The following is a 144,179-nucleotide window of genomic DNA, read 5'->3' as shown; positions in this document are numbered from 1 at the left end:
ATGTTTTAAGTTTTCTTTTTTATTGCTTCTTGCTATTACATAGAAATAATTGATTTTTAATATTGATATACACTCAGCAAACTTGCAAAATTATAATATTAATTATTTGTTACAGATCCTTTTGGATTTTCTACATTTACAATTTTATCGTCTATATTTCATGGCAACTTTGCTGTCTTCTCTCCTATTTGATTCCTTTTCCATTTTCCTCTAATTAAATGACTAGGACCATTGGCCAGGCATGGTGGCCCTCATGCTTGTAATCCCAACACTCTGGGAGGCTGAGACAGGCAGATCACCTGAGGTCAGGAGTTCAAGACCAGCCTAGCCAACATAGTGAAACCCTGTCTCTACTAAAAATATAAAAATCAGCTGGACGTGGTGGTGCACACCTGTAATCCCAGTTACTTGGGAGGCTGAGGCAGGAGAATCACTTGAACCAGGGAGGTAAGGGCTGTAGTGAGCTGAGATCACACCACTGCACTCCAGCCTAGGTCACAGAGTGAGACACTACCTCAAAAAAAAAAGGCTAGGATCATTAAGACACAGGGGTTACAAGTGGTAATGATGATTATCACTTTTTTCCCCAACTTTAGGGGGACAATATTTACTATTTCACCAGTAAATATGATTTTACTATATATTTTTGTATATACACTTTATTAGATTTAAATGGTTTTATTACTATTTTGATGATATTTTAAAAATCATGAATACATGCTTGTATTTAGCAAATGCTGCTTCTGCATCTATTGACAGTATTAATGTGATAAATTACATTAATTAATTTTCAATTTTCAATTAAACCCTTATATTCCTAGAATAAATCCTACTTGGTAATGATGATTTATCCTAATTTATATTTTGTTAAGTTTGGTATGTTAATATTTTGTTTAGAATTTTGTATCCCAGTTCCAAGTATATAGAATCATAATTTTCTTTTAATATCCATGTCAAGTTTTGGTTTCAAGCTATTCTGTCTGACAAAGGAATAGAAGAGTATATTTTTTTCAGTTAGTGATTGCATAGTCTATGTTTTCCCATATATTTACTTTCCACTTATTTGTATCCTTATATTTAAAGTACATATCTGGGAGACATCAACAAGATTATAAAATAGGAGGCCTCGTGTTTCACTATACTCTCCCACAACACACAGAGAGAAAATGTAGCAGCTATTCAAAGAAACGAACACCTTGGTGAACACCCCCCAGAACTGGAAATAAGCCTGAGACACCTGCATGATTCATAGAACAAAATAAAAACTGTATGGAAAAGTTTAACAGAAACATCTCACTCTGACTGTGTTACCCTTCCCCTTCCCCCAAGTCAGCACAGTGCCACCCAGAAAAGATTCTCCATTCAAATTATACTACGAAGTGAAAGTAATTTAAACAGCATGGTACTGGAATAAATTAGGCTCATTAACCAATGGAAAAGAACAGAGAGTGTGGAAATGAACCCATACATCTGTGATTAATTGATTTTCAATAAAGGTGTCAAGAATTTTGAACATTTTCTACAGAGGAAAAAGAGAATCAGAATCAGTGCTTTTCTAGCACTCTGAGACTTCTCCCAAGAAGTCCACTCCAGTCTCATTTCACAAGAAACTCAGGAAACAGTGGCATGGCCAGACTGCCTGTGTTCTCTTTTTTCTATTTTAAAAGGGTTTGTCTATGATGGCTATTATGTCAATTTTTTTTTTTACATATTGAAAATTATTTAAAAGAATTCAGCAGTGAAGCTATCTAGGTCAGCAATTTTTCTTTTCAAGAAAGGTGCTTAAATTTGGATTCGATTTATTTAACAGATGTAGCATCATTCATATTTTCTACTAATTCTTATGGCAATCTTGGAAACATGTATTTCTCCACTTTATCTAAATTATCAAGCAAATGCTTAGGGAATTCATCACCAGCCGACTTGCCTTGCAAGAGCTCCTGAAAAAACGACTAAATATGGAAAGAAAAAAATATTACCAGCCACTGCAAAAACTCACTGAAGGCTGGGTGCCATGGCTCATGCCTGTAATCCCAGCACTTTGGGAGGACAAGGCGGGCAGATCACCTGAGGTAGGAGTTCGAGATCCGCCTGGCCAACATGGCGAAACCTTGAAAAACTAAGGTGATCATAAGCAAAAAGAAGAAAGCTGGAAGCATCACACTACTTGATTTCAAATTATACTACGAAGTGAAAGTAATTTAAATAGCATGGTACTGGAATAAATTAGGCTCATTAACCAATGGAAAAGAACAGAGAGTGTGGAAATGAACCCATACATCTGTGATCAATTGATTTTCAATAAAGGTGTCAAGAATTTTGAACAAAGGTGCCTTTTACATTGTGAAAAGGAATCCCTTAAATAGTGTTGAGTAAACAATATGGATATGGAAAAGAATGAAATTGGACCTTTATCTCACATCATATACATAAATCAAGTCAATATGGGTGAAAGATTTAACCATAAGAAATGAAACTTTAAAATACTAGAAGAAAACATATGAGAAAAACTATGTGACATTGGTCTGGGCAATGATATTTTCAATTTGATCTCAAAAGCACAGGCAACAAAAGCAAAATAGAAAAATGGGATTGTGGCTGGACGTGGTGGTTGATGCCTGTAATCCCAGTACTTTGGGAGGTCAAGGTGGGTGGGTCACCTGAGGTCAGGAGTTCAAGACCAGCCTGGCCAACATGGTGAAACCCCATCTCTACTAAAAAAAAAAAAACTAGATGGGTATGGTGGTGCACGCCTCTGGTCCCAGCTACACGGGAGGCTGAGGCAGGAGAATTGCTTGAATGCAGGTGGCAGAGATTGTGGTGAGCCAAGATCACACCACTGTACTCCAGTCTGGGCAACAGTGCAAGACTCCATTTTGAAAAAAGAAAAGAAAAGAAAAATGGGATTGCATCAAACTAAAAAGCTTCTGCACAGGAAATGAAACAACACAATGAAGAGATAATCCATAGATTAGGAGAAAATGTTTTCAAGCCATTCATCTGATAATGGGCTAATATCCACGATATATATTAGGAATTCAAACAACTTTATAGAAAGAAAACAAAAAGAATGGGCAATGGACCTGAATAGATAATTCTCAAAGATAATTAAGAAATGGCCAATAGACATATGACAAAATACTCAACATCACTAATCATTAGAGAAATACAAACTAAAACCACAATGAGATATCACCTCACACCTGGCAGAATAGCTATTTTCAAAAAGACAAAAGTTAAAACGTGTTGGCTAAGATATGAAGAAAGGGGAACAGTTGTACACTGTTGGTGGGACTGTAACTTAGTACAGCCATTATGAAAAAATGTAAGAAGGTTCCTAAAACAAACTAAAAACAGTATTATCATATGATCCAGCTATTCCACTTTTGGCTACTTACCCAAAAGATTTCAAGTCAGTATGTCAAAGAGATATCTGCACTCCTCTATTTATTGCCAGCACTATTCACATTAGCCAAGTTATGGAACCAAACAGAGTCCATCAACAGATGAGTGGATAAAGAAAATGTACATATTCTCAATTAAATACCATTCAGTCTTTAAAAAGAAGGAAATCTTGTCATTTGTGACAATATGGATGGAATTGGGAAACATTATCCTAAGTGAAATAAGTCAGTCACGGAAAGACAAATACTTTATGTTCTTACTTATATGAGGGTTCTAAAATAAACTCATAGAAGCAGAGAGTAGAATGGTGGTTACCAAAGGCTGGGGGTATGAGGGGAATGGAGCAATGATGGCTAAAGGGTATAAAACCTCAATTAGAGGAATAATGAGTTTTTTCCTTTGCTATAAATTATACGATGTAATCCATATAGTAAATAATAATGTAGTACACACTTTTAAATCACTGAGAGTAAATTTTAAATGTTCTCACCACAAAAAAGATAAGTATTTGAAGTTATAGATATGTTAATTAGCTTGATTTAATTATTCCACATTATATGCATAAATTATAACATCCCTTCGACATATACAATTATAATTTGTTAATTTACAATTAAAAATGAAACTTTAAAAATAGAAATAAAAGTGCATATTTGTAAATAGCATACAGTTGAGTCTTTTAAAAAATATAATCTGATAATATTTCTCATTAAGTAAGGTATTAATCCATCTACCTTTGGCGAGGTTTTTATGCAGTCACTTTTAACTGTATTATCCTACTATTTGTTTTTACTTATCCTAGCAATACATCATTCCTGTATATGCCCTTTTCTTCCTTCTGTGGGAATCAAGTATTGTTTTTCTATTTTATATCCTCTAATTGGATTTTTAGATATATATTTTTAAATTAATTTTAGTAGTTATTGTCAGAATTACAATAGGCGTATGGATCTATCCCAAGCAGGGCTACATTAATAATCTAACACTTCCTGAAAAATGCAAGACTACAATACCTTTTATCTACTTCTTGCTCTTTTTGCTTGTAATGTCATGTATTTTACTCCTATATGTTTTGCATATGTTACAAGGTAATTTTATTGTATTAATCAATGTTATTTGTACTTACCTACACAATTGCCTTCCAAATGCTCCTTACTCCTTCTTGCAGACTGAGGCCTGTGCCTCAGTCTGATAAAAATTTCTCTTCTCAGAAACTTCCTGTACAATTTCTTATAGAATGTGTCTACTGGTAATAAATTATTTCAACTTTTGTTGTCTAAAAATATTTCTTTTACCTTCATGTCTAAAGCATATTTTCATACATTATAGAAGTCTAGGCCAGTAGTTTTATCATTTTAAAAATACTATTTTATCATTTTCTGGCTTCCATTGTTACTGTTGAAAATTCAGCCTCATTCAGTCTTATTGTCTTAAAGGTAATGCATTTTTTTTTTTTTTAAACTCAGGCAACTTTTAAGATTTTTTTCTTGAATCTGTGGGTTGAGATCTTTTATCATTTTTGGAACATTCTCAGCCATTTACCTTCAATCGTTGCTTTTCTTTCTTCCCTCCTTTTAAGGATCTAAACAGATAATTAGAGAGATATATATATTTTATATATTTATGATATTTCAACTGACCATCTTTGAGTCCACTACTTTTTTGTGTCCAGTCTACCCATAAGCCAATCCAATGCATTCTTAATTTCAGATTTTCTATTTCTCAGTTCTAGAATGTACATTAATTATTTGTTTTCTACCTTTCTTTTTATTCTCTGTAACATTAATCATTATTACTTTATAGCTCTTCTAGAAACTGTAACAGATGGATCACTGTGGATCTGCTTTTATTGTCTCTTTCAATCTCCCTTAAATTTTCATTGTATGCTAGACAATGTGTATAAAAGTACGTTGGAAACCTCACAGCATTTCCCCCTAGAGTAGGTTAAGGGTCTAATCACTAGAATCCAATAAACAATTTAGCGGTGTTGGGGCTGGGTGGCACTTTTAATTAGCCTCACTCCATCTTTTATTTATCTGTGCTCCTCAGGTATTATTCTCAAGGGTTTCTGATTCAGAGTTCATCAGATCTATTTCCTCTTCCATGAAATATTTCACTACATTCAGTTCTTCCTTTCAGATACATTGGCTTACTCTTTAGCTTTACACAAATCACTTGGGAGACCAGCTGTGTGTTTGATTCACTCCCTCTCCCATAGGACATTGCCTCCTCAGATCCTGAAACTAGTGGAGATTTTACTCTTTTGGTGCAGTCTCCTGTTAGTTATGACTCTACTGACTTCTACTCCCCCCAGTGAAGTTTCCTCACCTATCTCATGTTCAATCTTTAGCTGGTCCTCAATCAACAAATGCTTGCAGAGACAAAAGGTCAGTAATATACAACTCACCTGGCACTTTCCTCTCTGTAACTTGTTCTTCTAGTTCTCATTGCTCCCACAACTCTCCATTACATTTAAAAATGTGAGTCTTATATTTTTTGAATTACCAGGGAGCATTGTTCTGCTATTACCTACTGTTTCTACCTGAAAGCAGAAGTAGACAAACTACATTCTGATTTGAAACAACAATAACATTGCTTATAGATGCTTCTCTTTTAGTAAAAATTTATTAAATTATTAGAAATTATTTTATTGTATTAGATAGCATTAGAGAAGAACCAGGCTCAGCATTCTATCTTCTGCTCTCACCCATCCATAGGCTCCCACTAATTGGTCTGTCCCTACTTAACACTAAGTTTTAATTTTGAAAATAAATGAAAGTATAGATTGCATGTTTTAAGAATTCACAAATTACACTCTTGTATATGTGCCTCCCTGCCCCCATTATCTCTCTCTCTTCCCACTCTACTACATGTAAACACACACATACATACAAACAGAAGAAGAATATTTGTTTAAATTTCCCCTACAAAGTTTAGGGACAGAAAAAACAATGAAAGACCAAGAGTATAACTTTCTCACTTATTCCTGTCTACTCTACCTCAGCAAAGGAATGCAGAGAAAAACTTCAGGATTAAGTGAACAAATAGCTAAATTTAGGTCATCCTTCCTTCCCTAGACTCAACTTCAATTAAACGTGAAAATATCAGAAGGGGAATATTTTTATATAGTTGTTATGGTTCATTTTATGTGTCAACACTCATGCCCAGTTGTTTGGTCAAACACCCAGAGTAATCAAATCTAATAATCCTAGATTTGGTAATCTCAGTATCAAATATTTTGGTACTGAGAGCAGGGTGCTGCTGTAACAAATACCTGAAAATGTGAAAGTGGCTTTGGAATTGGATGATGGGTGAAGGCTGGAAAAATTTTGAGGTGCTTGGTAGAGAAAGCTTGCATTGCCTTAAAGAGAGTATTGGAAGAAACATAAATATTAAAGATGCTTCAGGTAAGGTCTCAAACACAAATGAAGAACATGTTACTAGAGACTAGAGGAAAGGTGATTCTTGTTATTAAGTGGCAGAGAGCCTGGCTGAATTATATTTTGTTGGGTAGAAAGTAGAACTTATAGTGATGCACCTGTATTCATTATTCAGCTGAAGAGATTTCAAAGCAAAGTGCTGAAGGTACACCCTTGTTTCTTCTTGTTACCAATAGTAAAATACAATAGGAAAGGGATAAATTTAAGACGAAATAGTTAAGCAAAAAGAATCTGGAACTTCTAGATTTGGAAAATTATCAGACTATCCACATTACAAAAAAAAAAAGAAAATGTGCTTTGGCGGTATCACCAATGTTATTGCTGGAAAACTGTTTGCTCAGGAGATTAGGCATGTGATTTGTGGATCCAACTAGTTTCTCAGCATAAACACTGCCATCTTGGACTGAAAGGGAAAGGCATGGGTCAAAATGAAGGAACACTGTCAGACTTCTGGGATTCCACAGGAAGAAAATAAATCAATCGAACTATTTGGTTGCAAATATGTATTGTATTTCAGAAAATGGGAAGAAGAGGCCACCAGGCTACTGCTGTCACCATGGACTCAGAGGGCACAGACCCAGGAAATAGCACCCTCACATCCTAGATTTCAGAGGCCATAGCAGGGCTGTCACCTGGGGTCAAGACAGGTGGAGCCACCACCAGGTGAGAGCATCAAGCCTGTGGGGATATTTCTCAAGCCTTAACATGTAATAAAATTTGCCCTGCAAAGTTGTAAACTTGCTTGAGACCCATGACCCCTTTTTCTTTCAATTTCTCTTTTTTGAAATGGGAATATCTATTCTATGCTGGTCCCGCTGCTGTATTTTAGAAACATAGAACTTGTCTGGTTTCACGATGTCAATGATGAAAAAAAGTTTTTCCTCAGGATAAATATTAGTCTGTGTCTCACCCATAATTGATTTGAATGATTTAGATAATGAGATTTGAGACTTTGATTTGATAGTGTTTAGATGAGATTTGGGACTTAAAAATTGATGCTGGAATGATGAAGACTTTTAGCAATGTTGGGATGGGGTGAATGTATTCATATTTTGCACATGGGAAAGATGTACATTTGGGGAGTTGAACTGTTTTGTGTTGAATCATCTGTTTCCCAGTAAGAGGTATACCCTAGTACCTCAGAATGTGACCTTATTTGGAAATTTGGTTAAATGTGGTCTTTAACTTTAAAGTTAAAATAAGATGGATACACACAGAGGAAAGACAACGTGAAGACAGCCACATAATGACAGAGGCCGAGATTAGATTGAGGCAGCTGCCAGCCAAGGAATGATATCCTCACCTCAAAACTACATTCCCCTCCCAGGCCCTGAATGAATCATAACTTGATTTTGGTAGACCCAGACAAGTAGTTTGGTATCACGTCACTTTCACCCACAGGCTCAACCAGGACAGAGCATCCCAGGGATGACAATTCCTCTGATCTCTGCCTCACAACTCACCCCAGGATAACCAGTCTTCTGCCTAAGCTAAAGCACCCAACACATCCCCATCTGTAAGAATACACTTCTACTCTGCTTTTCCCAAGAGAAAAGCACAGTCATATGGTTTATGTCTAAGTAGTCTATGTAGCCCACTTTGTGTTTGGAGTTATATATATATAGATATATACAAGTTATATATATATAACTTGTAATGCTCACAATATGTCTAGTATACAAGTTACTAGTATGAAAGTTATTATTCTCATTCTCTGCGGGAGTCACCCAAAGCACATGATGCTTAAATAATCTGCCTTAGTCATTCAGTTAGTAAACAATGGAGCCAAAATTAAAACCAAGGACTTCCTGCAAATGTGTCAAAGTAAAAAGAAAATGTATAATGTTTGGTTTAGATCATTTCTTAGGGATGTTCAGTCTTTTTCAGTTTTTCAGATTACCTTACCAGCTCTTTCATCTTACCAAGGTATTATCTGAGCCTGTAAGGTCATTTACTAGATCCTTTGTTGGCATGGGAAGAAAAAGTCTCTTATTTGTACCATGTGCCCTTGTGCCACTCTTCTAGACCTTAATTAGCCATATTTCTTTGTTTCTTCTAGCCTGAATTAACCATATTTCTTTGTTTGCCCAGGTACTAGTGACCTTGCTGGCTGTCAACTAGCTAAGGATGGCAGGGCATTGTTGATACCTGCCCAAGAGCCCTAGCTCATGACCTGTTCTCCTTCACCTTGGTCAGGGCCCAGTGGTATTGTCTAGTGGCCTGGACCCACCTCAGCTCTCAGTGGTGCTTTAAATCCCCTTAGGGCTGGCAGTGAATCCCAAGTAGTCTGTCCAAAAGTCCTTTAATACAGAGTCACTTCATCCCTGCAATCACTATGTTTTCTGGCAAGCTCCCCACCCTAACTCCCAGCTAACATTCTATCTTTCTACTTCCGGAGAAGCTGGGATTTGGGATTTCTATCTCCAGTATATGAAAAACGAAGGTGGCTTAAAGGTGCTACACTGAGGCTCCCTCTATGCATGCACCATCCCTCTAACACTAATAGTCTCCCACAGGTAGGTAAAGGGCTCTTTACAATAAAATACTAGGCTAGAATATCAAATATAGATTGGTGCAAAAGATGTGCTGCTTTATATTTCCCATCCATATGTCTCTGTCTTTCCTCTAGGACTTCAGTCAATTAGAAGTTCACTTCTCATCTCTGCCTCTTGTCTTGCACTAGAATGGTGTGCTCCCCACTCCTTTCAACATGAACCCCATCACGTTATAACCTTCCTCTACCTGTGCAAATGATTACCATGTCTCCTCCTATTAATGATGGAAGAGCTTTCTTTTCTGTGTTACAGAATAAACTAATCTAGATGGTCAGTCCTGGCTTTTAATGTTAATAGACAATTATCAGCTGAAATAGTTTCAGCTATAACTAACATAAAATAACAACTCAATTTGGCTTAAATTGTACAGAAACAGCATTATCTGATATGATTATTCCCAAGGTAGGACCATTTTAGGTTTTTATATTTAGTGCTCAGCTGTGTCATAAAACAGTTTTCTTCTTTCTGCCTTGCCATCCTTAGCCAGGTGACAGCCACACGACAGCTGCCACCATTCTAGGTGTCACGGACAGACACAATAATATCTAGCAACAGAAGATAACAGCTTTTTCCTCTTCAGGTTTGGGAAGGATTGTTGGTAAACTTCTCTAATGAAGTATAATATATTTCTTTTTTTTTTTTTTGAGACGGAGTCTTGCTCTGTAGCCCTGGCTGGAGTGCAGTGGCCGGATCTCAGCTCACTGCAAGCTCCGCCTCCCGGGTTTACGCCATTCTCCTGCCTCAGCCTCCGGAGTAGCTGGGACTACAGGCGCCCGCCACCTCGCCTGGCTAGTTTTTTTTTTTTTTTTTTTTGTATTTTTAGTAGAGACGGGGTTTCACCGTGTTAGCCAGGATGGTCTCGATCTCCTGACCTCGTGATCCGCCCGTCTCGGCCTCCCAAAGTGCTGGGATTACAGGCTTGAGCCACCGCGCCCAGCCTCTAATGAAGTATAATATATTTCATTAGAAATTCACCAACATATAAGAGTTACTGTTGTCCCACATTCTTGTCAACACTTGTATTGTCACTTTTTTTGTTAGCCATTCTAGTGAGTACCTTGATATTGGTGGAGTTGTTTCTGCATTTCTAAATAATAATTATTTAATGTTTATTAGTTTAATATAGCGCTTCCTCTGTAATCATTTTATATGCCGCATGCTTTTTAAAACTAATGCTCACTATCTAATGGTATAGCCATTTACTCAATTTAAGCACTCAATTAGTTGCCAAAACAATATTCCAGAAATTTTTTATAGCAAGAAAAGCCTTGATCAGAAGCATTTACAGCATTTCACTTCTCAGATGTGCATCATGTGCCTCTACATAAACTGGTTTTTGGCAAAGGCAAGGAGACCACCATGATTGGCTTAGACCATTCATGATTCAGCCCCAGGCTGATACAGGACTATATCTCCCTTAAGGTGCACTACCAGTGGGGTAACTGAATTGAATCAGAGTTTTATTATTAGAAAAAAAGAAGGAAAAGTTACTGTTATTGAGTAGACAAACAAAAGTGTACACTAAAAATGCTGATGGAATTTTAAAAAATAATTTCATCTCTTGATAAAGTCAGGCATTCAAAATTATTTTATCTATTCAAAACCTCACTTTGTTAATCAAAAGCTAAATAACTGCTATATTAGACAAATGGATGAATCAGACTAACTAGTTAGAAAGTCATATACATGGAGCTGCAAATGAGAAATGAATTTCAAAAGCAACTTCCTCACTGACTTAAAATCAGTCTGTCACAAAAACATATGGGCTATAGTCTGAATTTCAAATAAGGTAACATTTGTTAGATAACGTCAATTTCATTTGTTTCAGTTGGCTAATGGCCAGCATGTATTTGGAAGTAAGCAAGCTTATGTTTAGCCATATAATGCATCATTTGGCTACTAGCAGTGACATTTGGCTTGCAACGAGAGACTTTTTTTCTTCTGTGTGACACTTCGGTGCTTAGCCAGCTGCTTAAGTTAATTATAAATTTTGCTATCTATTGTCAGAAATCACCTGTTCCAGACTTTGGCTATAACACATGTTTACATATCCATATATACATTTCTTCTTATAATTACTGTAGGTTCAAAGAAAGATAAAATCCCTCAAGTCAGAGGTTGAATCTTCCTCATTTCCGTAATACACAAAATTGCTTAAATCTTAACAAGGTGTGGTTTTCTTTGGACAAAATTTGTTATTTAAAAAAACAATTAGCTTAAAAGAATCTTTCTCTGATATATTATTGTATCAACCAAAATAAACATCTTCATGTGTAGAAAAATACGAGATGAAAAAATTTAAGGAACATACTAGGTTTATTTTGTTACTTCTATTTTTTGCTAAAAAGATTCTAATTTGGCCTTGTTATGATCATATAGTCTACAGAAACATATTCTTAAGATTTAAAACTTTAAACGTAATTTTCCTTAAATCTTCAAAGTAAATTTAATGGGATTTTATAAATTAGGTAATAGTTGTAATTACTCATACTTACTAAATTGGCTTTACTTAAACATTGAGATTAGTTGGTTTTAAACAAACATATTCCCAAGCTTAATTATGGATAACAGCAGTTACATAAATTAAGTCCAAAAAATAAAACCACACATGCTAATGAGGTCAAGGACCAGCCCCTCCCAAATTTTCATTTCCACACATGTCAGCAAACAGCTGGAAGCTAACAATAGTAGGGGTTGTGCTTTTGACTCCTTTAAAAATAAAATGGCTGTGCTTTGAAAAGACAAAGAATATAATGCATTGCAGGTTTCAACTCTATGTGTCTGTCTCAGCCTCACCCAAGCTGCCAGGAATAGTGTCTTCCTCTTGGGAGTTCAGCCATAGCCAAGCTCTTAACAGGGACAGTCAGGCTGGTGGTTTCTTCTGAGTTTCTCAGTGTTTGTGGTTTTCAGTGATCAGTAAGCTACAGCTTTCTTAATCTACTTCCATTACACATGCAGTACCCCCGGGCCTAATTCAGCTTAGACTTGTACCCTGGACACCTGTGGTCCTATTTAACTCCTAATTCCTATAGAAACCTTGTCTTCAGGAATGGGTCATGCTTCCAGATTCTTCATCTTATTTCAATCAAGCCTCAGTCCTTATACTCTAGTTACCAAACATCAACAAGAATCATGGCCATCCTACAGCCTCCCTTAGCCAAATCCTGTCCACCTGAATAAAAAACCTCTGAAACTTTCATCTCACTTAGAGACAACATGATTTTGACACTCTACCAGTTTTCCTCAGCCTCCACCAATTAATTACCAATTCTGTCCCATTCTTAGGTGAATCTTGTTGCCCTAGAAGGAAGTTTTATTACGCTATTGACCTAGGCAGGGCTGCCAATGACAAATAGGTATGATACATATCAGAACCTTTGTGTTTAGTTGACAGCTGCCTGATTCCTTTCCTGATACAAAGGAATCAAGTGACTGCATCTGAAGCAAAAACATTTTTTTTCTCCTTTATCGGTATAACTAGTTTTTTTTTTTTTTTTTTTTAAACTATAGTTTCAACTTTGTTGCTAGAGAGAAAACAGCTGGTAGGAGGAGTGTAACAAGAAAAGAGGCTTAAAGAAAGCTGTGATTTCTATAGTTATTCTAATAAATGTGTGAAATAGCCAATCTGGAAGCACAGGAAAAAACCAACTGAAAGTATATGAATTGACATTTGGGTATATGAGGTCTCCTCTTCAATAATATGGTAACAAGTTTGTCTGTTGTAAAGCACATGTGGCAATTAATAAGAGTACATTAGGTTTATGAAGCAGGCACTTTACATATACTAGTTAATTCTTTTTTTTTGAGACGGAGTCTCGCTGTGTTGCCCAGGCTGGAGTGCAGTGGCGTGATCTTGGCTCACTGCAAGCTCCGCCTCCCGGGTTCAAGCCATTCGCCTGCCTCAGCCTCCCCAGTAGCTGGGACTACAGGCACCCGCCACCACGCCTGGGTAGTTTTTTGTATTTTTTTTTCTTTAGTAGAGATGGGGTTTCACTATGTTAGCCAGGATGTTCTCCATCTCCTGACCTCATGATCCGCCCGCCTCAGCCTCCCGAAGTGCTGGGATTACAGGCGTGAGCCATCGTGCCCGGCCTAGTTAATTCTTAAAAATCATAGGAGATAGGTACATTTTACAGATGAAGAAACTGAATCACAGAGTTGAAGACATTTATACAAGGGCATATACCCAATTAAATGGTAAACAACAGTATTATTAACATATGTGTACTTGAAGTTTGCTTAAATGTTCTCACTACACACACACACCCCTCCACACATGGTAACTATGTGAAGTGCAAGATGTGTTAATTAGCTTGATAGTGGCAATAATTTCATAATGTGTGTGTGTATATATATATATAGCAAATTATAATTTTGTATACCATAAATATATAACTTTGTCAATTATATCTCAACACATCTAGAGGGAAAAGAAAATAAAAAATTTAAAAACAAATGAAACAGTCAGAATTCCAACCCAGGTCTGCTGATTCAGGTGATGGTAAGTCAATATTAGTCAAAGTTAAGCATTGTGTAGAAAATTATCCTGTTTCACATTGAAATATTTCCAAAGGAATTTAGAAATAGTCTCCATTCTATATTCTGACAAGAATGCAAATTCTGAAAATTTCCTGTCCTTCTTTAAATGATCAATTAAGGTAGCATTTGAGGGAAACATGTCATCTTGCCTTCCTCTCCTATCCTTCAGTATTTAAGTACCATCAGCAGTGCTCATTGGATCTCCAATGAGAGAAATGCTAGGAACTTACAAATCCCTAAGTCCTTTAATAACTACTTAACATGGCTAAATCTTGAGGAGTCATAGCATGGTGGACATTTTGAGAGAAGAAACACTGTTTATACCAGTTAGGACTTGGTTTCTCACCCTGAGAACTTGGCTGTACCACTTATGGTCTTAGGAATCCTTTCTCTCAACAAGAACAGACAAAATAGCCTGTTTGGTCCTTTCCCCCTGGACCCCATCCTAACCTTGCTCTTTGAAATCTTTCTTCTAAAAAAGTAAGGAAGAGGATGCAAAAATTAGCCCATAGAAACAGCCTTTTTCTAAGGCTTGAGTCGTGCACTTCACCTTTCCTTCCCCTTGCACTGTAACCTAATCTCAAGAAGGTTGGTCAGATAAGAGTCCCAAGAACATTCGACTGTAGACTATCCGATTGCACCAGACTGTTTCTGGAAGACACAGAAGAATGGTCTGTGAAGCAATCACCAAAGGACGATAATACAATGAGGGAAGCCATCTAAAGGAGCCTGCCACAAAAAGTTTAAAACTCTGCATGGCAACTTGACCCAGTTGTGTCCTTGACAGAATTATTTCTTCTCAGGAGAAAAGACTAGGTTATGCTGTAGTAACTTAAAACCTCAATGGCTTACAAAAGGGAAAGTTTGCTTTTGGTTGATACTACATGTTCAACACAAATCAGACACAGTCTGGTGAAGAGGGGAAAAGAAAAATATGCCTAACTGGCTCTCAAAGTTTCTGCCTCTGTCCAGATTCAATAGGCCAAAGAAAATCAGATGGTCACTCCCAAGTTTAAAAGGCAAAAATGTATAACCCTTCTGTTGGGATGGATACCACATATTATATGACGCCAATGGAAATATCATTTGCTCCAAGAGAAGGACAGTGACTATTATGAACAAAAATACAAAATGCCACAGGTTGTGTTTTGTGTCTAGTGGTTTATTTGTGGTGTGCAGCTTAAAACAACACACATTCATTCTCTCATAGTTTCTTTGGGTCAGGAGCCTAGGCACAGCTTATCTGGGTTCTCTGCTTCAGAGTCTCACAAGGCTGTCAGAGCTGTGATATTTGAGCCTGTGGGTTCTATCCAAACTCACATGGTTGTTGGTAGTATTCAGTTCCTTGCGGCTAAAGGACTGAGGCCCTCATCTTCTGCAGGCCACCTTCAGTGCTTTGCCATATGGGCCTCCCCACTCAAGTGTGGTGGGTCACCCACCAGGTCTCGCAAGGTTATAGGTCCACTGCCTTAACCCTGAAGGCCAGGCAATGGGCCAAGGCCACAGTGCCCAGCCCAAGAGCAGGTGTCCCAGCGAACCCAAACATCCCAGAGAGTATTTGAGAACCTACCAAGGTAAACGGTCCCATCGTGCACACACACGTAGGCAAAGAGCCAGAAAATTAGCTGAAAAGCAGCTTAAGAATGGGAAGCAGCATGGATCACTAAAGTTGTCTTGCTGCCATCCAGGAGTGCCTCACTGTAAGTCCTAATAAACTCATCTACGTGCCAGTCTGGATTTGCCTGAGTCATTCTTTGGTCTCTCAGCTCCCTCCTAGTTTGGGAAGAATATTTTTAATACAATTCCTGGTTTTTCTCATTATAACCATACAGACAGCCCTCATTATGGCAGCTTGCTTCTTCAAAACCAGGAAAGTAGTCCATAGAATACTGCCAGGAAGTCAGAGCCTTCTATAACATAACATAATCATGGGGGTGGCATCCCATCATCTTTGCTCTATTGTATTGATTAGAAGCAAGTCAACAATTTCACCCACAGTTAGGGGAGGTATTGTACAAAGGTGTGAACACCAGGAGATACAGATCTCAAAAGCCACATTAAAATCTGTCTGCCACAGGTGGTGGGGTAGGAAACGAGTAGGGAATCTTTGGGAATCTTTAGGCTTCCCCTAGAGATTAGAGTATACCACTCATGTAAATTCCAAAAACATGGCCAAGAATATTCCAGTTAATACCAGAAACATGATATTTTAGCTTCCTGTGTAGGTAAGATTATTCTATTTGACATTAAGATCATAGCACTAGTTTTATTTTAATCTCACTATATTTCCCCTGCCCTTAGGCTGCTATTCCTCACTAAGAAAACCATTTTAAAAGTACTGGTCATGATATTAATGAAAACTGTCTTTGCTTCTTTATTTTTATCTTGGTTTTTAGAAGGATTTTAAAAATATGTACTGACCCTAAATTTATTCCCATCCTAAGGCCTATTTTATCTACTCCTTGTAAACTATCAGCATTTCCACATTAGTCACAGACGAAGGGTGTCACCAGAATAGCTAATAAATACAACTTATGCAAAGCAGCTTCTATCAAAATAAGAGAGAATACCAGGCTCCTGGTTTCCACAATTAGTGTATATTATGTGTTTATAAGCCAAGCAGCTCAAAAAGGCATTGCCAGAGAATATACTGAATGAAAATGTTTGCTTACCAAAAAGATATTTCTAAATGTTAATTATGACCAATTTGTTTTTTCGTAAGACCAAAATAATGCTTCAAAAGATTTTCAAATACAAGTTGACAAAAATAAATCTGGCTGTTTGTAGTAGTTTATGGTATAAGAATTATGAGGAATGTTTTGATTTAAGGAGTAAAGGAGTAAAATCTATTTCAAAGGGAAATGCAAACATTTTACAGAGCATAGGCTGTGTGGTATCACAATACTAATCAAGTGCCTGTCAGATGGGATGTATAATGTTTCTCTCCCACTATAACAATAAAAGTACCCTTATCTTTCACCACAGTTTTATAATGAAATAATACTATGTTTACACACAGCTGCTAAATGTCAACGGCAACACCAATGACAATATGATTACTGACCTCAAAGACTGTATGTTGTTCCTGTCCTCAAAGGTGCCAGAAAGCAACGTGATAATCCAGATGAAACCTAAGAAAAGGAACTACAAAAGGCTTATATGCAGGTCAGAAGATATTCAAACTGATTTATAACTAAAGATATGCCAACTCAAACAGTGGGATATACCTTTTATCCAATATAGTGTCAAAGATCAAAAGTTTTAAAAGTGCTGTATTGGCCATGGTAAGGAGAAATGAATACTTTCAAATTATGATAATGAGAGTAGAAATTGGGGCAGTCTCCTTGGCAGACAACCTGGTAATACCCATCAAAAAGTTAAAATACAGGAACGGGGAGTTGGTGCACAATGAGTATAAAGTTCTGTTATGTGAGATAAAGAGGTTCTATAGATCTGCTATACATCATAGTGCCTATAGTTAATAACATGCTACTGTACACTTTAAAATATGTTAAGAGGAGATCTCATGTTAAGTGTTCTTGCCCCACATACACACACAGAACACAAAAAAACACAAGAAAATTTTTGGAGGTGAAAACTAAAACTAAAATATGTTTAGTACCTTGATTATGATGATGGGGTCACAGGTGTATGCATATATCCAGATACATCAAAATATATACATTAAACATGAAAACTTTTCATATATCAATTATACCTCAATAAAACAAAAATTCAAATACATGTAAACACAGACTTAGCAGTTTTGCCAAGATGTATACTCAACCACAAGCATAAAGACATTCTCTCAAGGAACCTCCCCAAAAACATTATATAGTAAAAATAAAATGAAAAAGCAAAACACAGATGTGTGTACATGAGATGTCCTCACTCAATTAAAAAAAGGAATATATATGTTTATGTATACATTTTTTTTCTAGAAGGATAAACAAGACCCTATTGGTAGTGGTTATCTCTGGAAAAGGGAGATGAACTATGGAGTAAAAATGTATTTTACTTTTTATTTTCTAGCCTCCAGTACTATTAGGAATTTTTACCATTCCAATTTTTCAATAAAAAATAATAAAATAAATAAGAAATAAAACTGGCTGATCTGGATGAATCAGATACAGTGAAAGTCATATTCTAATTAAAATTATGGAATTATATTTTGGTTTCTCAGCCTGACCACATTTTAATTGTCCTTAAGAGGCAAAATGAATGATAAGGCAGTTCCCACTCAGAATGCTAATTTGTTTCCTCTGGCTTTTTAAGAGTATCTGTGCTTTGGAGACTTATTCCAGGTTATTGTGACCTGAAGGAAATCAGCTTGTTAATCTCAGGGTCATATGAAGGTGAGAGGGTTGAGGTTCTGAGGGTTGAGAGCTTAGTTGGGACCCCAGGCCTAGATTTACCAGGGCAGATGTTAAAAAGCCATTTGTTGAGGAAGAAGTCAATAAGCCTCTCAAAATATGATTAGACAAATTGCTTTTGGGAAGTTTCTTTATGCCCAAAGCATAACGCAGTCCTGAAACTGTATTCTCAAGGTGTAAAGACCAAGAATGGGCCAAAAATACCCAAAAAACCAAAAACCCCTGAATTCTCATACCCACCTCAGTCTGGTCTCTTCACTTACTCTTAAATCAGATCCAGACTACCCCCTGGTGGTTGCCTAGAAGAGACATTCCTTTCTGTCTCACTGTGCACTTGGATTCAAACAAGTGGGGCCTTATTTTATTATGAAGACAAACTTCCCAGAAATGGCAAATATAATCCAATTTGCTATCAGGCCATGAAAAAATATCTAGCATGGCAGTACTAGTGGAGGCTGAAATGGAGAAGAGAATGATTGGTAAGACATTTTATGTTTTAGATAAAATGTTTTTAAATGTTTCTCTGCTTTGCAAATGCCTTTTCTTCTGGCCTCACTCCCCTTTCAAAGGTCACAACTTTCAATTGACTGAGTGCCATAGGCCCCAGCCTCTCTCAGCTGTAACTGATTCATTGGCTTTAATTTGTGTTTCTGTGGGTTGATGTCACCTCAGCATACTCTAAGTCACTAAAGACACATGACATTGCCTCATTTTCTGAAATGCCTAACATCCCTAGGTAGAATTTGAATCTCATGTTCAGAATGATCAACTTATATTCATCTCACTAGATGAGACATTTTCTGAATTTAGTGGTAGTATAAGCTACGGTGTCTGAACATTGCTCCTGGAACAACGGCATCGTCATACAAATAAAAAAAAATCTATGGGGATTAGGTAGTATATGTTACTAGAAAAATGAAGAACTGATTCTTCCAAGTGTTCAGCTATTTGCTCTATTTCATTTAGGTGTAGTAGACGTGTGACTCTTCCTGGGGGATTGACTTCTTGAAATTGCCTTTCCTCATCTGAGGCTGGGATTTGAAATGTTTTTCCAATCATCAAAAGCCCTATGGAGCTTTGGGGAGGAGAAAAAGGGGTGTCCCACATTTTCAGTGTTTGAATAGCATCCTTAGAACTCACCCTTTATGATGGTGCTTCCTGTTCCTCATTTTAAAAGCAAAGGATTAAAATGTCGTTACGATTTTTTCAAATAAAAGATAGACCAAAAGGTAACATTCCAAAAAAATGGATAAAAAATGTGAAAAATAACCGCTAAAATTAAAACTACATATGGTCAAACAAGTATAAAATAATCCCAGACCAAGAAACGGCTCTTTGAACATATTTAAATGGCTAAAAAGTGACTGACATCTGTCAGCATTGTGGATGTAGAACACCTCAATTGACAGAAGCTGGAGTCTCTGGCAGCTCCTGAGTTAGGAACTTCTGCAGTCATCATCCTTATCTCATGCCAAAGGTTCATGCCTACAGCTAGTGAGGTGCATTCATACCTTCAGATAGCAAAAACCAACCACAAATCACTCATCAATTTCCAACAATCAATCTTAGCATTTGTCTAACCAATGAGCAATTTGTGGAGACTATGAACCCTTCTCTTTCTGCCTTCCCCCAGAATACTATGCTTAGATAATCAAGTATCATAAACTGACCCTTGTTAGGTGTTGAAACAAGTGCAAACGATTGATGGTTGCCAAGTAACAGAGTCATATACAATAAGGCAAAAGGGGAAACTGACAGTTCTTATTATGGCTTACAAGACTACAAAACCTGAACCCGGTCCTTCTCTAACCTCCTTCCTTCATTTCTTTCCTCTTGCTCTGTTCCAGCCACAGTCACTTTCTTCATGATTTTTCTCTCACACCAGACACATTCCTGTCTTAGGCATCTTCATTTGTTTTTTTCTGCTTGGAATACTCTTTCCAGATATCTTCCTGACACACTCTCTCTTAAGTCTGGCTGAACTCTTACCTTAATGTCACCATCCTATTTAAGATTTCTTCTCCCTCATCACTCCTGATCCCCTTACTTTGATCTATGTTTTATAGATTTTAAATATTATATAATTTAACTTTTATGTTTATGTATTTCTTCTTATCCCAAACCACACAAAATACAAAATCATATCCACAAAGGCAGGTGTTTTCATCTGTTTCTTTCACTGCTGTATCCTTGTTGTCTAGAAGAGTATCTGACGTGTGGTTAATACTCAATAAAGCCAATGTTGTTAAGTGAATAAGGAATGAAGACATTGACACTGTAAGACAAATCAGTTCTTTCACTGTGCAACGTAACAATAAGCCCAGGTCAGGGAGGCACAGCCTTTGGTCCAGAGCTATCAAGTAGTTCATAAGGGGTGTACTGCATAGCAGAAGTGAACCAGGTCAAAGAGTTAATGTAACAGAACTTGCTAAGTCTTTAACAGCAATTGCTGGAATAAGTCTAGAACAGTGTGGTTCAAATGGCTGCTTGAAAGATTTTACTGATTTTTAATCCAGTATATCTTGAATCTACCTGCTAGCCTAACCAACCCTACCTTGCACAGACATCGTCTCTGGCTTAAAGAGCCTGCAGTCATTCTCTGACAATAATCTCTCATTTTCCATTTCTCCTTAAAGTGAGGCTTTCTCAGAAAGGATGGAAGACCCTGGAGGTGAATCTAAATAACCCAATAACTTGAAATTTGGCTCCTATCATTCTCATAAGAGCTATGAGTTTCCAAAGACACCACTATGATATTAGCAAGGGGATCTATATCACTTACAATTGATTGAGTGGGGAGAGATTCTGAGCCACTTTCTTCTAATCTCTCTGACTTATCCCGTGACTTATCTGGATGTCTACCTTTGAAATGGCTGCTTTCCCACTATGGATGCATGCTTATCTCTCTTATGTGCTCATGAGTTACAGAGTACACTTGTGTTGTCATCTTTTCTCTGCATCACTGATAAGTTCATGACCTACATTCAATCAGCACTCAAAAAGAATGTTGAATGAATGCTAAATCTTCTTGGCAACTGATCACAAATAAGTATCCAGTATGCAAAGGCGCAAAGCAGAAGGGGAAAAAAATGAGCAAATACATGTTGTTATACTCTTTACAGATATTACCCTATTTCAACATTACAAAGAATTTTCACACGAAATACAGTATGCCTTTCCCCATCAACTGAATTATAAGCTCCTTGAATATGTGGCCCTGTTCATCTTGTTCATCACTGTATCCTTACATCCAACAAGATGCATGGCCCATCAGAGGCACTCAATAAATCGTTTTGAATAAATTATTAAATGCAGTCATTGCAATTCCTCTGTAAATCTGTAAATCTGGCCCAAATCTCAATTCTATGTCCAGTCTCATTAATTGTACTTTACTCACAAGACGGAGCCTTACAAGATGGTTGAAACATTCTTTCTACATCCCAAGATTGCTTCCTTTTTTTCCCCAATTGTTACTTTATTACAATATGGTGGAGTTCATTAAAAATTTAAACTATATATGAGGCCAACATCATCCTGATACCAAAGCCTGGCAGAGACACAACAAAAAAAGAGAATTTTAGACCAATATCCCTGATGAACATCGATGCAAAAATCCTCAATAAAATACTGGCAAACCGGATTCAGCAACACATCAAAAAGCTTATCCACCATGATCAAGTGGGCTTCATCCTTGGGATGCAAGGCTGGTTCAACATACGCAAATCAATAAACATAATCCAGCATATAAACAGAACCAAAGACAAGAACCACATGATTATCTCAATAGATGCAGAAAAGGCTTTTGACAAAATTCAACAGCCCTTCATGCTAAAAACGCTCAATAAATTCGGTATTGATGGAACGTACCTCAAAATAATAAGAGCTATTTATGACAAACCCACAGCCAATATCATACTGAATGGGCAAAAACTGGAAACATTCCCTTTGAAAACTGGCACAAGACAGGGATGCCCTCTCTCACCACTCCTATTCAACATAGTCTTGGAAGTTCTGGCTAGGGCAATCAGGCAAGAGAAAGAAATCAAGGGTATTCAGTTAGGAAAAGAAGAAGTCAAATTGTCCCTGTTTGCAGATGACATGATTGTATATTTAGAAAACCCCATTGTCTCAGCCCAAAATCTCCTTAAGCTGATAAGCAACTTCAGCAAAGTCTCAGGATACAAAATTAATGTGCAAAAATCACAAGCATTCTTATACACCAATAACAGACAAACAGAGAGCCAAATCAGGAATGAACTTCCATTCACAATTGCTTCAAAGAGGATCAAATACCTAGGAATCCAACTTACAAGGGATGTAAAGGACCTCTTCAAGGAGAACTACAAACCACTGCTCAGTGAAATCAAAGAGGACACAAACGAATGGAAGAACATACCATGCTCATGGATAGGAAGAATCAATATCGTGAAAATGGCCATACTGCCCAAGGTAATTTATAGATTCAATGCCATCCCCATCAAGCTACCAATGAGTTTCTTCACAGAATTGGAAAAAACTGCTTTAAAGTTCATATGGAACCAAAAAAGAGCCCGCATCTCCAAGACAATCCTAAGTCAAAAGAACAAAGCTGGAGGCATCACGCTACCTGACTTCAAACTATACTACAAGGCTATAGTAACCAAAACAGCATGGTACTGGTACCAAAACAGAGATATAGACCAATGGAACAGAACAGAGTCCTCAGAAATAATACCACACATCTACAGCCATCTGATCTTTGACAAACCTGAGAGAAACAAGAAATGGGGAAAGGATTCCCTATTTAATAAATGGTGCTGGGAAAATTGGCTAGCCATAAGTAGAAAGCTGAAACTGGATCCTTTCCTTACTCCTTATACGAAAATTAATTCAAGATGGATTAGAGACTTAAATGTTAGAGCTAATACCATAAAAATCCTAGAGGAAAACCTAGGTAGTACCATTCAGGACATAGGCATGGGCAAAGACTTCATGTCTAAAACACCAAAAGCAATGGCAGCAAAAGCCAAAATTGACAAATGGGATCTCATTAAACTAAAGAGCTTCTGCACAGCAAAAGAAACTACCATCAGAGTGAACAGGCAACCTACAGAATGGGAGAAAATTTTTGCAATCTACTCATCTGACAAAGGGCTAATATCCAGAACCTACAAAGAACTCAAACAAATTTACAAGAAAAAAACAAACAACCCCATCAAAAAGTGGGCAAAGGATATGAACAGACATTTCTCAAAAGAAGACATTCATACAGCCAACAGACACATGAAAAAATGCTCATCATCACTGGCCATCAGAGAAATGCAAATCAAAACCACAATGAGATACCATCTCACACCAGTTAGAATGGCAATCATTAAAAAGTCAGGAAACAACAGGTGCTGGAGAGGATGTGGAGAAATAGGAACACTTTTACACTGTTGGTGGGATTGTAAACTAGTTCAACCATTATGGAAAACAGTATGGCGATTCCTCAAGGATCTAGAACTAGATATACCCAATGACCCAGCCATCCCATTACTGGGTATATACCCAAAGGATTATAAATTATGCTGCTATAAAGACACATGCACACGTATGTTTATTGCAGCACTATTCACAATAGCAAAGACTTGGAATCAACCCAAATGTCCATCAGTGACAGACTGGATTAAGAAAATGTGGCACATATACACCATGGAATACTATGCAGCCATAAAAAAGGATGAGTTTGAGTCCTTTGTAGGGACTTGGATGCAGCTGGAATCCATCATTCTTAGCAAACTATCACAAGAACAGAAAACCAAACACTGCATGTTCTCACTCATAGGTGGGAACTGAACAATGAGATCACTCGGACTCAGGAAGGGGAACATCACGCACCAGGGCCTATCATGGGGAGGGGGGAGGGGGGAGGGATTGCACTGGGAGTTATACCTGATGTAAATGACGAGTTGATGGGTGCAGCACAGCAACATGGCACAAGTATACATATGTAACAAACCTGCACGTTATGCACATGTACCCTACAACTTAAAGTATAATAATAATAAATAAATTAAAAAAAAAAAATTTAAACTATAGCTTGATAATCTTTAATCAGGCAGTTTTTAAAAAGGCAAACTACTTATTTAAAAGTGATCATAAAACAACTCAAAATGCAGAGTAAGAGGATGAGAAACATCTAACTGGCCAATAGATTTAGTTTTCTCAGTATATGAAACTCAAACTTTTCATGTTTAGGAAAAGTAAACTGTAACTACAGGAGGCAGCAATACAGAAAGATTTCATCACATAGACTAGTTTCCATTTAGTGGGTCAAGGGTTTTTAGCTGTCTCAATTGGGATAGATAAATGTACAGGACTGCCCATGCTTCAGCCTTCTTTGTGAACAACTTTTGATCAGCAATGCACTTGGCAATTGTCTTCTTTTCCAGCTGTGCTCTGTACCATTTGCTTCGCTACCACATGCTTTTCCACACAGTTTATCATGTGTTCTTGTTCCTTTCAACACATCATAACCTGCACAGAGATATGATAGTACAGGTGATTCTTTACCTCCTTATATACTCGATGCAGTCATTCCTGAAGAGTATTCTCCAGTCATAGCAATGTTATTCCTCTTGGCATCAAAAAGGTAATGGCACTTGTGACCCACAGCCTGCTGTGACTTCTCCAAATCAATGGTATCCTGGATTTGTTTGATGGAAGCATCCTTCACCTCTTCTAGTTGGGCAATTTTTTTGCTCATTCAGTTTATCAGCAAATTCTCCAACAGAGGCACCATATTTTTTAATTACAAAGATAAGTAACCCTACCACTGATATGGTAGAGAAGATCTCTGGGGTAATCACATATATTTCTTTGCAAAGAGCATACAACATAAGTCCAGTTCGAAACATATAAGGTCCTGTTATACCAGTTTTAGGATAAAGAAAATGGAAGAATTCCTCAGGGATAAGTCCAAGATGAACTTCTCCTCCATATTCAGGAAGAGGTGGTAGAGGAGCAAGACATGGCTGCCCTGTGTGAAAGCTCCTTGTTGCCTGCAATACCCCTGGACTGGGGAGGGCTGCCTTCTTCAGAGAAAGGGCTGCTGTAGTAGCAGAAGAAAGTACCCCCTGTGACAACACTGAGAGCCCAAGCCAAAGAATCTTTTAGAAGCCCAAGACTACTAAATGCAAAATAGTGATCACCAGAAACTCAGTTAATGTAGAAGAACATCATTCTGTCTCAGCTCGATTTAACTTTGCTTTGACATAGAATCTTTAGGAAAATATCCATTTCAAATGCTACCTTGGACTGTCTGTAGATAGTTCATTGAAGCAGTCTAGGATAAAATTCAAGATCCCATACAATAGAATCTTTTCAAAATATATCATGTTCTGAAACCACCAGCTTTCCTTAGAATACCTTTCATGGGTCATGAAAGAAGAAAAGCAGTTCATAGTCTCATTTCATCTCCTATCATCTCATTAAGTGTAAATTAGACAACAAATTTGCAACTGTTTCTCGGCTTGAATCCTCTTGTAAGATGTTATTGACACAGAGTTAAGAGTCCAGGAATAGACTAATTTGTTTTACAGTGAAGCATGACCATATACAGATGATCATTTCTAAATTGATTTATTATTTTTTGTAATGATGAAATATTTATCCTGGTCATGGGTTCATTCAGAGACTACTTAAAATTAGAAAAAAATAATTTTAACTTCAATTTCACTATTTAGTTTACTATTGAAACTAATTGATATTACTTCATAGCCTTAGAGATTTTTGTGTAAAATAACAAAAAATAACAAAATCTTTAAAGCATTATTTTGTGACAAACATACTACAGTCTTCTTTTTATGAAATCATACTAATAAAACCTTAAGGGGAGTTGACTTCTACAAAATTAATTCAACCAGAAAGGCACTGGTGAAATGTGACATAAATCTCTCGAACTAGAAAAAAATAGAACTTTTGGACTGATTTTAAAAAGACCTATGGGTTGTTCATAAAGCAAACTGAACTGTCCAGAAAATAATCACCAATATCAATAATCATGTAAAAAGAACAATTGGCATTTTTCATATTTATTTTTTTCTCAATACTTTCTTAACTATTTTTATGAATTTTCTGTTCCAGGGGAACTCTAGAGTCAAGTTACATTACAGTCCCTCTGGGGTTTTTATTACAATTATTACATTGAATTTATAGATTCACTCAGGAAAAGATATATTTACCACATGAATCTTCTATACCAGAAACTTGTTATACTTCTGTTTTTCAATATCTTCTCTATCTTCTAGTGTAGGTTTATATTCTTTTGAAAATATGTAATTCCTAGTTATTTTAAAGTTTTGGTACTATAGTGAATGAGCCCTTTCCATAAACACATGGAGACATAAGAAACCAAGTAAATTACACTTGAACTCTACTGTTCTTGGACCTGATTGCCAATATGACTCATCAGGTTAATCACAATCCAGGATTGGTCTTTTGAAGCTTGCTTTTTAACCTTTATGTTGTAAGATGGTGATTCCCAAGAAAATTTCCAAACACTTTCTGATCAAAAACCTGTGCTATCTAACGTTTAGCTTGAAAAAAGCAATTAATAAGACAAAAGAAAATTGTAAAACAGAAAAACGAGAATAATCTGAGATAACTTCACGGCCATCCAATTTCACAGGGCCTATTGCAATGTACCAGCTCTTTCAGTGCCCAGACTAGAGGATAGAACGGAATCTTTATTGCAACAATAGCTGCCAAAAATGTTATGAGCCACATGCAGAGATAGTGACTTTGATATTTCAGCTAAACACCTGTGGACTGCTGAGTTTATCATTGCAAATAATAAATTATAATGATAATCTCAAAAGGATTATTTAAGAGGACAAACATGGCTTTTCATTACAAATAAGGTTTTGGGAATGGGAACAGAATTGTGATTATTGCTAAAAACAAAACAAAACAAAAACTCCTATTTGCTGAGTTTTCATAGAAACAGAATCCCTTGCTAGACATTTCTTCTCCACATGCCTTATGTCTCCACTTTTTTCTCATCTAGCTTTAAAAGTCACATCTTCTACCTATTGAGTTCACTAAGAGGCCCAGTCATTTCCAACTCTTGTGAGATGAAGCAGACACTTCACAGAGCTCTAAGAATAGTTTGTCCTATTTAAGAAACACCAGATGGAACAGTTAATGCCGTGCCTTGTCTCATCTGTACTGTCAACGTGGCACAACTTTTACTTTCTATCAATAGCAGAAAAGTCTTTACCTCCATGCAATAAGAAAGAAAACAAAAAGCTCTTTAAATCCTCATTCTGTAGTAGAGCTGCATCATGCCCTGAACTCCTAGCCCAGGGTTTGTTTCTAAAACAGTAATACCATCAGGACTGGGAATGTTTAAATAAATAAATGTTTGAGCAGGGAGTTGCACAATGATGCTAGGTTTACATTGATATTTTAACACTGAGTTATCGGTATAAATCTAAAAGAAAGAAAACATGACATATATCAAATCTACTAGAAGTGTCTGATGGCAATAATCAGGTAGGGGAATAGTGAAAATGATCAAGCACTTTCATCGCCCTCCCAGAAACACGTTTCTCTTTCTCCTAATTCAATCTTGAAAATGCCTTTATCCAACTTACTCCACTATTAAAGGAAGATGTAATCAAAGCTTACCTTTGTCAGAGACATATGTACTGAGGATAGATGTGTTTAAAATATATAAATGACTGTATTAGAGAAAAACCTGTAATAGAACGTATGCCAAAACAAAGTTCGAAATGTGTGTTTCTGATTTGAAGTAATTAAATGACAGAATTGTGAGAAGAAAGTGTTGTGGCTGCATCAACTGAACCTTATAAATATCTATTGAACTCTATATCCCAAAACAACAAAATATACATTCTTCTCATGGCCACATGGCCCTTACTCTACAATCGATCATATAATCAGAAGTAAAACACCCCTTGGCAAATGCAAAAGAACTGAAATCACAACAAACAGCCTCTTGGTCCACAGAGCGATCAAATTAGAAATCAGTACTAAGGAATTCACTCAAAATCATAAAATTACATGGAAATTGAATAACCTACTCCTGAATGACTTTTGGGTAAATAATAAAATTAAGGCAGAAATCAAGAAGTTCTTGAAAAGCAGTGAGAACAAAGAGACAACATACCAGAATCTCTGGGACATAGCTAATGCAGTGTTAAGGGTGAAATTTATAGCACTAAATGCCCACATCAAAAAGTTAGAAAAACGTCAAATTTTTCAACCTCTTTTAGTTTTGATGTTTCACCACTAAAAGAACTAGAGAACAAAGAGCAAACAAATCCCAAAGCTAGCAGAAGACAAGAAATAACCAGAATCAGAGTTGAACTGAAGGAGACAGCAACACAAAAACCAATCAAAAGATCAAATAATCCAGGAGTTTGTTATTTGAAAAAATTAATAAGATAGACCACTAGCTAGACTAATGAATAAAAGAGAGAAGATTCAAATAAACATAATTCAAAATGACAAGAGAGATATTACTACTGACCCCGCAGAAATACAAATAACCATCAGATAATATTATGAACACCTCTATGTACATAAACTAGAAAATCTAGAAGAAGTAGATAAATTCCTGGATACAAACACCCTCTCAAGGAAGAACCAGGAAGAAATTGAATCCCTGAACAGAACAATAACAAGTTCTGAAATTGAGGCAGTAGTGAATAGCCTGCCAAATGGAAAAAGCCCAGGACCAAAAAGATTCACAGCCAAATTCTACCAGAAGTATGAGGAAGAACTGGTACCATTCCTACTGAAACTATTCCAAAGAATTGAGGAGGGACTCCTCCCTAACTCATTCTATGAGGCCAGCATCATCCCGATACAAAAACCTTGCAGAGACATACAAAAACAGAAAACTTCAGGCCAATATCCTTGATGAACACTAATGCAAAACTCTTCAACAAAATACTGGCAAACTGAACCCAGTAATGCATCAAAAACCTTATCCACCACAATCAAGTTGGCTTCATCCACAGGATGCAACGTTGGTTCAATATATGCAAATTAATAAATGTGATTCATTGCATAAACAGAACTCAAGACAAAAACCACATGATTTTCTCAATAGATGCAAAAAAGGCTTTCAATAACATTCAACATCCATTTATGTTAAAAACTCTCAATAAACTAGGTACTGAAGGAACATACCTCAAAACAATAAGAGACATATATGACAAACCCACAACCAACATCATACTGAATGGGCAAAAGCTGGAAGCATTCCCCTTGAAAACTGGCACAAGGATGCCCTCTCTCACCACTCCTATTCAACATAGAATTGGAAGTTCTGGCCACGGCAATCAGGCAAGAGAGAGAGATAAAGGGCATCCAAATGGAAAGACAGGATGCCAAACTGTTTGCAGATAACGTGATCCTATATCTAGAAAACCCCATTCTCAGCCCAAAGCTTCTTAAACTGATTCAGCAAAGTCTCAGGGTACAAAGTCAATGTGGAAAAATCACTAGCATTCTTACATACCAACAATAGTGAAGCCAAGAGTCAAATCAGGAACAAACTTCCATTCACAATTGCCACAAAAAGAAAAAAATACCTAGGAATATAGCTAACTAGGGAGATGTATTAGTACATTTTCATACTGCTATGAAGAAATACCCGAGACTGAGTAATTTACAAAGAAAAAGAGATTTAATGGACTCACAGTTCCACATGGCTGGTGAGGCCTTACAATCATGGCAGAAGGCAAAGGAAAGCAAAGGCACATCTTACGTGGTGGCAGGCAAGACAGCATGTGCAGGAGAACTGCCCTTTATAAAACCATCAGATATCATACGACTTATTCACTATCAGAAGAACAGCATGGGAGAAACCTGCCCCCGTCAGTCACCTCCCACCAGGTCCCTCCTACGATGCATGGGAATTATGGGAGCTACAATTCAAATGAGATTTGGGTGGGGACACAGCCAAACCATATCAGGAGGTAAAAGATCTCTACAGGGAGAACCACAAAATACTGCTTAAAGAAATCAGAGATAACAGAGACCAATGGGAAAACATTCCATGCTCATGGATAGGAAAAATCAGTATCATGAAATGGCCATACTGCTCAAAGCAATGTATAGATTCAAAGCCATTCCTATTAAACTAACATTGATATTCTTCACAGAATTAGAAAAGATTATTTTAAGATTCATAAGGAAACAAAAAAAGTCAGAATAGCCAATATAATCCTAAGCAAAAGAACAAAGCTAGAGGCATCATGCTACCCAATTTCAAATTATACTACAGGGCTACAGTAACCAAAACAGCATGGTACAGGTACAAAAACAGACATAAAAACCAATGAAACAGAATGGAGAAACCAGAAATAAGACCACATACCTACAGCTATCTGATATTTGACAAATCTGACCAAAAAAAAAGCAATGGGGAAAGGACTTCCTACTCAATAAATGCTGCTGGGATAATTGGCTAGCCATATGGAGAAGATTGATACTAGACCCCTTCCTTATACCATATATGAAAATTAACTCAAGATGGATTAAAGACTTAAATGTAAAACCCAAAACTATAAAAACTCTGGAAGACAATCTAGGTAATACTATTCAGGACACAGGCACAGGTAAAGATTTCACGAATAGGATGCCAAAAGCAATTGGAACAAAAGTAAAAAATTGACAAATGGGATCTAATTAAACTAAAGACTTCTGTACAGAAAAATAAACTATCAATAGAAAAAACAACCTATAAAAATGGGAAAATATTTTTGCAAACTATGGCACCCAACAAAGTCTAATATCCAGCATCTATAAGGAACTTAAACAAATTTACAGGAACAAAACAAACAACCTCATTAAAAAGCAGGCAAAGGACACGAACACTTTTCAAAAGGAGATATGCATGTAGCCAAAAATCATATGAAAAAAAGCTCAACGTTACTGTTCATTAGAGAAACGCAAATCAAAACCACAATGAGATACCACCTCATACCAATCTGAATGGCTATTATAAGAAAGTCAACAACAGATGCTAGCAAGGTTATAGAGAAAAATGAACTCTTATATACTGTTGGTAGGAGTGTAAATTAGTTCAACCATTGTGGAAGGAAGCGTGGTGATTCCTCAAAAACCTAAAGGTAGAAATGCCATTTGACTCAGCAATCCCATTATGGGGTATACACCTAAAGGAATATAAATCTTTTTATTATAAAGACACATGCATGTGTATGTTCATTGCAGCTTCATTCACAATAGCAAAGACATGGTATCAACCTAAATGTCCACCAATGATAGACTGGATAAAGAAAATGTGGTACATATACACCATGGAATACTATGCAGCCATAAAAAGGAAGGAGATCATATCCTTTGCAGGAACATGGACGGAGCTGGAAGCCATTATCCTTAGCAAACTAGCACAGGAACAGGAAACCTAATACTACCTGTCCTCACTTATCAGGGAGAACTAAATGAGAACACATGGACACATAGAGGCACACACTTTTGGAGGATAGAGGATGGGAAAAGAGAGAGGATCAGGATACTAATGGGTACTAGGATTATCACCTCAGCAATGAAATAATCTGTACAACAAACACCCATGACACAAGTTAACCTATGTCACAAATCTACACATGTACCCTGAACTTAAAAAGAAAGAATTGAACAAAAAAGAAAGTGTGTGGAATAAAGATCTTCCTTAATTAAGATTTCCCAATAGAACCCTAATATTATCAGTTGAGTTCAATATTTTACCTGGCCATCTCCAAGTGCACTACCACTACCACGGCCATATCCCATTTATGATATTTCCCTGGGAAGAAGTTGGTTTCCTTCATGAGTCATTTGCTAAACCAGCATTTTTAATCAAGAGGATAATGGTCCAATTACAGGGATATCAAAAGTTATTTTAATAAGAAAATAATGGAGAGCTCCATGTTACAGACTTCAGAATACCTAGCAAAGGACAAGATGTCAAATATCAGGGTTCAATACTAGCTCTCCCCAGAAATCAGATTTGACCTCCTGAATAGAAATAAGCTAGACCCGCTCCATTCAGACTGCCAGAGTTGGCCAACATTTTATAGGTGCATTTTAATGGAACTAATGTATCATAAATTTCTTCTTCCATTAAGGCTATCCCTGACATCAAAGGTGTTGAGGAATCAAATAAGTCAAATAATATAGTACATCAGGAATTTCCTTTAAAGTTATTTGAAGAAAAAGAGAACTAATTCAATACAGGTTGGTTTTTCTTCCACAGACATGCTGATTAGAGTGAAGCCAACAAGAGATCATGGATGATACAGAGACAAAGGAGATTTTACTCCATGAATCCTTCATAAATTAGATGAGCAGGCAGGCCCCTGAATCACTGAAAGTTGTCTATAGCCTCAAAGACATTATTTTCAGGCAAAAAAAAAAACAAAAAAAAAAAAACAAAAAAACAAAAAAACAAACAAAAAAAAACCCTGCCATTCTTAATTTTAAAATAAATTATCCTCTTATTCTAGATGACACTGCTAGAGAGAATGTTTTCTTCAGGTACAATTTAATTATTTTGTTATCTACCAACTCTTTGTGTATGAAAACAAAACATGAGATATACTGTATTAACAGCTAAAATTTAAAGGATATAAGGTAAAGTGCAGGGCATAAAATGTATTTGTCAGGACAGAGTAGGCTATGCTGTGGTAATAAATACACCCTAAAAACCGAGTGGCTTAAAAGAGTAAAGGTTTATTTGTAATCCACACTGCAGAAAAATGAGTGTTGAAAGGATCTCCATGGTGACTTTCCTAAATCGTGACCCAGAGTTCTTCTATCTTGAGACACTGACATTTTTAAAATGAGCAAAATCTGCAGTCCCAATAGAAGGAGAAGTGAGAACCAGGACAAGGAATGTTATCTCTTAATTTCTTTGGCCAGGAAGTCACACAAGTGACTTCTGCTCCCATTGCATTGTCCAGAACTCAGTCTGTTGGTAGTGATGCTAAGAAATGCAGTCTTCCTGATGCCCAGAAAAAAAGCAAGCAGACACAAAGCATTGTCTCTGCCACAAGAGGCATGGGCTTTGGAGTCAAATAGATGAGGCGCTGATTTCTGTGGGACTTTGGACAAGTTGCCTAACCTCTTCTAACCTGAGCTCCTTCATCTGCAAAATGAGAACAAAACACCTTGCTGGGCTGATGTGATGATTAAATCAATTATCTGCCTAGATTATCTGGATCAAATTTAATGTTCAACATACACTAACTTATAAATACTATTTAAATAGCGCAGGGTGGTGGTGTTATTTTTTAACTGGTCCTAAGAGTAATGAAGATTTCATGTCCAACACCATTAGATCATAAGACTGTCCTGGCCTTTAAAATTACCCTGTATGGATCAGAGCTTGTGTGTGTTCAAGCTTGCTTCCCCATATCAAACTCTTCAAATACAAACATCATCTTTAACTTGCCACAGTCCTGTCTTCTCTGCTTTCTAATGACTGTTTCAGTAACAAAATTTCCGAGGTGTTTAAATTGATTGTTAACCTCCTGAGTTTTGATGTTTGCTTTTATATTCCTTTGTTGATGTCTTTTTCTCTTTGTATTTTGAAGCAATTGATTGAAAGCCATTAGAAATAACATTCTGTTGATCAAATACTTTTTCCTTTCTAAAGGTTAACTATATTTTCAGAAACTAGAACCCCCTGAGTGTCTTAATAAGCAATGGAATCTAAGTGATAGCACTTTTATTTTTTCCCTAATTTTGCCTTTCCTCACTAAAGAGCTCAATTTAACACAAGTAAATGAATATACCTTACACACTAAGCATTGGTGGATCCAGATGCAGAAAGTCTTCAGTTCTATCTTCCAAGTCCCTAATTAAAACAACTAAATAAGAGTCTTAGCAAAAAAGAAAGAAAGAAAGAAAGAAAAAGTGGATGACAGCCGTGGTGTTGTTTTTTTCTCATTATGCCTCTAAGATTTGATTCACACTACAAAGATCCAGGAACACAATCATTGAGGAGGCAAGAGAGACAGCAGCTGCTGCCTAACTGAGAAACTCATATTATTCCTGGAGTGTATGTCCTCCTGCAAGCTTGGACTAACTCAAGATGGATGCTTTCTCTCAGGTGCTTTGTTACAAATCACTTCTGGTGGTACCAGAGGTATTCCAAAGAAGCACTCAACACCCACAAAGGAGTAATTTAAAGATGAAATATGAAGCATTTGGACTGTTTCTGGATTATGTCTACTGTATTTCTTAATGAATTTTCAAAAGAAAGTAGCAACTTTTATTAAAGTTCCACAAAATGTGCTTGTGCATATATCAACCTTAGTCAAGACAAAACTGTTGAAATATCATCTTAGAAAACAGGAATCTATCCACTAGATGTAGTTCTTATACATTTAGTTACTCTGGTTTTGCCATAACTCAGAGACAATTCCGACTCAAGCATGTCCAGGTTCTACAATGGATCTCGGATCCTCTAGTACTTACAGCATTGAGCTCCCAGCTACTGTTACTGCGATCATCCTTCTCCCTTTTACACCCTCAACTAGAAAGAAAACTCCAAAACATTTTGCAGACCAGCTAATGAACGCCCAATGCTCCAGTGTAGTTGAGCCATTATAAGATGACCCAAGGACCCAGTTTTCAACCAAACAAAGGCAATCAAATTGTATCCACATTTTCCTATAAATCCATTGTCTTTAGTTTCCCAAATTTCTAAAACCATCCCATATTTAAATTTTGCATTATATAAGGTGACTCTGCTGGATCAATGTAACCATCTCTAGGAGTTGGTTCTAATTACTGTAACTGATTTCAAAACTTCTAGGGAAGTGGCAAAAAAAAAGTTTCATGGTTCCTGAACTCCTGAAGAGAATGTGAGGTGACAAATCGCCAGAAATCGTCAATACTCCTCGCTACTGTTTGCCTCCTTTATAGCATCCTTATACTCATCCAAACAAGAGAGAAACAAGGTAAAACAGGAATCCTTTAACTTTGCTATGTGTTAGTTGCTAAGAAAGCATGCACCTAAAACCATAAAAACCCTAGAAGAAAACCTAGGTAGTACCATTCAGGACATAGGCATGGGCAAGGACTTCATGTCTAAAACACCAAAAGCAACGGCAACAAAAGCCAAAATTGACAAATGGGATCTAATTAAACTAAAGAGCTTCTGCACAGCAAAAGAATCTGCCATCAGAGTGAACAGGCAACCTACAAAATGGGAGAAAATTTTTGCAATCTACTCATCTGACAAAGGGCTAATATCCAGAACCTATAAAGAACTCCATCACATTTACAAGAAAAAAACAACCACATCAAAAAGTGGGCAAAGGATATGAACAGACACTTGTCAAAAGAAGACATTTATACAGCCAACAGACACATGAAAAAATACTCATCATCACTGGCCATCAGAGAAATGCAAATCAAAACCACAATGAGATACCATCTCACACCAGTTAGAATGGCGATCATTAAAAAATCAGGAAACAATAGGTGCTGCAGAGGATGTGGAGAAAGAGGAACACTTTTACACTCTTGGTGGGACTGTAAACTAGTTCAACCATTGTGGAAAGCAGTGTGGCGATTCCTCAAGGATCTAGAACTAGAAATACCATTTGACCCAGCCATCCCATTACTGGGGATATACCCAAAGGATTATAAATCATGCAGCTATAAAGACACATGCACACGTGTGTTTATTGTGGCACTATTCACAATAGCAAAGACTTGGAATTAACCCAAATGTCCATCAGTGACAGACTGGATTAAGAAAATGTGGCACATATACACCATGGAATACTATACAGCCATAAGAAAGGATGAGTTCGTGTCCTTTGTAGGGACATGGATGCAGCTGGAAACCATCATTCTCAGCAAACTATTACAAGAACAGAAAACCAAACACCACATGTTTTCACTCATAGGTGGGAATTGAACAATGAGAACACTTCGACACAGGGTGGGGAACATCACACACCGGGTCCTATTGTGGGGAGCCGGGAGGGGTTAGGGATAGCATTAGGAGATATACCTAAAGTAAATGACAAGTTAGTGGGTGCAGCACACCAACATGGCACATGTATACATATGTAACAAACCTGCATGTTGTGCACATGTACCCTAGAACTTAAAGTATAATAAAAAAAAATTTTTTTTGCTCACTTTTCAGAAACCAAAAGAGAGAGAGAGAGAAAAAAGTTATCAGCAGAGGTACTAAAAATCATAAAAATCTGAAAAACAAAAAAAAAGAAAGCACTTTGAATTTGAATCTTGAACAGATTTTGTGCTGGCTGTCCCTGACCACTTTGAGCACAAAAGTTTCTAGACAATTCTAACCACATTCTCATCATCCTTGTCATTTACCTGTAAATAGGGCTCCAGCAGGATCAGAGCCTGAACCTAAGAAAATAAGCACAGCAGGAAGAAGCTACCCATATCACGTATCAACTATTTTTTTCTTTTCTTTTTTTTTTTTTTAAATTTATTATTATTATACTTTAAGTTCTAGGGTACATGTGCATAACGTGCAGGTTTGTTACATATGTATACTTGTGCCTTGTTGGTGTGCTGCACCCATCAACTCGTCAGCACCCATCAACTCGTAATTTACATCAGGTATAACTCCCAATGCAATCCCTCCCCCCTCCCCCCTCCCCATGATAGGCCCCACTGTGTGATGTTCCCCTTCCCGAGTCCAAGTGATCTCATTGTTCAGTTCCCACCTATGAGTGAGAACATGCGGTGTTTGGTTTTCTGTTCTTGTGATAGTTTGCTAAGAATGATGGTTTCCAGCTGCATCCATGTCCCTACAAAGGACACAAACTCATCATTTTTTATGGCTGCATAGTATTCCATGGTGTATATGTGCCACATTTTCTTAATCCAATCTGTCACTGATGGATATTTGGGTTGATTCCAAGTCTTTGCTATTGTGAATAGTGCCGCAGTAAACATACGTGTGCATGTGTCTTTATAGCAGCATAATTTATAATCCTTTGGGTATATACCCAGTAATGGGATGGCTGGGTCATATGGTATATCTAGTTCTAGATCCTTGAGGAATCGCCATACTGTTTTCCATAATGGTTGAACTAGTTTACAATCCCACCAACAGTGTAAAAGTGTTCCTATTTCTCCACATCCTCTCCAGCACCTGTTGTTTCCTGACTTTTTAATGATCGCCATTCTAACTGGTGTGAGATGGTATCTCATTGTGGTTTTGATTTGCATTTCTCTGATGGCCAGTGATGATGAGCATTTTTTCATGTGTCTGTTGGCTGTATGAATGTCTTCTTTTGAGAAATGTCTGTTCATATCCTTTGCCCACTTTTTGATGGGGTTGTTTGTTTTTTTCTTGTAAATTTGTTTGAGTTCTTTGTAGGTTCTGGATATTAGCCCTTTGTCAGATGAGTAGATTGCAAAAATTTTCTCCCATTCTGTAGGTTGCCTGTTCACTCTGATGGTAGTTTCTTTTGCTGTGCAGAAGCTCGTTAGTTTAATCAGATCCCATTTGTCAATTTTGGCTTTTGCTGCGGTTGCTTTTGGTGTTTTAGACATGAAGTCTTTCCCCATGCCTATGTCCTGAATGGTACTACCTAGGTTTTCCTCTAGGATTTTTATGGTATTAGGTCTAACATTTAAGTCTCTAATCCATCTTGAATTAATTTTCGTATAAGGAGTAAGGAAAGGATCCAGTTTCAGCTTTCTACTTATGGCTAGCCAATTTTCCCAGCACCATTTATTAAATAGGGAATCCTTTCCCCATTTCTTGTTTCTCTCAGGTTTGTCAAAGATCAGATGGCTGTAGATGTGTGGTATTATTTCTGAGGACTCTGTTCTGTTCCATTGGTCTATATCTCTGTTTTGGTACCAGTACCATGCTGTTTTGGTTACTGTAGCCTTGTAGTATAGTTTGAAGTCAGGTAGCGTGATGCCTCCAGCTTTGTTCTTTTGACTTAGGATTGTCTTGGAGATGCGGGCTCTTTTTTGGTTCCATATGAACTTTAAAGCAGTTTTTTCCAATTCTGTGAAGAAACTCATTGGTAGCTTGATGGGGATGGCATTGAATCTATAAATTACCTTGGGCAGTATGGCCATTTTCACGATATTGATTCTTCCTATCCATGAGCATGGTATGTTCTTCCATTTGTTTGTGTCCTCTTTGATTTCACTGAGCAGTGGTTTGTAGTTCTCCTTGAAGAGGTCCTTTACATCCCTTGTAAGTTGGATTCCTAGGTATTTGATCCTCTTTGAAGCAATTGTGAATGGAAGTTCATTCATGATTTCGCTCTCTGTTTGTCTGTTACTGGTGTATAAGAATGCTTGTGATTTTTGCACATTAATTTTGTATCCTGAGACTTTGCTGAAGTTGCTTATCAGCTTAAGGAGATTTTGGGCTGAGAAATGGGGTTTTCTAAATATACAATCATGTCATCTGCAAACAGGGACAATTTGACTTCTTCTTTTCCTAACTGAATACCCTTGATTTCTTTCTCTTGCCTAATTGCCCTAGCCAGAACTTCCAACACTATGTTGAATAGGAGTGGTGAGAGAGGGCATCCCTGTCTTGTGCCAGTTTTCAAAGGGAATGTTTCCAGTTTTTGCCCATTCAGTATGATATTGGCTGTGGGTTTGTCATAAATAGCTCTTATTATTTTGAGGTACGTTCCATCAATACCGAATTTATTGAGCGTTTTTAGCATGAAGGGCTGTTGAATTTTGTCAAAAGCCTTTTCTGCATCTATTGAGATAATCATGTGGTTCTTGTCTTTGGTTCTGTTTATATGCTGGATTATGTTTATTGATTTGCGAATGTTGAACCAGCCTTGCATCCCAGGGATGAAGCCCACTTGATCATGGTGGATAAGCTTTTTGATGTGTTGCTGAATCCGGTTTGCCAGTACTTTATTGAGGATTTTTGCATCGATGTTCATCAGGGATATTGGTCTAAAATTCTCTTTTTTTGTTGTGTCTCTGCCAGGCTTTGGTATCAGGATGATGTTGGCCTCATAAAATGAGTTAGGGAGGATTCCCTCTTTTTCTATTGATTGGAATAGTTTCAGAAGGAATGGTACCCAACTCCTCCTTGTACCTCTGGTAGAATTCAGCTGTGAATCCATCTGGTCCTGGACTTTTTTTGGTTGGTAGGCTATTAATTATTGCCTCAATTTCAGAGCCTGCTATTGGTCTATTCAGGGATTCAACTTCTTCCTGGTGGAAGAGTGTAAGTGTCCAGGAAATTATCCATTTCTTCTAGATTTTCCAGTTTATTTGCGTAGAGGTGTTTATAGTATTCTCTGATGGTAGTTTGTATTTCTGTGGGGTCGGTGGTGATATCCCCTTTATCATTTTTAATTGCGTCGATTTGATTCTTCTCTCTTTTCTTCGTTATTAGTCTTGCTAGCGGTCTGTCAATTTTGTTGATCTTTTCAAAAAACCAACTCCTGGATTCATTGATTTTTTGGAGGGTTTTTTGTGTCTCTATCTCCTTCAGTTCTGCTCTGATCTTAGTTATTTCTTGCCTTCTGCTAGCTTTTGAATGTGTTTGCTCTTGCTTCTCTAGTTCTTTTAATTGTGATGTTAGAGTGTCAATTTTAGATCTTTCCTGCTTTCTCTTGTGGGCATTTAGTGCTATAAATTTCCCTCTACACACTGCTTTAAATGTGTCCCAGAGATTCTGGTATGTTGTATCTTTGTTCTCATTGGTTTCAAAGAACATCTTTATTTCTGCCTTCATTTCGTTATGTACCCAGTAGTCATTCAGGAGCAGGTTGTTCAGTTTCCATGTAGTTGAGCGGTTTTGATTGAGTTTCTTAGTCCTGAGTTCTAGTTTGATTGCACTGTGGTCTGAGAGACAGTTTGTTATAATTTCTGTTCTTGTACATTTGCTGAGGAGTGCTTTCCTTCCAATTACGTGGTCAATTTTGGAGTAAGTACGATGTGGTGCTGAGAAGAATGTATATTCTGTTGATTTGGGGTGGAGAGTTCTATAGATGTCTATTAGGTCTGCTTGCTGCAGAGATGAGTTCAATTCCTGGATATCCTTGTTAACTTTCTGTCTCGTTGATCTGTCTAATGTTGACAGTGGAGTGTTGAAGTCTCCCATTATTATTGTATGGGAGTCTAAGTCTCTTTGTAAGTCTCTAAGGACTTGCTTTATGAATCTGGGTGCTCCTGTATTGGGTGCATATATATTTAGGATAGTTAGCTCTTCCTGTTGAATTGATCCCTTTACCATTAGGTAATGGCCTTCTTTGTCTCTTTTGATCTTTGATGGTTTAAAGTCTGTTTTATCAGAGACTAGTATTGCAACCCCTGCTTTTTTTTGTTCTCCATTTGCTTGGTAAATCTTCCTCCATCCCTTTATTTTGAGCCTATGTATGTCTCTGCGTGTGAGATGGGTCTCCTGAATACAGCAGACTGATGGGTCTTGACTCTTTATCCAGTTTGCCAGTCTATGTCTTTTAATTGGAGCATTTAGTCCATTTACATTTAAGGTTAATATTGTTATGTGTGAACTTGATCCTGCCATTTTGATATTAACTGGTTATTTTGCTCGTTAGTTGATGCAGTTTCTTCCTAGCCTCGATGGTCTTTACATTTTGGCATGTTTTTGCAATGGCTGGTACCGGTTGTTCCTTTCCATGTTGAGTGCTTCCTTCAGGGTCTCTTGTAAGGCAGGCCTAGTGGTGACAAAATCTCTAAGCATTTGCTTATCTGTAAAGGATTTTATTTCTCCTTCACTTATGAAACTTAGTTTGGCTGGATATGAAATTCTGGGTTTAAAATTCTTTTCTTTAAGAATGTTGAATATTGGCCCCCACTCTCTTCTGGCTTGTAGAGTTTCTGCCGAGAGATCTGCTGTTAGTCTGATGGGCTTCCCTTTGTGGGTAACCCAACCTTTCTCTCTGGCTGCCCTTAAGATTTTTTCCTTCATTTCAACTTTGGTGAATCTGGCAATTATGTGTCTTGGAGTTGCTCTTCTCGAGGAGTATCTTTGTGGCGTTCTCTGTATTTCCTGGATTTGAATGTTGGCCTGCCCTACTAGGTTGGGGAAGTTCTCCTGGATGATATCCTGAAGAGTGTTTTCCAACTTGGTTCCATCTTCCCCCTCACTTTCAGGCACCCCAATCAGACATAGATTTGGTCTTTTTTACATAATCCCATACTTCTTGCAGGCTTTGTTCATTTATTTTTCTTCTTTTTTCTTTTGGTTTCTCTTCTCGCTTCATTTCATTCATTTGATCCTCAATCGCTGATACTCTTTCTTCCAGTTGATCGAGTCGGTTACTGAAGCTTGTGCATTTGTCACGGATTTCTCGTGTCATGGTTTTCATCTCTTTCATTTCGTTTAGGACCTTCTCTGCATTAATTACTCTAGCCATCAATTCTTCCACTTTTTTTTCAAGATTTTTAGTTTCTTTGCGCTGGGTATGTAATTCCTCCTTTAGCTCTGAGAAGTTTGATGGACTGAAGCCTTCTTCTCTCATCTCGTCAAAGTCATTCTCCGTCCAGCTTTGATCCGTTGCTGGCGATGAGCTGCGCTCCTTTGCCGGGGGAGATGCGCTCTTATTTTTTGAATTTCCAGCTTTTCTGCCCTGCTTTTTCCCCATCTTTGTGGTTTTATCTGCCTCTGGTCTTTGATGATGGTGATGTACTGATGGGGTTTTGGTGTAGGTGTCCTTCCTGTTTGATAGTTTTCCTTCTAACAGTCAGGACCCTCAGCTGTAGGTCTGTTGGAGATTGCTTGAGGTCCACTCCAGACCCTGTTTGCCTGGGTATCAGAAGCAGAGGCTCAGTTGAAAATGCAGAAATCACCGGTCTTCTGTGTCGCTCGCGCTGGGAGTTGGAGACTGGAGTTGTTCCTATTCGGCCATCTTGCTCCGCCCCCCCCCCCTATTTTTTTTTCTTTTTTGCCCAAAGGGGAATGGGAGTCTATTTAGGTGCACGTCTTGGGAAACTCATTTCTCCTCTGTGAAGCTCAGTTCCACGCCTATAAAATGAGACACTACTAGCGTATTCTTCAGAGTAGCTCATGCATTAATTAATGGTTTTCTACTATATTCTGCTACCTGGCTTCTGGAATAAAGTGACAATAGTAAGGAATATAAATAAGAAAGAAGAGTTGATCGAGGATATAAGATGGAGACAATCAGATAAAGGTTCACAGGAAAAACTCTGGGAGAGGACCTGCCCACCGAAGTATAAACCCCATGAGCAAATAGTTACATGACCAGCACATGGCACTATTCCTACTACACAATAAATATTCTATGAAAATCTGTGGACTGGCCATCTAGGCTCAAGCATCTTTCTCTAGCTTTAGTAGTGTCTTTTCTACCAGAATCTTTGTGCATTTGAAACATCTAGCTGAAGGAAACCCTGATACAAGCCTCTCTGATTAAAGAGACTGGCTGAAGAACAGATACTTGAGTCAGGCATCCTGGTCAGTGAGCACGTGTCTGTGATGTGCCCTGCAGTCATGAGGAAAGTCTGGGAACCTGTGCCTATCATTGAGTGCAATGGCAGCTATAATTACAGTCAGTTAGAGTTTCTTTATTTTGAGAGATAGTGTTTTCCTCCATGACTTTTGGGACTCTTAGGACAAGGTTTTCTCCAACCCAGAATAAATGGGGAATCTGGCTCATTGGACTGGGAAGAAATAGTTAGATTAAAGTTGGATATAAGGAACTTGGCAAATAAACTGAATAGGAATTGACTGAATTATGTCTTCAGAGAACCCGAGAATAATGCTGTGTTGTTTTGGGAAATCACCTAGACGCTTAGGTCCCAGGATCTGATTCTACGCTCCATTTTCAGAAAACTCCTTGGAAAGAAGGGTCATTGGCAAAAAAAAAAAAAAAAAAAAAAAAAAGCCTCCATAAAGGTGCTTGTTTGCCTTGGAGTAAATTCAGGGAGAGGAAGCATGGTGCAATGGACATAAGTCCTGATGGAGAAAAGAAGGGAGATCTAATATTGGCTCTGCTACTAATATTGGCTCTGCAACTAATTTGCTCTATAAGCTCAGGAAATTCCCTTCATCTCAGAAGCCCAGTGAGTTTCCCAAGACATGCAGCTCAATACACCCCACATTCTCCTCTGGGCCGTAAAAAATAGTTGGAACATGATGAGTGTGGCTCCTTCCTGCTATGTTTATGATATTGGGTTCCAGAAATCTGATCTTGGGAATCACCTAGAGAGATAGATTTTAATAGTTCGAGGTCATGCTAGTCCATGGATCCTCATTCAGTATTATGTATACAATACTATTCTTTGTGGCCACAGATTTCCCCAAACTCAGAGCACATATGCCCATAATGGATTAGGTTTCAGCCTCTGAGCATTTAACTTTTTACACATTCCAAGTTTAGAGTAACTGCACTGGGAGCCATCTGCCACCAAGCATCTGGTTGGACTTGGACCTAATCCATCTCTGCCAGGTGCCTGATAGTCACACACTCTGAAAACCCAATGCCAAAATTATATGTGAATCAAAGACCTGGGGTTCCAAAATGATCCAATTAAGAAGTATTTTTAGAATTCAGTTTAATTTTTCAAGGCTTTAACTTTCAGGATTATTATTATATAATCAGCAATCTTTGAAATGAAATCCAACTAGGTATATTTTTTAAACTAGACTATTTCTTGACAAGTTTGTTAATGTGATTAAAATTTACATAGCTATAGATGTTTTCAGAATTAATACAATTTTAAAATTCTTTTTCTACATTATAGTATTCATAGATGTTTGGCTAAAATTAGTAGATAATTGGGAAATTTTGCCTTGTTCTATTTTGTTCTAATGACCAAATACATGAACTATTGCATCCTACCTTTTAAATTGCTATGTAAGAAACTGAAAATCACCATTCCATATACTTATGAATATGCTCAGCACCATAACAGATGACACATTTTTTCATGGATAGGATTTTAAGTTTTGAGGAATAAAACCATGCCTTTCACTTCTTTATAGCTATAGTGTGCTAAACATATAACAAGTATTTATTAATTTTAAAGCAAATGTTAGTTTTATCATCTAGTGACTCTATCATTAATTATAAGAATAATGGCTAGTACCTATTATGCAGTATTTGTCAGACATTGTGATAAGCATACTTTATATCATTTTTTGATAATTGTATTAGAAAAACCATGCATATAATTTCTAATATAACCCCTCTTCTAAGCAAGTGAAGATCAGAGAGGTCAAGAAAACTTCCCGAAGATGTAAGGCAAGAAAATGGTAACTTTGAGTCCCACGCTCAGATCTGTCAGACTTCAGAGCCCATTGCCTGAATTACTGTTTTTCCCTAGACATGAACATTTTCTTCTTCTAGTCTTCTATTATCAGTAGGCTTTGTAGGAGAGGATTGTTTTGTATCCATGAGTTTGTATCTTAAATTGTGTATAATGATTGTGCCAGTCACTTCCTGAGAACCAATTCTTCTTTCTTCCTCCTATCTTGGCATACCAGACTTACTTCTCTCCTATTATGGATAAACTTGGAACCTTGAGTGTTCCAGTGCTGAAATATACTTCTGGAGTTCTCTACAGAATCAGAGGAGCCACTTACCTACTGACAAATTAGGAAACATTATTTAGAGCCCAAGGAGACTTAAGAAGGTTGCATAGGAGTAAAGTGTTTACAGAACATTCAAAAAGCATCTTAGAGATCATCAAGTTCAACTTTCTTATTCTACATATCCAGGCTCCTGAGGTGAAGGGAAATTCCTGAGCTTACACAGCTAATTAGTAGCAGAACCAAGACTAGATCCCCACTCCTCTCCTTCAGGACCTACTTCATTGCACCATATTCCCTTCTCTCTGAATTACTTCAAGGCAAATAAACACCAGTCTTTTATGGAGGGTGATCCAAGGATTTTTCCAATGACCCTTATTTCCATGGAGCTTTCTAAAAATGGAGAAAGGAATTATTTATAGCCCTTATTTCAAGGTGCTTTTCAAATATCTAATCATCCAATGACCCACGAGAGCTAGAGGTGGCAAAGGACAGTGGACTTGGCTGCGTATTTTGTACGCGTTCATGTGATGACCGAAACTCCAGTGCTTAGACAATGAATGCCTAGGGTGAAGATGCTAAGAAATGAAGGCAAACATCTGTGCCTGTCATTTAAAGATATGCTGAGGGCAGAAAAAAAATAGTTGAAAAGCTTTTAAGTCAGTGGAGTTGATAACAAAGTGTTTGATGTCTAAATAATAGCAACAAACTTTGCAAGAGTTGTCTGGGGCAGATTTTCTATTTCACTCCATTTTTTAAAGTGATCTTTTGGGCTTTCTAAATGATACAGCACAGGAGAAAACAATTCTAAGTTGTGCAAGAGACTTCAACTAGCAACATTTGTAATATAGTCCACAAGTCTTAGAAATGTTTCCATCTACCAAATTAAACTATTTCCATCTGGCAGACTTTGCTACTTGCTTTGCAAGATGAATGAAGCTGAAAGAACTATGGCTACTTTTCAAGGTTTCAATTCAATGCAGGCAGCATTTTCATGTCCAGGGCTAACTTGGTTTCACTGCTCCGAGACTACAGCACTACAGTTACTATAGCTCAAAGAGAAAGATTAACTGCTCTGGAAGGAAACAGACAGGATGAAATTACAATCATGGACTCTGGGATCTGGCATCAGGTGTTAATGGGCATGAGTCAGAGAGTTCTCGCAAAAGAAAGGGTAGAAGGAGGCATAAACAAAAACACAGAAATTAAGGTGTATATTTTTTCCTTTTCAAAAAAAGTTTCCCCATTTTAGTCATTTTGCAAAAGAGATATTACCATTAGAGACATGTACATTCGACCTGCCCTATGCTTGATACACCATTAATGAATGGAGTGATGTATAGCAAGAGTCTTGGGCTGGGAGCCGGCACCAGAAGCAGTCTAAAAATGCCAGCTGTCCAGGTACCTTCCTTGTTGGTGTGGTTCTGGGATCACTTGCATACTTTTTCAGGCACTAAAGATTTCCTTTATCATTGCCGGGATTACCTCTCTATTCACACCTTTGAAACTTCTCTTCATTGCCCATTATCTCTTCTCCTTTTCACCATCTGGCAGCATATTCTCCTTGGGAAGTTGCACCCCTGTCTGAGCTACTGCTCCATAGCCTGCAAAACTGCATAAGTACAAGGAGCCACCATGTTAACATCATTCCTTCCAGTTCCAAGTGGGCCTCTAGAATACCTCCCACCTACCATTTTCTGCTTTTGATTTCATATCTCCTGACATGAGCTCAACAAGACAAAGCTTTGGGAATTGGCCCTTGTCAGGCTAACTTCACTAATTTCTCATAGGACTTCTTGTCAGTCTTTCCATTTCCATACATAACACCACAATAAAGGCAAGGAAAGCTTACAATATCCCTAGGCCTACAAAGCTTCATTTCATTTATCAGTCTCTGTCTCACGTGCTCTCACTCTTGCTCTCAGTCTTGCTTTCTCTCTCTCACTCTCATTCTCTCATTTTTCTAAAATTGGGACATATTCTTGCCAGGTATTGGCCTAAAAGATAATATTCATTATACCACAGTAGAATATCCTAAATCATCAGCCTGTTTTCCTAAACTGAGCCTGATCATTTAAACCTTTTATCATTCCAAGGTAAGCTCTCTGCTCATTAAGACATTAACTGATATGTTCAGAAATTGCTCTTTTTCTCTACCTTCCTCCATGTGTTTATCATCTTCAATTACTTCCAGCAATCCCACTGGGCACTGGGCAAATAAAATTCCCTGTGGCTTTCCCAAACATGCCCCAAGGTGCCAGAATTCCAGCACTAAGTAGCCACTTCCCCTCCAGGGGTTTTGCTCTGTATGTGAAGTCACCAAATGCACCATCTCTCACAATGAATTAAGCACCACTACTATAGCAGAATTGGTGAACTGGCTCTACAGTGTATTTTGGTCATAAAGACCAATAGTTTAGGTACAAAGAATTCAGCAGTTTGACAGAAATTACACTTTTCCCATCATAGCAAAAATAATGTTTTATGACGTCTCTCTCAACCCAACCACAGTAGCCTTTATTATCACTATCCATCATCTGGAAGCTTATTCATTCCGAAATTGTATTGCTTGATATTTTTGGTTCATTAATTTATTCAGGAAATATTACTAAGCATGTACCACAGTAAGATACTATTCAAATATCTTATTCAAACCCTGGCTCTGATGTTTACCACCTTACTCTTAGGTTGTTCTAATGATTAACAGAGAAAATAGGCTTTAAAATTATAAAGATTAAATGCATAGCTAGATGACTTCTATAATGATGGTATGGGGAGCTCTGAGACCCTCTCCCAGCAAAACAATTGTAACTAGTGGGAAGAAAAAAAAAAAACACACCTTCAACCTAACAAACAGCAAGAGCCTGTGGCAGCAAAAGTCTCTTCCTCACCACACACAGCTCTGCATGATGGAAGCTCCACTCCAGGTAGGTAGAACCAAGAACACAGGGCTCTGTCTTCTCCCAGCTCCTAGTTGAGAACTGCAGCATCTCCCCACCCCACTATCCACCATCTGTATTGCGGAAGTTTTAATATTAGACAAAAACAGCTGAGAAGTCTGGAGGTCTCTTCCTCTACCCTGCCCCAAAGTATGGGGTGGAAGCTCTACCTAAGCTTATAGGCCTTTAATCCTAGGCCTAGCCCACCCTTATCTCTGCTCATTTGTAGGGCAGAGGTTCCACACAAGGAGAGACACGTTGAGAAGGCTAGTGGCAGGTGCCCCAGCCCAGCATCCTGCTTGTGAAACCCAGATGTCACTCCAGTGCAAGTGACCATATATCCATACTATGGAATATTATTCAGCAAATTTTAAAAAATGAAAGACTGTTATCTGCTACAACAGGGATGAATCTAGAAAACATTATGCTCTTCCAGGTGGAAAAAACCAGTCACAAAAGACCACATATTTCCTGATTTTACATATGAAATGTCCAGAATAAGCAAATCTACAAATACAGAAAGATAAATCGTTCTCTTCAGCAGGGGATGGACGGGGTGGTAGAATGGACAGCGACTGCTTATGAGTATGGATTTTTGGGGGAGCTGATGGAATTTTCCAAAATCAGATTGTGGGGATGATTGCACAACTCTGTAAAAATACTGAAAGGTGTTGAATCGAACCTTTTAAATTGGTAAACTATATTTCAGGCCATTTTAAACAATTATGTATATGAAGCATTAATTCATATCCGTATTCAATGAATGCTATGCCCTTTCTGTTTTCTTTCAGTGAATTCAATGAGAATGCAAAAATGAAGGAGAAGTGCATCTTACTTGGGTATTCAGTTTCCCTTGGTAGGAGAAAAGTTACTTGAGGGCAAAGTTCCTTGTGGTAGTTAACATATGTTTTACATAAAAGGCACTTATTATATTAATATTTGTAACACTGAGTTTTCCAACTTGGAGAGCACTATAAGACAGGGATTAACAGACATAGGTTCTGGGGTCCTACAACCTAGTCTCAAGCCATAGGATTAAAGATTCAAATCTCAGAGTTAGTCTTCCTGGATTTGAATCCTGGACCTTAGGTAAATTATTAACCTTTCCCAGTTTCAGTTTCTTTACTTTTTATGAAAATACATTTATAGGCATTCATTTGCTCACATTTTCTCTATAAAGACACCCTGCCCTTTGTTGTATACAACCTTTGCAATCCTTCCTTTCTCCAAGGTCATCTCAAGACCTGACTCCTCTGTGAAGTCTCTGCCAATTCCACCTTCCAGGCCAGTTACCTTATCGGGTTCTCGTGGGAACGGGAAATGAAATAACATTGTGAAGGGCCTGGAATAATGCTTGGCATACACTATGTGCTCAAAAAATATTAGCTGTAATGTTAATGACTATTATCATTTCCTTCCATGATAAATAGTTGTTGGTTGTATTATTTACTTCAAATCTGGCATAACAAATCTTCTTAAGGAATGGATAGTAAGATTGCCACATCATCAAATGCCAGACCTGATGTCCTCTCTGCTCACTTTTCCCCCCTATTGCTTTTAACAGCTGGTGGGAGAATAAAGAAGTTCGTAAGTGGAGGAAAATAAATAGCTAAGAATCTCTTCTAAACATGATCTAGTCACTCCTATTTACGAGAGCTTCCAAAAATAAAGATGATAGCCATTATGGTTAACTATTGAGCAACTGTTCTGTGTCCATTATTATATTCAATAATCTCAAATACATTACTCAAGCAATTACTCACATCACCCATAAAACAAATCCACACTAAAAGCATGCCAAGACCTCCTGACATTATACCTGAGTATCCCCCCTCTCTCTGGCAGTACAACACTGATATCCCTCTGTGCCAGACATGTGGCATGACCTGTCATTCTCCTGAGAAGCCTTGCCATTTCCTCCTTTGTCTTTTGCCTAATATGCCTTTCCTTTTGTTGTCCTCTGAGCTTGAACTGTCCTTCTTACCCATCTCCATCTGTTCATATCTTAGTTATCCCTCAAGGGTATGCTCAAATGCCACCTCTTCTAAGATGCCTCAGCCAATCTTTACCCTCTCCCTCCCCACATCGTAAGTGATCTCTTCTTTTTCTGCCTTTCCAGAGCTCCTTGCACTTCCATTATAAATCTCATCATGCTCTACTTTGTATCCCTCTGGACACGACTTCCTAAAGTCAGGGACCTCATCTTCTGAAACTTCACATTCAAAAAAGGACATTTGAGCACCATGTCTTGCATACATCAGGAGCTCAAAGACTCCTAAAATGGATTTAAAAGCCAATCATGAAGACATTCTTTGGTAGCATGTCTGTGAGAGGCAAGTTCTGGTTTATATTCTAGGGGCTAACAGAATGTACTGTGTGAAACAGCTCTAGAATAATCTTGAGCACCACCATTTAATTTCAGAAAGTACCCAAAATAGTACCTTACCCTTCAGAAATCTCATGTTGACTGCCATCAAAACATATGAAATAACATGAAATGATGTCGCATGCCTTCTGTTAAATTTAAATTTGTGACTTAAAGAAAAAAGTCTTAGAATAAAGCATTTATGAATTCTAAATACATCAGTGAAAGGGGACGGGCAGAAAATTTCCATATCCTCACATATTTCCAGGAAAAGTGGCAAATTGGATATGCAAAGAGAAGACTGAGGGACCTCTGAGCACACACTCAACCCACCTGCACCACTATTCATATTAAAGAGCCTCAGGCTATTGTGGCAAAATCATTTAACTGTTAATCAAGATTTTAGCAGAACCACTTGCCAGTAGTCAAGAGACTGATAGCTGTGTGAATGTGTGCTTGGGGTGGGAAGTGTCAGGATGGAAAGCAAGAGAAAAAGATATTTCAATGTAAAAATGAGTACTTAATTCAAAATACAATGTAGATAACATTTAAAATCTAGATGATGCTAACGATTTTTATATGGCTACCCAAATTCACAGTCAAAATAGTTGACTTGATTAGATGTTTTTGGTGTTTTCCTCTATCAAATCTCTCTTTTACCCTCTTTCAAAGGAACCAGGTCATTCTAAATAAAAACATCTATGATATTGTGTAAGAGAATAAAAGTAAAAACCAGGGATCTGAAAGACAGTGGAAAACTTGGTCTTGCATATCATCTGACAGTATTACTGTCCTGCCTTTCATAGTGTCCTTTCCCCCTCAGTGCTGCAAGCCCTGAACATCCTCAGTTGAAGTATTTGCCTCAGGTTATGTCTCTCCAAACTCAGAGGTATAAAGTGAAGTTTTAAATCAGCGAAAGAGCTAAAAATAGAATTCTCATGTTGATTCCAGATACTACAGATTAGAATAGATACATTCTTCACAGTCAGCATAAGGCTAGTGGTTAACAGCATGGACTCCAGAATCAGAATCTGAAAGTTTGAATTCCAGCTCCTCCCCTCTATAGCTGTGGGACCTTCTGCAATTTACTTAACCACTCTCTCCCTCAGTTTCCTCATCGGTAAATAGGGATAATAAATGCACCTCCCTAGAGAGTTTTTATGAAGATTAGATAAGTAAATATTTGAAAAAGCTGAAAACAGAGTCTGGCACATACTAAGCACTGTGTGAGGGTCTCTTAAATTAACATGGTAGGAAGCACCACAGAGAAAAAGGAGCACATGAAGTGCACATTGGAATCAAGGAGGTTTGGCTGAAGAGGCTGTTTCCCAAAAGGTGTAAGATTAGGACAACCACCATCCCAGTTTGACCAGGACTGAGAGGTTCCCAGGACATGGGACTTTCAGTGTTACACCCTAGAGAGTCCAGGGCTTTTAGTACAAACCTGGATGGTTGGTTACCCTAGAAAAAGACAAGGTTACAGTAATAGAAACTCTTTTTTTTTTTTTTTTTTTTTTGAGCCTCCGTCATATACCAGTCAGTACATAACACGTATTATCTCATTTAATCATCTCAACAACTCTTACTGAATAAGGTAATTTTCACTGTTTAGAAAATGAATTTCAGGACTAGAAAAATAAAGTAATTTATCCAGGGACAATAGGCTTTAGGAGGTATGATCAGAGATGGATCCCAAATCCAATTGAATTCCAAGTCTATGGTTTTGAATGTTTTGTTTTGACAAGTAATTATAACATAGCTCCTCTAGAAAGGAGTGCTTTCACATACCAGGTTCAGGTTCAGGTTCACTTGAGGACAGACCTGGAGTAATGAATTAATCAAGATAGATCCTTAAAGCCCAAAGGTCTGACCACATTGCCATTAGCTTTCCAGATATACTTGCCTTCCTGGGGTGCTTTCATAAAGCCATCTGTCAAACCCATAGCTGGGCATATAAGAAATATCGAGTTGCTTTTTGGAAACTTAAGATCGAAGTGAATTATTCTATTGCTCCCTACTTTCTCTTTGCTCTTTACCAATAATTCCTCCTCAAAAATGTGGCCCAATTTGTAGCCTAACATTTTGAACTTTATCTACCTTTTTCATCTTTTTCTTCCATCCCTGCTATTATTTTGCTAATATGACTGGGAATAAAATAAACACATCCAGACCCATTTTAGATTCTTTTCTTGGAAATTTCCTTGACCAGTATTTTTTAGGACTTTTCCTTCTCCTAACACATTAGCAATGAGATAATTATTCACCCTGGGAGAGGGTCTTACCTGACAGCAATATCCTCATGACAGGCAGATGGAGCTCTGTTTGGGGAGGCCACTGCTCATTCCTCACTGTTCTAGAACACAGATGTAAGTGTGTGTGTGTGGTGTGAACACCATAGTGTAAACAAGTGGTGAAACAGTAACAACAATAAAATAACCCACACATTCTTCCTATTTTGGAGACCTGTTCTTAATGGATTTGAAATAGCCAAGAACACATGTAGTTACGTCTCAGTCTCTCCATGCAAAAGAGGACAAAAAATGGTCAAGGGTAGTTTTAGTTATGAAAATGTTAAATAACTCTGATGTTAATTAAAAATTCTCTTGCCACTGTCAGAAACCTACTTTTTGAAGTACAGGTTTTATTTCTTCTAGCTGAGTGGCTGAAAAATATTTCTCTACTTCGCCTTGGTGGTGAGAATACCGGTTATGTTTTGTACTAACTGTGCCTTCCTCCTTCTAGGAATAGATGCAGTCCACATCCTCAATCATATTTCTACTCCTCTCCTGCCTCCCAGTCATAGCTGACCAAACCCGGAGTATGATCAGACACAAGGCAGTATATTCATTGGCCAAGCAGATTCTCTCAGGATTTTAAAACGAGACATGCAGAGGGTACTCTGTTGGTATTTTCATCTTTGAAAATAAGCCCTTTTGCCCCACCAAGTCCCCAAATTCAAAATGAAGCTTATGATTCCTGCCTATGTGAAATGATGTTTGTAAATGAGTAAAGGGGTATTATCTCTAAAACAAGGTAAATATATGAATATAATGGGTTTTTTGTTGTTGGCATGTAGCCAGCACTCAAATATCTCCTGAATAAGTAAATGTTAAATAAGTTGTTCTGCAACTGCCCTCTATCTGGGAATTATTTCTTTGTAAACTCAGATTTCAATAAGAAGAGAGCAAGTTTCTAGGGAAGCACATGTGAAAATGCCTCTCCCACTGTATAGAACTCACTGACCGACCATTCCTGCATCATATTGATAAATATGCCCCTGAATTAATAAACAAGCCATCTGGAGTTTTGTACTTCATGCTATCTTTTTTGTGAGGGTTATTTTATAACCATCACAGAGTCATATATGAAAATTAATCCTTTATTATTATTATACATGGTCAGAGTAGAACATCACCTATGCATACTTTTAAAGTATCCCCTGGTCTCCTTACCCCAAATATACCCTAATAAGTGCCCCCTAACCCCTGAGCTACTCATGAACTTGGATTATACTATTCAAACGTATTAAAATCCAAAAGTATAATGAAGTCCTATTCAGTTCTAAAAGTAATTCCTAAGGTGAAAAAATCACACACACATGAAATTACTTTTGAAAGTTCCTTAAGTCACCCATGAAGAAAAACACCCACACATGCCATTTCTCAACAAATCAGGGTTTTTTCTTCCCTAGCATTATTGGAACAGAGAATTATTTCTTCATCTAATCATCAGATAAAGTAGTTAGCCATACTGTAGAAAATTTACACAGGTTTAAATTTTATCGAATTCAGCTCAACAAAACACTTATACAATGAAAGCAGAAACTAAGACAGACCAAGGAAAAGCAGATTTCTATCTGCCATCTTGTTATTCCTGGTCATTTGCAGATGGAGTAGAATAAGCGCTATGGACTGAATTGTGGCACCCTGACACCCAGATTGATGTGGAAGCTCTGTTTTTGGAGATATTTTCTTAGGAGGAAATTAAAGCTAAATGAGGTCATAAGGGCAGAGCCCTAATACGATAAGATTGGTAGCCTTATAAGAAAGAAGAAGAGATAGAGCTCTCTCTTTCTGCCATGTGAGGAGACAGTGAGAAGGCAGCTGTCTGCAAGCTAGGAAGGGAGCCCTCACCAGAACCCAACCATGGTGGCCAACCTAATCTCAGCCTTTCAGTCTCCAGAACAGCAGGAAAATGAATTTCTGTTGCTTAAGCCACAGAATCTAAAACATTTTCTTACAGCCTGGGTTGACTAATGCAATGGAAAACCCGTGACTCTCTCATTATTTAACTCCTTTTTTTCCTGTCATCTTTCTCAGCCCCCAAACCCTGTGTTCATGCTTGATTTATTTAAGTTAAATGTGCATATGATGCAACATTTCTGTAACACATTAAATAATAATTGGTCATTGCTACTTTAAACGGAGGAGTTGATCACATTTGTTGGCCAAATATCAAGCAAAGCCTGGGAGGAGAGCAAGTTAGAAAAAAGAGAAAGGGGGTGGGTGCGGTGGCTCAAGCCTGTAATCCCAGCACTTTGGGAGGCCGAGACCGGCGGATCACGAGGTCAGGAGATCGAGACCATCCGGGCTAACACAGTGAAACCCCGTCTCTACTAAAAAAAATACAAAAAACTAGCTGGGCGTGGTGGCGGGCGTCTGTAGTCCCAGCTACTCGGGAGGCTGAGGCAGGAGAATGGCGGGAACCCGGGAGGCGGAGCTTGCAGTGAGCCGAGATCGGGCCACTGCACTCCAGCCTGGGCGACAGAGCGAGACTCCGTCTCAAAAAAAAAAAAAAAAAGAAAAGAAAAAAGAGAAAGGAGTCAGAAGAGTCTGGCACAAAGCTTCCCTGGAGGGAATACTGAAGCATAGGCCTAGGGGTGGGTTTGGGCTTGGGCGTCTAAGGGGCAGCAGAAAGATTGGGCACTAAGTTCTAGAAGTTTGAGAAGGAGATTGGCAGAGGAGATAAAGAAAATAAAAGTTTGTTGATAGCAAAGGGAACTTTCTCAGTTTTGCCTAAGGCTATTTTTGCTCATAAATACAATAACTGAGAATTGTGTAGCGTGTTATTAATCTTAGAGCAGACAGATAAACAGCCCCACTTACCAGCTCTTCATCTGCCCTTTCTCTATTCATCCTTTCAGAGGGTGCAAGGAGAAAATTCACTTCCAGAAATGAGAAAGGGTAGGACTGGCTATTCTTATTCATACCTATATAAAATTTTAAGTACACTTACACACAAAAGTAGAGGAATCATTTCCAAAGCGAAATGGTTTTTGTGATCTTCAGGCAGGAGAAAAAAAGGAGCCACTTCATTTATGCTTTAACAAAATGGGAAATTTTAAGTAAGAGACATTGGATGCTGAGGATTTGAGATAACTTTTAACTGACTTCAATGGATTCTTTTCTTGAGAGTCTGTCCTTTATGGTCTTTTCGAATTTTCAATTTCCTTCATCTTAACTGTCAAAACAGAAGGGGTGCTCTGCCCATTACAGTAATTAGACTAAATGAAGAGAGAGCTGTGAAAGGAATTCAGAAGCCACAGGCCATTAGTATTAATGCTGTTTGTGCTTCAAATATGAACAGTAGGTAGTGATATGCATTCCAAATGACTGAAACACCCAGACATTCCATCAATAGCATTCTTTGACACCTATTGTGTGCCGAGCACCATGTCTGGCTGCTGTCTGAAGAAATAAAAGAAACACAAGACAGCTCTTATCTTCTAGTTACAAGGCTGCAGGTCTCAATATACCAAGATTCTTTGGGAAGATGGAAGCCATGTCATCCAGAAGAGGCCATTTTGTCAGACTTGATGACAATTGTTAGGGACTGAAATTGTATCTCTGTTATAGACAAATGGAAAGTTGTGTTGCCCTAAATTACAGAGAACAATAAACTTCAGGAGACTGCAACTCTCACTTTTCATTAGATAGTCTCAATTTTGTCTATTACATGGTGGAGCTGTTGTAGGACTTTCTCCTCAGTTCAGATAAACAATAGGTTCTTGTCACACAACCAGGAAAGATTAGACTTGGGGATACATAGAAGGGTGAGAAAAATTGAATTTATTGGGTGAAGCAGAAAAAAAAAACAGCAAAGCAAGAGGGGTTCCTGTTAACAGGCCCCCTTCTCACCGATTGAATTCCAGATACCACCCAGGAACAGGAGAGGTCAGGCTCCCCCACACTGCAAAGGATGCAAACTTCCTGAAGCCCCACCCCATCCTCCCAGTGCATAGGCCTGTGGGAGGTTCTCTGGGGAGCCCTTTTTATTTGGCTGTCTCAGAGCACTGTCAAGAAAAAACATGTTCCATTAAAAACAGCTCGTTAGTGCCTTTACAACTGGTAATCTCCACAGGTCAAATCAGCATGAGGTATGCATTGTGTGACTGAGATTTCAGAAAGGGAGCTTTGAGTCTGGTACTGATGAAACTGTCTTACAACAAGAAGTGGATTTACTCCAATCCTTCAATGATTCCAAAGCAAAGACTTCCTTGACAGGCTCTCATTTCAAAAACAAACAACAACAAAAAAATTAACACAGTTTAGCCCTGGCACAGTGGCCCATGCCTGTAATCCTAGCACTTTGGGAGGCCATGGCAGGTAGATTCCTTGAATCTGGGAGTTCAAGACCAGCCTGGGTAACATGGCGAAATTCTGTCTCTACAAAAAATACCAAAAACATAGTCCCTGCTCTTAGGGAGTCTGAGGCAAGAGGATCACATGAGCCTGGGGAGGTCGAAGATACAGTAAGCCATGTTCACACCACTGCACTCCAGCCTGGGTGAGGGAGTGAGACCTTGTCTTTAAAAAATTAACTCAGTTTAATAATTCCATGCTGATTAAAATATAACATTGTGAGAAACATCTTCACCAACTAAAAATGTGCTTGGTTTGCTACATAAATATTTTCAGGCTGACATGAGAATCGATATCATACTAATCAGAGCAGAATTGTGAAGTAGACATACGTAACAAGCATGACTCATGGGACAGAATTATAAACAACTTCATTTTCTCTCCCACTATCTCTTGAAATTTATTCTATTGGGCTAGTATTTCCATTGCCTTCAAATGAAAATATGGGCAGTCTCTATTACCTTTTCTGCATACTCTTAGATAATAAAAAGTCCTAGGGTCACTTTAAATCACAAAGCATTTTATTTCCATAATAAATCAAAAGTTCCAACTTGAATTAAAGCTTCTCCCTCCCCACAGCGGAGACCTGGAGTAGGAGGGAAACATACAGTCGGAGAACAGCAACTGGATTTTTCTCTTTTGCTCTTTGTGCTTCTACTTCTCCCTCACCAGCTTAAATTGGAAAACCTAGAAAGAAAATAGGAGGTTCCAAAAAGACTACGTTTGACTGATACTCTTCTGAGCTGGTATTGGTCCTCTGCAGGTTTGCCAGATATTTAAAGGCAATTTCTTTTGTGGGTTCTTCTGAAATCACCCATACATGAATTCATCCACATACACAAAGTTGGCAGTCTCAGCTGCTGCGTCCTTGACACAGGAGAGAATGAAGTCTCTATATCATTGAATAAGGCTCCTTCCTCATCTTTGGGCATGTGGCCATCCTCCAGGTTACTCTCTAAGGTCGGGTCACTCTTCTAGATGTCTTCTTGAATATAACTTAACTCACTCTCAGAGTGTAGGGCCACCATCTTTCCCATAGAAAATACTCATGAAGTCACCCATCAACTGACTCGTACTCCAAATGCTTGTTGAGCTTCCAATTAGGTACAAAACATGCTTGAAAATTGATATATACTAAAATATAAATGAGTAATCAGGCTTAAAATGTATTTTGTCCAAAGGGTACTTTCCAAGGGGCCTACTTAAACTGTGTGGTTATTTATGATAATTTGAAGGTAGCTGATGAATTGTGGAGAATGGAGGGGCTCAAACCCCCAATCTAGTCCTGGTATCTTTTTTTACACCATTAGTATTTATAATTCTGTGTTACTATTAATATTTAACAATAGAATCATAGAATACCTATACCATAAGAGACCTTAGAAGCTATCTGGTCAGGGTCTCCCAGTACATCTCTCTCCTGTGTATGTAAGGTTACAGGCATACGTTTGTGGAAGACTTATTAGATAAGAAGGTGCTCTGAGCATGTATGCAGAAAATCCATCGATGCTAATTCCAATTCCTATTGACAGTAGTTTGGACTATACAACTATTTATTTTGCAGCTTCAGCTCACCAGGATGAAGGCTAAATTATCATATGGCAGATCTACTCATATGTGAAGGAAATGCAATCTAATCTAGCTTGAGGAGTTTAATTCAGTAGGAAATATTACAAGACACTAATCAATATTCTTCTGCTCATAATTTTGTAGGGATCCTTGTGCAGGGTATTTGACATTTTAAAGACTGGAAGGAGGCTCACCATGCTCCATGTGAATAGTAGAGGGAGCATCAGCCAGCACAAAGACTGAGGTGGGAGAGCACCTGGGGTGCCAGGTGGCCTGTGTGTCTGGGGTGAATTGAAGGATGAGAAGATGGATAAAAGGATAAGAAGGGGAGGGCAAGCAGATTGTGATGGATGGTGATTCTCAACCCTGGAATCCCATTCGAATCACTTAGAGAGCTTTCAGCAAATAGCAATGAGCTTAACTATAAAACCAAAGAAGTTAATGTTTCTGGGATCAGACCCCAACATCAATACTTCTTTAAAGCTCACTAGATTGTACATAATGGGAGCCAGGGTGGAGACTCTCTCATAGGTAACTTGACTCTGACTTTGAGTGAAATTGGAAACCACTCAAACGAGTTTTTGAGCACAGGAGTGGCTGATCTCACCTAGGTTTTCAAGGGCCCCTTTGGCTGCTACTGCGCTAAGAATAGAATAGAATGTGAAGGGCAGAAGCAGGAAGTCAGTTTCATAATGCTTCTGCAACAAGAGATGATGGTGCCTTGTCCAGGGCAGGAGCTGTGGTGGTGGGAATAGTTGTTAGATTCTGGGCATACTTGCAGAAAGAGTTAGCAGGATTCACTGATGCACTTCGTATTAGGTCGGGGAGGAAAACAGAAGTTAAGGAGGTCTCAAAGGCTGTGGTCCCAAGTACGTGCTTTTCCTCAGGAAGGGCCGGCCATCCTCACAGCCACCTTTTGATGCCTCTTTCCTCTCTGCACATTTTAAAGAGCAGTGTCTTTTAAATGTCATAAAGACTTATTCTAATCCTAATTGGATGTATTGCTTTATTCTATAGAGCAAGTCCTCCGAATAGCAGACCTAGAGTTTCTGCTTTGAAGGGATATGTTTTTAGTTGCTATTCAAACTTATTGCCAATTGGTTCCTTTTTTTTTTTTTTTTTTTTTTGAGATAGAGTCTCACCAGGCTGGAATGCGGTGGCATGATCTCGGCTCACTGCAACCTCTGCCTCCTGAGTTCAATCGATTCTTTTGCCTCAGCCTCCTGAGTAGCTGGGACTACAGGTGCATGCCGCCACGCTCAGCTAATTTTTGTATTTTTAGTACAGACAGGGTTTCACTATGTTAGCCAGAATGGTTTCCATCTCTTGACCTCGTGATCTGCCTGCCTCGACCTCCCAAAGTGCTGGGATTACAGGTGTCAGCCACCACGCCCGGCCTAATTGGTTCTTATTAAATGGTTATTCTCCACCCTTACCTCCAATCTGATTCACCTCCTTTTGCCTATTGGTAAGCATTTCAGGCCTGAATCTGTGAAAAGTAATGAATTGTTTCTAGAAATCATCTAGCTTGCCTTGGGTGGGGCCTTTGGTTTTGCCAGAGAAAGCACCTTGCACAACGGCTACTGGAAAATTTTGAGTAAGAGGACCTTGATTAGCCTCTTGTAGTCTTTCTTCCTCAAATGAAACCCTCGAGCAAAACCAGATTGCATTTCCTGTACATACATATAAGTAAAACTGCTATTTGAACATTTGGCCTGCACCCCGGTGAACTGAAGATGCGAGAAATGACTATGCAGGCTAAACAGTGTCCAGAGGGAATCAAAGCCAGTATTGGTGGATTTCCAACATTTGTGCTCGGGGCACACTCTTATCTAAAAAATTCCTATGGACACTATCTGATATGGTTTGGCTGTGTTCCAACCAAATTTCATCTTGAATTCCCAAATGTTGTGGGAGGGACCTGGTGGGAGATAATCAAATCATGGGGGCAGGTCTTTCCCATGCTGTTCTGGTGATAGTGAGTAAATCTCATGAGATCCGATGGTTTTTATAAGAGGAAGCTTTCTTGCACAAGCTCTCTCTTTGCTTGCTGCCATCCATGTAAGAGTTCCTCCTTATCTTCCACCATGACTGTGAGGCTTCCCCAGACATGTGGAACTGTAAATCCAATTAAACCTCTTCCTTTTGTAAATTGCCCAGACTTGGGTATGTCTTTATCAGCAGCATGAAAACAGATTTAATGTGTGCTTTTTCTGCATGCACATTCACACAGAAAAATATGGATTGAAATGACTGTCTTTTACATATAACTAGAGTGCTATTTCGAATTATACCAAGGACATATTCTTTGTATTGTTTGAAAGCAAAGCCCCTACCTGATATGGTTTGGCTCTGTGTTCCCACCCAAATCTCATCTTGTAGCTCTCGTAATTCCCACATGTTGTGGGAGGCACCCCATGGGAGATAATTGAATCATGGGGTGGGTCTTTCTCATGCTGTTCTCATGACAGTGAATAAGTCTCACAAGAGATGATGGTTTTAAAAAATCAGAGTTTACCTGCACAAGCTCTGTCTTTGCCCGCTGCCATCCATGTAAGACACGACTTGCTCCTCCCTGCCTTCCACCATGATTGTGAGGCCTCCCCAACCATGTGGAACTGTAAGTCCATTAAACCTCTTTCTTTTGTAAATTGCCCAGTCTTGGGTATGTCTTTATCAGCATCATGAAAATGGACTAATACACTGCCTGAATAGGAATTCAAAACTCAGTAAGAGACAATATGACACAGGTGTTGAAATGCAGCAGTAGAGGTCATGATCTTTGGAGCCACGGTCATGGAATCAAATCTTTCTCTACCTTGTACCTTTCTGTTGACCTTGGGCAAGTCATTTTGTGTCTACAAAAACTTTACTCCCCTCATCTGTGAGTGATAATATGCATACTTAACTCTTATGGCTATTGTAATCACTAGATGAGTATTGAACACAGTATGGCATTCGCACATAGTAAGCACTCAGCAAATGTTATTATTCAAATGGTCAAAGGAACTTTAAGGTCCTCATCAGTTGTTTGATCAGGTGGAAATATTTTAGACTACATTCAAAAAGTATCTGTTATACAAAATTACCAAAGCCTAGGGAAAAGTTTGCCATAACATAAAGAGCATAGATCAAGAAGTGGCAAAGTTAAGTACAGCAAGCTCAGAATAAAATAATGATGCAAAAATAGTCCACAAGAGATATGTCAGGGCTGTATTGTGAATCCAGGAGTTAAACATAACTAGAAGATGATAAAAATTGCAAGTAAAAAGATGAATCAAAAAGACTGATAAAACTGGTGTTTGGATATCACTAAGATTATGGTCCCCAAGTTCCTTGGAAGAATAACAGGTACTGGTATCAAGATGTCCATGAATGTTTGCACGTGCTGGGAGGGAGAAGTGGAGAGGGGAAGAATGTTGATAAAATGAATTACAAAAGAAAAACTGGAGTCATCTTCTTCTGTGACTTCCATTTTATATAGGGATTTGCACTCATCAGAGGTACATGGATATGAGAGGCCACATGACTTGTAAAACATTTGATTTTTTAAAAATCTGATGCCCAAATGCCTAGAATTCCTCAGCTCAGTATGCCAAAGGGTGAAATCAATTACTAAGGTTCAGGACCTCTGGTAAGCCTAATGATGATTTTAGAGTGCAGAATAAACTCATAGGATTATTATTTATAATGTATTGCATTACCAGTAAAGACAAAAAAAAATGCACTCAATACTCCATTTTCCATGCCAACACTATCAACCACTAACACAGATAATTCAAAGATTTTTTTGTAGCTTGTATTTTCTTCAAAGATTAGATTGCATATCCTTTTAATTTCTGGTTCATTTCTTGGCCCCTAGGATATTCTGCACCTTCTCTCAGCCGCCTTAGCACTCCTCACAGCTGCCCTGAAAGCCTTAGGTCAGCCAGCCAGTCAATGAAAAATCATGGGGCGTATCCTATGGACTGGCTTAGGGCAGTGGCGTAGGCACAACTTTAACTCAGCTGCAAGAGAAGTCTGATAAAATATTCAGAGAGATGTGCCACTCTGAATGAAGATGAGATTAGCCATGAGAATTCTAAATGGAAAAAGTGAATTTCCATTCCTCCTCCTTTATTATTTCTAAATAAGTCATTTTCAAACTTCAAGAGGTTCTAAATGCTAAATTTCAGAAAACAAGTCTTTAGAGGACCTGACAATTAAATCCTGGTTTCATTACAAGATTGGCTCTACTTTTGCAAGGTAAATACAATCAATTTTCAATGAAACAGTATCCAAAATCTAGAGGCAATGTGGCATAATGGAAAGACGTGGGCTTGGAGTCAAAAAAAATATGTTGAAATCAGGCTGGGCTACACTCTATCACTGTGACCTTAGGCACATTATTTTTAATTTAAGCCTATTTTTAGGGTTGTTTTGGAGATTTGTGGAGATAAGTGAAAACATTTTGTTAAAAGTAGAGCATTATTTATTCATTCTTTATTATTAAATAAAAGAAAATTATTTTAACATCTGTGAATTTTCCTTAAGCTCATATATACATATATATATGTACAAAATCAATACTGTGAGCTTAGCCTAGCATTTGATTACAAAAAAAAGAGTATAAATGCAATTCTTCATCATAAAATAGATTCCTAACATTTAGTTGAGTTCCATGTTACTGTTCATGCCTTACTTGGCTATTTTTCCCTCAAGAGAACAAAATTATTAAAGATTTTTTGGTGGAATATCAGGAAAACAACAATCAGTGTTCATAAAGATAAAGCAGTTATAGGTCTTTTGATGCACTGGAATAAATGAACTAGAATGACCAAAGGCCCAAAATCTGAGTTGCATTCATTCAAACTTCATAATCCCTGGATGCTTTTAATTTTTTTCTTTTTTCTCCAGCAGTCTCTATGTTATCATCACACTTGTTATCCCCAAATGACTATACTCTACATAAACCCATTGTCAACAAGAACAGATTATGTAAATTATCTATGTAAATGTACTTAAACAATTAAAGATATTCTAAGTTCAATAATGTCAGCAAAGAAACACTAACTCTAATTAGAGAGCAATCACACATAGGCTTAAAGTCTCTTAGTACACGTTAGCAGAGGGCTTCTTAATGCTTACTGTATACTTTTATATATTTCACGTAATTACGTTAATGCTTATGGATCTGCGTATGTTAAATATATAAATATAAAAGCTCCTTTAAATTGATTCAATTTTCTTCCCACAAATTGCCCCTTTTCATAATATGCCTGCATACTTAAAATCACTATATTAATGCAGTCAAGTCAGAAACTAACAACATTTAGTCTTGCTCACTATTATAGGAACATCAGGGTCCACAGCTGCCTTCCATTAACGCGCTCAGACTGGACTTTCATTTGCAGAATGAGTCCCATTGATTGTATAAAAGACATCAGTTTTGTCCTTTAATGACCCATGAGCTCCTTTCAAAAGCAGTTCAGTAATGTTACTACATTAAAACTTCAAACATGCACAACCACAAGATGAGTTTCTAAAGCAAGACTTTCATCAGCATCACAGTGTCATGTGGGAGGAAGAATAGTGGCCTGGAAACCAGACACCTGGCTGCTAATGCAGGTTCTGTTACTAATTGGTTGCCTGACCTTGGGCATAGGATTGCCATATAAAATACAGGACACCAATTAAATTTGAATTTCAAATCAACATCAGATTATGTTTTAGGGTAAGTATGTCCCAAATATTATATGGTATATACTTATATTTTTTAATGATTCACTGATTATCTGAAATTCAAATCTAATTGGACATCCTGTATTTTTATTTGCTAAATCTGGCAATCTTACTTGGGCAAGCTATTAATACAATGATAGCTTCATCATTTAAGAAGTACAGGGGTTAGACAGAATGACCTCTAAGTAAGACACCATAAAACTATTGGGTTCATAGATTAAGCAAGGAGCAAAACTTGCCATATTTGTTTGCCCTAATTTTTAAGCAGTGATTCATGAAAATTACACACATTTAAAACAAAGCAAGCTGGTTGGGCGTGGTGGCTCTGCCTGTAATCCCAGCACTTTGGGAGGCCAAGGTGGGCAGATCATGAGGTCAAGAGATCGAGACCATCTGGCCAACATGGTGAAACCCGTCTCCACCAAAACCACAAAAACTAGCTGGGCATGGCGGCATGTGCCTGTAGTCCCAGCTACTCAGGAGGCTGAGGCAGGAGAGTTGCTTGAATCCAGGAGGCAAAGGTTGCAGTGAGCCAAGATCGCGCCACTGCACTCCAGCCTGGTGACAGAGCGAGACTCCGTCTTAAAAACATCAAATAAACAAAACAAAGCGAGCTAACCTGTTTGCTTAATGATGAAGATGGATATAGTATCTCTGTAAATTTCCAAACTTGGAGAAAAAGCTCAAGCATTTAAAGAGCTTTTATATTTGCTATCTATGGCTGCATAATAAATCACTTCAAAACTTAGTGGCTTAAAACAACATTTATTATATCACAGTTTCTGTGAGTTAGAAATCCATGCACAGTTTGAGTTTTCTGGCTCAGGATCTCATAAGAATACAGTGAAGATTTTGACTAAGGCTATAGTTATTATTTCAAAGGTCAAATGGACAACTCGCTTCTAAACTTAACACATGTTACACTAAATTCTAACAGGGTTAGTACCTTGCAATTTGTTGGACTAAGGGGCCTCAGTTTCTGGCTGGCTGCTGGCTACCCTCAGTTCCTTGCTATGTGGGCCTCTCTATAGGGCAGCTCACAACACAGCAGCTTGATTTATCAGAGCAAGCAAGAAGAGCTAGAGAGCGAGTAAGATAGAAGTCACAGTCTTTTATAACCTCACCTTAGCATTGATATATCATTATGTTTCCCATATGCTAGTTGTCAGAAGCAAGTCAGTAGGTCCAGCCCACAATCTAGGGAAGGGGTTATACAAAATGTGAATATCAAGAGGTGGGAATCATTAAGAACAATTTTAGACACTGCTTACTATACTTTGAGCAATTTTTTTCTGAGTTAAGCGTAATTTTGTCAATTAATATGAAGGCTCTGTATTTGGCCCTTAAAAATTAATGGCTAACATTAAAGACATTAGGCTTTGGATTGAAATGAAATTTAATCATTATTATCATTATATCCTATGTAGTTAGCATTCTTCCAAGATCTCTGATAGATCTGCTTCTTTGCCATGAGAAGCATGCAGGTTTGGTTTATTCCTGTCTCAAAAGTTGGAGTCACAACTCAGGTGTGCTGAAATGTAACTTTATTGATTCAAACTTTCCATATTTATTAGTTCTTATTTCATTGATGTTCTAACACCCTTTATCTTGTCCTTTACTTGTTTCTGGGTCTCAACTACTATTTTAGGTTAGTAAACAGTCAACTCTGGATTTAAATTTAGTCAAATTTAAGGTCTTGGGCATGTGTCAGGTTTCTGGTGCTGCCCTACTAAAAGTACCACAAACCAAGTGGCTCTTTTGGAGGCTGGAAGTTTAAAGTTAAGGTGTCAGTAGGTCCACAGTCTCTTAAGGGCTCTAAGGGAAAATCCTTTCTTGCCTCTTCCTAGCATCTAGTGGTTGCTAGCAATCCTTGGTGTTTCCTGGCTTGTAGATGCATCTCTGCTGTCTCTGCCTCTGTCTCCGTATGGCATTCATCCCTGTGTCTTCTGTATCTCCGTATGGCACTCATCCCTGTGTCTTCTGTATCTCCGTATGGCACTCATCCCTGTGTCTTCTGTATCTCCGTATGGCATTCATCCCTGTGTCTTCTGTATCTCCGTATGGCATTCATCCCTGTGTCTTCTGTATCTCCGTATGGCACTCATCCCTGTGTCTTCTGTATCTCCGTATGGCATTCATCCCTGTGTCTTCTGTATCTCCGTATGACATTCATCCCTGTGTCTTCTGTATCTCCGTATGGCACTCATCCCTGTGTCTTCTGTATCTCCGTATGGCATTCATCCCTGTGTCTTCTGTATCTTCACATGGGATTCATCCCTGTGTCTTCTGTATCTTCACATGGGATTCATCCCTGTGTCTTCTGTATCTTCACATGGGATTCATCCCTGTGTCTTCTGTATCTTCACATGGGATTCTCCCACTGTGTCTTCTGTATCTTCACATGGGATTCATCCCTGTGTCTTCTGTATCTCCGTATGGCATTCATCCCTGTGTCTTCGGTATCTCCGTATGGCATTCATCCCTGTGTCTTCTGTATCTTCACATGGGATTCTCCCACTGTGTCTTCTGTATCTTCACATGGCATTCTCCTCTGTGTCTCCTTTGTATCTCCAGTTCCCTCATCTTATAAGAACACCAGTCATTAGATTAGGGCCCACTCTAATCTAGCATAGCATTATTTTAACTCAATTATATCTGCAATGAACCTATTTTCAAATAAGTCACATCCACAGCTATGGGGTTAGGACTTAATATATTTTTGGGGTGAGGGGGGTATAATTCAACACACAACAGGGTGCTTGGTAGAGATGCAGATTCCAGTCCCATAAGAACTTTCCATCCCCTGGAAACTGATATTTACAAGTCTTGGAAGGGATTAGGTTTCTGCTGGTTGGACCAGCTCTGCAGGGGTGCTCTATGAGAGTGGTGCCCATACCACAATTTGGCAAGCTCCGCTCAAGCCAACCAACTATCCTTGTCCACTAACAACAAGCCTCTAGGGCTTTGTCTTCTGCATCCTCTTAATCAGAAAATGTAGGTGAGAGACAAAATGTAGGTGTGGCAAAGTGAATAGAACATTAAAGTTAACACATCAAAGGATGTAAATCTGAACACTGGCTCCACATCAGCTGCATGACTGTAAATCGACTCTGCACCTCCATTTCTTCAACTGTCTGAGTTTTTCTTAGAATTAACATTTGTAAAAGTATCTAGCCAGTTCAAAATACTACACTTTTGGGGATAAAAAAATAGCAACAAAATTTTGTTCATGCCATTTAAGCCAATAATTCTTCATCATTTGTTCATTTAACAAAAATTTATGAAGTGCACACCATATAGCAGACATTGCACTTGGTACAAGGGGCACTACAGTGAAAAACAGGTAAAGCTTATACCTCATTCTAGAGGAACTATAATTTAAGAAATCTAAAATCATTTTTAATCAAAACTATTCATGCCAACATTAACTAAATAAGTGAAATAACAAATATCTAGCAATAGGAAAATTATTCATCTGTACCAGCTCATTAACAGTAGTTAATTGAGGAGAATGGGATTAATAGGGACTTCTACTTTCTGTTTTATATATTCAAGAATTACTGTAAATTTGAAATCAGAAAAAACAGAGTATAAGTTAACAGTTACTGCTGAATGAAAGCATTAGGTTTTTCATCTATTTTAGATTTTCAAAACTAATTTCCACAGAAGGAATAGATTGCTTTTGAAATTAGAATAATTGTGTTTTAAAATCATTTGTAAATTAACTGGTTACAGTGCCTGGCAAATAATCTACAAATGTCAGGGGAATTTAGTGGTCTTCAGCTTTGGAAGGTCTATCTTGCAGCACACAGCCCAGATGAAACTCTTCTAATGCTAGATGCACTGGGCTTGAATCCAAGAATGCTATCATGTTTTTCTCTTCTACCCCAGTATCCTCCTGATGAGGTCCAGCATTTTGGTGGTCTTTCTAACTGGAGCAGCACTTTAACAACAGGCACTAAGATTATGACTATAGGATCAAATTGAAATGCTCCAAATGCCTCAGATTCATTTTCCTAATCATAACTAATACTTTGGAGCAGATCACACAATAACCAAAGTTTGAGTTATTTTTCCTAGATACATCATATTTGGCTTCACTCTCATTAACAGAAAGCTTTCTCTCTGACACCTCCAGCTGTGAGCCTGGCAAAAAGAAGGAGGGGTTCTACTCCCAACTTTCTCACCAACAAGGACCCTCTCACTCATCCTCTGGCTCTAACTCCAGCTTCTAAGATGCTTACTTACAAAATTGCTTGTATTAAGTAACAAATAATTTATCTTTATATTAAAGATAAAAACTAACTTCCAGATAGAGCTTTAGACACACATGAGGCAGTATAATTCCAACTAAAGGCAAGTATATTTGATCATAGTCATTTAGCACAATTATTTTCATAGATAAATGCTGATTTCCATTAGGAATCCAACAATATTAAAAGTAGCTGCTGCATTCCCATTACTTTGTCCTCAGATGTCTGAGGGTCATAAGTAGAAAAAAATTGGCCTAAAGACAAATCACAGTCAAGATCCTATGGTCCACTCAAAGAGAAACTTAAAAGATACAATTTAAAAAAATTTTTTTATAGTTGTGATAGATATATCACTTCAACCCTTGGTAGATAATAGTCAATTTTCATTTCTAAATCTTGCATATTTGAGGGGAAGACTTATTTTCCTTTATACTGAAAAGAATCTACCACGTGAAGAGAAGAGTTGGGTGGAGTCCTTGTGTGTGTTGAGGTAGTTGTTTTCTCAAAGTAGAATTGAAACAGTAAACTGGGCAGATTACCAGAGACCCAGAGCAGAATTTTGAGGTGGGTTTACAATCAATGACTATAAAAAGTATTCCTCAAGGTACTATAACTTTCTTCTTAATATATTAACACACTCAAAACTTTGTTTATTCAACATTTTGCCACCAAGGTAATAATTATAAACATCACTGTCTTAGTTGAGTTCTCCCAGAAGAAAATCCTGAGAGAAGCATTCCAAGAAAAATCGCTATTTATGATAGATAGTAGATATGTAGGGCATATAAAGGCAATATTTTAAAATATAGGAAAACATGATGTAGGGAAGGACAGCCAGAAAATGTAGAATACATGTTAAGACATCTACCACAGTTCACAACTGAAGTTTAATCCCTCAGAGAAACTCTGGAAATTATACAAAACTCACAGCTCAGAATAATCTCATTCAAGGTGCAAGAGAGCTGGGGTATTCTCTGAAGGGGAATACCTTCAGAGAAGGTATTCTCTGGGAAGGCAGCTCCCAAAGGGTACTAATGCCTTGGCTCTTCTAGCCTGGCATGTGCATAGGCAACATGGCTTGTCACAGTTTCAGAAAATTCAAGGAGTCTTACAAACAAGTGCAGAGCCTGTCAGCAGAAGTCAGCTGAAGCACATATTAAGGTGTATAAAATACAAATCTGGGGCACTGACAGTGCCATTTTTATCTTATTTTATGTATAACTTATTTAACACTATATATTGTGGTCATGGTGGACAAATAATTTTGTTTCCTACTCTCCAATATAAGCTAGAAACTACTTTTCAGTAAATAAATCTCTGATACTTTAATTTTACTCTAATGGCCCTTTCTTTCCCCTAAAGGCAAGAATTTTAGAAAAACTTATTAATTTAGGGTTCTAGTATTGGGCTGCACTGAGAAGTGGTAAGGTATAGTTGTTAATAAGCCCTGTGTCTAAAGCCAAACTGCATGGGTTTAATAAAGAGCTCAGATGCTTACTAGCTGTGCACTTATGTATTAGTTCGTTCTCACACTGCTCATACAGACATACGCAAGACTGGGTCATTTATAAAGGAAAGAGGTTTAATTGACTCACAATTCAGCCTGACAGGGGAGACCTAAGGAAACTTACAATCATAGCAGAAGGGGAAGCAAACATGCCCTTCTTCACATGGCAGCAGCAAGAAGTGTAAAGCAAAGAGTGGGGAAGGTCCCTTATAAAACTATCAGATTTCATGAAAACTCACTCACTATCATGAGAACAACATAGACGTAACCACCCCCATGATTCAATTGCCTCCTACTAGGTTCCTCCCACAACACATGGGGATTATGGGAACTAAAGTTCAAGATGAGATTTGGGTGGGGACACAGTCAAACCATATCAACCTCAAAGTTATTTAACCTCTCTGTACTTCAATGTCCTCTCACCTATAATATGAAGATAATAATTTTATCTACTTGATAGCACTGTGGTAAAATTTACATGAGTTAATAACCTAGAATAATGCATGGCTCATAATGAACTATAAAAGTATTAGCTATTATCAATATTTCTTCTTTTTTAATTCAACAATTATTTATTGAGCCTTTATGCTAGGGGCTCTTCTTGACCCTACAGCTACACAGATCAGTAAGATATGTGACAGACCTCTAGTATCCACAGTCTAGTAAAAAAAGGCTAATGATAATAGTGGGTGGACCACTTATAACTAATTAGATAATTGTACCACAACGTGGGAAGGTCCAAAAGAGCACAGAACAGGGAGTAACCACCTGCTTGTATGAAGCCAGCAAAGTTTGCCATTGGAGTTGGTGTTAGAGGGAAGGTAGGTACTGTGAGATAGAAAGGGGTGATGGTTGCCCTGGGAAGGAAGGATAGCCTGTCTGAGGAAGAGGACTTGTGAACTAGCACAGTGCATTGCAGGAAATTAAGGGCAACTGAAATTTCAGGTGTTGTGTTTGAAGAAGTTTTAGGTGGCAGCTAGGGAGAAAATGCCTTTGTGTACCAGGTAAAGACTATTGACTTTTCTTTTGTAAAGAAAGAAGTCAGAGGTAGATTTATATGGTGTGTGTGCATGTGTGTGTTGGTATGTAGTGACATTATAGATTTGTTTCTTAGAAAGATAATTCAGTTATCAGTGTTAAGGATTGACTGGAATCAAGAAAGCCAAAAACCTGCTGTGTCCACAGTTCAAGGAAAAGATAATAGATAATAAGGCAAACCAAGGCAGAGGCATTAGGGACTAAGAACAAATGACAGTTCTAGGAAACTTTTGGAGTTGGTGACAAATTAGGCACGGCAGAGGGACTGCTTAAGAAAGAAACTGATTTCCAGCTCTTCGGACTTAACTGGTCATGACAATAACAAGCATAAGGAATACAGAAGACAACCAAATTAGTGGAAGGGAGGGGGAAGACCATGATGACTTTAGATAATAACAGAGTAAGTGAAGTGTGAGGTGCCTACAAGAAATTCAAGCAAAGGTGCCTGTGTGAGCATCTTTGGATTTAGGAGACATCAACATGTAAGTGTGTGAGTAAATGAACTCACCTAGAAGTTATACTCTATTTTGAATAAAATTAGATGATACCATGCTACCTCAACTGCACCAAAATAAATACAAGATGGGTATATCCATCAAGTTGAATAACATCTCCCATTCCCAGTTTTTCCATGAGTAAGTTTTATATGGAAATAACCACATAACCATATAACCAAAACATTTTCTCTTTCATGTTTCTAATAAAGTTTGGTGATCATTCCATTTTGGGATGCTGACTCCAACATACTCACTCTATATTTGACAGGAAAAGTCATATCAGGACTATATGAGCCTTGATAACTATGCAGTTGCTCAGAAGTTCATCTGTCAATGACCACTTGACTGCCCATACTGATTTCAGAGAGTGGTTTATTAAGAAAGTTTGCTTTCTCCTTTTTTACTTTATAAGTATATATCCCAAGATTGTACTGCTGACGAAGACTTTCCTAGATCAAAGAAGCCTGTGTTTCAAGCAAAGATTGTAGCTTTAACCATGCTCCTCTGCTAGAACTTTAAAATAATGAGGTTGGTTTTTCTTAAAAAGAAGAAAACACACCTATCTCTGTTTGCATCCTCAATGTAGTGGTCATTTCTATGAGGCTGCACACTTTTTTCCCAATGATACTGCCATCTTTCCAAACATTACAATTCCTTAAGAATAATCGAAGCCTGGCATTCCTATTTTAATGTACGAAATGACAGCAAATTCTAATCATTTAAAGCTAGATTTGATTTATGCTCTAAATATCATTTGCAGCCAAGTGTGACACATAATGTAAGTGATCAAGGTATATAACTAAGTTCAAGAGTGAAGCATAATCATAAAATAATTGTGATGGTTATCTTCTATTTTCCTATATATATATTTTTTTATACTTTAAGTTGTAGGGTACATGTGCACAACGTGCAGGTTTGTTACATATGTATACATGTGCCATGTTGGTGTGCTGCACCCATTAACTCGTCATTTACATTACGTATATCTCCTAATGCTATCCCTCTATTTTCCTATTTCTATATGAAAATCCCAAACACAAAGTCTGAACATGACTGGATACTTAGAATAAATGACCAATTTGAAGTAAATATGTATTCAGTGTTCTAGTCAGTTCATTAAATATATATTATATGTTCCAGTCTGTTCATTAAAAGAAAAAAATCAGTCTCATTTACTTTGTTATAAAGTCTTCATATTTCACTAGTGTTTTATATTTTTAATAAAACATTTAACAAGACACCACAAATAAGTTAATTTTACACAAATTTTAATAGATGCTGAAGCTTTAAAAATACATATACACTCACCATTAGTCCTTTGTACAATAATTAAGTATATCAAGAAAACCCAATTTAGATTGGTTTATTACTAATTTATATCTCCTTGTCTTTATATATAATGTAACATTCTGGTATTTTTTAGTTTATCCCCTAAAACCACACTCTTAATTTAACCATACATCAATGTTTTAGACAACACAGCTGAAATGTTAATGAATAAGTCTAAAAAAATACCACTGGCCAATTTTTCCTTAAAAATAAAATACTCCTTGGAAAAGAGTCACACAAATTGATCATGACTGAATACTGCTCCCTTAAGGCAGAGCAATGACCTAAGTTTAATTGGTTCACAGAAAAGGAGTCTTATTAGACAAATCTGACAGTAACCTTGAGCTGAATGTCATCTTTAGATTTTTTACCAACTACTTTATAAATGCATAATTAAGACCAATGTTCAATTATATTAATAATTATATACAAAATAGGCAATTAAATTAATTATTTTATTTTTCAGTACCACTGTATGCAAGGACCAATGCTAGATAGTAAAAACACAGCAGAAAACAAGACAGACACAGACAAAATCCTTACCCTCAGAACTCTTCAAACACATTATGAATGACTTCTGATTCTATATATACATTTCCATACTCCCTTGTGCATTAAAGGAAATACTGACAATGATCAAATGTCACATATATCTTATTTTGATGAGAGCTTTGAGTATGATTACCAAAATCAAGTGAAAACATGAGAAAAAGCTTTACTGGTCTTCACATAATAAAATCATGTCCTGGTTTGATGATAACACTTTCTAATGTATCTTATCAACACATTTCTTCTGAATGGCATTGTTTTATTGCACTTGGGATCATAAACATACGTTCCCAATCTTGTATTTCTCCATTACTTTTGCTGACTTACCCAGTGCTTCCTGGATAACTTGGCTATGGAAAATTTCCAAGTTCATTCGGAATATGGAGCAGACCAAGGAAGACAGTGATGACCCAGGAATATCCAAAGGTATAAGGACCACCACTTCACTTTTTATAGGGTTTGAAAAGCTATTTGGAGAGGCCAAGCCTTTACCTGGACAGTCATGATTATCTTCCTTTACTTTTAGTACTCATTATGAAGAAAACATTCTGCTTAGCACCTGCATACATTATTTCATTTAGATATCACAAGAAGCCCATGAGGTATATTGTCCCTATCTTACAAAGAAACTAAGGCTCAGAGAGATGAAGTAATTTGCCCAAAGTCACATGGTTTGTATTTGTCTGAAATTCCATTTAAACTCAGGTCTATCCAACTCTAAAGCCCAATGTTTAACCACTATGCTACACTGCTCTATAATGGAGGGGAATAGGGAAGAGAAAAAAGAAAAATAAGTGTTAGTAGTGATTACTGTTGAAATTCATTGGTAAAATCAGTTTTTACCACTTTGTTTAAGCTCATTGACAAATCAATTATAGCAAGAAAAAGAAAAGAGTAGGAAGAAAGAATTATCTATGTTTGCTACAACTTTCCACGCCCAGGTAGGTTTTGGGTTCCCATTAGCCTGTCATTTCAATTGTTATCTCCTTCCCATATTGCGTTGTCAAAAGCAATCTTAATATCAAAACTTCACTGGTGTCAGCTCTCAGATGTGTTCACATTTTTCTACACACTGACATCCAAAGCTCATTAACTCTCTTTGAAGTAGACTTCAAATCAATTAAGGATGAGCAGGATAACTTAAAACTATTTTAGTCAATAGTTTCTACTCCTAACTCTTCAACCTTTTCATCAGACTGCTGACAACAAGGAGAATTGACTGACATCTTCTCTAGCAAAAGCATATAGCCACAGTGCAAGAGCCAGGGTCAAGGGAGTGAAACCAAGGAGCTGGTTGTTCAACATGATAGAAAGAGAGCTGCCTCTAAAAGAGAAAAAGCTAAGAAGTCATAGCTCCAGAGAGGAGCTGACCAACTAAACTTAAATTCAAACAAGATCATGGGACTATAATCTATTTTGAGCACATCTTGGCATTTCTGGTGAGGCAGGTCAAGCATTATCTCCAAGTTTGGATTGGGCAATGTAGCCATCAGGTCCTGTCCATAGCATTAACCCACATAATAGTTTGATGCTGAGGAAAGGAGACAGAACAAGCAGTGTAGCCCTAGGGAAAGCCTAGCTAAAATGGGGTTGGGCAACTAAATGGCCAATATAAAGGACTGGGCTGCTGTAGATGACAGAGATTGGTTTAAAACAAACAAACAAGACGAGAATACTCTTGGACCAGGGTATCCCAAGAAGATCTCTCCAGGAAGTATAGAGTACTTTTTGGTATTCCATGGTGGCCAATGGGTGGACCTAAAGTCAGTAAGCTAGACCATCAGATCCAGTCCCTAACAAACCAGACTTTTTGGGTAGCAAGCTTAAATGGGCCCTCACATCTGATCTAGGCCAATCCTAGTACCTTGAAACAGCCCTCATAGCACAAGAGAAGCTCACAGAAGTCCATCACATATGTATAAACTTGATGCCAAGGCTCTGGAAGACTCCAAACATTTTCTCCTGAAAAAAATTCTGAAATAGTGAAGACGAAGATGTTATTTAGAAGCAGTTATTTTAAATGTACCAAATATTATGCTAAGAAATTTATATATATTAGTTTGAAAAATTCCATTTTGGAAGCATAGAGGAGCATTTTGAGTTGTAACAATGGCTGGAGTCACTATTGGCGTTTAGGAAGTAGAGGCCAGGGATACTAAACAGTTCCACAAAATGAAGAATTGATGAACTCAAAATTCCAATAGTATCCCCTTTGACAGACCACTGTGAGTTCATTCATTTAATTTTGACAGTGCTACAATGGTCATTTCATTTATTAAATGAGAAGATTGAGGTTGGGAGGTTAAAACACTTACCCTGGCTTGCATGACTAATCAGCGGCAAAGCCAAGATAATAATCCAGAGAGTCTGTACCATTATTTTGCTTGCTTATGCACTGAAATCCTATGCACAAAATGATGCATATATGGCTAAGTGTTAGGAAGGGACACAAAGGTAAGAGAAGTGACAAGACAATGTATTCTGTTTCAATTGTTTCAGTAGAATAATGGAGTTCAGGACATGCTACTTCAAAATATAGCATCTAGGCATTTAATAAAACAGCTGAAGCAGGAAGGTCACTCTCACCTTTTCTCCTCATCCCTTCTCAGTGAAGTAGGTAATGAGACCCTCATTCCAGAGGTGCCCTACCTATATCCAGAGGACAGAAGCCAAAGGCAGATGCCAAGAAGATCAAACATGCCTTGCTAAGTTCTTCCCATTTATTTATTACCATTGGATTATACCTGATTTGTCCAATCATACTTTTCCATGACTATCCACTTCATCAAACCCCGCATAAAAATATACAAAGTTTACCTGTTTCTTTGTGTTTTTCTTTCTTTATGTAGGCTCCTGTGTATAGTAACCTCTTTCAAATAAATTTGATGATTTCTTTATATTACTGTCTCTTGTAGAGGCTTCAGCCATGCATCTAGTAATAACTAAGGATAAGTATTTTTTTCCTTCCCCACAAAATAAACCTACTATCTATGTCACTATTCAGGCTTGCCCACTGCTGTCTGGAGTAGAGGTAAGTATAAAAGGCAGTGCTATGGTTAATGTGTTCTCTAAAAAGCCTGTGCTGATAACTTAACCTGCAATTCAAGTTTTGGGAGATGGGGCATAATGAGAGGTGATTAGCCCTCAAGGGCCATGCCCTCATGAATGGATTAATGCTATTATAATGAGTGTGGATTCCTTATAAAATAATACGTTCAGTCCCTATTTCTCTTTCTCTCTCTTGCCTTCTCTCTGCCCTTTTACTGCAAAAATCCCTGGCCAGATGCCAGCCTCTTAATCTTGGGATTTTCAACCTCTACTACTGTGAGAAATAAATTTCTGTTCTTTATAAATCATCAAGCCTCAGGTATTCTGTTATGGCAGCAAAAGAAGACTAACACTAACTCTTTTAGTCAATAGTTTCTACTCCTAACTCTTCAACCTTTTCATCAGACTGCTGACAACAAGGAGAATTGACTGACATCTTCTCTAGCAAAAGCATATAGCCACAGTGCAAGAGTCAGGGTCAAGGGAGTGAAACCACGGAGCTAGTTGTCCAACATGATAGAAAGAGAGCTGCCTCAGGAAGAGAAAAAGCGAAGAAGTCACAGCTCCAGAGAGGAGCTGACCAACTAAACTTAAGTTCAAACAAGATCATGAGACTATAATCTATTTTGAGCACATCTTGGCATTTCTGGTGAGGCAGGTCAAGCATTATCTCCAAGTTTGGATTGGGCAACATAGCCATCAGGTCCTGTCCATAGCATTAACCCACATGGTAGTTTGATGCTGAGGAAAGGAGACAGAATAAGCAGTGTAGCCCTAGGGAAAGCCTAGCTAAAATGGGGTTGGGCAACTAAATGGCTGATACTGGCAACAAATGAAAACATTGGGAAGAACTTCTTATCATGGGCCCAAACGACGTATAATTAGTAAGCCTTCCCTTTCTATTAAATGTGATGTAATGAAAAGCATACAGAATTGAATTAGAATTCTAAGTTTCTAATGCCAAATTGGCCACCAACAAATTTGGGCAAGTCATGTAGCCTATTTATCAGTATTTTTTCCCCAAATAAGAAATTAGGTGTCTAACTCAATGATCTTGTAGATTCTTTCAAATTTTGTAGTCTTCTGCTTTGCTTTCAATGGTATATGAGGCTAGACATATATAACATATATTACAACAATAAATACATTTCTTAGCATGTAATTATATATCTTTTAGAAGATTAATTACCCAGGAATGGTGGTGTTAGCTGACTTATAAAGACTACAACAATCTAACTTCAAAATGCCATAGGTATTCATGAAGTATTATAAGTACTCTGATTTTCACAGGATTCAATTCTGCCGGATATTTCATATGTGCTTTCCTAAGCACATATGAAACTCCAGGTTGTGAGAAACATGGAGTACAAGATTAAGGAATACTCTTATTTAACTGCACTAGAGCTGTAAAATTTTAACAATTCACTAACAGAAAAACAAAGAATCTAGATGGTTTTGCTGACATTTTGCAATCCTGTTGATGCTTTCAACATGGAATCCAGCATGAAAGGACTGAAACATCAAAGGAAATACTTCCAGAGTACGGAGAGTTAAAAACTGTCCTCCTGACTAGATGGACAGAAGAATTCTGAATCTCCACCCTGTACACTCAGGTAATAAAGGGGATAGGGGGAGTAAAAATAAGACATTCGAAAGTCTTGCCAGAACAGAACAGCACATTACCTCCTCAACAAAAACAATCTCTTGACGTACTTATGTAAAAATATTTTTAAAAATCAATAACTGGAATGAATCAAAGTGAGGACATATATACCAACATGATTGTCAGACATCTCTCTTCCTTTCTACTCTAGAATTCCTTAAATGGATTTTCATCTGGAAGAACCTAAATTTTTGTGAAATATCTCATTCCTGTCTGCAATTTTCAATTGCAGATCATCTGATTGGAATCTATGAGAAAAAAGCTGTTAGATTTTGACAACTTGTTCTCTATTTTTCCCATGCCTTCTTATATAGATTAAAACTAAACCGCAGTCACAAACATATAACAATGAACAGCACATTTAAAACTTGGTGGTGAGAACTATTCTGTTTACAACTAAGTTGAACTAATTAATTGTTTGTCTTCAAAAGGGGAAGTTAATACTTCAAATGAGGCGGTTAAAATGTGTTCTTCTAATTAAGAACATAAATATAAGCCTAAACAAAACATTAGCCTGGGAACAGAAGATTAATATGGTCAGAATCTACGTACACCATTCTGCTATTTGAGAGGGACTAGTTAAAATGCCCCTCTTCCCCACTTGAATATGGAATTGAGAAATAAAACAAAAGAGTAAGCAGATGGGGGACTAAAATGTCAGTTACTACTAAAATAGCTGAGTAGGTGGATGTGGCTTATATCAGTGGGAGAGAGAATGCCTAATGCTGAACCTAGATTAGACAGACTAACACACCCAGTCATAGGCACTGATGGACAAGACAGGGCTCCCACTCCATCCCCAGCTAATGAAGGGTAGAACCTTCATTAGGATGAGTAGAGCACTTTACTGCCTACAGGCAGTTGTCTTTCAAGAGAAAAAAAGGAAGGAGTAGATCCAAGCATGTTCGCTTCATTCTACTCAAATTCACAAATGAGATAAGAGTTCAGTTCCCCTGGGAATGGATGAGTAAAGAGGCAGACAGAGGCTAGAAGTGTCACATTCTTGCCCCCACCATATGGAAGGAAACTTAGGAATGGGGAAGAAGTGTCACTTCCTAACAGTACTGTAATCCAGGCAGTCACTTGATTTGGGGTTAGGGGGTGAGGATTGGAAGAGGGGGCAAATTCATATCCCCATTGCCTAGTATAGTCCTTTAAATAAGTATTAGAATAATGGCCTATGTAAATTACCAATTAAGATAGTAAGTCAGAAGTACTTATTTCTTGCAATGTAATTGTCAACTTTCAGAAATAGCTAACACAGCAGCATTTACATTTGTAAAACTGTCTGTTATAGCAAGAGTCCTTATATTTAGGAGTGAAGACAAGGAGGGACAGGTCAAATTTTGGGGAAAGGATAGTATTAGCATGGTCTATTATGTTAAAGAAGGTTTTAGGAAAGCCTACTAAAATTACTTACCTTTAGACAGTAATTAATTATTTACTCATGATATCCATATGAATTGTGAGAAAGTTTACCTAGACTGTACCCAAATTGAGCTGAGAATTATTCATGTTGGCAATCTGGGTAGCAAACTATTTCCTCGCCTAGTAATGTTGCTTTAAAATCACATTTTTCCATCTTGTTAGCTCACCAAATTGCTCCTCTCACAATGGGTGAATTTCTTTGTTTTTAAATCTTTTAGGCTTAAATTAGACACATCCCTATTTCTACTTGTAAATGCAGTGAGAAAAAAAAAAACTGGCCTACAATACCTTATCCAGAATAAGATCATATGGAATCTCCAATCAAGAGATTAGAATCAAGCATCATTATGGCAGGTGCTATTTTTAAAATGAAAACAGATTCTGTTTTTTACTGTTATCCTAGGATTTCAGATTTGTTTTTTGTTATCAAAGGAATTTCTAAGGTATCATTCTTTAATATCTCTCAATGGATTTAATAAGAAACACAAGATAATGATCTCCTAAAGGATAGATCCGTTTAAATCAACAATAAAATATGCATACTTTTAACAATAAGAAATACACTTTTGGAAACCCCTATTTAATTGGGACAAGTAAATAGTTTGTGCCATTTACGAAGCAGATTCACATTAATCTATGTCTCCCTGCTATCAGTGACTAATTATGGAAGGAGGTAGAGAAGATGACAAAAAGATATAAGCTTCTATGGGGGGCATTTCGATCTCAAAGTCATTTGCACACGTAAGTCATTTAACCAGGTTCTTCTTCCCTCATATTCCTTGAAAGAACCTTGTTTAGGAAATAGAATGAAAAATGATTTCTTCTAAAGCTCCAACTGATCATAGGCAAGATTCAGTGTGTGTGATAGTCTCACCGCCTTCCTACTAAAAATAGCTCTAAGTTAGAAAGAAAGCAACATATTACAGCAACACAAAGAGGGTATTAACACAATAAAGCATCTTGCCCTACCCCCTCAGCTATAATCTCATACACAGTCCTAGAACATGAAAGCTGTAATCTCAGAGACCAGTCTAGTCCTTCATTTGAAAGATGTAAAAACAGGTTCCAAGACATTAGTCTCCTGCCTAAGATCACACATCCTGTGAAAGGCAAAGGCAGAGCTAGGAACAAAAGCTCCTGATCCAAGTCCAAAGGTCTTTCCTTTACTAGACCTAGGGCATGAACTGAGGTTTAACCATTAGAACAAGGGGAAAAAAATCATCCAAGTTTTACTTCTTAAGCCTACTAAAAGAACAGCGTTTTCAAAAAGAATCCTTTACCAAAGATTTAGAATTTACATTTGGATGGTAGCTGTTGGTTACCTCAAAATGTCAGTAGTATAACTCTTTTTGTCCAGCCTCATGAAAATAGATCTATACTTAGATCTCTTAGGATAAAATCTTATATCCACTATTAAGCTATCAGTGATAAAATGTGGAAAATGGGGGGGGCCTAGGAACAGGAGATGGAGGACTACATTCCAACCACTTATTAGTTATGTTTTGGTACATTTTAAAGAAATTCCAGATTTGTTTATTGATAGAATTTATGGAATGATTTGGTTTCATCAAAAAGTAACATATTCTTCATGAATGTGTATTAATCCGAATAAGGTAGTCTGTCTTCATTTAAAACCATCTGTTGAAAATGAATTTTTATGGGTTGTCTTCTCAACACAGAGATAAAACAGATGTACATTTAACCCCAAACCTCAGAATCGCTCAGCCTATTCTAAAGCTTGATAAGATGTCTAGGATGTCATATACACAAATGAAAAATAAATCTGTTTACCTTGTGCTTTTATAGTTTAATATTTCAAGCAGAACAAAAGTCTGTAAATAAAACTGTTTAGCTTTCAAACCCGATACAGCTCGAAGCCACCCTGCCTTCTGCACACTCACATCACCACTGAACCTTTATTTTTAACACTTTAAAAGAATTAAAATTGATTTGGGCTTACTGGAAATGTCAGATTATTGTCCTAAGATGACAGTGAACAGAAGGGTCCACAGAAGAAGAATAGAATTGGCATAAGGGCCAATGACCTTCCTAAGCAGTAGCTTAGAGAGATCGGTCATGAAAGTATGTTACAACTTAATCTGAGAATTTCCAGCTACTTTACACAAGCTCTGTTGCAGCAAGAGACACTAAGTTCTTTTCTACTAGTAGTAGAATTTCAGAAGACCTTTCTTCAAGAGTGGATACAAAAGTCTCTTTCTCTGAATGTTAATAGAACCAGTTGAACTCTCTCGGAAAGGGTTTGTTCTGTTTTCCGTATCAGCATGTACATGCCTTCAGATCAGGGCCAGGTGTATGTTGAAAGCTTTGCTTTCAACATGTCCAGCAAATGCTCGGAGCCCACAAAATGCCTGCCAATGGGAATGAGAATGATTACATGTCATCTTAGAGTTTCTGGGCAAGAGAGTCAGAGAGACTTGTTTCAATCTTTGGCTTGACTGTTTTCTTAGCCAGGCCAATGTCTGCTTTTTGAGTTTCAGTTTTTTTCATCTTTAGAATGAAGTCTCCCAGTCTGTAACATACGTGAATTACCAAAATCCCATGATATGTAGGGTACCAAGACAGAACAAGAGATATATTAAGTAGTAGTTCTACAGCAAGTCAATCTAGACATCTCTAGTATCTCTTGGACATCTCTTGAAACCCAAAGGCTACAACCATATTATCTCTTGCCTTTACCAGAACCTTCTAAACAATACTGGCTTCAATTGAGGCTCCAGATATGTTTTCCATATCTCTGTAAACACATTTATAATTGACTCCAAATTGCAACTCCCACATAAACTACTTATTGAATGAAATGTTTTTGTATCAGCACATGGTTAGAAATTATATTCCAACCTAGAGCATCCATAAATGAAACGGAAGGGAAATATACGACCTCCCCTTGCCTAATTAGTAAGTTAATAAAACTTGACTTTTTAGGGTTACAGAGATCACTGTTTTTAGGATTGGAAGTCTTTTGGTCCTCCAACTATTTTTTTTTTAACCTTTGGGAGTTATTATCTCTCAGAGGCTCAAGTTTCTCATCCGTTCATAGGAATAGAGAGTATCCCCAGGTGGTGAAATCCCTGCCCACCTCGCAGAGTTGGGCTCACATCACTAACATGAGGTAGTCTGTGTAAACGTATATTGTAATGTTCTATACGAAATTAAAAGTAATAATAGAATGAAAATCAAACCAATGTCTTTATCCTTTCCATTCCCAAGTTCCTGAATGTTTGTTTTGCTTTGAGAAATGGGTATAGTTTAGGTAATTGTAATGTTTGAAGTGGAAAGACAGATAAAGAGTTAAAAAAAATTGTCACAAAAAATTCAAGTTGCCCATCATATTCACAGCACCCCTCCCCAACTGCAATACACACAGCATACAATTCAGCATTTATTGTTTCAAAGTGACTACCACAGGAAAAAAAATACTTGTTCTTTTTGAATTTATTATATTCCATTTATTTTATTGCAATAGCACGAAATGGCACACTACTACAAGCCATCTATAAGACAGTGTGCTCTTGGCCAGGCACGGTGGCTCACGCCTATAATCCCAGCACTTTGGGAGGCCAACGCAGGTGGATCACTTGAGGCCAGGAATTCGAGATCAGCCTGGGCAACATGGTGAAACTCTGTCTCTACTAAAAATACAAAAATTAGCCAGGTGTGGTGGTACATGTCTGTAATCCCAGCTACTTGGGAGGCTGAGACACAAGAATTGCTTGAACCCACAAGGCAGAGGTAAGACAGTGTGCTCTTTTGGAAATGGTATGTGTTGTAGAGGTGTTTAACTTATAAACAATTACCTGTTAATTATATATATGTATTTTTATTGTTCACTTTGTGGATTTTCTGTGCCAAACCTTAAATCCCAAACTGGCTTTCCTTTGTCATTTCCCTACAATGTGGAGCTATTTCTCTCCACCCACACACATCCTCAAGTGTATATTTTGGAAATGAAAACCTATTTATTATTATCCTAAGCAAAACTAAGTTATGACAGTAAATCTGCTGCCAAAACATAGTCAGGACATCTTCCAAAGGCAAATACAAATGATATGAGGCCATCCATTTTTTACCTACTTCTCTACTCCTCTCCAGGAAAAATAATCTACTTTATTGTTTTGGTTCAGATGTATTTTCCTTTATTTTACCTTCTTTTCTGCTGCTTGAAATATGCCCTCAGCTTGGTCAGATTAATGCAGTGATAATCTCAAATTTAAAATGAATTAAAAAGAGTCACCTAAGGAACATGTTTTTTAAAAATAGAGATTCTCAGGCCTTTCTTCTAAGTGCGCTAATCATTAAATCTAGAGAAAAGCCTGGAAACACATATTTTAACATACATCATGGGTGTTCCTTTAGCCCATTTGGAAAACCACTGATCTCATACAGATCTGGATGGGACCCCATTTGAATCTCTACGTCTGATTGTTCAACTGGACATTGTCTTAGCCCTATGGCTCTTCTGAGAGCTTTCAGTGTCTGAATCCTGACAGTGAGGACCTTTCATCACAAAGCTCAAATAATTCAGCTGTACTTTCTTCATTTGGAACCTTATTTTAATCCTGGATATAAATATTGCAAAGCCATCAAGTTGCCCAAATTAAGATAAACAGACACACAAAGAGCACTTTTAAATGTAACCTACTTACAGGGAGCAGAGGTTTTATTTTTGAAAACCTATTTACCTACTTTCACTTTCCTTTTGGAAAAGTGTGTTGCTTACAAAATGCAGCTGGGGCAATTTACGCCTCTAAGTATTCAATCAGATTTTCGTACCAATTAGGATAATTATAAGTACAATTTAAACAGATTTCTTAATTATAGCTACAAATATCTCTCAGTGAAAACAAGTCCCAGAGCTTTTAACAAAAGAGTTTTCTGTAAATAGTAGGTGAACACTAATTTCCACACCTCACATCCGTGGAAAAAAATATTTCTTCTAGCATTCATTTACAAGTCATAAAGAATATCCGTCATCCTCACTCCTAATCCTATAGGCTCAGACCTACATTTTTTTGGTGTCAAATATTTGGGCATACATCACCTCACACTGACACCAGCTAAAAACAATATCTCTGGACCAACTCATCAATTAAAGAGTGTGAAGTTGTCTTGGATTTCTTTCACACTCAGCACGGAGTGCCTCATTTTTATTCCTGCTAAGAAAACACTTGCCTAAGAAGCAAGAAGGGATGGGCTTGCTGTATTGTGACTTAGCCACTACTCTCTGGTTCTGTAGAGTCATGATGGAAAGCGTGGTACTCACTCATACCTGACTCAGATTCACATGAGAGACAGTGGACTTGACAAATGCTTCAAGAAGGAGTTCAGACAGGTTAAGTTCAGCAAAAGGCCACAATCTCCCCGAATGCAGGCCAAGTGATCTATGTTCGGAGATATGCCAACTACACAGGGAGGGAGCAATGCATAATTCATCATAATTTTTTTGGAAAGCTAGAATATATTTTGCCATGAACTTTCCCCTTTCATTTTGAAATCTAAGTGTTGTCAAGGGAAATGGAATCATAGAGCTCAACTGTCAAAAGTAATCTTGAGGGAGTTGTTTAAATAATAGCATTTTATTTAATTAACCCTTCTGGGTGTCTGTGGGGTGCCTAGAAAGCATCACTCAGGTGTGCACAACACAGAAAAGACACTGCCCTCTGAAAAAAATGTCATGTCAACAGAGACTTGACAGCTCTATGATGTCAAGGTTAATTGCTGAAAGCAACATATAAAGAAAACATTCAAAAATCATTCAAAAAAAGAAAGCATAGATGGTAAAAGCTAAACTAAATGTTAGGAATCCACACATATAATTCCTACTGTTTAGAAAAGGAACTGCAGTTTAAAGTGGTAAAATGATTACAAAATAGGTCTGTGAAAGAGATAATAGAACTGAAGCATTCTAACTTCTATATAAAATCTACCTCTTCTCATTGCAAATGAAAAGTAAATGGAAGCTTCCATAAGTTATAGAATATTTTTTCTTTCACAGCCTTACATGTTTATATATCCAGTCAAACATCGTAGATAATGGAAAGACTTCAGACTTTGGAATGTCTAACTTACCATTTGATTGCCACTAACTGAAACTACATAGATGTAAAAATGGGATAAAGCAGGGGCCTCAAACTCCAAAATGTAAAGAGTCCAAACATGTACAACAAATGAATGAGGCAAGACCAGTGGACACCAGAGTAAACCAGAAACACGAACCTTTTCATTGTTTGTTGTCATGAGGGTATGTGTGCCCAGGGCTACCAGATTGTCCTACTTTTCTTAGTAAAGTCAGAAGTCCAAAAATTTTTTACAAATTCTAATTTTTAAGTGGTAGCATCTAATTTAAACATTTTTAAACATTGGGAGAGTCCAATAATACCTATTTGACGGCTGCATTTAGACTGTGAACTGTCAGTTTGCAATCCCTAAGAGGAGCACATCTGGGCAAAGAAAACACAAGAAATGATGCCAGATAAAAAACAATTACATTTTTAGAAGGAAAAAGTATTGCTTCCTTTTAATGTAAAAAGCATATAACTCAAAATTTTGTGATTCAAACTGTGAGAGCCTAAATGCAAAATTAATAGTGCTTTAATTCAGTAAATATGCACTAATAGTAAAGTTGTGAAGGCATTGAGCTAAGTGTTATAGGAGATATAAAGATGAGTGTGACACTAGCCTTGCCCTCAAAAAGATTACTCTTTCAGAAGGTAGGAAATAGAAACACTGAGAATACAGGAAGAATATAATGTATCATTAGAGGGTTTGTATAAGGTTCAGAGAAGGAAGAACTTATATTTTCATTAAAACCACAAAAAAGTTTTCTCAAAGAGTGAGTGAACTGGGCAGCAGAAACCAGATTTCTCAGCCAAGCAGCAGATTAATTTCTGCTGAACACCTCCCAGACACAGTCTAGGTATGTGGGATGCAGTCATGAATAAGGCACAGGAGACCCTGCTCTCAAGAAGCTGACATTTTATTGTGGAGAGACAGACAACGTATAGAAAAGCAAACCAAAAAAGACTTTCAAATATTGAAAACTGCTAAAAATAAAATCATCCAGGTTCCAGGGACAGACCTCCCTCCTCCATTTATAGCGGTAGCATCATTCACTCTGTACATCCCAGGGACCTGAAAGGCCAAATCTACATCTGAAAACAGGTTGGGCTAATCTTCTTAGAATTCCATATTCTTCACCACTAGAGAAAAAAGTACCCTCTCAAACTATCCATTGTTATCTTTTCATCACACATAAGGTAATGAGATACAGAGCTGGGGGCCTATGTAGAGTGGGCAGGAAAGATGTCTCTGGAGGCATCACATTTAATTAGGAAACCAGACATGAGTAGTTTTGAAGAGTGTTCTATGCAAGAGGAACAACAAGAACTAGGCCAAGAAGGGAATGAGCTGGACATACTTCAAGAACAGAAAGAAGGACAGTGTGGTGGGAACAGGGAACAAGATGCAGCACAGAAAGGTTGAGGTCAGGGAGGTACACAGTGGCAAGTATTTCAGGCCATGGTAAAAAGTTTAATTTTCTTCTGGTTTCAGGGAAAAAGTCACTGAAGGATTTAGAGCAGGAAATCAACATGATCTGATTTAGGCCTTAAGGAGATCAGTCCAGTTGGCCTTTGAAAGATGAAGGGTGGGGAGGGAGTGGCAAGTGTGAAGGCAGGGGGACCAGTTGGGAGGTCGTTTCAGCATTAATACCCTGCACTGTGCTTCAGTAAACATGCCATTCCTCTTGCCAACATGCTATGCTTCTTACTGGTTATGTAAAGGAGGTTGTAGTTAGCTCCACCCTTATCACATGACCAAGACAGTACAATGATCCCTCTGGTAGACACTGCCATGACAATATTGGTAAAAATACATTTTCATCTTACATAGCACCTGTTGGCATGCCTGTGAAGGGGTTTTAGTATACTATTTGACATGGCACACCAGCTGATAACCAAGTTAAAGGACTGACTTAACTTGAAGAGGTAAACTTGAAGGAGATAAGTAACAGCTGTTCGGGGAATGGTTCAGGGAAAGAACAAGAAATTGAGAAAGTATTATTTGCTACCTCAAACGTTGCTATGAACATGTTTGAGTTTCTTCTTCATTCATTTAAATAATATTGCCTAAAATGATAGCAATTCACATCATAATGTAGCCAGATATTTACTATGTTCTTTGTAATGGTGATTACATTTTCCTCCAAGGAAGTATATCTGCACAAGCAGTTTAATTTTTTAAACTGAAAATTGGGGAACCATTAGAGTAAATGTTCCTTCCCCAGTGAATAATGATTATTTAATAGAATAATTTACCTTCCAATGTAGCCACTGAAATGATTACAAAGATATTCCTGAGATTTTTTTTTAAAAAATCATAAGACAGTAAAAATTAAAGCCAATACATTTGAAAAAAAGGAATGAATGATTTTTCTGGGGTTAGATACACTTTGTATCTAGAGACAGAAGCAGAGAGCGACAGAGAAGCAAAGAGACAAAGACAGATAGAGGGAGACAGAGAGAAAGAGGGAGACAGAGTAAGACAGAGACAGAGACAGACAGACACAGAGTTCCCAAGAGACAGACACAGGACACCCTTACAGAGCAAAAGACAGACTCCAAAAGAGGGAAAGAGCAAGAAAGAATTAAATCTAATATCCACTTCCATAAATAACAAAAAACACAAAATGCATAAAAATAAATGATGCTGTTTATGTATATATTATAGCACTTATATCTATGCATTATGTATATGTTGAAATATTATAGATACATAAATGTATGTAAGAGTATAAAAATGGAAAAGTATTCAAATTCCTGATAATAGTTATCAGGAATTTGATGTCCAATGAACATGTCCAATGCATGGACATGTCCATGCATGTACATGCGCATGTGTCTATATGAAGCTATTAAATTTCTGTTGCAGTCTTCCTTGTGTTTGCCTGTTTTTTAATATCTCAAAAGACAAAAAGACGGATAGCCAGGTAGGTCAATTTTGAAGAACTTTTTATGATGTGACACAAAACCAATTGTTAAATTTCACAAACGTCCTTTTAATTGCTGAGACCAAAATGCCTGTAGACTAAAATAAATAAATAAATAAAATTAATAAATTATAATAAATAATAAAAAAATAAATAAATAATAAAAAACGACTAGAATGCAGTGCATTACATTTGAGATAATGGTGAATAAGGGGAAGAATACTATCTCAAAAGTGCAAAAAAAAAGATCCCTGCTTCAACAGTAAAACCACAACAGATGATAACAAACAGTGTATGCCTGACATTCCTGGAGTTGGTCAACCTTGAAAGTTTCCTTTCTACTTCTGCCAAGATCATAAAAAAGGAATCTCTGACCCAATGGATTCAAAACACAGTGTGTTTTTCAACTGCAAGTAGACTCATGCCATGGCCTGGAAGAATCTAGGTACACTTCAGAATTTTTAAGCACAAAATTAAATAATATTACCCTCTAGCTCATTAAAATAATTCACCAATATAAGATTCACACAAACAAAGCAATTGTGTTCCTGGAGCGATATTTTAATGAACCTATAATAGAGCATTTGCATTATATACTTTACATAAGCATACATAAGTTATAAATTATGTACATCATAACACAATCATAAATATACATATATATTAGGTTTTTGTTTTTTGTTATTTTTTTTTTGAGACAGAGTCTCGCTCTGTCACCCAGGCTGGAGTGCAGTGGCACAATTTTGGCTTACTGCAACCTCTGCCTCTTGGGTTCGAGAGATTTTTCTGCCTCAGCCTCCAGAGTAGGTGGGATTACAGGCATGCACCACCACACCTGGCTAGTTTTGTATTTTTAGTAGAGGTGGGGTTTCACCATGTTGGACAGGCTGGTCTCAAACTCCTGGCCTCAAGAGATCTGCCTGCCTCAGCCCCCCAAAATGCTGGGATTACAGGTGTGTTGCCATGATGCCTGGCCTAGATAGTACATATTATTACAAGCCAGTTGAAATGATCAGTCTATGTGTATGCCTGTCTTTCAATTTTGTTAATGAAGAAAGACATTTATATACTTATGTAAATATTTAAGGTCAAACAGAATAAAGGTGAGCAAAGAAGAGACCCTTATTTCCCACGGAGCATAAAATAATGAGACTGATAATCCTACAAGAGCCATAAACCCTACAGGTCACATTTAAGGGAGTAATTCCTTATTTCTTCCAAAACAATTTTCTCCAAGTACAAATGTTTAGAAGGCCCCAAATAGTCACAATAGCCTCCTCCATACAGCTCTAAGTAGAGATTTATTTTCAAGCACAGCTGACAGAAAGCTGTAATTACATCTGCTATTGTCCCGGTGCTGATAAGAAAGGAACGCTTTCCTCACCATTCACTGCAGCTTCTGTGTACAAGAGCCATAGCAATTTATGGCATGTGCTCATTAGCTGAGAAATCCACATGCCAAGTTCTGCCATCTTTTGTGGAGATGGCAGTTAGAGTCTGGACGTTTTGGTTTTTGTTTTGGTTTTTATTTAGTTAGTTTAACTCATCTACTCTTTTCAGGTTCATTGGACATTGATTTGAAGCCATAAGGACTTACTTTGAGAAACCATCTGATCCTTTCAAAATAATCTCTTGTGAATTTTCAACTTATTGTTTACATTGTTAATTATGCTTGCACTAAATGAGGATCATAAAAGAATTTTAGCTTTTTTGTTTTACCAATCTGATTTCATACCAAAAGCCATTAGGTTACAAAAACATGTTTCCTCAACTTACAGTCATAATTTCTGAGAAACCTTCTGTACTCCTTTCGATGGTCCTCAGAAATATTTATGAAGCTCAACCCTAGCCCCAGTCAATTCTACAATTTTGACTCTAGACTTGCTGTGTACTGTGTGAGAAGATATTAGGAGAATCACACGTTCAATAAATATTAATTGCCTACTGCACAACATGTATTATGCAAAAGGATAAAAGGAAAATAAGAGATATAACATATCTGCAAGAACTGTAACTTAGAGAAATACCATGAAATAAGCAGAGAACAATGAAAAACATTAAATATTAGAGTTACACCTATAATTTACCCATATCTTTGCATAGTACAGTATTTTACATAAATAAATAAGCCATTTAAATAATTCTCCTTTAAGCATAATTACTTCCACTAAGTATTTTAATAAAATCTTTCTAAATGCATTATGTATTTGCCTACCTTTATAAGCAGAAAGTATAACAAATCAACCTTTTATGAATATGATGTGAGTTTATCAACATGTTGATATTGTACTTTTCCATAACAGGGAGAGTCTTGTGTACATTTGAGTTATGTGTAGCTCAAGCTCCTGTATGGCCCAAAAATTTCTTAAGATTTTGCACTCATTTTGATCCTTTTTAATCCATTCCTTTACCATCAAAATGTCACAGAAACAATGCTGAAGTGAAAAGCCAGATCAGGAATTTACACCCAAAGTGATCACTGACCACAATGGAATTTCAAATCAGTCACTTGCGACCTACGGAAAACTCATTTTATCATATTTAAAATGATGATGTGTGATGCACACTATAAGGGAAACTATGTTGTTACTTTTTGTTTGTTTGTTTTGTTTTGTTTTGAGACAGAGTCTCACTCTGTTGCCCAGGCTAGAGTGCAGTGGCGCGATCTCGGCTCACTGCAACCTCTGCCTCCTGGGTTCAAGCAATTCCCTTGCCTCAGCCTCCCAAGTAGCTGGGACTACAGCTACTCATATTTTAAATATGATAAACTAATTTTATCATATTTAAAATAGTTAAAATAGATGCTTTCCAAGTGTTCTTCCAACTCTAAGAGGCTATCTCTCACAGGCTACTAGTGAAAATGTGAATTGCTACAATCACTATGGAAAACTTTTTATTTTGTCTGGTCAAGTTGAAATTACACATATTCTATGACTCTTTGACTTAGGAAGTTGACTCAAGAAATCCACTCCAGTCAATTCCACCCTGAGAAACATGTTCAGGATATTTTAAATAGCATAATTTATAATATCTAAATATTCATCAACAATACAATAGATAAATTATTGCATATCTATTCAATGGAATACTATATAGCAATTAAGATTAAATACAGCCATATGCAACAATATGGATGAATCTCACAAATGTGATTTTGAATTTGATTTTAAATTTTTTTAAGTCACAAAATATACACACTACATGGTTTCATTTCTATAAAGTTTTTGAAAAGCAAAACTAAAATATTAGTATAGGAATGCATACTTAGGTGGCAAAACTATAAAGATAAGTCAGGAAAAGGTAGTTATACTCACACGATAGTGATTAATTTTATTAGGAAAAGAGAGGTTGCGATAGGGAATGTAGCTTTTCACTTTATAGAAATTAAATAAGCTGGGAACCAAGGATTTTATATCCAGATAAATTGGTCCTCGGGTATAAAGTTCACAAACAGTTATGAACAAGCAAGACTTCAGGGAACACTATTCCTAAGAGCCCTTCATGAAGAAGGCTATTAAAGATTAAACTTGAGACAACAAATATAACCAGAAAACACTGATCTAAAGATCGGTAGCAAGCGTTAAATACATATTCATCTGAAAAACTAAAGACTACAACTAAAGGATGGCTATAAGGAAACTACATTATTACATTTTGTTTGTTTGTTTTGTTTTGAGACAGAGTCTCACTCTGTCACCCAGGCTGGAGTGCAGTGGCGCAATCTCGGCTCGCTGCAACCTCCACCTCCTGGGTTCAAGCAATTCCCTTGCCTCAGCCTCCCAAGTAGCTGGGACTACAGGTGCCCACAACCACGCACAGCCAATTTTGGTATTTCTAGTAGAAAGGGGGTTTCGTCGTGTTGGCCAGGCTGGTCTCAAATTCCTGACCTTAGGTGATCTGCCTGCCTTGGCCTCCCATAGTGCTTACAGGCATGAGCCACTGTGCTGGGCTGGAAACTGTATGTTATGTAACGCCTGAATGATCTGACAATAGAGAGTACAAATACCAAAAATTAGGAAATAATGGTGAGATTAGGTGAAAAATAGAATAAACTCGACATCTGATAAAAATTAACTCTGAATAAAAGGATTTTACTTCAAATTAGAGGCTGTGACAGACAAAAGAGATCAAAATTACTTGCTGATCTTGATGTTGTTTATAGTAAGTTACCAATAGATAGTCCACTTTAAGAAATATGTATTAGGTTATTATGAAGTTACTGGTACACATCTAAGCATCTGAACAAAAATTTAAACCTTTCTCTATAAAACCAAAAATAGAAAAGGAGAGAGTGAGATGGAACAAGATGGCACAATAGAAAGCTCCATCAATCATCCCATTAATGAGCAATAAATAATCACCTGAAGGTGCAAAACTTACTGGTAATAGTAAGTACACAGAAAACCACAGAATATTATAATACTGTAACTGTGCTGTGTAAACTACTCTTATCCTAGGTAGAAAAAATAAATGATGAACTGATCAAAAATAATAATTACAACAATTTTTCAAGACATTCAGTACAATAAAATAGAAACAGAAACAATATAAGTTACAAAGCAAGGGGACAAAGTTAAAGCATAGAGTTTTTATTAGTTTTCCTTTTGCTTGTTGTTTATGCAAACAGTGTTGTTATAAGTTTAAAATAATAGGTTATAAGATAGTATTAGCAAGCATCACGGTAACATCAAACCAAAAAACATATAATGAACACACAAAAAATAAAAAGCAAAAAATTAAATCATATCACCAGAGAAAATTACCTTCAGTAAAAAGAAGACAGGAAGAAATGAAAGAGGAAAAGAAGACCACAAAATGAACAGAAAGCAAATGACAAATTGGCAGGAGTAAGTCCTTACTCGTCAATAATAACATTGAACGTAAATGAACTAAACTTTTCAATCAAAAGACATACACTGGATGAATGGATGAAAAAACAAGACCCATTAATCTGTTGGCTATCAGAAACACACTTCACCTATAAAGACATACACAGATTGAAAATAAAGGGATGGAAAAAGATATTTCACACCAATGAAAACCAAAACAGAACAGGAGTCACTATACTTATATTAGACAAAATAGATTCCAAGACCAAAACCATAACAAGAGACAAAGGAGGTCACTACGTAATAATAAAGGGCTCAATTCAACAAGTGGATATAACAATTTAAAATTTTAAATATACCACCAACACTGGGGAAGCCAGATATATAAAACAAATATTATTAGAGCTAAAGAGAGAAATAGGCTCCAATACGATAATACCTGGAGACTTCAACATGCCAGTTTCAGCATTGGACAGATCTTCAAAACAGAAAAATCAAATAAATATCAGGGTTAATCTGCATTATAGACCAAAGGAATCTAATAGATATTTATAAAACATTTCATCCAATGGCTGCAGAATACACATTCTGTTCCTCAGTACATGGATCATTCTCAAGGACAGGCCATATGTTAGGTCACAAAACAAATCTTAAAACATTCAAAAAAAACTGAAATAATATCAAGTATCTTCTCTAACCACAGTGGAATAAGACTATAATAACAAGAATAATTTTGGAAATTATACAAATACATGGAAATTAAACAATATGTTCCTGAAAGACCAGTGGGCCAATGAAGAAATTAAAAAGAAAACTGAAAAATTTCTTGAAACAAATTATAATGGAAACACAACATACCAAAACATCAGATATTAAAAAAAGCAGTATAAAGAGGGAAGTTATAGCTATAGGTGCCTACATCAAAAGAGGGAAAAACCTCAAATAAATAATCCAACAATGCATCTTAAGGAATGAAAAAGGGAAAACCAAACCCAAATTTAGTAGGAAAAAAGTAGTCAGAGAACAAATAAAATTGCAATGAACAATACAAAATATCAATGAAACAAAAAGTTGTTTTTCTAAAAGTTTAACAAAATGGACAAACTTTAGCCAGACTAAGAAAAAAAGAGAAAGAAGATCCAAATAAATTAAATAAAAAATGAAAAAGGAGACATTACAATTGATACTGAAGAAATTCAAAGGATCATTAGTGGTCACTGTGAGCAACTATATGCTAATAAATTAGAAAACCTAGAAGAAAAGGACAAATTCCTAGATACACACAACTTAGCAAGATTGAACCAGGAAGAAATCCAAAACCTGCACAGACAAATAACAAGTAATGAGATTGAAGTTGTAATAAAAAGTCTCCCAGTAAAGAAAGGCCCAGGACCTGGTTCTTCACTACTGAATTCTATCAAGCATTTAAAGAAGAACTAATATCAATCCTACTCAAACTATTCCAAAAAACAGAGGAGGAGTGAATACTTCCAAACTCATTCTGTGAGGCCAATATTACCCTGAAACTAAAACCAGACAAACACACCAAAAAAAGAAAACTACTGGCCAACGTTACTGATGAATATTGATGCAAAAATCCTCAACAAAATACTAGCAAACTGAATTCAACAACACATTAGAAAGATCCTCCATCATGACCAAGTGAGATTTATCCCTGGAATGCAAGGATGGTTCAACACATGCAAGTCAATCAATGTGGTTCACTACATCAAGAGAATGAAGGATAAAAATCAGGTGATAGATTCTATGGATGTTGAAAAAGCATTTGATAAAATTCAAGATCCCTTCATGATGAAAAAAAAAATCTCAAAAACTGAGGATAGAAGGCATGTACCTCAACATAATAAAAACCGTATATGACAGACCAACAGCTAATATATTGAATGGGAAAAAACTGAAAGCCTTTCCTCTAAGATCTGGAACATGAAAAGGATGCCCACTGCCACCACTGTTAATTCAACATGGTACTGAAATTCCTGTGCTATGTTGGACTTCTAGTACCATGGAAGCAATAGAAAAATGAAAGAGAGGAAATTCAAATTGGAAAGAATGAAGTTAAATTATCTTTGTTTGCAGATGATATGATCTTATATTTGGAAAAACCTAGACTCCACAAGAAAAGTATTAGAACTGATAAACAAATTCAGTAAAGCTGCAGGATACAAAATCAACATACAAAAACCAGTAGCATTTCTATATGCCAACAGTGAATAATGGGAGAAAGAAATTAAAAACTAATCTCATTTACAATAGTCACACATAAAATCAAATACCTAGGAATTAACCAAAGAAATAAAAGATCTCTATAATAAAAACTATAAAAGACTGATGAAAGAAATTGACGAGGACACCAAAAAATGGAAAAATATTCCACATTCTTACATTGGAAGCATTAATCTTGTTAAAATGTCCATAGTAACCTAAGCAATCTATAGATTCAATGTAACCCCTATCAAAATACCAATGATATTCTTCACAGAAATAGAAAAAAAAGTATATGAAACCACAAAAGACCCAGAATAGTCAAAGCTATCCTAAACAAAATGAACAAAATTGAGGAAATCACATTACTTGACTTCAAATTATACTATAGAGCTACAGTCATCAAAAGAGCCTGGTATTGGCATAACAACAGACACATAACCAAAGGAACAGAAGAGAAAACTCAGAAACAAATCTGCACACCTACAGTGAACTCATTTTTGACAAAGGTGCCAAAAACATACACTGGGGAAAAGACAATCTCTTCAATAAGTGGTTCTGGGAAAACTAGATACCCATATGCAGAAGAATGAAACTAGACATCTATCTCTCATATATAAAAAACTCAAATAAAAATTGATTAAATGCTTAAATCTAAGACTGCAAACTATAAAACTACTATCAGAAAACCTTGGGAAATAATCTCTGGGACACTGGTCTGGGCAAAAATTCTTGAGCAATATACTTGACAAGTGCACATAACCAAAGCAAAAATGGACAAATAGGATCACATCAAGTAAACAAGCTTCTGTACAGCAAAAGATACAATCAACAAAGTGAAGAAATAACCCACAAAATGGGAGAAAATATTTGCAAACTTCCCATCTGACAAGGGATTAATAAGCAGACTACATAAGTAGCTCAAACAACCCTATAAGAAAAAAAAAATAGATAGTACAGAGGTAATAGTTTGGGAGGATGGCAGATAGGAGACAAGGCTAACATGCAGCTCCCACTCAGACAGACAGAACAGCATGTGGAGACTCACATTTGCCCCAAGAACCACCACAGGAACGTACCAGGAAAATTTACATAATTCACAGATCCTTTGAAAGGAGCAGCACTGCAAATTCTGTGAAACAAGCAAGAAACTGTGAGTTCCCCAAGTGTGAGATGGAGAAAACCTGCCTCTGAACACACATCCCCACTGGGGAATCTGAAAATACAGATCAGGGAGAAAGGATTTAACCTTACCTAGAGCTGAAATTGATTTAAGGAGTCATGATAAATATAAAAGTAGAAGCACCAACAGGAAGTGCCTTGCAAACACTCTCAGTCTTCAGCTTGAGCCCAGGGAAGCAATCTCTGATTATACATCACAGGGGTTCCTGGGGGAGGTAGCCAGCAGAATTAGGAAGGGGGTTCGAAGGGTGAAGGAATCTTCTAACTAAAATTGGTAGTGGTTTCGACTAGGCACAAATTTTCTTGAGCAGAATCCAGGGGATGAGTGGGAGTGCTAAAGGTATGAGTACAGAAGCACAGGAGACACCGCCAAAGGAGTCAGCAGACAGGGAGGGTCAAGGTCTGAAAGCCATGCTTGCTTTTTCAGCAGGGAAGCTCACACCCTTAGGCAGGTTCTCAACAGGGCACTGCAGGAGTGAAACTGGTCTCACCAACTGTGTGGGAGCTGGATGAGGCCTCTTGCTACCAGCTATGCCCCACTTCCCTGGCAAACTATATGAAACAGCAGAGGCAGCCAAGGTCTCCTATGGAACATAACCCCATTGGCCTGAGAACCATTTCCCATTCTCCCACAGTAGCCACAGCAAGCCCCCGCAGTCCCTCCAAGAAGAGCCTGAGCCCAGACTTGCCTAACCCTGCCCTCACTTGATGGCATTTCTCTACCTGCCCTGGGAACCAAACACAAAATACAGAAACTCTTTGGAGCTTTATAGCCCTTCCCATTGCCTGAAAAATGAAAATATTTATGCATCCAACTTAGGGCAAGCTTAGAGCCCCCTACTACTAAAGCAGCTGGTGCTCTCTTGAAAGCACCACCCCCTGGCTGGAGGCCAACCAATGCAGCCCATTACAGCAATTCGTGACAGAATAACTCCCATCCCAGGAAGGAGAAGACAACACCTACTTCCACTGCTTGAAACATCCTGGCTAACCAGAGGTCCTGAGTGTGTATACATGACGACTTCACTGCTAGTATAACCAGCATCTGAGAAAGCTAGCACATTAAACATATGTAAAATCAAGGACTCTGACAGAATCTACTTCTTTCCTCTGACACCTCCACCAGAGCAGGTGCTGGTATCCGCAGTGGGGAGACATGAAGACAAATCACAGGAGTCTTTGCAGACATTCCCCACCACCAGTCTGGAGACATCTTGCCCCGCTGGGTGATTAGAACCAGGAGAGCAATAACAATCCCTGCAGTCTGGCTCCCAAGAAGCCCCACCCTAGGGGATGGGGGAGAGCACCACGTCAAAGGATCAACCCATGGGATCAGATAAATGAACAGCAGGCCTTGAGTTCCAGAATTTTCCACTAACATAATATATCCAACTTAGAAGAAACCAGAAAAGTAATTCTGGTAATATGAAAATAGGGTCCTATAACACCCCCAAAAGATCACACCAACTCCCCAGAAATGGATCCAAACCAAGACGAAATATCTGAATTGTCAGATAAAGAACTGAGAAGGTTGATTATTAAGGTACTCAAGGAGATAGCAGGGAAAGGTAAAAACCAATTTTAAAAAATTCAAAAAGCAATATGGGATATGGATTAAAAATTCTCCAGAGAGAGGGCAGCAGTTCCAAGATGGCCGAATAGGAACAGCTCCAGGCTACAGCTCCCAACATGAGCAACACAGAAAACGGGCGATTTCAGCATTTCCAACTGAGGTACCAGGTTCTCACTGGGGCATGTCGGACAGTGGGTGCAGGACAGTGAGTGCAGCCCACCGAGCAAGAGCCAAAGCAGGGCAAGGCATCACCTCACCCGGGAAGCACAAGGGGTAAGGGAATTGCCTTTCCTAGGCAAGGGAAACCGTGACACACAGCACCTAGAAAATCGGGTCACTCCACCCAAATACTGCACTTTACCAAGGGTCTTAGCAAACGGCACACCAGGAGATTATATCCCATGCCTGGCTTGGAGGGTCCCATGCCCACAGGGCCTTCCTCATTGCTAGCACAGCAGTCTGAGATCTAACTGGAAGGCAGCAGCAAGGCTGGGGGAGGGGTGCCTGCCATTGCCTAGGCTTGAGTGGGTAAACAAAGCAGCCTGGAAGCTCGAACTGGGTGGAGCCCACCGCAGCTCAAGGAGGCCTGCTTGCCTCTGTAGACTTCACCTCTGGGGACAGGGCATAGCCAAACAAAAGACAGCAGAAACCTCTGCAGATTTAAATGTCCCTGTCTGACAGCTTTGAAGATAGTAGTGGTTCTCCCAGCACAGAGTTTGAGATCTGTGAACAGACAGACTGCCTCCTCAAGTGGGTCCCCGACCCCCGAGTAGCCTAACTGGGAGGCAACGCCCAGTAGGGGCAGAGTGACACCTCACATGGCCGGGTACCCCTCTGAGATGAAACTTCCAGAGGAACGATCAGGCAGCAACATTTGCTGTTCAGCAATATTCCCTCTTCGGCAGCCTCCGCTGCTGATACCCAGGCAAACAGGATTTGGAGTGGACCTCAAGCAAAATTCAACAGACCTGCAGCTGAGGGTCCTGACTGTTAGAAGGAAAACTAACAAACAGAAAGGACATCCACACCAAAACCCCATCTGTACATCACCATCATCAAAGACCAAAGGTAGATAAAACCACGAAGATGGGAAAAAAACGGAGCAGAAAAGCTGAAAATTCTGAAAATCAGAGTGCCTCTCCCCTTCCAAAGGAACGCAGCTCCTCGCCAGCAATGGAACAAAGCTGGACGGAGAATGACTTTGACGAGTTGAGAGAAGAAGGCTTCAGACGATAAAACTTCTCTGAGCAAGAGGAGGAAGTTCGAACCCATCGCAAAGAAGCTAAAAACCTTGAAAAAAGTTTAGACGAATGGCTAACTAGAATAACCAATGTAGAGAAGTCCTTAAATGACCCGACAGAGCTGAAAACCATGGAACAAGAACTACGTGACAAAGGCACAAGTTTCAGTAACCAATTTGATCAACTGGAAGAAAGGGTATCAGTGACTGAAGAGCAAATGAATGAAATGAAGTCAGAAGAGAAGTTTACAGAAAAAAGAGTGAAAAGAAATGAACGAAGCCTCCAAGAAATATGGGACTACGTGAAAAGACCAAATCTACATCTGACTGGTGTATCTGAAAGTGACGGGGAGAATGGAATCAAGTTGGAAAACACTCTGCAGGATATTATCCAGGAGAACTTCCCCAATCTAGAGGCAGGCCAACATTCAAATTCAGGAAATACAGAGAATGCCACAAAGATACTCCTCGAGAAGAGGAACTCCAAGACATGTAATTGTCAGATTCACCAAAGTTCAAATGAAGGAAAAAATGTTAAGGGCAACCAGAGAGAAAGGTCGGGTTACCCACAAAGGGAAGCCCATCAGACTAACAGTGGATCTCTCAGCAGAAACTCTACAAGCCAGAAGAGAGTGGGGGCCAATATGCAACATTCTTAAAGAAAAGAAAATAAAGGGATGGAGGAAGATCTACCAAGCAAATGGAAAACAAAAAAAGACAGGGGTTGCAATCCCAGTCTCTGATAAAACAGACTTTAAACCAACAAAGATCAAAAGAGACAAAGAACACCATTACATGATGGTAAAGGGACCAATTCAACAAGAAGAGCTAACTATCCTAAATATATATGCACTCAATACAGGAGCACCCAGATTCATAAAGCAAGTCCTTAAGAGAATTACAAAGAGACTTAGACTCCCACACAATAATAATGGGAGACTTTAACACCCCACTGTCATTAGACAGATCAAGGAGACAGAAAGTTAACAAGGATATCCAGGAATTGAACTCAGCTCTGCACCAAGCAGACCTAACAGACAACCACAGAACTCTCCATTCCAAATCAACAGAATATACATTCTTCTCAGCACTACATCACACTTACTCAAAATTGACCACATAACTGGAAGTAAAGAACTCCTCAGGAAATGTAAAAGAATAGAAATTATAACAAACTGTCTCTCAGACCACAGTGCAATCAAACTAGAACTCAGGATTAAGAAACTCACTCAAAACAGCTCAACTACATGGAAACTGAACAACCTGCTCCTGAATGACTACTGGGTACATAACGAAATGAAGGCAGAAATAAAGATGTTCTTTGAAACCAGTGAGAACAAAGATACAACACACCCGAATCTCTGGGACAGATTTAAAGCACTGTGTAGAAGGAAATTTACAGCACTAAATGCCCACAAGAGAAAGCAGGAAAGACACCTTAAAATCAACACCCTAACATCACAATTAAAAGAACTAGAGAAGCAAGAGCAAACACAATCAAAAGCTAGCAGAAGGCAAGAAATAACTAAGATGAGAGCAGAACTGAAGGAGATAGAGACACAAATAACCCTTCAAAAACTCAATGAATCCAGGAGCTGGTTTTTTTTTAAAGATCAGCAAAAGTGAGAGACCGCTAGCAAGACTAATAAAGAAGAAAAGAGAGAAGAATCAAATATATCCAATAAAAAATGAGAAAGGGGATAGTACCACCGACCCCACAGAAACACAGACTACCATCAGAGAATACTATAAATACCTCTACACAAACAAACTAGAAAACCTAGAAGAAACGAACAAATTCCTGGACACATACACTCTCCCAAGACTAAACCAAGAAGTTGAATCCCTGAATAGAGCAATAACAGGCTCTGAAATTGAGGCGATAATTAATAGCCTACTAAGTAAAAAAAGTTCAGGACCAGACGGATTCACAGCTGAATTTTACCAAAGGTACAAGGAGGAGCTGGTACCATTCCTTCTGAAACTATTTCAATCAATAGAAAAAGAGGGAATTCTCCCTAACCCATTTTGTGAGGCCAACATCATCCTGATACCAAAGCCTGGTAGAGACAAACCAAAAAAAAGAGAATTTTAGACCAATATCCCTGATGAACATTGATGCAAAAATCCTCAATAAATTACTGGCAAACCAAATCCAGCAGCACATCAAAAACTTATCCACCATGATCAAGTGGGCTTCATCCCTGGGATGCAAGTTGGTTCAACATACACAAATCAATAAACATAATCCAGCTTATAGACAGAACTAAAGACAAAAACCACATGATTATCTCAATAGATGCAGAAAAGGCCTTTGACAAAATTCAACAGCCCCTCACGCTAAAAACTCAATAAATTCAGTATTGATGGAATGTATCTCAAAATAATAAGAGCTATTTATGACAAACCCACAGCCAATATCATGCTGAATGGGCAAACACTGGAAAAATTCCTTTTGAAAACTGGCACAAGGCAGGGATGCCCTCTCTCACCACTCTTATTCAACACAGTGTTGGAAGTTCTGGCCAGGGCAATCAGGCAAGACAAAGAAATGAAAGGTATTCAATTAGGAGAAGAGGAAGTCAAATTGTCCCTGTTTGCAGATGACATGATTATATACTTAGAAAACCCCATCATCTCAGTCCAAAATCTGTTTAAGCTGATAAGCAACTTCAGCAAACTCTCAGGATACAAAATCAATGGGCAAAAATCACAAGCATTCTTATACACCAGTAACAGACAAACAGAGAGCCAAATCATGAGTGAACTCCCATTCACAATTGCTTCAAAGAGAATACCTAGGAATCCAACTTACAAGGGATGTGAAGGACCTCTTCAAGGAGAACTACACACCACTGCTCAATGAAATAAAAGAGGACACAAACAAATGGAAGAACATTCCATGCTCCTAGATAGAAAGAATCAATATCATGAAAATGGCCATACTGCCCAAGGTAATTTATAGATTCAATGCCATCCCCATTAAGCTACCAATGACTTGCTTCACAGAATTGGAAAAAATTACTTGAAAGTTCATATGGAACCAAAAAAGAGCCTGCACTGCCAAGACAATCATAAGGCAAAAGAACAAAGCTGGAGGCATCACGCTACCTGATTTCGAACTATACTACAAGGCTACAGTAACCAAAACAGCATGGTACTAGTACCAAAACAGAGATATAGACCAATGGAACAGAACAGAGCCCTCAGAAATAATACCACACATCTACAACCATCTGATCTTTGACAAATCTGACAAAAAGAAGAAATGGGGAAAGGATTCCCTATTTAATAAATGGTGCTGGGAAAACTGGCTAGCCACATGTAGATAGCTGAAACTGGATCCCTTCCTTACATCTTATACAAAAATTAATTCATGATGGATTAGAGACTTAAATGTTAGACCTAAAACCATAAAAACCCTAGAAGAAAACCTAGGCAATACCATTCAGGACACAGGCATGGGCAAGGACTTCATGTCTAAAACACCCAAAGCAATGGTAACAAAAGCCAAAATTGACAAATGGGATCTCATTAAACTGAAGAGCTTCTGCACAGCAAAAGAAACTACCATCAGAGTGAACAGGCAACCTACAGAATAGGAGAAAATTTTTGCAATCTACTCATCTGACAAAGGGATATAATATCCAGAACCTATAAAGAACTCAATCACATTTACAAGAAAAAAACAACCCCATCAAAAAGTGGGCAAAGGATATGAACAGACACTTCTCAAAAGAAGACATTCATACAGACAACAAACACATGAAAAAATACTCATCATCACTCGCCATCGGAGAAATTCAAATCAAAACCACAATGAGATACCATCTCACACCAGTTAGAATGGTGATCATTAAAAAGTCAGGAATCAACAGGTGCTGCAGAGGATGTGGAGAAATAGGAACACTTTTATACTGTTGGTGGGACTGTAAACTAGTTCAACCATTGTGGAAGACAGTGTGGTGATTCCTCAAGGATCCTGAACTAGAAATACCATTTGACCCAGCCATCCCATTACTGGGGATATACCCAAAGGATTATAAATCATGCTGCTATAAAGACAAATGCATACATATGTTTATTGCGGCACTATTCACGATAGCAAAGACTTGAAACCAACCCAAATGTCCATCAGTGACAGATTGGATTAAGAAAATGTGGCACATGTACACTATGTAATACTATGCAGCCATAAGAAAGGATGAGTTCATGTCCTTTGTAGGAACATGGCTGCAGCTGGAAACCATCATTCTCAGCAAACTATCACAAGAACAGAAAACCAAACACCACATGTTCTCACTCATAGGTGGGAATTGAACAACGAGAACACTTGGACACATGAAGGGGAACATCACACACTGGGGCCTGTCGTGGGGTGGGGGGAGTGGGGAGGTATAGCATTAGGAGATATACCTAATGTAAATGACGAGTTAATGGGTGCAGCACACCAACATGGCACATGTATACATATGTAACAAACCTGCACGTTGTGCACATGTACTATAGAACTTAAAGTATAATTTAAAAAAAAGAAAGAAAATTCTCCAGAGAAATGGGTATCATAACGAAAAAAACAATCACAACTTCTAGAAATGAAAAACACACTCAGAGAAATACGAAACATACTGGAAAGAGCTTCAGAGCTTGAAGACAAGCCTTTTGAATTAACCTAGTAAGACAAAGAAAAAAGAATTTTAAAAAGTCTCCAATAAATTTGAGATTATGTTAAATACCAAACCAAAGAATAATTGGTGTTTCTGAAGAAGAAGAGAAATATGAAAGTTAGGAACATTTATATGAGGGAATGATTGAGGAAAACTTCCCTGGCCTTGATAGAGATCTAGACATCCAAGCACAAGAAGCTCAAAGAACACATGGGGAGTTCATCATAAAAAGACCTTCACCTACATACATAGTCATCAGGTTATCTAAAGTCAAGACAAAGAAAAGAATCTGAAGGGCTATGAGGCAAAAGCATCAGATAACCTAAAAATAAAAACATATCAGGTTAACAGCAGATTTTTCAGCAGAAACATTACAAGCCAGAAGGGACTGGATGCCTTCTTTGGAATCCTGAAACAAAATAATGGTTAGTCAAGAATTTATACTCAGAAAAACTAAGTGAAGGAGAGGTAAAGTCTTTTTCAGACAAACAAATGCTGAGAGAATTCACCACTACCAAGCCAGCCACAAGAAATGTTCAAAAGAGTTCTAATTATTGAACAAAACCTTGAAATGCACCAAAATAGAACCTTATTAAACTATAAATTTCACATGGCCTATAAAACAATAACACAATGGGAAAAAAAATCCAAGGTATTAAGGCAACAACTAGCATAAAGAATAGAACAGTACCTCACATCTCAATACTAACTTTAAATGTAAATGGTCTAAATGCTCCACTAAAAAGATACAGACTGACAGAATGGATAAAATTCCACCTACAAGGTATCTGAGATCTTCAAGGGACTTAGCTATTGCATAAAGATTCACATAAACATAAGGTAAAGTGGTAGTAAAAGATATTCCCCACAAATGGAAACCAATTACAAGCAGGATTAGCTACTCTTATATCACACAAAACAGATTTTAAAGCAACAACAGTAAAAAACAAGGAGGCACATAATAATAATAATAATAATAATAATAATAATAATAAAAGGATTAGTTCAACAGCAAAACATCACAATTCTAAATGTATTTTAAAGCAGCAACAGTAAAAAGACAAGGAGGGACATATTAATAATAATAATAAAGGATTAGTTCAACAGCAAAAAATCACAATAATTCTAAATATATTTTAAAGCAGCAACAGTAAAAAGGAGGGACATACTACTACTACTACTACTAATAATAAAAGGATTAAACAGCAAAAAATCACAATTCTAAATATACACATATCTAACACTGCAGCTCCCAAATTTATAAAACAATTACTACTGGACCTAATAAATGAGAGAGGTGACAACACAATAATAGTGGGGAACTTCAATACTCCATTTACAGCACTAGTCAGGTCATCAAGACAGAAAGTCAACAAAGAAACAATGGACTTAAACTATACCCTAGAACAAATAGACTTAGATATGTACAGAACATTTTACCCAACAACTGCAGAATATATATTCTTTTGATCTGCACATGGAACATTCTCCAAGATGGGCCATATAATAGGTCACAAAAAAAAGGCCTCAATAGGCCGGGTGCGGTGGCTCAAGCCTGTAATCCCAGCACTTTGGGAGGCCGAGACGGGCGGATCACGAGGTCAGGAGATCAAGACCATCCTGGCTAACACGGTGAAACCCCGTCTCTACTAAAAAATACAAAAAACTAGCCAGGCGAGGTGGCGGGCACCTGTAGTCCCAGCTACTCGGGAGGCTGAGGCAGGAGAATGGCTTAAACCCAGGAGGCGGAGCTTGCAGTGAGCTGAGATCCCGCCACTGCACTCCAGCCTGGGCGACAGAGCTAGACTCCATCTCAAAAAAAAAAAAAAAAAAAAAAAGAAGGCCTCAATAAACTTAAGAAAATCTAAATTATATCAAGTGCTCTGTCCAAACACAGTGGAATTAAACTGGAAATTAATTCCAAAAGGAACCCTAAAACTATACATACACATGAAAATTAAATAATCTGCTCTTGAATGATCTTTGGGTCAACAATGAAATGCAGATGAATATGAAAAAATTCTTTGAACTGAATGATAATAGTAACACAACTTATCAAAACCTCTGGGATACAGCAAAAACAGTGCTAAGAAAGTTCATAGGATTAAATGCCTACATGAAAAAGTCTGAATGAGCACAAATAAATAGTCTAAGGTCACACCTCAAAAAATTAGAGAAAAAAGAACAAATCAAACACAAACCCAGCAGAAAAAAAAGAAATAACAAAGATCAAAGCAGAACTAAATGAAATTCATACAAAAAATACAAAACATAAATGAAACAAAAACCAGATTCTCTTAACAGATCCACAGCATTGATAGATCATTAGTAAGATTACCAAGAAAAGAAGAGAGAACATCGAATAAGTTCAATTAGACATGAAACAGGAGACATTGCAACTAATACTACAGAAATACAAAAGATCATTCAAGGATACTGTGAACACCAGTACATGCAAACTAGAAAACCTACAGGAGATGGATAACTTCCTGGAAATATACAATTCTCCTAGGTTAAATCAGGAAGGAATAAAAACACTGAACAGATAGATGATTAATTGAAATGGCAATAAAAAATAGCCAATAGAAAAAGTCCAGGACCAGATGGATTCACAGTTGAATTCTATCAAACATTTAAAAAAGAATTGGTACCAATCTTACTGAAACTATTCTAAAAGACAGACAAAGAACAAATTGTCCCTAAATCATACTATGAAGCCATTATCACTCTAATACCAAAACCAGGGAAGGATATAACAAAAAAAGAAAACTACAGACCATTATCTGATGAACATAGATGCAAAAATCATCAACAAAACACTAGACAACAGACGCCAACAGCATATCAAAAAGATAATCCACCATGATCAAGTGGGTTTCATACGAGGGATGCAGGGATGGTTTAACATATGCAAATAAATAAATATGATAGATCACATAAACAGAATTGAAAACAAAAATCATATGATCATCTCAATAGAAGCAGAAAAAGCATTTGACAAAATCCAGCACCACTTTATGATTAAAACCTCAGCAATATTGGCATAGAACAAACATACCTCAAGGTGATAAAAGCCATCTATGACAAACCCACAGCCAACATTATACTGAATAGGGAAAAGTTGAAAGAACTCCCCTGAGAACCGGAACAAGACACGGATGCCCACTTTCACCAAGTCTATTCAACATAGTAGTAGAAGTTCTAGCCAGAGCAATCAGACAAGAAAAAGAAATAAAGGGCATCCAAATAGGTAAACAGGAAGTCAAATTGTCACTGTTCACTGATGGTATGATCATATACCTAGAAAACCCAGAAGACTCATCCAAAAAGTTCCTAGATCTGATGAATTAATTCTGTAAACTTTCAGGATACAAAATCAATGTACACAAGTCAGTAGCACTGCTATACACCAACAGTGACGAAGCTAAGAATCAAATCAAGAACTCAACAACAGCTGCAAATAAAATAAAATAAAATAAAATACTTAGGAATAGTATTAGTCTGTTCTCATACTGCTAGTAAAGACATATACAAGACTGGGTAATTTATAAAGGAAAGAGGTTTAATTGACTCACAGTTCAGCATGGCTGGGGAGGCCTCACAATCATGGCTGAGGCAAATGAGGAGCAAAGTCACATCTTACATGGTAGCAGGCAAGAGACTGTGTGCAGGGAAACCATCAGATTTCACAAGACTCATTCACCACCATGAGAACAGTATGGGAAAAAGAGCCCCCAGATTCAATTATCTACACCTGGCCCCACCCTTGACACGTGGGGATTATTACAATTCAAGGTGAGATTTGGGTGGGGACACACCCAAACCACATCATTTCATTCCTGGCCCTTCCCAAATCTCATGTCCTCACATTTCAAAACAATCATGCCTTTCCAACAGTTCCTCAAGGTCTTAACTCATTTCAGCATTAACTCCAAAGTCCACAGTAGAAAGTCTCACCTGAGACAAGGCAAGTCACTTTTGCCTATCAGCCTGTAAAATCAACAGCAAGTTCGCTACTTCCCAGATACAACAGGGTACAGGCATTGGATAAATATACCTCTTCCAAATAGGAGAAATTGGACAAAAGAAAGGGGCTACAGACCCCATGAAAGTCCAAAATCCAATAGGGCAGTCATTAAACGTTAAAGTTCCTAAATGATCTCCTCTGACTCCACGTCTCACACTTAGAGCATGCTGATGCAAGAGGCAGGCTCTCATGGCTTTGGCAGCTCTGCCCCTGTGGCTTTGCAGGGCGCAGCCTCCCTCCTGGCTGCTTTCACAGACTGGCATTGAGTATCTGTGGCTTTTCTAGGTACACAGTGCAAGCTGGCAGTGAATCTACCATTCTGGGGTCTGGAGAATAGTGGCCCTCTTCTCACAGCTCCTTTAGGCAGTACCCCAGTGGATACTCAGTGTGGGGGCTCCAACCCCACATTTCTCTTCTGTACTGCCCTGGCAGAGGTTCTCCATGAGGGCTCCACCCCTATAGCAAATTTATGCCCCAGGCATCTTATTACATTATCTGAAATCTAGGCGGAGGTTCCCAAACCTAAATTATTGATGTCTGCGTACCCACAGGCTCAACACCACATGGAAGCTGCCAAGACATGGAGTTTGTGCCTTCTGGAGCCATAGCCTGAGCTATACTTTGGTGCTTTTTTGCCACAGCTGGAACAGCTGGGATACAGGGCACCAAGTCCTAGGGCTACACATAGCAATCCTAGGGGCTGGCCCGCAAAACCACTTTTCCTCCTAGGCCTCCAGTCCTGTGATGGAAGGAACTGCCATAAAGGTCTCTGACATGCACTAGAGATATTTTCCCCATTGTCTTGGGGATTAACATCCAGCTCCTTGTTACTTATGCAAATTTCTGCAGCAGGCTTGAATTTCTCCTCAGAAAATGGGTATTTCTTTTCTGTCTCATTGTCAGGCTGCAAATTTTCCAAACTTTTATGTTCTGCTTAATCTTAAGTGCTTAGCCACTTAGAACTTTCTTCCCCCAGATATCCTAAAATCATCTCTCTCAAGTTCAAAGTTCCACAGAACTCTAGGGCAGGGAAAAAATGCTGCCAGTCTCTTTGCATAGAAAGAGTGACCTTTACTCCAGTTCCCACAAGTTCCTCACCTCCATCTGAGACCACTTCAGCCTGGACTTAACTGTCCATGTCACTATCATCATTTTGGTCAAAGCCATTCAACAAGTCTCTAGGAAGTTCCAAATATTCTCACATTTTCCTGTCTTCTTCGGAGCCCTCCACATTGTTCCAACTTCTACCTAGTTCCAAAGTTGCTTCCACATTTTTGGGTATCTTTACAGCAGCACCCCACTACCTGGTACCAATTTACTGTACTAGTCTGTTCTCATGCTGTTAATGAAGACACACCTGAGACTTCGTAATTTATAAAGAAAAGAGATTTAATAGACTCATAGTTCAGCATGGCTGGGGAGGCCTTACAATCACGGCTGAAGGCAAATGAGGAGCAAAGTCACATCTTACAAGGTGGCAGACAAGAGAGCTTGTGCAGGGCAACTCCCATTTATAAAACCATCAGATCTCATGATACTTATTCACTATTGCAAGAATAATATGGGGGAAACAGCCTCCATAATTTAATTATCTCCACCTGGCCCTGCCTTTGACATGTGGAAATTACTACAATTTAAGGTGAGATTTAGGTGGGGACACAGCCAAACCATATCAGGAATATACCTAACCAAAGAGGTGAAAGATTTCTACAGGAAAACTATAAAACACTACTGAAAGAAATCATCAATGACACAAACAAATGGAAACATGTTCCATACTCATGGATGAGTAGAATCAATATTGTGAAAATGACCAAACTGCCAAAAGCAATCTACAGATTCAATGCCATTCCCATTAAAAATACCATTATCATTCTTCATAGAACTAGAAAAAACTTTCCTAAAATTCATATGGAACCAAAAAAAAAAGTCCACATAACCAAAACAAGACTAAACAAAAGAATAAATCTGGAGATATCACATTATCCAACTTCAAATTATACTATAACACTATAGTTACCAAAACAGCATAGTACTGGTATAAAAACAGGCATGTAGACCAATGAAACAGAATAGAGAACCCAGAAATAAAGCCAAATTCTTACAGACAACTGATCTTCAACAAAACAAACAAAAACATCAAGTGGAGAAACAACACCCTATTCAACAAATGGTGCTGGGATAATTGGCAAGCCACATGTAGAAGAATGAAACTGGATCCTCATCTCTCACCTTATACAAAAACCAACTCAAGATGAATCAAATACTTAAATCTAAGACCTGAAAATATAAAAATTCTAGAGGATAACATTGGAAAAACTCTTCAAGACTGGCTTAGGCAAAGACTTCATGAGCAAGAACTCAAAGCAAATGCAACAACAACAAAGGCAAATAGATGGGACTTCATTAAACTAAAAAGCTTCTGCACAGCAATAGAAATAATCAGCATAGTAACAGACAATCCACAAAGTGGGAGAAAATATTCATGAACCATATATCTGACAAATGACTAATATCCAGAATCTACAAGAAACTCAAACAAATCAGCGTGAAAAAAAACAAATAATACCACCAAAAGTGGGCAAAGCACATGAATAGACAATTCTCAAAAGAAACTATACAAATGGCCAACAAACATATTAAAAAATGCTCAAATTCATTAATGATCAAGGAAATGCAAATCAAAACCACAATGTGATACCACCTTACTCCTGCAAGAATGGTCATAATTTAAAAATCAAAAAATAATAGATGTTGGGGTGGATGTGGGGAAAAGGGAACATTTTTACATTACTGGCGAAAATGTAAACTAGTGCAACAACTATGGAAAACAATACGAAATTCCTTAAAGAACTAAAAGTAAAACTACCTTTTGATTCAGCAATCCCACTACAGATAACTACCCATAAGAAAAGAAGTTATTATGTGAAACAGACATTTAGGCACCCATGTTTAAAGGAGCACAATTTGCAATTGCCAATATATGAAACTGGCTGGGCGTGATGGCCCACATCCATAATCCCAGCACTTTGGGAGGCCAAGGTGGGCGGATCAAGTGGTCAGGAGTTCGAGACCAGCCTGGCCAGTATGGTGAAACCCCGTCTCTACTAAAAATGCAAAAATTAACTAGGCATGGTGGTGTGCACCTGTAATCTCAGGTACTTGGGAGGCTGAGGCAGGAGAATCACTTGAACCTAGGAGGCGGAGTTTGCAGTGAGCCGAGACTGTGCCACTGCACTCCAGCCTGTGTGACAGGGTGATACTGTGTCTCAAAAATAATAATAATAAATAATACATATGATATTATATATAATATATAATAAATAAAATATGTATTATATATATGTTAAAAACCAGCCTAAATGCCCATCAACCAACCAGTGGATGAAGAAAATATGGTATGTATACACCATGGAATACTATTCACCCACAAAAAGGAATGAAATAATGGCATTCACAGCAACCTGGGTGGAGTTGGAGAATACTATTTGAAGTGAAGTAACTCGGGAATGAAACACCAAATATGTCCTCCCTTTCAAGTGGGAGCCAAGCTATGAAGACGCAAAGGCATAAGAGTGATATAATGGACTTTGGGGATTTGGAAGAAAGGATGAGATGGGGGTGAGGTATAAAAGACTACACATTGAGTACAGTGTACACTGCTCGGGTGATGGGTGCACAAAAATCTCAGAAGTCACTACTTAAGAACTTATCCATGTAACCAAAAACCACCTGTTCTCCAAAAACTCATTTCTCAAAAAAGACAAATGGCAAACAGGCACATGAAATGGTGCTCAACAGCATTGGTCATCAGAGAAATGCAAATCAAAACTACAATGAGGCATTATCTTGCCCCAGTTAAAATTGCTTATATCCAACAGACAGGCAACAACAAATCCTGGCGAAAATATGGAGAAAAGGGAACCCTTGTACACTGTTGGTGGAAATATTAGTAAGACCACTATGGAGAACACTTTGTAGGTTCCTCAAGAAACTAAAAATTGAGCTACCATATCATCCAGCCAAATCCCATTGCTTGGCAAATAGCCCATAAAAAGGAAATCAGAATATCAAAGAAATATTTGCACTCCCATGTTTGTTTCAGCACTGTTTACAATCCTAAGATTTGGAAGCTAAGTGTCTATCAACAGATGAATGGATTTTTTTAAATGTAGTACATGTACATAGTGGAGTACTATTCAGCCACAAAAAAAGAATGAGATCTAGTCATTTGCAACAACATGGATGAAACTAGAAATCACTAGGTTAAGTAAAATAAGTCAAGCACAGAAAGACAAACATTGCATGCTTTCACTTATTTATGGGATATAAAGCTCAGAACCTTTGAACTCGTGGACATAGAGAGTGGAAGGATGGTTATCAGAAGCTGAGAAGAGTAGTGGGAGGGTAAGGGGGATATGGGGATAGTCAATGTGTAGGAAAAAACCAGAAAGTATGAATAAGACCTAAAATTTGAAAGCACAACAAGGTGACTAGAATCAATAATAGCTTAATTATATATTTAAAATAACATAAAGAGTGTAATTGTATTGTCTGTAACTCAGAGAATAAATGCTTGAGGGAATGGATATCCTGATCTCCATCATGTGCTTATTTCACATTGCACACCTGTATCAAAATATCTCATGTACGCCATAAATATATAACCTACTATGTACCAAAACAATTAAAAACAAAAACAAAAAAGTAAATAAAAAATAGAAAAGGAGACATGTATCAATAAATACCAAAGTAAAAATGTATACACCATATAGTGAAATATTTTATATATACATACATGTGTGAAAAATTACAGAATTGAAACCAAACATCTCTGATCATCTAAAAGAGCAAAATACAGCATTACACTATATATAAGAAGCACATCTATAATTTTAAAGGAGAGAGATTCAGGAAAATTTAAGGGTAGGCAATGAAGACAAGGAAAATGCAAATAAATAAAAGGCAATGATCACAATGTTTATATTTGAAAAGGAAGAATTCAAAACAAAAAGCATTAAAGGAGAAAATGAATATTAAAAATGCTAAAGGTATAATTCATAATGAAAACATATTAACAATTAAAATTTCTGTTCCCAGTAACACAGCAAAACATTACATAAAGTGGAAGCTGCAGAATATTCAAAGAGAATAGGTAAAACCATATTTAAAAGATTTTAGAAGAATTTAACACGTCTCTCCTAAGAAAGATCAAGTGGACAAAAAAATGGTAAGACTATAGAAAACCTAAATAACAATTCAACAAGGTCTTATACATAAAATCCTAAACTTAAATAGATAATATATCTTTTTTCAAGGGTAAACAAAACATTTATGAAAATTGCTATATCTTAGGTCACAAGAAATGGTAGATCAATACCAGAATTAGAACTAATACAGCACTCTGTGACCAAAATGTTAACACAAAAAGAGCCCTATCTCTGAAAATTAAAAGCTTGCTATTAAACAACTCAAAGGAGAAATATGAAACCAAATTACAGAATTTCTTTATAATAAAATCAATGAATATACAACATCTGAACCTATGACAGGGCTAAAGCAATTACCAGAGGACAATTTACAGCATAAATACATTTATCAATAAAACTAAACATTCAACCTAAACAGCTTAAATGAATTATCCACCCCAAAAAGAAAAAGGGGTAAGATAAAATCTGAAATTAATTTTTTAGAAAAAAGTTAATATAAAAGCTAGTTCTTTGAAAAAGATCAACAAACCAAACCAAAGCTAACCTAATGCAAAAAGGGTGGAGGGAAGAGAAAGTCAAAATAGACAATTAGACAAAAACTACAGGAAATGACAATCAGAAAAAACACTACTAAGAACAACTCTTGGCAAATAAATTTGAAAACTTAGTTTAAATGATATTTTACGGGAAAAAAATACAACTTGCCATATGTATTAACCATGCCTTTTATTTTCTGTATTCTGATGCTTTGGTATCTTAGGACTTGCTGACCTTGGAGGGACTGCCCCGCAGGGTTAGTCAATTCTTAGAAATAGTAAAAACACCTTGTCCATAGGGCAGCACATCCTTTAAATGCAAACCAACTATTCAGAGCTAATACCGCAACCACTTCCTTTATTAGGTTCTCACACTCAGGGCCATTATCCACCTGCCTGATCACCTCAGGCTCAGCTACCAGATGACTAGGGAGAACCTGTATGGCCTAGGGCCTGCTGAAATTATTGATAGTATATTAAAAAAAAAATTAAAATGGAGGCCTCAGTTCAGATATACCCCAAGGCTAACTACCCATAACCATGTAGCCAAAACATAAGCCATTCTGATTTCCCTGACACTAACTCTAATCATAAAACACAGAATGTGAACTTTTCCTTGTCAGCCTGATTCAGTGAAATTGAACCAATCAGATACAGATAAGTCAGCTTAAATAGCTCTGTTTACCTTAAAAAGAATGTTAATGTATAACAGCCAACTGCAAAGAAAAAAAGTCAAAATATTTCCTCCTTTATGCTTTATAAACTGTACTGTAACTGCTGTCAGCAGAACTTCTTACCATTTGGTTCATGTCTCCTGGATTGCAATCTGTACTTTCTCTTACCATCTGACAATATACTTTAAAATTTTTCTAACCTGATTTTATTTTATTTTTGACACTAGCCAATGCTAGTGCTACAAGTTACAGTAAAAGCTCTTGCTATTATTATCCCCTCCTCCCTCTAGCTCCTGATAGACCCCCATACTTTTCTGTTTGGCACCCCCATGCTCCCTCCACTTGGGATCTATGAGTATGACAAACATACTCATAGCAGCCCATACTCACAGTGGCAGTCGTCTCCTAATCTATTGACCTTGCCATATCGAAGTAACAACAAAACCTACATTTTAGGATTACATCTAAAAAGAAAATTATAGACCAGTCTCACTATGGCCATCTCTGCAAAACTATTAACCATATATGACCCAAAATTACAACAACACATAAAAATACCTCATGAATAAGTAGGTTTATTCTAAGATTCCCAGGAGTCTAACACAATGCATTCTATTAAGAAATTATATAATTGACTCCATAGACTCAGAAAAATCAAATTTTAACACCCACTCATTATAATAATACTCAATAAAATAAGAATTGATGAATATTTTCTGAAAGAAATAAGAGAGCATATTATTCAAAGGAGAAACACTAGAGATCTTCCTAATGAAATCAGAAACAAGTTAAAAAAGTCCCCCCCTTCTTCATGATTTACTGAATACTTTGTTGGAGGTGTAAATCAAGAGGAAGCAATTAGAGGCATAAGAATGAGGCCAGGCACAATGGTTCATGCCTGTAATCCCAGCACTTTAGGAGGCCGATGTGGGCAGATCATCTGAGGTCAGGAGTTCGAGACAAGTCTGGCCAACATCGTGAAACCCCTTCTCTACTAAAAATACAGAAATTAGCCAGGTGTGGTGGCACTCGCCTGTAATCTCAGCTACTTGGGAGGCTAAGTCAGGAGAATCACTTGAACCTGGAAGGCAGAGGTTGCAGTGAGCCAAGATTGTGCCACTGAACTCCAGCCTGGAGTGAGACTCCATCTTAGAAAAAAAAAGAGAAAAAGAAGAACTATCAAATCTTTATTTGCAGATGATATAATTACACAACTGTCAAACTCCCAAAGTTGACAGAAAATAATGCAAACATAAGACAATTTAGAAAATAGCAAGTTATAAAATCAACATGCAAAAATACACAGCATTCATTTATACACTCACATGTTAAAAAAAATAATAACCAAAGAAAAAGATATCTCCATTTACAAAAGCAGAAGGTAAGGAAGAGAGTAGGTTAGAAGGACAGTGAGAAATCAGACCAAGGCCTACATTTAGCAGTAAATGTAAATGCCCAAAACCTACAAAGAAAATTATAAAATATTGCTGAAAAATACAAAACCAGACTGGAACAAATGAGCATACATAACATTCTTGAATAGGAAGACCCAACATTGTAAAGGAGAACTTTTTTTCTAATTTGATTTGTTAAAGCAAAATTAAAATGTAAACCAAACCTGAAAAATTCTGAAGCAAACAAACCAACTAGACCTTAAAAATAGCCTGAACCTTGCTTAAAAAAGAACACTAAACTTCTTTCAGTTTGTTGCTCCCCAATTCATGAATTGCTACCTATTCAAATAAATTTCCTTAAATTGTATTGTGACTCTGATTTTTCTTTTACAGATTTATAAAAGTAACACAATTCCAAACCCAAGCAAAACTTAACTTGGGTCATTTCTGATAAATGCTGTAAATGATCATGCTTACATTAAACAGCAGCAAAACTTAACCTCGGCTAGTCATAAGCAGCCAACAACATACGGTTATGTGATTAAAGGCTTTCCAACATGGTAAACTGAAAAAGGCAATTTTATGACTGCAATCAATCTGTTTATTTTGCTTCCTTATTCACCCTATAAACACTTGCCTCTGACACTTTGTTATCAGAGCACTAGACCTCTTTGAGTTTGTTGATTCCCAATTCATGAATTGCTACTTAGTCACATAAACTCCTTAAAATTTTATTGTGACTCAGATTTTTCTTTTACAGATATATAAATATAATACAATTCCAATAAAAATACAATTTTTTCCTGCAGCTAGATAGTTGTTTTTAAAATGGCAATGGAGCCGGGCATGTTGGCTCACACCTGTAATCTCAGCAGTTTGAGAGGCTGAGGTAGGTGGATCACCAGAGGTCAGGAGTTAGAGACTAGCCTGGCCAACATGGAGAAACCCTTTCTCTACTAAAAATACAAAAATTCGCTGGGCATGTGGCACGCACCTGTAATACCAGCTACTCGGGAGACTGAGGCAGGAGAATCACTTGAACCCAGGAGGTAGAGGTTGCAATGAGCCGAGATCATACCACTACAATCCAGCCTGGGCAACAGAATAAGACTCTGTCTAAAAATAAATAAGTAAATAAAAATTTAAAAAAATAAATAAAATAAAAAGGCAATGGAAAAAAAAAACAAAAAAAAAAAAGCAAGATTAGTCAGAATAACCCTGAAAAAGAACTATGAAGGAGAGCTAGCACACTTAGATAATAAAACATATTAGAAAACTTCAATAGAAGTATGTTGATGTTTAAAAAGACATACAAGCCAGCAAAATAGAGCTGGAAATCTAGACATGGATTTAATAACTTACGGAAACTTAGAGTATAATGAGAAGTAGCCCCAAAAAAAATCAATGAGGAAAATGATGAACATTTAAATACAGTCCATTGTGATCATTAGAGTTGTAAGACAAAGTACAAAATTTGATCAATTCCTCAACTACACAATAGCATAAATCCCAGAGATTTAAAATCCTAAAAATTATATCATAAAAGTACTCAAGGAAGCATGGGTAAATAATTTCTTAACTGAAGTGGGGAAAAATTCCCTATGACATAAATTAAGTAATGTAATTAAGAGATTGATAAATTCCACAGAAATATTCTCATGGCACAGAAACATTGAACAACCTAAGCCAGGTAAAAAGGTAAACAATATACTGGGAAAATACGTTTAAAATTTTTATATAATGCAAGACCAATATCCTAAATGTAGAGAAAGCTTCTAGGTGTAGAAAGAAAGGAAAAAAAATGGAAAGACAGTTTACTCAAAAAGAAATTCGCATATATCATTGGCAAAGCTATGGGCAAGCAGACACTCTCACTTATTGCTGGGAGGAATGCAAAGTATATAAATCCCCCTAGGGAGGAATCTGACACTATTAATCAAAAATACAACTTCACTTAGCCTTTCACCCAGCACGTTATTTTCAGAAATCTACCCCAAAGATACCTCAGCAAAAACAAAAAGACTTCTTACATAGCTATCAATGGCAGTATCGTTAATAACAGCAAAAAAGTAGAAATGCCCATCAATGGCAGACTGATTGAATACACCATGGAATATTCATACAATGAAATACTATGCAGATATAAAAAGGAATAAGAAATGTATCTTTTTTATGTAGTGATTCCCAGTTTACATTTGATAGCAAAAAACAAAGCAAGGTAGAGAACATATGTAAATTATTCCATCATTTATCTAAGTAAAGGGCAATCCAAATGTACAATATATATGCATATTTACTTAACAATGGAAGGATAGACTTTAAAATATTTTGGTGGTTACCCATAAAATAGGGAGGAAGTAAGCCGGAGGCCACAAGGATAGAAGCTTGATTTTTTTGGACATATCTTGTTTTTGTAGAGTTGATTTTGGAAACATGTAAATAATAAAACTAAATGAACATTATAATAAAAAACCCAATTCCTTAAAAATTGAAATAAATCAATCTAACTCTTGAATTGATAGTGTAACTATATAAAAAGGAATTATTTAGTTGCTCAATCCTAGGGAGATTTACTTTCAGGACAGAAAAAGCCATTAAAAATAAATCTGCTTCCAGTAATCATATAATTGGTCACAGTGTTGATATTATTCTAAGACAGTTGTCTGAATTGTAAGAAAAATTAGTATGCAAGATACAAATGCAAATTAGATGAGGTAACAAATACTGTTTAGTCCTGCATTTGAATTGGAAGTTATTAATACACACACAAGATGGATTTTATCTTTTTAAAAAAACTTTTTAACTCAACAGTCTGAATAAGCCTACACACAGTGACCAACCTAGTTGTAATTAACAATCCTATTACTGAGATGATGGTATTCTATTTTCCACTTAAAGAAACCAGGGAACTTTAGAAAGATGGCTGATTTCAGGTTTTAGCAAGAAAATGTTCAATATTAGTCTGGAAAATGTCATACTAGAAGGTAATAAAGTTATCAAAATTACTAAAAGGGTTCAGAAACCTACTTGACATTCTCTTTGCCCAAAATATTTGAGCATTAAAAATATTGTAGGCCAGTCACAGTGGCTCACGTCGGTAATCCCAGCACTTTGGGAGGCCAAGGTGGGAAGATCACTTGATGCCAGGAGTTCCAGACCAGCCTGGGAAACATAATTAGACACTGTCTTTATAAAACTTTAAAAATTACCTGGCACAGTGGCATGTCTGTAATCTCAGCTACTCAGCCGGTTAAGGTGATGGGATCGCTTGAGCCCAGGAGTTTGGGGCTGCAATGAGTTATGATCGTGCCACTGCACTCTGGGTGACAGAGAAAGGCCATATCTCCAAAAATAATAATCAATAATCACTATTATAACAAATTGAAACACATCAAATATAGTCATATGTGATATAGTGACATTTATGTCAATGATGGACAGCATGCAAAATGATGGTCCCATAATAATATAACGAGGCTGAAAAATTCCTATCACCTAATGATGTTGTAGCCATGGTAACATCGTAGTGCAAATTGCATATCGTATTTAGCAAAGTACCATGCTGTACAGAGTTGTAGCCTAGAAGTATAGCAGGTTATACCTTCTAGGTTTGCATAAGTATACTCTGACGTTCACTCAATGAAAATGTCCAAGAATTCATTTCTCAGGACATATTCCCACTGTTAAGTAACACTTCACTGTATATTTAGATTCAGGAGTTCATAATGATTCTTCAAAAAAAGAATCTTGTTAGTCACCTTTGAAAAATGTTGGAGAAGTAATTCATTATTTTTAAAAATAGTTAACTCAAATGGTCAAAAGAATGAATTAAGCATTTACCTCAGAGTAGATAAATGTATCTCAAAGTAGCCAAATAGCTAATGCAGCGCTACTTCTCTTTACAGAAGTATTCTAGCGAATAAAGGAATGATAAATTAGAATGCCACCTTTTTGTAATTCTTAATAAGTTAATGGATTTAGCCAGTTATTGCCAATGGCAGCTAACATCACAAAAGAAACAAACAGAAATTCCTAATAGAAGTAACTAATATGGGCGGAGCAAGATGGCCAAATAGGAACAGCTCCAGTCTCCAACTCCCAGCATGAGAGACACAGAAGACCCATGATTTCTGCATTTTCAACTGAGGTACTGGGTTCATCTCACTGGGGAGTGCCTTACAATCGGTGCTGGTCAGCTGCTGCAGCCCGACCAGCGAGAGCTGAAGCAGGGCGAGGCATCGCCTCACCTGGGAAGCGCAAGGGGGAAGGGAATCCCTTTTCCTAGCCAGGGGAACTGAGACACACAACACCTGGAAAATCGGGTAACTCCCACCCCAATACTGCGCTTTAAGGAAACGGGCACACCAGGGGATTATATCCCACACCTGGCTGGGAGGGTCCCACGCCCACAGAGCCTACCTCATTGCTAGCACAGCAGTCTGTGATCTACCGGCAAGGCAGGAGCGAGGCTGGGGGAGAGGCGCCCACCATTGCTGAGGCTTAAGTAGGTAAACAAAGCTGCTGGGAAGCTCGAACTGGGTGGAGCTCACAGCAGCTCAAAGAAACCTGCCTGTCCCTGTAGACTCCACCTCTGGGGACAGGGCACAGTAAACAATAACAAACGCAGCAGAAACCTCTGCAGACGCAAACGACTCTGACAGCTTTGAAGAGAGCAGTGGATCTCCCAACATGGAGGTTGAGATCTGAGAAGGGACAGAGTGCCTGCTCAAGTGGTTCCCTGACCCCTGAGTAGCCTAACTGGGAGACATCTCCCACTAGGGGCAGTCTGACACCCCACACCTCACAGGGTGGAGTACCCCCCTGAGAGGAAGCTTCCAAAGCAAGAATCAGACAGGTACACTCGCTGTTCAGCAATATTCTATCTTCTGCAGCCTCTGCTGCTGACAACCAGGCAAACAGGGTCTGGAGTGGACCTCAAGCAATCTCCAACAGACCTAGAGCTGAGGGTCCTGACTGTTAGAAGGAAAACTATCAAACAGGAAGGACACCTACACCAAAACCCCATTAGTACGTCACCATCATCAAAGACCAGAGGCAGATAAAACCACAAAGATGGGGAAAAAGCAGGGCAGAAAAGCTGGAAATTCAAAAAATAAGAGCGCATCTCCCCTGGCAAAGGAGCACAGCTCATCGCCAGCAACGGATCAAAGCTGGATGGAGAATGACTTTGACGAGATGAGAGAAGAAGGCTTCAGTCCATCAAATTTCTCAGAGCTAAAGGAGGAATTACGTACCCAGCGCAAAGAAACTAAAAATCTTGAAAAAAAGTGGAAGAATTGATGGCTAGAGTAATTAATGCAGAGAAGGTCATAAACGAAATGAAAGAGATGAAAACCATGACACGAGAAATCCGTGACAAATGCACAAGCTTCAGTAACCGACTCGATCAACTGGAAGAAAGAGTATCAGCGATTGAGGATCAAATAAATGAAATGAAGCAAGAAGAGAAACCAAAAGAAAAAAGAAGAAAAAGAAATGAACAAAGCCTGCAAGAAGTATGGGATTATGTAAAAAGACCAAATCTACGTCTGATTGGGATGCCTGAAAGTGAGGGGGAAAATGGAACCAAGTTGGAAAACACTCTTCAGGATATTATCCAGGAGAACTTCCCCAACCTAGTAGGGCAGGCCAACATTCAAATCCAGGAAATACAGAGAACGCCACAAAGATACTCCTCGAGAAGAGCAACTCCAAGACACATAATTGCCAGATTCACCAAAGTTGAAATGAAGGAAAAAATCTTAAGGGCAGCCAGAGAGAAAGGTCGGGTTACCCACAAAGGGAAGCCCATCAGACTAACAGCAGATCTCTCGGCAGAAACTCTCCAAGCCAGAAGAGAGTGGGGGCCAATATTCAATATTCTTAAAGAAAAGAATTTTCAACCCAGAATTTCATATCCAGCCAAACTAAGTTTCATAAGTGAAGGAGAAATAAAATCCTTTACAGATAAGCAAATGCTTAGAGATTTTGTCACCACTAGGCCTGCCTTACAAGAGACCCTGAAGGAAGCACTAAACACGGAAAGGAACAACCGGTACCAGCCATTGCAAAAACATGCCAAAATGTAAAGACCATCAAGGCTAGGAAGAAACTGCATCAACTAACGAGCAAAATAACCAGTTAATATCATAATGGCAGGATCAAGTTCACACATAACAATCTTAACCTTAAATGTAAATGGACTAAATGCTCCAATTAAAAGACATAGACTGGCAAACTGGATATAGAGTCAAGACCCATCAGTCTGCTGTATTCAGGAGACCCATCTCACACGCAGAGACATATATAGGCTCAAAATAAAGGGATGGAGGAAGATTTACCAAGCAAATGGAGAACAAAAAAAAGCAGGGGTTGCAATACTAGTCTCTGATAAAACAGACTTTAAACCATCAAAGATCAAAAGAGACAAAGAAGGCCATTACATAATGGTAAAGGGATCAATTCAACAGGAAGAGCTAACTATCCTAAATATATATGCACCCAATACAGGAGCACCCAGATTCATAAAGCAAGTCCTTAGAGACTTACAAAGAGACTTAGACTCCCATACAATAATAATGGGAGACTTCAACACTCCACTGTTAACATGAGACAGAAAGTTAACAAGGATATCCAGGAATTGAACTCATCTCTGCAGCAAGCAGACCTAATAGACATCTATAGAACTCTCCACCCCAAATCAACAGAATATACATTCTTCTCAGCACCACATCGCACTTACTCAAAAATTGACCACATAATTGGAAGTAAAGCACTCCTCAGCAAATGTACAAGAACAGAAATTATAACAAACTGTCTCTCAGACCACAGTGCAATCAAACTAGAACTCAGGACTAAGAAACTCAATCAAAACCGCTCAACTACATGGAAACTGAACAACCTGCTCCTGAATGACTACTGGGTACATCATGAAATGAAGGCAGAAATAAAGATGTTCTTTGAAACCAATGAGAACAAAGATACAACATACCAGAATCTCTGGGACACATTTAAAGCAGTGTGTAGAGGGAAATTTATAGCACTAAATGCCCACAAGAGAAAGCAGGAAAGATCTAAATTGACACTCTAACATCGCAATTAAAAGAACTAGAGAAGCAAGAGCAAACACATTCGAAAGCTAGCAGAAGGCAAGAAATAACTAAGATCAGAGCAGAACTGAAGGAGATAGAAACACAAAAACCCTCCAAAAAATCAATGAATCCAGGAGTTGGTTTTTTGAAAAGATCAACAAAATTGACAGACCACTAGCAAGACTAATAAAGAAGAAAAGAGAGAAGAATCAAATCGACGCAATTAAAAATGATAAAGGGGATATCACCACCGACCCCACAGAAATACAAACTACCATCAGAGAATACTATAAACACCTCTATGCAAATAAACTGGAAAATCTAGAAGAAATGGATAATTTCCTGGACACTTACACTCTTCCAAGACTAAACCAGGAAGAAGTTGAATCCCTGAATAGACCAATAGCAGGCTCTGAAATTGAGGCAATAATTAATAGCCTACCAACCAAAAAAAGTCCAGGACCAGATGGATTCACAGCTGAATTCTACCAGAGGTACAAGGAGGAGCTGGTACCATTCCTTCTGAAACTATTCCAATCAATAGAAAAAGAGGGAATCCTCCCTAACTCATTTTATGAGGCCAACATCATCCTGATACCAAAGCCTGGCAGAGACACAACAAAAAAAGAGAATTTTAGACCAATATCCCTGATGAACATCGATGCAAAAATCCTCAATAAAATACTGGCAAACCGGATTCAGCAACACATCAAAAAGCTTATCCACCATGATCAAGTGGGCTTCATCCCTGGGATGCAAGGCTGGTTCAACATTCACAAATCAATAAACATAATCCAGCATATAAACAGAACCAAAGACAAGAACCACATGATTATCTCAATAGATGCAGAAAAGGCTTTCGACAAAATTCAACAGCCCTTCATGCTAAAAGCGCTCAATAAATTCGGTATTGATGGAACGTACCTCAAAATAATAAGAGCTATTTATGACAAACCCACAGCCAATATCATACTGATTGGGCAAAAACTGGAAAAATTCCCTTTGAAAACTGGCACAAGACAGGGATGCCCTCTCTCACCACTCCTATTCAACATAGTGTTGGAAGTTCTGGCTAGGGCAATCAGGCAAGAGAAAGAAATCAAGGGTATTCAGTTAGGAAAAGAAGAAGTCAAATTGTCCCTCTTTGCAGATGACATGATTGTATATTTAGAAAATCCCATTGTCTCAGCCCAAAATCTCCTTAAGCTGATAAGCAACTTCAGCAAAGTCTCAGGATACAAAATTAATGTGCAAAAATTACAAGCATTCGTATACACCAGTAACAGACAAACAGAGAGCCAAATCATGAATGAACTTCCATTCACAATTGCTTCAAAGAGAATCAAATACCTAGGAATCCAACTTACAAGGGATGTAAAGGACCTCTTCAAGGAGAACTACAAACCACTGCTCAGTGAAATAAAAGAGGACACAAACAAATGGAAGAACATACCATGCTCATGGATAGGAAGAATCAATATCATGAAAATGGCCATACTTCCCAAGGTTATTTATAGATTCAATGCCATTCCCATCAAGCTACCAATGAGTTTCTTCACAGAATTGGAAAAAACTGCTTTAAAGTTCATATGGAACCAAAAAAGAGCCCACATCTCCAAGACAATCCTAAGTCAAAAGAACAAAGCTGGAGGCATCATGCTACCTGACTTCAAACTATACTACAAGGCTACAGTAACCAAAACAGCATGGTACTGGTACCAAAACAGAGATATAGACCAATGGAACAGAACAGAGACCTCAGAAATAATACCACACATCTACAGCCATCTGATCTTTGACAAACCTGAGAGAAACAAGAAATGGGGAAAGGATTCCCTATTTAATAAATGGTGCTGGGAAAACTGGCTAGCTATAAGTAGAAAGCTGAAACTGGATCCTTTCCTTACTCCTTATACGAAAATTAATTAATTCAAGATGGATTAGAGACTTAAATGTTAGACCTAATACCATAAAAATCCTAGAGGAAAACCTAGGTAGTACCATTCAGGACATAGGCATGGGCAAAGACTTCATGTCTAAAACACCAAAAGCAACGGCAGCAAAAGCCAAAATTGACACATGGGATCTAATTAAACTAACGAGCTTCTGCACAGCAAAAGAAACTACCATCAGAGTGAACAGGCAACCTACAGAATGGGAGAAAATTTTTGCAATCTACTCATCTGACAAAGGGCTAATATCCAGAACCTACAAAGAACTCAAACAAATTTACAAGAAAAAAACAAACAGCCCCATCAAAAAGTGGGCAAAGGATATGAACAGACATTTCTCAAAAGAAGGCATTCATATAGCCAACAGACACATGAAAAAATGCTCATCATCACTGACCATCAGAGAAATGCAAATCAAAACCACAATGAGATACCATCTCACACCAGTTAGAATGGTGATCATTAAAAAGTCAGGAAACAACAGGTGCTGGAGAGGATGTGGAGAAATAGGAACACTTTTATACTGTTGGTGGGATTGTAAACTAGTTCAACCATTATGGAAAACAGTATGGCGATTCCTCAAGGATCTAGAACTAGATGTACCATATGACCCAGCCATCCCATTACTGGGTATATACCCAAAGGATTATAAATTATGCTGCTATAAAGACACATGCACACGTATGTTTATTGCGGCACTATTCACAATAGCAAAGACTTGGAATCAACCCAAATGTCCATCAGTGACAGACTGGATTAAGAAAATGTGGCACATATACACCATGGAATACTATGCAGCCATAAAAAAGGATGAGTTTGTGTCCTTTGTAGGGATATTGATGCAGCTGGAAACCATCATTCTTAGCAAACTATCACAAGAACAGAAAACCAAACACTGCATGTTCTCACTCATAGGTGGGAACTGAACAATGAGATCACTTGGACTCGGGAAGGGGAACATCACACACTGGGGCCTATCATGGGGAGGGGGAGGGGGGACGGGGGAGGGATTGCATTGGGAGTTATACCTGATGTAAATGACGAGTTGATGGGTGCTGACGAGTTGATGGGTGCAGCACAGCAACATGGCACAAGTATACATATGTAACAAACCTGCACGTTATGCACATGTACCCTAGAACTTAAAGTATAATAATAATAATAATAATAATAATAAAGAAAAAAAAAAAGAAGTAACTAATACCACAAACATTCCTGATAAAATATTTGAACTTCAATCTGATCAAGCTTCTACATATGACCATCTTTGCAAGAATACAGGGAGTAAGGAAACATGGTAAATGACACTATGGGATGAAATCAGTAAAGTCCACACTATGAGAATCTATCAAAGTAATACAACTCAGTTTCTCTTAAAAAACAAATTACAAAGGTGGGGGAAGATGGAGAAGCAACATGTAAAGATTTAAGCAGTATGTCAGCCAATTACACTGTACAGATATTATTCAGATCCTGATTCAAAATAACCTTAAAATAAATCATGCACAACTGGAAAAATTTAATCAATAACTGGATACTTGATGATATTCAGGAATTATTAACTTTTTAGACAATAAAATGGTCACATTGCTTTAAAAAGAAACCTTATCTTTTACAAATATATAGGGAAACATTCACAGATAAACTAATAGAATATCTGGAATTTTCTTCAAATTAAGCTGAGGTGGGTGGGATATAGATGAAACATGAGTTGAAATTATTGAATCTTGATGGGAGAGTATGAAAAATCATTTTATTATTCTTTCATTTTGCATTTTAACAAGTTAAAGAAGAAAAAATCTACAGTGTTCACTGATTTTTTATTTTCAAGTTTTTATTTCTTTCCTCTGTTACACCATTAACTTCTAGCTGGTTTGCATAACATGTTAGAATTAATTTTATTCCCTTTATTATTAATTTATAGTACTAGAAATAAAAATAAATCAATATTTATTTTTATTCAGAATAATCTGCTAGATGCAATGAAAACCACACAGGAGGAGCCACAACCCACTCCTTGGGAACCTTAAAATTTATTGACATAAATAAATATATGTAAACGTCTTAAGAAACTTATCCACGACCTTATTAAATAACAGCTCTCATTTTTTTTGAACAGCATATTGTATTTCAAAGTGTGTCACCTACTTATGATCTACTTCTTCAGGGCTGCTATGAAATTAAAAGAGAGCATGTGTGAAAAGCACTTAGCATCATGCCTTGAACATAAGTGCTAGATAAATGGTAGCTGTGAAACTGCTAATCCTTAATCCAGGAATCTTGTTCCTGAAACATGCTACCATATAAAAATAAAAATTCAGGAAATGGAATGATGCTCAATAGAAGATAGTACAAACCGTTGTGCAATTTAAACAACAAAGAATAAAAAAGGAAAACAGCAAAGAGTCCCTGGAAGAAGTAAATTTTGCAATGGAGTTTTATACAAAGGATGAATAGTTATTACAGAAGAAGGACATCACTAATTAGGAATATAACAAGAGTCAAAGTGCAGAGACCAGCCCTAGCAAAGAATATTTAATATCGTTTTATGCTGAAGCAAAGGAGAATAATGAGAGGTTAAATTGGAGAGGTACACTGGGGCAAAAAGGACCCTTCCCAACATCCCTTCCAGGCCAAGTTCAGGATTTATAGCTGAATATTTTAGGGAGAAGTACCGTTTCCCTATAACTCAGTTTTTCTCCAGAGAGAATCAAGCACTGAAAGCGTTTGATCCGTGGCTTCTGTTTACCCATTTACTTATTTCTTCCTTTTGGAGGAGGAATGATCTGTGTAGTTGGCAAATTTAGAAATTAACTGAGAATGGTCAGGTCTCTTAGGCCCTCCTTTTTCTTGGGAGAGGCTGTCTGCAGAGGCATACCATGCTGTGTTCCTCACATGGTGAATTCTGCTCCGGTCCCACACTGCTTAGCAGGAGGTAAGAGTTATTTTGGCCCTTACACAAAGCCATGCCCCTAAACAATCTTTAGCAGTGATAAAAGTGAGGTTTGGCCTTCATCAACCACCCCATTATCTTATTTATTATTTTGTTTAGGACTTGGACTGAGAAGCAGATGCTAGTTATTAGAACAACTGAAATATTTTATTAACAATATAAACAATAGGAACACAGTAAAAGTTCTTCAGTAAAGGAGGTAAAAATGCTTTAAATTATTCCAGCTGTTTTGTGTTGAAGGCAACAGAGACGAGCTAGTTACAGGAAACAAGGTGCAATGAATTGAACCTACTAGCTTCTGTCTTCTAAGGCAAGTGTTGGCAAACCTGTAGAGAACCAGATAGCACTATTATAGGCTTTCTGGGCCATATATGGTCTTTGTTACTTTTTTTTAAAGCCATAAAAGGATAAAAACCATTATTAGCTAGTAAGCTGTACAAAAGAAGGTGATGGGCTATAGAAAAACAAGCTGTAGGTTAGATTTGGCTCAAGAGCCACAGTTTGTCCAACCTCTGTCAAGAAATAATTTCTTCAGAAAAGGGATTATGTTCTTGCAAAAATTACAAAACAAATTCCAATAAACAAAGATTAGCCCATTTCTGTCAGTCAGTAAAACTTCTCAGTTAAAACCACTCTGGAGCTCTGGCCCCTGTTTAATAACAGAGTTAGTCTCTGAGATATTGCTTATAAAATCCCTGTACATAATGTCCATATATATAACTACATTGGTTATTGCTCAACATAACCAGTAATTTTGAAGGTTGGTGTGTGCAATGCTTGCCAGGAAATCTTCACTCTTTTCCTTGTTGGCTAATTATGCTATGTTCTGCTGCATGGCAGTTTTAGTGTACTTGCTGATTCAAATTAAAAGTGAAAAGGACTAAATATCATGTAAGAGATGAGAATGCAGAAAGGCATAACCTTTATATTATTATTTGCTTCTGCCAACAATGTCTTTAGTGCAGAGAAGGCTACCTGTTTTATATCCAGCTGGATATAAAACATTTAATTCCTTGTGTTTTTATTCACATAAATTTTAAAGTAGCCTCTTTTCTTGCACAACTGTAGTTACTGCATTTGTAATAAGTTTTGGATACCAGAAAATGAAATAAATACATCCCCGGGAAGAAATTGTTTTTTCTTCAACTGTAGTTTTTCTAAAGGACTTGAGCCCTGCAAAATTGGATGTTTAACTGCGGTTATTTATGATTTATGAATGTTAAAATGCCTATGGGCTAAATACAAAAAAATAATAATTTGAGTGTTTTTATTCTTGTGTCAGTCTCATAAGTCATATTTGAAGAAATTGAATTTCACGTTGCCTTTAAGATTCACCCTTGAGCTAAGATCAAGATTAGCGATATTTCAGATTAAAGAAAAGGAAATTGTTCAGAAGGTTGAGGGGAACTAACAGAGGTGATTCCAAACACGGAGTTTTTTTGTAAACGTAATAAATATATACAGAGTTATATACAGAGTTTGTCTCTCCAAAGAATACAAAGCCTGTTGCAGAGAAGAGCTCCTTAGTACTTCTAGTGTCTCCAGACACACTGCAGGTCACAAGGAACACTAGCTTTGTTTGATATATAACTAATAGACTTTATTTTTTGGAGCAATATTGGACTTACAGAAAAATTGAGGAGAAAGTATACAGAATTCCTATATACCTTCTTTCCTCCTCCAAAAACAATTTCCCCTATTATTAGCGTCTTGCATTTGTGTGGCACATTTGCTACAACTGATGAACCAAAGTTGATTTATTATTGACCAAAATCCGTATTTTACATTAGGTTTCACCCTGTGTTGTAGAGTTCTACGGTTTTTGAAAAATGCATAATGTGTCCACCATCATAGTATCATACGGAATAGTTTCAGAGCCTTGAAAATGCCTGATGCTCCACTTAATTCATCCCACCCACTCTGCCCATGAGCACCTGGCAACCACCAATCAATCATTTTCCTATCTCGATGCTTCGCCTTTTCCAAAATGCCATATGGCTGGAATCTTATAGTATGTAGCCTTTTCAGATTGGCATATTTTACTTAGCAATATTTCAGGTTTCTCCATGTCTTTTCATGGCTTGATATCTTATTTCTTCTTACCACCAGCTCTTTTGTAAGAGCAGAAAAACTCCCCAAACTCCTCAAGTAGTTAAAGCCTCACTAAAAGGCACTTATTGAGGGATATTTAAAAATTCTGAGTGAATGAGTGTATCAGTAAATACTTACCTGACAAAATGGTTCACAGGCTCTTGATGCAAGAAGTTACTCTACAGTTTCCCTAGATAGAATTTTCAAACATAAAAGCATTCACAAAATAATGAAAAATGGCAGAAACATGCACATCATCTCTCACTCCAGGTTATGATCAAGGGCCAAGCACCACCAGAACAGAGAGACGTAAAGGAGATAAATGTACCTGCCAGTTTCAAAGTTATGTCCATTTGCAAACAGGTGAAATTCATTCAGAAACTGAGAAAATGACCCATTTTCAATTATGTCTGTGCTATCTGTAGGACATCACCTTCGTATAAAGGAGCTCCACCTTGTGCAGCTTACATCTCAGCAAATATTGCTAGAACAAGTGTAGGACACTAGTCCCTGTTCAGTCATTTAACAGCTCTGTGATTCCACTGAGTCACTTTTTCTCTGCAGCATAGAGAAAATAACGCTGCTCTTCCTGATTCAAATAATTCTGAGGATCAAAGGAGATTGAGATGAATAGAGGAGATAAAGGTGATACATGGGGAAACACTTCCAAACTATTAAAAGGTTTGCTCTTATGTTGTAATACTGATGCTATTGGATGTACTCCAACCCTTTTACCATCCCTCTCCCGCTGCAACACTCTTCCCAGGTAAGACGGTGTGAGAGAGAACCTCACAAAAAAAGAATCTGCTTAAGTTGGGAAACAATAGGAGACCCTGTCAAGCAAAAAGTAAATAGGTATTATAGAAAGGACAACAGAAAAGTGTCAAAACCTTTCTAGAAGGAAAAACGCTGCAGTAGCAATGTGTAAACCAGGGGAGAAGCTCTAGGCTTCCAAGAGAAGAATGAATCTGAAAGGCAGCACACATCTCCTGGAGGCTGAAGGTCAAAGAGGTAGCACCACCCAAATGTCTCCTACAGGGTATTCTTGCACAGCAATAACAAGAAAGAGGCTTCTGAGTATTCCCTGCTGAATGCTGAAATGTGGTTAAACCTGATTTCTTCCAAAGTGCACTGCTCTCACTGGCTGAACAGAGAAAGTGTTGAAAGTACAACTATCCATAAGTGGCATTGACTCAGATATCCAAGCCAGCCACACTAACTAAACCAAATCAACTCCTTTCCAATAGCTTACTCAGTTGGGGAGGAGAAGATGGGACATTACTTACAAAACAAAGGGAGAAGAAACTGTTCAGGCTCCCCTAAAGCACCACTATTAGATCAGAAAGAAGCTTCATCTTTGGGGTCTATACCTATGCTACTTAAAAAGGCACAAGCAAATCAAGGCTTTAGCAAATCCAGGACAGCACTCAACAGGCACCAAGCAGACCAAGGTAAAGTAATATGTTAACTTTGTTACATATCTACCACAAAAAAATATATAATTTTACTCTCAAATTCATGTATAATCACACCAAATGCTGTAGGTAAATACTGACAGTCTAATAATGGTTTTTAAAGCAAAAGTAAGAGCTCTGGTCAAAATGGTATGAGTTCACACTTGGGTAAAACCATCTGTATTCCAAACACAGAAAAATGATGCATTATTAAAAATCCAAAAAGACATAGTCAGACACAAAACTTCAATAAACATTCTCTTTAGTTAAAATAGAACAAAACTGCAAAGCAATAATAACTGAAGCCTTGGCCTTACCGAGCTCTGGATCTGAAAGCAGGCAGAAGTTCAGCCCTATCATTTAAGAGAGTGAAAAGTACTCCCTGTGAAAAGGGGAACTGTAGCCTGGCTCACTGTGTGAAGAAAGGCATTGGAGGTGCCACAGAAGCGGTCTTCAGAAAGGCAGCTAAATTAAAACTGCTACCAACTACCACCTGTGGCTCAAGTTTTCAGTAAGCTTTGAGACTAGAGAGGCAAGAGGTCACAGACAGAATCTAAAGAATAATAAAAGAATCAAGCTACCCATGGACTCTGTGACCCGTGGGCCACAGAGTCTCCGAAATATTCTATAGTCATTGGACAGAAGCCCTGAAATGATAATGAAAATCTCATTCTAGGCCAGGTACCCAGGGAATAAGAAAACATGAGAGAGAGTTGAACAAAACGTCTACACAAAATTAAAATCAGACACAACATTAAAACATAGGAGCAGGAAATCACTATAAGATTAGTTTTATGAAATAGTCTGACAAAAGCTTTCAAATTAGTATAAAGACACTCGAAATATGATGAAATAACTTTCATTTAGAAAAGAGCAAGAGATTATATTATAATAGGGGAAAAATGCAAGTAGAGGATAAAATGAAAAAGAACACAAGGCCAGGTGTGGTGGCTCACGCCTGTAATCCCAGCACTTTGGGAGGCGAGGTGGGCAGATTACCTGAGGTCAGGAGCTTTAGATTAGCCTGGCCAACATGGCGAAACCCCATCTCTACTATAAATACAAAAATAAGCCAGGCATGGTGGTGCATGTCTATAGTCTCAGCTACGTGGAAGGCTGAGGCAAGTGAATTGTTTAAACTTGGGAGGTGGAGGTTGCAGTGAGCCGAGATCACCCCACTGCACTCCAGCCTGGCAACAGAGTGAGACTATGTCTCAAAAAAAAAAAACAAAAAAAAAGTGTATTTCAAGTACGTAGGAGAAAGAGAAAAGTAAAGATACATAATGCAATAGCAGATTATCAAGGAAAAACAGAACTCCTCATACAATAGTAAACAACTTGAAACTTGTGAAACTACCCTCCAACTGTGAAGTCCTGCAGACCAGCATCCATGATGCTGATACACAACCCCGTGCACAGAAGAGCTCCTCAGTGCTTCTAATGTCTTCACATGTATTGTAGGGCACAGAAGCACCTGCCCAATATAGGGAGCTCGATCTAAGATGATCTCTTTAATCTGAAGTTACATGAAGGGCACTAAAGTAGTCCTAGCTTGGTTGTGCTGGGCAGAGAGAAGTACGCATCCTCTGATCAGGAAAGCATTCTCTAGTTAGGCACCCAGGATGCTCACAGAATAATTTCAAACAAATATAAACTCGCGATTAAAGTTTATCATTCCAACAAGAAAACAAGCCATCATGAGTGTCAGCAAAAATAAGCAGCAATTCCTAGACACTTTACATATTTACTTTGTCAGAATAAAAGTTATAAAATATGTATAACATGTCTACAAAAACAGAAGATGTCATCACAAAAATGAGCCATCACTGAGACCAAAAGTGACCAGGCAGAGTGTTTTTTAACCTAGTGGAACTTTTAGGAACAAGTTTTATTTTACTGTTTAAATCAAAAAACACAATGGGTGGGACAAACAGCAGAATTCATGAATTAGATGATACATTTGAAGAAGTTACCCATAATGTAGCTTAGAGGTACATGTAGATGGAAAATATAGAATAAAAGAAATAAGCAGGGTAGAATTAGAAGTTCTAATTGAAGTTCAGACGGACACATTCAGTATCTTTACTCATACTGGACCTGAAGTTTATATCTCCCGATTCACTTGTGAACCTTTGAGACATGTTCAACAGTTTAAATCTCTTCTCTGCAGTCTCTCTTCCCCACCCATCCTGTCTTTCCCAAACCAAATCAACTAATCACATTATTTGTTGCACATCCTTTACTTCTCTGTATTACCTCTTGGATAGAAAGTTGGTCCAAGAATATCTCATGAATTAATTTTATTCATAAATATTACAGCAGAATATATCTCTCAAACAAATTCCAGGAGGTAGAAAGAAAAAACAAGCGGGGAGAAAAGTAAAGTGGGAGACAGCAGTCAATGAAAAACTACTCATAACAAAGGGCAAGGAACATCATCTTAATAAGTGACAGAAAGCACAGGCCTCTAAAAATGACTTACACAAAAATCAGGAATAAAAACAAGAAGAGTTTAACTCTGTAAATCTTTTAATAGGATGCTTTTAAAAAAAAGAAAGAAAGAAAGAAAGAAAGAAAGAAAGAAAGAAAGAAAGAAAGAAAGAAAGAAAAGCCTCCATCACCAAGAGTAAAAACCCATAAGTAGAATAAACTGGGGGAGAAGACTACAGAATATGAGTCACAAGATAGGTCGGGGAAAGGGTAAGACAAGAAAATCTTACAGGAATACATAAAAATGTAAAGCTAAATGTAATCGAATGCAGAAAATAAAATTAGAGATATGGAAGTCAAAATTGAGTACCTCTCTTAGAATGTGGAAGAAAAGACAAATGGGGTAGAATAAGAGGAAAGATAATAAATACCCAGACAACAGAGATGCAACATGGCTGTGAAGGAGCATTAACAATGGGAACAGAGGAGCACACAAAACTTTCTTGGTTAGGGAAAAAAGCATGGGGTGGGGGTGGGGGTCCTTCCTTGGGGTGGGACCTCGGGGTGGGGCCTTGGGGTGGGGGTGAGGGGGCCTTCCTCCATCTTCAAAGCCAGAAATGACAGATTGCATTCTTCTGTCATCACTCTGACAACACCTCCGCCTCTACCTTCCCCTTTTGAGAATTCTGGGGATGAGATTGGGCCCACCTGATCATATAGACTGCTCTCCCTAACTTAAGGTCACCTTATAAGCAGCTTTGCTTCCATCTGCAACCTAAATTGCCCTTTGCCATATTCACAATTTCCAAGGACTAGGAAGTGGACATCTTCGTGGGGTGGGGGGAGGGGGGCATTATTCTGCCTACCTCAGCCTCTTAATAGAGTTTGCTTAATCATGTTTCAGAATCGGCACTCATACCGTTATCTGAGGTCTAATTTAGCTGATAACTCTTAAACGTCTGGGTCATTCTCTGCTTAGTCCTTCAGCATCCAGCTTAAAATTATTTTTCACCATGAAGCCTTTTATGCTACCTCCTCGCATCCTCTCTCTTAACTAATCACCTAAACGAAATAGCCACATAAGTTTTTGAACAATAATCCTTTAACTTACTGTGTCACTTTTGTAATTCTGTTCTATGTGTATGCTATCCCCAAATCAGCTTTAATCACTATGGAAAAATATGTTTACAAAGCACTTATAATAGTGAGTAAATTATTATAAAATAGTACAGGGGATAAAAACAATGCAAAATTGAATACACAGTATCATCTAATTACTGAAGAAGATGCAGAGAAATATGATTGGAATGTTAATAGAATTATCTCATAGTAAGGGAATTAATGTTATTTTTCTTTCTTTAAAATGCTTGGGTTTTTGGTCAATGTTCTTTCTGCCTCCCGCAGCCTTTCTGCCTACCTCCCAGTTCACCTGCAGCTTCAATGGGCAGTTCCCAAACTACTGACAGATCCCAACATTAAGGCCTGTGTCTCTCTACTTCTCTGACCAAGGATTTTCTCAGGCTTCTTTGGACCTTGCTTAACCCACATGCACAACTTCCCACGGAAAAGCTGGAAAGTTAATGATGGGCAAGCCAGCACCAATGAGGGACAGAGCAGGAGGATAAACATTCCAGCTTTCCTGTCCCCTCACACGCCTGAGGCACAGTCTGTACTGTTCCTCAGGAGGGTTCCCACTGGGACTGAGCCACAGTCACCCACAACAATGACACATTCATTCATGCACATTTTATTGTTTTTTCCCTTCCATATTTTACTTTTTCCATTTCATTACTTTGGCTTCCTGGGTCACTTTCTATATAAACCACCTGATGTAGGCAAACAGCTCATCTGTGGCACCTGGCAATCTTACAGGCTTGAACCATAACTTACTCAGAGTCTTTAAGGAATATCTTGTCATCTGTCTGAAACATGAGAGGATGGGAGGTCTGTAAGGAGTGGATATGAGGCCACCTCCCACTCAGCTCCCTGTTGACCATCACAGGACAATTTCTCATGCCCTCCGCACTTCAGGTGAGATATGGATCTTCCACTCCAGCCCCACCAGAACAGAGCTGAAGAACATAAACCTACCTGTGCCCATCTAGATGGAGGTCTAGGAGTGGTGTTGCAGTCATCTGGCCCCTTTTGCTTCAGAGTGTGGGACAAGGATCAAGGGCATGGCCTTGTGGCTTATTCGTCTTTTTACTGCTATGCAAGTAATAAATGGTCTAAATCTAAGAGTGACTCATTGGATCTTTACCATCGAATCTACTAGGCCTTGGATTTGCCTGTTTTGCATGTATGTGTTTGACATACACACTCAAGTCCTTGGCTTGGGGTCAGCATTTGGAGAAACTGAAACTAAGAAATGCATATATCACTTTTATAATGTCATATTCTGATATTAACTAAAAAATGAGGATATAAACATACTATATAAATTTGAATTTGTAAGTAGAGAGTGTATGTGACAGTGCAAAAGCAAAGCCAAAAGGAAAAGTCCCCAAAATGTAAACAATAATTATATCAAGAAAGAGTGTCTTAGTCAGTTTGGGTTGCTACCACCATAGATGAGGTGGCATTTACACAACGGAAACTTCTCACAGTTCTAGAGGCTGGAAGTCCAGATCAGGGTTCTGGCAGATTCCATGTCTGGTGAGAATCTGCTTCCTGATTCATAGATAGTGCCTCCTCACTGAGGCCTCACACAGTGGAAGAGGCAGGGGGTCTCCTTCCATCTTCCTTTTTAAGGGCACTAATCTTATTCATGAGGGCTCTGCCCCAACAACCTAATTATCTCCCAAAGGCCCTATCTCTTATACCATTACACTGAGGGTTAGGATGTCAACCTATGAATCTGGAGAAACATAAACATTATATCTATGACAAAGAGAAATTATTGTGACTTTTAATTTTGTCTCTATACTTTTCATAGTTTCTAAAATTTCAAACATGAGCATTATTACTTTTATAATTTTAAAAACCTATGTTTTGGAAGGAACATTTGAAATTTACATGGCAAGAACATTTATTCTTTAAGCAGAGGTGTTTTTATACGTGGGCATGTAAAATGTAAGCATTCAAAAATAAAGTGGACAAAGGATATAAGCTCTTCATAAAAGAAACACAGAAAGCTAACAAACATATACAAGGCGGCCCAACCTTAATCAAAGGTTAAGCACCAAAGCCTCATAAATCAAAGCATCCATAATCAAATAGACACGAATTAAATTAAAACAATGAGGTGCCATTGTTTGCTATTAACTTGGCAAATTAAGTGATAAGAAGTGACATTAATATGGGTACAAAAGAATAGGCACTCTCATGTAGCATTGTTAGGATAAACTCATCTAATTTCCTAAAGGCCTTTAAAAGCCTTATAAATGTACATTCTCTTGACATGATATCACTTAAAATAATTTTTCTCTAGAAAAATCAGATCTATTCACAAAAAAAAGTTATGCATAAAATTTGATTTCTGATTGCTGGAATTATGCAATCATGAAATTATGAAAAATGATATTCATTTTATTTGTAAACTTTTCTGTCATTTTCAAATATTTTCACTAAATATAGAGAAAGTTTTAAACAGGAAAATGTTACATAAATATTATTTTCTATTTTAAAAGAAAAAAATTAACAAACTCCACGAGAAAAGCACCATTGTTTTGCTTTTCCTACCTTCATTCCATTAATATGTGTGAAGATGATGCAGGTAAACTGATTTGCCCCAGCAGGCCATGTGCAGGGAGACAACAGAACTATTTGTTTCTCTGCTTTGAACTGAATACAACATGGTTTTTCACTAAAGTTGGAAGATGGAATGATTTGGCAGCAGAAATGAACTGAAGGCAACTTTCTATCTCTCTGGGTCTGAATACCCAGGTAACATTTCAAATGTCACCTCTAGGTTTTTTCTGCATTAACAACCCCTTATTTACATCTCTAAAACACATAGTGCATATAACCAATTGCTACAAAAAGATATTAATACATGCTTTACTCTTTACACAGTGAACGTTAAAAGATATCAATATATCTTTCACCCTTTACACAGTGAATGTTAATGTTGAAGCTATGATGAAGAGAAAATATTTTGCCAATTACTACGAGAAACAGACCAGCACGTTTCATTCTTCACACAGTGGATGTTAACACCGAAGCTATAATGAAGAGAAAAAAAATATTTTCTTCTCAGAATCTGATAGTTTTATCTTTAAGAGCTAGAACATTTTAATGTCAATTTCCTTCGTTTGATAGATCTGGCCTTTCTCGTTTTTACTAACGCAGTATGTAGATATTTTGAATTAATGCTAAGATACTCAGCTCCTGGAGCCTGAAGGTAGTTTCTTGCATTTGCCAATAAGAAAAAAAAAATAATCTAGCAGTGTCTTAGTAAAATCAGCAATTTCTCATACTTTAAAGTGCCATATTTTGTCAAATCTAAGATGTTGTAACTTGTTGAGATGCACCATTATTTTAGGTACCGTAGGAAAATACTGCAAAGTAAAATAAGCCATGAGAAACTGTGTATCTAAATTATAAAATGAATCCAAATTTCAGAGATGTTCACATAGAGGGAAGGGAGGACATCTGAGAATCAAAGAATGATAATGCATCATTTATGTGTTTCAACAATGGACTGGAGGCAGTTCTCCTTCATTTAGTTAATTTTCTGGTTTCTGATTTCTGAAAGGAACTGACAGATTTATAAACATATTCAAAGCTTAACCACTCAAAGCCTTGTCTGAACTCCATACCACGGTACATTGTGCACAATTGGCAATGTGCTGGAGCCACATTTAGACCTGGATGTGCAAGGAAGTTGTTAAATTGTCAAGAATCTTGTGTGAGCTCGTTGTTACAGCCACTTTTACAAATTAAATTATATTAATTTGAAATGAAATACATCTTATCAAAAACAAAGGTAATAAATACTCAAAAAGCATCACCTTCTAATTATGTTGCTACATTTTACTATTACACATGCTCTCGACATTATGCCTATTGTATCGGTACAGCAGAAATACTATATAGTAGTGTTCCTGCACATCTCTTTCCAATTCTGCATTCAGTGATGTCACTCTGATAATCTGAAATCAGCCCTGGTGGAAATATTTGCACAATGGAAATTGGCATATATTACAAATCATGGCTTCTGCCTCCAGAAATTTTGTTGTTACATATTTACCAGCACACCACTGCCTACAGTAACAAAAAACTGTAAAAAGGTTGATTCTAAAACTGATACACTAGGTATATATTACACATAAATTTACATACATGCTGATGAAGGTAGTAGATCACAGTAAAAATAAGTGGCAGGAAACAAACAAAAATCTAAAATCTAAACATTGCCCTTAAAAGAAATAGAAAAGCTTTAAGAAATAAGATTTATATTATGCAAATTATTCAGGGGGCACAAAAAGGTTACTTCAGATTTCAGTGTTCCAATTTCAGTACTCAAATGCCTAAATAACCTTCTTACCTTGACTGCTTAATAAAATGCAGAAGGCTAAGCACTATAATCTTTTACCACATAGAAGCTCTAATTCAAGTGGGTTACATTTTATCCACAGTTTCCCATTAAATAAAAGAGAATATTACTTTCATTTTTCAGTGACAACAACCCAGCATGAATTTGACTATGTAATGTTGTTCTCAGAATGACCTACCTTATCTACCAACCAGTGAAAACCAACTGGGTCAAATAAAATTTAGATGCTAACTAAATACTGATGACTGAAGCAACGATCTTAAAACCTTTCATCATTCCGTGAAGAATGATATTAAGTGATTTCTGTGTAAAATAGTCAAAGAATACCATGATCTCATAAAATTTCAAAGATTGCAGTTCACTGTCCTTTGCCTCATATCTGAGGACTTGGGTAACCTGAGGAGATTTATTTATGAGAATTCATGTAAATCCCATTAGGCTCTTCTTAATACCCAGTGGCACTTTAGAGCTAATATATTTTATTTTATTTGCATTTACATAATACAATTTGATAGTCTCATATTGTATAATCTCATTTCACTCAGTTCATTTTATAAGGAAAACAAATTGCTTGCAGCTTTTCTACAAAAGAGACCCCATGTGAACTATACCTAAATAACTTGCAGAGTACTGGTTGCCATGGCTATACAGAAAAAGTAAGACACTATAGCTAATAGGAATGTTGGAAACACTGATTTCCAATCTGGATTTATGATGCTACTTTTTTGATTATATGATTTAATGAAGCCAATTCCGCTTCCAACTCTTACCTAAGAAACTAGGGGAAAATACTCCTTTTTATACTTTTTTAAAAAATAATGTGTAAACACTTATAACCAAACTTAAAAAATTAAATGTATCAATACTATCAATATTATCTGTGTTTGACTCTTAGTTTCTAACATCGTTTTCTCCTCCTTAATGCAGCTGAAGTTTTCACTAGGGATATTTCTGACATGAGTTACTAAACAACAGGTTTCTCAGTGTGAACAAAGAGAGACAAAAGCATGACTGAGCATGTTTCCTTTGGGAAATGTCAGCAAGCCCGTCATTGCTTGGACAAAGCTTCACTGCGGAGTTTAGAGGAGAGAATGACAGGTGATAAACTTAGAAAGCTATATTGGGACATCATCGCCAAAGAGCCCCGTGCACGTCGTGACACAAAGTTTGGTGTTCCATTGTAATACAACCAACAGTCACCACCTGTTATTTTAAAAATAGGGCACAGTTTTAAAAATACTTTGGAAGTATCAGTTTGGCAGCTGAGTAAGGACAGTTTAGGGAAAGAAAGGTGATGAACAAAGGATACTAACTTCTCAGGACACAGCTGCAGTAATCTAAGCAAGAGGCAGAAAAAACTTGCAGTGTAAAGTAGACTTCAAGAATCACTACATGGACTTACTGTTTTCCATTTTAGAAGTCCAGTCATATTTGTGATAATATAGGAGCTCTGTAGTTTTACTGAAACTTGAAGAGTTTCTACAAAGAATCTGAGCCACTGGTCTTTATTTCACTTCCTCCCCTAGAAATTGCTCTCCCAACACACCCCTGCAGAATAGAGATTCTAGTATTCCCCATCCTTCTCTCATTGCAAATACTGATTTTTTAGGAAGCAGCTCAGTCCAGATAGTCTGCCCTTTCCAGGCAGACTATCTGGAAATTCTGAATAACATTTTCTCCCTCTTATTATACCTATATAGGCATATATTGGAGATATTGTGGATTCAGCTCTAGACCACCAAAGGAAAATGAATATAATAATAAAATGAGTCACATTTTTTCTTGCTTCTTAATGAATATAAAATATATGTTTACACTATAATGTAGTCTATTAAGTTGCAATAGCATTACATTTTTTAAGGCATACTACATTAACCAAAATACACTTTATTTGGAAAATGATGGATAGGAGACAGAATGAGCATGTAGCTCCCACCTGGACGGAGAGAACAGTGTGTGAAGACTCATTGTGAACTTTTGCTTCAAGAACCACCACAATAACATACAAGAAAAACAGGAAAGAATTCACAGACCCTTTGAAAGAAGTGGCTTGCAGCTGCAAACTCTGTAAGATAATCAAAAAACTGTGAGTTCCCAAAGTGTGAGGTGGGGTATATCTACCTCCAAACACACGCCCACTAAGAACCCTGAAAATTCAGATCACAGGATAAGATTTGAGCTGACCTTGAGTTGAAACAGATTTAGGGAGCTGAATGAAATGCAGAAGTAGAAGCAGCAGCAGGAAGAGCTCTGTAGTCATTGCCGGTCCCCAGCTCAAGCCCAGGGAAGCCATTCCTGTTTTTTTGTTTTTTGTTTTTTGAGACAGTCTCACTCTGTCTCCCAGGCTGGAGTACAGTGGTGCGATCTCTGCTCACTGCAAGCTCCACCTCGTGGGTTCACGCCATTCTCCTGCCTCAGCCTCCTGAGTAGCTGGGACTACAGGCGCCCGCCACCACGCCTGGCTAATTTTTTTTTATTTTTAGTAGAGATGGGGTTTCACCATGTTAGCCAGGATGGTCTCCATCTGACCTCATGATCCGCCTGCCTCGGCCTCCCAAAGTAGCCACTGCGCCTGACCGCCATTCCTGGTTTTATCTCACAGGATCCTTGGGGATGGGAAGACAGCCAGCCCTGAGGTGCGGCCACAGGGTGAACAAGATCCCAGCTGAACTTTGTAATAATTTCAACTGAGCATAGATTTTCCTGAGCAGAATCTGGAGGGAGGAAAATAGGAATTACATATATGAGTGTAGAAGCTGCAGCCAATGGTGCATGCAGGTGGGGAGGGGCCAGGTCTGAGAGTCCTGCTTGTTTTGTTGGCTGGGAGGCTTGTAGACTTGGGGAAGAGCTCAGCCTTGCTGGTCAGCTGCCTGGATATAAACTCAGTGCTGTTGGTAGTGGGGAGGGAGGGCATAGTAGGAGTGAAAATGACCTTGCTGGCTGTGTGGGAACCGGGTGAGGCCTGTCATTGCTAGCTTTCCTCCACTCCCCTGGTGACATGTATGATGCAGCAGAGGCAGCCATAATCCCACTGGAAACATAACTCCATTGGCCTGAGAACCACCCTCTCAACCTCCACAATAGCAACAGCAAGGCCTGCCTAACGAGAGTCTGAACTCAGACCCACCCAAACCTGCCCTTACCTGATGGGCTTTCTCTACTCGCCCTGGTATCTGAAGACAAAAGACATAAATAATAACCAGCATGATGAATGGAAGAGTTCCTCATATCTCAATACTAACATTGAATGTAAATGGCCTAAGTGCCCCACTTAAAGATATAGATGGCAGAATGGATAAAAATCCACCAACTATGTGCTGTCTTCAAAAGACTCACCTAACACATAAGAACTCATGTAAACTTAAGGTAAAGGAGTTGAAAGAGATACTCCATGCAAATGGACACCGAAAGTGAGCAGGAGTAGCTTTTCTTATATCAGACAAAACAGACTTTAATGCAACAACAGTTTAAAAAGAAAGAGAGGGACATTATATAATGATAAAAGGATTAGAGCAACAGGAAAATATCACAATCCTAAATATATATGCACCTAACACTGGAGCTCCCAAGTTTATAAAACAATTACTGCTAGACCTAAGAGCTGAGATAGACGGCAATACAATAATAGTGGGGGATGTCAATACTCCACTGACAGCACAAGATAGGAGAATGTCCAGTAGGTAGGACAATCAGAACACATACGACATTTGTCATTTACATTTTTCATCTTATATGTGTGCAGTTTGTGGTGTCCCAAAACAATTACAAGAGTAACATCAAAGTTCACTGATCCTAGATCACCATAACAAATATAATAATAATAAAAATTTTGAAATATTTCAAGAATTACCAAAATGTGAAACAGAGACACAAAGTGAGCTCACGCTGCTGGAAAAAATGATGCCAACAGACTTGCTTAATGCAGGGTTGTTACACACCTTCAATTTGTTAAAAAACATATCTGTGAGGCACACAAAAATGAAGCACAATAAAATGAGGTATGCTTGTACCTATATATCTACTCTCTGCATAGAATTAATAAAAGTATGATTTAAACTTTTCCTTTAGTTTCTGGCAAATTTTGCTGCCTTACAATTGCATAGATTTTTTTAAAAACACAAACTTCATTTGCATAAATATGATGCTACATCTTTAGCATCCTGAGAATTTTTTTTTTATGTTTTGCTTGGCCAGGGGAGGGAAATCTTGTTGTGGAAAAGTTTTTCAGATTTATGTTCTGATTATTTTTCTTAAGAATTATACCTGAAATAATGAGGAAACACTAATTCAAAGGAAAAGAATAGGGTTTTTACAAGATGAAATCAGATTTCCCTATAATTCTTTATGGGACTAGATATTGGAGCTAGAAAGAAAAAGAATTAATGTAATAATTCTTAATACATTAATAATGTAATACTAGTCAAAAACTTACTGGAGTAAGTGATCTTCAAATAGAATGGTTTTCAACTTTGTTTACATCTCTGTCACATCAAAGCAATACCACATACTATCATCAGCAGTAACAATAGCTCATTATGGCAATAATTCTTATGTGGGAAGGGGAATTCAGATTTGGTTGGGGTGGTTCACATCATAACAAAGGGGTAGGAGAGGAAATGAATGAATGTATGCATTTTGACAGAGCTTCCAGGTGAAGTTGACATAAATTACCACCCTTCTCCCTTCCCACTCCATGGCTACCATAGTTGCACACTCTCTTCCCCAGAGTTAATGTCTGCTTAAAGTCTGGGTCACAAGAAGTTGATTTGAGACCT

The 144,179-nt window shown here is 37.6% G+C and overlaps 1 pseudogene; it reads right to left on the bottom strand.

Annotated features, from left to right (window-relative positions):
- Positions 1-24,587: 24,587 nt before the first annotated feature.
- Positions 24,588-141,664, bottom strand: LOC102138512 (ATP synthase F(0) complex subunit B1, mitochondrial pseudogene; annotated as a pseudogene).
- Between the last annotated feature and the right edge of the window lie 2,515 nt (positions 141,665-144,179).

The sequence above is a fragment of the Macaca fascicularis genome, chromosome 12 (genome assembly GCF_037993035.2).
Source record: "Macaca fascicularis isolate 582-1 chromosome 12, T2T-MFA8v1.1".
Lineage (NCBI taxonomy): Eukaryota > Metazoa > Chordata > Mammalia > Primates > Cercopithecidae > Macaca > Macaca fascicularis.
Note: the sequence above shows the minus strand (reverse complement) of the source record. Positions and strands in the feature narration are given on the sequence as shown.